Raw genomic sequence first — 143,876 nt, forward strand, 5'->3', positions numbered from 1 at the left:
GTCTCTTGGAGGCAGCATACAGATGGATCTGCTTTTTTATCCATCCTGATACCCTATGTCTTTTGATTGGGGCATTTGGTCCATTTACATTCAGAGTGATTACTGAAAGATATGGATTTAGTGTCATTGTGTTAACTGTAGGTTTTGTGCTTGTGGTGATGTCTTTGGTCCTTTGTAGTCTTTGCTGCTTTCCACTCGGAGTCCCCCTTAGGATCTTCTGCAGGGCTTGTTTAGTGGTCATTAACTCCTTTAGTTTTTGTTTGTCTCAGAAAGCCTTTAGCTCTCCTTCTATTCTGAATGACAGCCTTGCTGGAAAAAGGATTCTTGGCTACACATTTTTCCTATTCAGCCCATTGAATATTTCCTTCCTCTCCCTTCTGACCTGCCAAGTTTCAGTGGACATGTCTTCTATTGCCCTTATGTGTCTACCCTTGTAGGTTAAGGTCTGTTTGTCCCTAGCTGCTTTCAGAATTCTCCCTTTATCTTTGTATTTTTCCGGTTTCACTATGATATGTCATGGTTTAATCTGTTTTTGTTGATTCTGAAGGGACTTCTCTATGCCTCTTGGACTTGGATGCCTGTTTCCTTGCCCAGATTAAGGAAGTTCTCAGCTATAATTGTTCAAATAAAGCTTCTTCCCCTCTCCCTTCTTCTTCTTCTGGAACTCGTATGATATGGATATTATTTTGATTCATTGAATCACTTAGGTCTCTAATTCTCCCCTCGTGGTCTAGTAATTTCCTTTCCCACTTTTTTTCAGCTTCATCATTTTCCATAATTTTGTCTTCTATTTCACCTATCCTCTCCTCTGCTTCTTCCATCCTCACTGTCACTGTATCTAGTTTATTTTGCACTCATTTATAACATTTCTTTATTCATTGTGACTATTTCTTAGGTCTTTGATCTCTGCAGCAATAGATTCTCTGCTGTCTTCTATGCTTTTTTCAAACTCAGCTATTTGTCTTATGACTATTATTCTAAATTTGTGTTCAGATATATTGTTTATATCTGTTTTGACCAATTCTCTGGCTGTAATTTCTTCCTGGAATTTCTTTTGAGGAGAATTCTTCTATTTCATCATTTTGGCTAGCTTTCTGTCATTTATGTGTTTTAATAGCTTGTTATGTGTCCTTCACCTGCAAGAACTACTATACTAAAAAGCAGTCATATAATGTCCAGGGCCTGGCACATCAGGAAGTGTTTTTTGGAGTGTGTTGTGGACACTCTGTTGTTGCATATTTGGCTGCACTAGCCCACTGGTTAGTGTTCTACAAAGCTTCTCCTTTCTCATATTGGTGGATTCTTTGGACCTTCCACCAAGAGTGCTTTGACTTGTTTGTTGAAGTAACCCTGGAAAAAAAGGAAAGGGCAGGGCACCTGACACCATACAAAGAGAAAAATGAAAGGGGTGGGAAAAAATGACCAAGTAGAGAATCAAAGAAACTATAAGGATTAATCCAGAGAGACAGAGAGAGTGAAATGAAAATAAAGAAGAGGGAGATACAGAAAAGGTGTAAAAAGAATAGAGTAAAAATGCCTGATTAAGCCAATAAACAAACAAAACAGAGAAAGAAAAACATATATATATATATATATATATATATATATATATATACCAAAAATCAAATCAGAATCTATGAGCCTGATTCCAAAGGGGGAAGGAAAAAAGAGGAGGATAGAAAGAAAAAGAAGGGAAAAGAGAAGACAAGGAAAGGAGAGAGAGAGAGAGAGAGAGACTAATATATAAAAAAAACAAAACAAAACAAAAAACCACAGGACAGTTGTCTCTTGGTGCCTGGGACTGGTGGCTGTGCTGGTCTGGAGGAGAGGCTGTCTGGTTGGGTCAGTGACAGTCCCACTCCGGTAGATAAGCAGTTACCAGGCACAGAGGGGCAGGGGTTGGTGTAAGTGGTCCTGCCTCCACTGGGAGCTGCTGTCCTGTTCCCTGAACCCTGCCTTCTGTGTTGGTGATGGGGAGAAAATGGTGACACCCCTATCTCACCTCCCCTGACAAGTGTCTCAAACCATGTTGTTCAGGCCGCCCTCACAGAATAGTGCTGGCGGTCAGTCTGCCCTGCTCCACAGTTTCCAGTGCCTCCTAGACACTCAGCTGGGATTCAATACTGATGTGTTGAAGGATACCACACCTCACAGACCCGGATCTGGGGTAGCACCACTCTGTCCTGCCAATAAAAGACCACAATGGGCTGGTGCCTGTAGGGTCTTTTGTCCTTGTGGGGCAATATACCCTTGTCCCACAGTACTCAAGAGAAGGGACTGTTCTCTCCCAGTGCCCCCCTGAGATTGTTATTGAGCCCTGGGGCTGGTTCCCCTCCCTTCCAGGCATGTGCACAATGGTGGCTCCGGTCGGGAGAAAGTTGTGCACTTTTGAAAACTCCAATCTTGGCTCCTAAGGCTGTTTGCAAAGTAGAACTTGGCACTCTCCATATTTCTTGTTTTTCAGTCCATGGTCCAGAGAGTGTTTTCTCTTGTCCTAACACAATACTGCACTTCTACAGCCTCTCTTTCTCTCCCTTTTGTCTCTTCACAGAAGGGGTTTCCTCCCCTCTGTGCCTTCTGCCACCATTTTGTCTCCTCCAATTTGCACACATGCACCTCTGTCCCACCAAGCTGTTTCCCTCCACCTGTGGAGATTTTTCTATCATTCCTTAGACTGATTTCCTGGGTGTTCCAAGTGTTCTGACCTCAACACAGCTGTGTTTGAAGGACGATGGAAATTCACATCCTTCTACTTCTCTACCATCTTAACTTCCCCAAGAAAAAACGATTAAAAAAAAAATGAACACAGCCTCAGCAACACAACCACCTATGACACAATAACAAAAGGTCTAAGACTGGTGTCACTGGAGTCCCAGAAGAAGAGGAGAATGAGTGCACTGCCAAAAAATATTTGGAGAGGGGCACCTGTGTGTGGCTCAGTCAGTTAGGCATCTGACTCTTGATCTCAGCTCAGGTCTTGATCTCAGGGTTATGAATTCAAACCCCATATTGGGCTCCATGCTGGGCATGGAGCCTACTTAAAAAAATTTTTTTAGAGAAATAATGACTGAAAACTTCCCAAATTTAGTGAAAGACATAATGCAACTAATTCAAAACCAAACAGCATACACTGCAATTCATACCCAGATATACCATAATGAAACCATTGAAAACTAAGGAGAAAAAAAAATCTTGAAAGCAGCCAACAGAAAAAAATGTATTACCTATAAGGGAAAACCATTTCAAATAATTGTAGATTTCTCATCAGGAAGCATTTATCTCAGTAATAGAACTAGAATTTGAAAATCAGCAAGATGAAATAACTGCAAAATACATCAACAAACTAGATGTAATCTACACATATAACACTCCATCCAACAACAGCAGAATACATATTCTTTTTGAGTATACATGGAACATTAACTGAAATAGACCATATCCTGAGTCATAACAAATTTAAAATAATTGAGGGGTACCTGGGTAGCTCAGTCAGTTAAGCTTCTGACTTTGGCTTAGGTCATCATCTCATGGTTCATGGGATCAAGATCTGAGTCAGGCTCAGGCTCTGTGCTGGCAGCTTGGAGCCTGGAGTGTGCTTCAGATTCTGTCTCCCTCTTTCTCTCCCTCTCCCCCACTCATGCTCTGTCTCTGTCTCTCAAAAAAATGAATAAACATTTAAAATTTTTTTTAATTTTAAATAATTGAAATCATACCAAAATATTATCTGACCATAATGGAATTAACTAGAAATCAATGAGTCCCTAGGTGGCTCAGTCAGTTAAGTGTCTGACTTTGGCTCAGGTCATAATCTTGGGGTTCGTGAGTTGAAGCTCCAAGTTGGGCTCTGCGCTGACAGCTCAGAGCCTGGAGCCTGCTTCGGGTTCTGTGTCTCCCTCTCTCTGCTCCTCCTCTGCTCATGCTCTGTCTCCCTTTCTCTCTCAAAAATAAATAAATGGTAAAAAAACTAGAAATCAATAGAAGAAAAAAATAATAAATCAATGCTTTGAAATTAAATTACGTTTATAAATGATTCATGATTCAAAGAGAAAGTCTTGAGAGAAATTAGAAACTATTTTGGACTGAGTGAAAATGAAAACACAACATATAAAAATGTGTGAGATTCAGCTACTGAAGTGCTTAGAGGGAAATTTTTAGCATTCAATTCTTATATTAAAAATTAAGAAAAGTCTTCAGTCAATAATCCAAGCTTCCACCTTAAGAAATAATAAAAAGAAGTACAAAATATACCCAACAGAATAGAAGGAAGGAAATAATAAAGAATAGAAATCTATGAAATTGAACACAGAAAATAATGGGAAAAATCAATTAAACTGCTTCTCATGAGGCAGAAAAGGAGAAGAAAAATCATTGATATAATTAGTAAAGAGGAGATATCACTACAAACCTGTAGCTATTAAAAACTAGTATGGCAATAACATACTACAAACATCTCTACACGCATAAACTTTAGATGAAATGGCCCAATTGTTTGAAAATACAAACTACTAAAATGTGCCCAAACTGAAATAGACAACTTGAATAAAATTGAATTTATAGTTAAAAGTCTTCTGAAAAAGAAATCTCTAGGCCCATGTGATTTTACTGGTGAGTTCTACCAAGTATTTATAGGATAAAAAAAAAATCTCTTCATGTCTTTCTGTGACTTGATAGCTCATTTCTTCTTGCTACCAAACAATATTCTATTGCATGGGTATACCATCGTTTATTCTTCACCTATTGAAGAGTATCTTGGCTGCTTCCAGTTTTGGGTAATTATGAATAAAGCTGCTATAAACATCCCATGAAGGTTTCTGTGTGTATATAAGTTTTTAATTCATTTGGGTAAATAAGTAGGAGAATGATTAATGAATCATAGGTGAGACTGCCTATGATTTCAGTTGTTTACCAGTGAGTATCATTTTCATGTGGGCTTTTCATAAACACAGTTTATCATGTTGAGGAAGTTTCTTGCAATTTCTAATTTCTGGGTGTTTTTATCATGAATTGGTGCTGGACTTTTTCAAATGCCTTTTCTACATCTATTGATATGATTACGTGGTCAGTTCCCCCCATCTTTCATTCTGTTAATGTGTTGTGTTCTGTTGATTAATTTTTAAAATATTGAACTATGCTTGCATTTCTGGGCAAAATACCACTTGGTCATGGTGTATAATCCTTTTAACATCCTGTTAGATTAGGCTTGCAAATATTGGTAATGATTTCTGCATCAATAGGCATAATGATTTTGGTCTATAGTTTTCCTTTCTTGTGATATCTTTGTTTGGTTTGGTATCAAGGTAATCCTGGCCTTCTAGAATGAGTTAGAAAGTGTTCCTTCCTCCTCTATTTTCTGAAAGAGTATGAGAAAAATTGGTGTGTGTTTTTTAATATGTTTTAATTTTTTTCTTTTTCAAGTTTTTATTTAAATTCCACTTAGTTAACATACAGTGGAATATTAGTTTCAGGTGTAGAATTTACTGATTCATTACTTACATACAACATTCAGTGTTCATCACAATATTTAATACCCATCACCCATTTAACCCATTGCCCTGCCCACCTCCCTCCCAGGAAACCTCAGTTTGTTACCGATACATAAGAGTCAATTTTCTGGTTTGCCTCTCCCCCCACCCCCATGTTCATCTGTTGAGTTTCTTAAATTCCACATATGAATGCAATCATATGGTATTTGTCTTTCTCTGATGGACTTGTTTTGCTTATCATAATACACTAGCTTTATCCACGTCATTACAAATGGCAAGATTTCATTCTTTTTTGTTGCCAAGTAGTATTCCATTATATATATATATATATATATATGGAACCACCCCTTGCATCCCAGGAATAACCACCCCTTACATCCCACTTGATCATGGTGGATGATTTTTTAATATACTGTTGGATTTGATTTGCTAGTATTTTATGGAGAATTTTTGCATCCATCTTCATCAGGGATATTGGCCTGTAGTTATCTTTTTTAGTGGAGTCTGTGGTTTTGGAATCAGGGTAATTTTGGCCTCATAAAATGAGTTTGGAAATTTTCCTTCCATTTCTGTTTTTTTGGAATAGTTTGAGAAAAATAGATATTAACCCTTTAAATGTTGGTAGAATTCCCCTGGGAAGCCATCTAGACCTGGACTTTTGTTTGTTGGGAGATTTTTGATTGCTGATTCAATTTCTTTGCTGGTTATCAGTCTATTCAAGTTTTCTATTTCTTCTTGTTTCCATTTTGGTAGTTTATATGTTTCTAGGAATTTATCAATTTCTTCTATATTGTCCAATTTGTTAGCATATAATTTTTCATAATGTTCCCTCATAATTGTATATCTGTGATGTTGGTTGTGATTTCTCCTCTGTCATTTGTGATTTTATTTATTTGGGCTCTTTCTCTTTTCTTTTTGATAAGTGTGGCTAGGAGTTTAACAATCTTATTAATTTTTTCAAAGAGCTGGTTTCACTGATCTGTTCTACCACTTGTTTGTTTTTTAGTTTCTAGTTTCTGTCTCTTTTATCTCTGCTCTAACATTTATTATTTCCCTTATTCTGCTGACTTTAGTCTTTGTTGTTCTTTTTCTAGCTCCTTTAGAGGGAAGGTTAGTTTAGTTTTGTTTTGAGATTTTTCTTGCTTCTTAAGGTAGACTTGTATTGCTATATACTTCCCTCTTATAAAAGTTTTCATGGCATTGTGATCATAATATATGCATGGTATGATCTCAGTCTTTTTCTACTGGTTGATGCCTGATTTGTGACCTAGTAAGTGATCTATTCTGGAGGATGTCCCATGTGCACTTGCAAAGAATGTGTATTTTACTGCTTTAGGATGAAATGTTTAAAAATTTTTTTTTAATGTTTTTAGTTATTTTTGAGACAGGGAGAGACAGAGCATGAGCAGGGGAGGGGCAGAGAGAGAGGGAGACAGAGAATCCGTAGCAGGCTCCAGGCTCTGAGCTGTCAGCACAGAGCCTGATGTGGGGCTCGAACTCATGGATGTGAGATGATGACCTAAGCTGAAGTCGGACGCTCAACTGACTGAGCCACCTAGGATGAAATGTTTTAAATATATCTGGTCCAATGTGTCATTGAAAGCCATTGTTTCCTTGTTGATATTCTACTTAGATGATCTGTCCATTGGTGTGTTACAGTCCCTTACTATTGTATTATTATCAATAAGTGATTTTATGTTTGTTATTAGTTGTTTTATATATTTGGGTTCTTCTAAGTTGGGGACATAAATATTTACAATTGTTCAATCTTGTTGGGATAATCCCCTTTATTATGATATAGTGCCCTTCTTCATCTCTTTGGTCTAAAATCTAGTTTGTCTGATATAAGTATTGTTACTCCAGCTTTCTTTTGACATCCATTTGCATGATAAATGTTTCTCCATCCCCTCACTTTCTATCTGCAGGTGTCTTTAAGTCTAAAATGAATCTCCTGTAGGGAGCATACAGATGGGTCTTATTTGTTTATCCTTTCTGACACCCCATGTCTTTTTATTGAAGCGTTAAGCCCATTTACATTCAGAGCAACTATTGATAGATATTATGTATTGCCACTTATGTTGTCATCATTTCTGGAGTTTTACTCTGTTCCTTTCTAGTCTTTGTCAGTTTTTGTCTTTCCTTCCCACTCAAAGTGTCCCCTTTAACATCTCTTGCAGGGCTGGCTTAGTGGTCACAGACTCCTTTAATTTTTGTTTCTCTGGGAAACTATCTCTCCTTTATTCTGAATGGTAGCCTTGCTGGATAGAGTATTCTTGGCTGCATATTTTTCCCATTCAGCATGTTGAATATATCATGTCACTCCTTTCTGGCTTGACAAGTTTCTGTGGAGAGATCTGCAGTAACTTTATAGGTCTTCCCTTGTAAGTTAGGGACTTCTTTTGTCTTATTGCTTATAGGATTTTTTTCTTTATCACTATATTTTGTACTTTTAACTACAGTATGTCTTCGGGTTGGCCTGTTTTTGTTGATTTTCATGGGAGCTCTCTGTGCCCAATGGATATGGATGTCTGTTTCTTACCCCAGATTAAGGAAGGTCTCAGCTGTTATTTCCTCAAATAAACCTCCTTCCCTCTTTGCTCTCTCTTCTTCTTCTGCAACTCCCATGATATGAATGTTATTACTTTTGATGGTGTAACTGAGTTCTCTAAACCTACTCTTGTGACCCATAATTCTTCTTTCTCTCTTTTGTTCAGCTTCATTATTTTCCATTATTCTATCTTCTATAACACTTATTCATTCCTCTGATTCTTCCATCCTTGTTATCATTAACATTCAGTCTATTTCGAATCTCAGTTATTGCACTGTTTATTTCTGCCTGATTTTTTTTTTTACTTCTTTCTGTCTGTGGTAAGGGTCTCCCTGATGTCTTCATTGCTTTTCTCAAACCCAGCAAGTATCCTTATGATTGTTGCTTTATTATTTATATGTTTCAAGTAGATCTTTGGCTGTGATCTTTTCTTGTTTCTTTTGGGATGAATTCCTCCATCTTGGATTTTGTCTAGGTCTATGTGTTAGAAAAGCCTGTTATGTCTCCTGCTCCTAAGAGTAATGGCTTTATGAAGAGGTCATATAGTCTCTAGGGTCTGGCATTTCAGGGAGGGTCTCATGTGTGCTGCATGCACTCTGCTGTTGTGTTTTGGCAGCTCTATCCCTCAGGTCAGTCATCCACAGAGGCTCTTCCTGCCTGCAGTGGACAGTGTTTAGACCTAGGCCAGAGTATGGTGAGTTTTAATTAGGTGTGCTCTGGTCTACTTGTTAAATGAGACTTGATGCTACTACCACTAGAACTGAAGCCTTGCAGAACTCTATGGTTGGTGGATGTGGTGCATGCAGGGTTTTTTGCTGGTTTTCTGGGGAAGGGACTCACTACTTCACTTGGTCTTAGGCACATTTGCCTAAGAAAAGAAGTACAAGCAGAGTGCAAAGGGATGGGACTTGGTGTAAGCAGGTTAGGAAGCCAGCGTGCTATTTACTGAAGTGGGTTTATACTGCAGGGTGGGGAAGAGACATGGCACCAGCCAGCTCCCTTGTCCCCAGAAAGGGGACTCCATGCTTGCTGCTCTCAAGGATCCACTCTCAGAAGAGGGAATCATTTCCCCTCATGCATCCCAGCATTTTTCAGATCACTGTTTTCATGCTGTCTCCAGGTTGCTTGCCTGCCTGGAGCAGTGCAGTGCTCTTTGGGCTCTATCCCAACCAAACTTGCTGACTTTTAAAACTCCAAATTTTAGGGACTTGATGTGGTGTGGACTTGCACTGGTCTTCTGGGGGAGAGTCTTGCCATGCAGGTTTGACCCAGAAAGGCAGTTGCACCAGAGCACAGGGGCGTGGGACTTGGAGCATAGAATTTTGAGCAAAGCAGGCTAAACAGCCAATGTGCTGGTTAGCGACCCTCAAAAGGTGTCTCTACACCTATGCTGAGGAATGGGGGATGGAAATGGAGCTCACTGGCTCTTTTGTCCCTGGAGAGGCAACTCTGTGAAAGCCATCTCTAATAGATGTGATCCAAGAAGAGTGAACAGTCTCTCTTCATGCAGCCTAGGTGATCCTCAGATCGTGCTGTCTGCCCCAGGTTTGTCTGTATGCCCTCTCTCCAGGAGTAGGGCAGTGCCCTCAGTTCACTATTCTAGCCAAGCCCACCATCCTCTAAAATTCCAGGCTTTGAGTCCTGCTCATTGCAAAAACTCATGAAAATCAGCCCCTCTCATCTTCCAAAGCCAATGTTCTCCTTGTGCATATCTCTGTGCACTCCACTATCTCTCACCTTTCTCCAAGATCAGGTCTCCCTCCCCTCCATATCACTCAAGATCTCTTTCTCTCCCAGACCATATATCCACATTTCTTACTTCCCTCAATGTGGCCTCTTCTCTCCCTCTAGTTGTAGAGTTTGTTCTGTCAGTCCTCAGGTTGATTTCTTGAGTATTTAGAATGATTTGATAGTGATCTAGCTGTTTAAGTGACAAGACACATCTAGGGTCCTCCTACTATGAGCTGCCCCTCATTAATCTTTTCTATCATTTTTTAAGTCTATTTCATTTATTTATGCTCTGCTCTTTACTATTTTGTTCCTCCTACTAACCTTAGGTTTTATTTCTTCTTTTTTTTTTTTTTCTGGTTCCTTTTGATATAACGTTAGACTGTTTCAGATTTTTCTTATTTCTTGAGGTAAGCCTATATTAATATAAATTTCCCCTTAGAACTGTTTTTGCTTTGTGCCAAAGATTTTGGACCATTGCATTCTCTTTTCTTCTTCTTTTTAAAAAAATATTTATTTAGGGGCGCCTGAGTGGCTCAGTTGGTTGAGTGTCCAGCTTCAGCTCAGGTCATGATCTCACGGTTTGTGAGTTCAAGCCCTGCGTAGGGCTCTCTGCTGACAGCTCAGAGCCTGGAGCCTGCTTCAGATTCTGTCTCCTTGTCTCTCTGCCCCTCCCCACTTGCGCTCTGTCTGTCTCTCAAAAATAAATAAGTGTAAAAAAAATTTAAAAAAATATTTATTTCAGAGAGACAGACAGAGTGCAGGCAGACAGAGAGGGAGATACAGAATCCGAAGCAGGCTCCAGGCTCTGAGCTATCAGCACAGAGCCCGACGTGGGGCTCGAACTCACAGACTGTGAGATCATGATCTGAGCTGAAGCCGATGCTTAACTGACTGAGCCACCCAGGTGCCCCGTCGCAGCCCACTCCTGATAGAAAAGACTTTTATCTGAAATTTAACTTCATTTTGTTAATTGTTTTCTGGTTATTTTGGTAGTTTTCTGTTCCTTTCTTCTTCTCTTGCTCTTTTTCTTTATGATTGATGACTTTCTGTAGTGTTAGGTGTGGCTTTCTTTCTCTTTATTTTTTGTGCATGTATTATAGGTTTTGGATTTGTGGTTACCATGAGGTTCATATATAACATTGTAAATATGTAGCACTTTATACTTAGTCAATGGTCACTTAAGTTTGAACCTTTCAAGGTTTTCATTTTGTCTTTGCTTTTTACATTTGAATATTATATGTGTATGTGTAATTTTTGGAATTCTCTGAGCTTCCTGGATATGTGGTGTGGTGTATACAATTAACTTTGGAAATATTTCTGTCATTATTAGTGAAAATATTCCTTCTGATTTTTTCTCTCTTTTCCTTCTGGTGTTCCAATTACATATATATTACAACTTTATCATTGTTCCACAATTTTTAGATTTTTTTTATCCTTTTTTTTTCCCCTCTTTGCATTTCAGTTTGGAAAGTTTCTATTGATAGATCTTCAAGCTCACTTTCCTTGGTCATGTTCATTCTACTGATGAGCCTATCAAAGGCATTCTTCACTTGTTAGTGTTTTGATTTCTAACATTTGTCTTTGATTTTTTTTCATAAAGTTTCCATTTCACTACTTAAATTACTCATCTGTTCTTGCAAGTTGTCTACTTTACCCATTAGATCCTGTAACATATTAAGCATAGTTATTTTAAATTCCCTGACCGATAATTCCAAAATGTTTTCATATCTGACTCTGGTCCTGCTGTTTGTTTTATCTCTTTGGACTGTCTTTATTTTTGACTTGTAGCATGCCTTACAATTTTTTATTCACAGTGCACATGATGGACCAGGCATAAATTATGGACAAGAGTAAATTATGTAATCAGGTCATTAGTAAGAGGTTTTATGTTAATCTATAAATTGGGCCATGTTTAATGCTTGCTATAGCTGTTAAGTTCGAGAGGCTTCAGCTTCTTCTAGTTTCCTTTTTTTCCCTTTCTTCTATTGATTTTGGGTTTCCCTAAGTATTCCATCTCAAATTCACCAGTGAAGTCATTTGGGTGTGGTTTTCTTTGATTTTTAAAGATGCATTCAACTTATTCACAGATATAGGACTATTCCAATGTTCTATTTCTTCTTAGATCAGTTTTGGCAAGTTGTGTTTTTCAAGAAATTTGTGCATTTCATCTACACTGTTGAATTAATGGCATATGGTGGTTAATAATAATCCATTATTTTCTTTTTAATGCTTTAAAATTCTGTATTGATGTCATCTTTTTTCATTTCTAATCTCTCTCTCTCTCTCTCTCTCTCTCTCTCTGTCTGTCTCCACTGGGTCAATCTTGCTCAGGGATTATTGATTTTAATCTTTATAAGGGATCAACTTTTTTCTTGATTTCCTCTTTTGTCGGTTTGTTTTTTATTTCAATTATTTATTCTTTTATACATATTAGAACCTTACTATATTTTCTTTAATTTGCTGTTGTATTTTTCAGCTTTTTGAGATGAAACTCAAGTAATTGATTTTTAACCTTTCTTATTTTATAATGCACACATTTAGAGGCCAAATAGTCCTCTTAGCACTGATTTATCTTCATCACATACATACAAAATTTTGTTGTATATATTTTTATTATTATTTAGTTCAAAACATTGTCTAATTGTTATTTTAATATTTTCTTGGTTCATTAGTGATTTAGAATTGTGATCCTTAATTTCTGAATATTTGGGGATTTTCTAGTTATCTTTCTGCTATTGATATCTAGTTTAAATTTTACTGTGGCCAGCAAGTATATTCTATATGACTTCAATCCTTAGTAATTTGTTGGGACTTGATTTATTGTGCAGGATATTGTCTGTTTTGGTAAATGTTTCATGTGCACTTAAAAGAATGGATATTCTGAGGTTGTTTAGTTTTCTATATGTCAATTGGGTCAGTTTGTTTGGGTTATTTACATAGTTCTAGATCTTTGCTGATCTTTTGGTCTGCTTTTTCTATCTATTACTGACAAGTTTGTTAAAATAACCAACTATTAATGTGGGTCCATTTCTTATTTTTGTTCTGTTAATATCTTCTTATGTTTGTTAGGCACAGATTTAGAATTGTGATATAATCTCATGGAATTGACCATTTTATTGTTATACAACATCTCTTGCCTTAAATTCTACTTTGCTTGGTATTAGAATAGTTAGGCCAACTTTTTTCTAGTTGGTATTTACACTACATATCTTTTCCATTATTCTACTTTCAGATTTCATTCCATATATTTAAAATGTGGGTCTTTTAAACAATGTATAATTGGGTTTTGTATTTTTCTTCACATGGCATGTCTTTTAATTCCAGTGCTCTGTTTACACATAATGCTATTATTGACATAATTGAATATAGGTCTTTTTACATTGTTATCAGCCATCTATTTGTCCCATCTGTCTTTGTTCCTTTATTTCTCCTTCCTTGCCTCATTTTGAATTAGTCAAAAGTTTTATATTATTGTATTTCCACCATAGTAATTTTTTTTTTTAAGATTTTATTTTTAAGTAATCTCTACACCCAACATGGGGCTTGAACTCATAACATTGAGATCAAAAGTCACATGCTCTTCTGACTGAGCCAGCCAGGCACCCCTCTACCATATTAGCTTTTTACTTATGCATTCTTTTTTTTTACTATTATGTTTATTTATTTTTGAGAGAGAGAGAGATAGAGTGTGAGCAGGGAGAGGCAGAGAGAGAGGGAGACACAGAATTTGGAGAGGGTTACAGGCTCTGAGCTCTCAGCACAGAGCCTGACATGGGGCTTGAATTCATGGACTGTGAGATCGTGACCTGAGCTGAAGCTGGATGCTCAACTGACTGATACACCTAGGCACCCCTTTACTTATGCATTCTTATATTAATCTTGTAGGAATTAAACTATCTATTTTAGGGTATGTCTTCCAGAAATTAGATTTTTACCACTTCACAAACAATGCTAGAAACTAAGGAATCTACTCCTGAAATCGTTTCACTGTATGCTAATTTGGATGTAAATTTTAAAAAATAAAAAAATAAATTAAAAAAAGTTTAATTATATTTTCTGAAGTCTTGCCCTTTTGTACTAATTATCACATATTTTATCTCTACATAGATTTAAATTTTTTTAATTAATTAATTTGAAGAGAGAGAGCACAAGCAAGAGAGGGACAGAGGGAGATGGAGGGACAGAATCCTAAACAGGCTGTGCACTGTCAGCACAGAGCCTGACTCGGGGCTCAGTCTCACAACTGTGAGATGCTGACCTGAGTCAAAATCAAGAGTAGGACTCTTAACTGAATGAGCCACCAGGCACCCCTCTACACAGATTTTAAAGCCCACAAGTAATCATCATAATTGTTTTTAACATTCAATATTTATTTATATTTATGCACAGTTATTTACCCTTTCCAGTGTGCTTTTTTCCTTTGTATCATTCTATGCTCCCTCTGAGATCATTTTCCTTCCTATAGAAATTCCTTTAGTATTTCTTGTAATGCAGTTCTCTGGCAAGAAATGCTCTTAAGATTTAGTTGTCTGAAAAAAAATGTGTATTTTCTTTCATTTTTGAAAGACACTTTAGTTAGCTACAGAATTTTAGGCTGGAATATAAATATTGTTTTCCTATCAGCACATTTATTTATTGAAATTTATTGTCAAATTGGTTTCCATACAACACCCAGTGCTCATCCCAAAAGGTGCCCTCCTCAATACCCATCACCCACCCTCCCCTCTCTCCCACCCCCCATCAACCCTCAGTTTGTTCTCAGTTTTTAACAGTCTCTTATGCTTTGGCTCTCTCCCACTCTAACCTCTTTTTTTTTTTCTTCCCCTCCCCCATGGGTTTCTGTTAAGTTTCTCAGGATCCACATAAGAGTGAAAACATATGGTATCTTTCTCTGTATGGCTTATTTCACTTAGCATAACACTCTCCAGTTCCATCCATGTTGCTACAAAGGGCCATATTTCATTCTTTCTCATTGCCACGTAGTACTCCATTGTGTATATAAACCACAATTTCTTTATCCATTCATCAATTGATGGACATTTAGGCTTTTTCCATAATTTGGCTATTGTTGAGAGTGCCTATCAGCACATTTAATGTGTCCTCTTAAAAGGACAATTCACTGGCTTCAATTACTGCTGAAAAACCAGTTATCTGTATAGCTGTTACTGTCTTTAACATAGTATGTCTTTTCTCTCTGGCTGCTTTTTTCTTTTATTTTCAGCTGACTCTTCTGTGTCTAGGTGTGGTTTTCTTTGTATTTATCTCATATGGGTGTACAAAGTTCTTTGTTTGCTTGTTTTGTTATTAAAAAAAATTAAAAAAAATTTTTTTTAAATGTTTATTTATTTTTGAGACAGAGAGAGACAGAGCATGAACGGGGGAGGGGCAGAGAGAGAGGGAGACACAGAATCGGAAGCAGGCTCCAGGCTCTGAGCCATCAGCCCAGAGCCCGACGCGGGGCTTGAACTCACGGACCGCGAGATCGTGACCTGAGCTGAAGTCGGACGCCTAACCGACTGAGCCACCCAGGCGCCCCTAAAAAAAAATTTTTTAATGTTTATTTATTTTTGAGGGGGGGAGGGGTAGAGAGAGAGAGGGAGACAGAATTTGAAGCAGGCTCCAGGTTCTGAGCTGTGAGCACAGACCCCGATGTGGGGCTCCAACTCGTGAACCATGCATGAGATCATGACCTGAAGTTAGATGCTTAACTGACTGAGCCACCCAGGCACCCCATTTACAAAGTTCTTTGAATGTGTTGTTTAATGCTTGGTATCAAATTTGGAAAATTTTTGGCCAATAATTTTTCATATATTTCTCCTATCCCATTGTCTCTGGTATTTCAATAGCATAAATATTTGACATTGTCATCATGTTACATATATCTCTTGTACTCTCTTTTTAAAATTAAAAAAAAATTATGTTTATTCATTTCCTGAGAGAGAGAGAGAGAGAGACAGAATGTGAGCAGGGGAGGGGCAGAGAGAGAAGGAGACACAATCTGAAGCAAGCTCCAGGCTCTGAGCTGTCAGCACAGAGCCTGATGTGGGGCTCGAACTCATGAACTGCGAGGTCATGACCTAAGCCTAAATCGGACACTTAACTGACTGAATCATCCAGGTGCCCCCTCCCCCTGCCTTTTTTTTTTTTTTTAATTCTATTTGTATCTATTTTTCCTTCTGTTCTTTACTCTGGATGTTTTTTACTGCATTATCTTCCACTTCCCTTAATCCTTTGCTCTTATCTAATATCAAATCCATCATTTGATTTCTTCAAGTATATTTTTTAGGTTCTAGAATCTCCATTTGGCTTTCTTTAAACAGCTTTCAGATTTTTCGTGAGATTCTTCATCTTTTCATCAATTCTGTTTAAAATATTCATCATCATTTTTTTAAGTTTTTAAATTTATTTTGAAAGAGAGAGAGCAAAGGAAAGGCAGAAATAGAGAGAGAGAGAGAGAGAGAGAGAGAGAGAGAGAGAGAGAGAGAATTCCAAGTAGGCTCTGCATTGTCAGCATAGAGCCCTAAGTGGGACTTGATACCCATGAACCACAAAATCATGACCTGAGTCAAAAGCAAGAGCCAGACACTTAACTGGCTGAGCCACTCAGGCACCCCTCAGAATTATTTTAAGTCTCTGATTATTCAATATCTGAATCATCCATGATGCCATTTCTCTTGTGTTTTTTCCTGTTTTTTTGATAATTTCTATTACTTTTAAAGCATGTTTCATAAATTTTTATTAGATGCCAGATATTATGAAAGAGTGTAGAGGTACAGAATAGTGTTGTTTACCTTCAAAAAGTGTTGTTTCCTCTGTCAAGCACATAGCTTACCAGCAGATTCCTGTGGTCCAGTTTAGGTGGGTTAAAGCTGTGCTTTATTAGGGCTGGGTTATTATTTTTTTAAAGTTTATTTATTTTGAGAGAGAGAGAGAGAGAGAGAGAGATCCCAAGCAGGGTCTGCGCTGACAGCAATGTGAGGCTCAGTCTCACAAACTTAAAGATCATGACCTGAACCAAAATCAGGAGTTGGATGCTTAACCAACTGAGCCATCCAGGAGCCCCTAAGCTGGGTTATTTCAATTTTGACCTGATTCTTGGGTCATGTTCTTACTTCAAGGGCATTGCTATAGACTGAGTTGTATGTTCCCCACCCCAAATTCATATATTAAAGGCTTAACCCCCAATCTGGTGGTATTTAGAGGTGGAGCTTTTGGGAAGTAATAAGGTTTAGATAGATCATGAGGATGGAATCTTCATGATGGGATGTGTTCCCTTATAAGAAGAGACACCATAGAGCTTGCTTTCTCTCCACATGTGCACAAAGAAGAGATCATGCAAGCACGCAGCCAAGATGATGCCCACACACAAGGCAGGAAGAGAGATCTTTACCAGAAACTAACCATGGTGGCATCCTGATCTGACTTCCAACCTCCAGAACAGTGAGAAAATAAATGTGCATTGTTTCAGCTACCTGGTCTATAGTATTTAGTTATAGCAATCTGAGCAGGCTAAGGCAAGCATAGCCTGACTCCTAGGGACTGTCCCTTCTGGGAGATATACCTAGGGTATTTTCTGAGGCCCATCCAGTTTGGCAGAACTTGAACTCTAACCTCCACCTCCCTAATAGTTTTAAGTTGCTGAAAATCCTGCTCAGCTTTTTGCCTCTGGTCTGCTCTTGCCTGCTGGGTTTCCTGGATTCTGTTCCTACATATGCATGGTTTAGTCATCAGCCAATCACTGGAGTGTAATATCTTTGGATAATTTTGGGGTCACTTTTTTTATAGTTCCCTCCTTTCTGAGACTTTGCTCTTCAAGTTCCAAACTCTGATGTCCTCAGTGAGACTGCTACTTTCTGCTTAGGTTCTATTATCCTTTGCACAAAATTAGAAATACCCTCAGTGAAAAAGGAAGGAAATTAACTCTCTAATACCTTAAGTCATTTTATATATTTGGCCCATTTTCCATTATTGTTTTCAATGGAAGGGTTCATTCTGGATGTTCTGTAAAAACCAGAATACAAAGTTCTGTACTCATATTTTGTGATTCAACCTACATGTGACTTCCTTTGTGAAGTTTTTCCTGATTCTTTTGCTCTACAGTAGAATTATCACTCAAGTGGAACTTTCTCTGGTTGCCATAGAACCTGGCACATACCTCTATCATTACCCTTACTAGATAATGTTCCCATTTTTATGTAACAGTTGTCTCTCTAAGGGACTACCTATTAAGTTCATTACCTTTTCTGAAAAATTCTTTAAAGACCTAACTATACTCAGTCTCTCATTTTTCTCTTCATCTCCTCCAACTTTTCCTTGAATCTACTCCAAACTTGCTTTTGCTCTCAACCATACCACTAAAACTTACATTATCGTGCCCATTGGCAATTTCCATGTTCTCAAATCCAATGGTGAATTCTCAGGCCACATCTTACTTGACTTATTAGCAGCAATTGGAACAACTGATCACTCTCTTAAGGATCCCCCCTGACCTAGTTTCCCTCTACTTTCCTAGTGGCTCCTCTTCATCTCATCAACATCTAAAAATTGTAGGACCTCAGGGCTCATTCCTCAGATCTCTTCTCTTTTCTATCAACATTCCCTCCCTTGAAGATCTTGCCTTAGTTCTAGATACCATCCATGTGTTGATAACATTCTAATTTATATTTCCCATCTGTACTTCTTCCCTGAACTCCATACTCATATATCCACCTGCCTACTTGACATCTCACCTGGATGTTTAATAGACCATCTCAAATTTTAACATGTTTAGAGCTCCTCATATTTCCACAAATGTGCTTTGACACTACTCTTTCCCTTCTCCATCAGCAACTCTATCCTTCCAATTACACTGAGAACAGAAAACTTCTGGTTTCTTCATTTCTTACATCCAGTTTCTGATCTACAAGTTAATCATCACTTCCACCTTCATATTTTACTCAGAATCTGACAATTCCTTGATATCCCCATTGCTATCACTCTCATTGAAGCCATCCTTACTTGTCAACATTACTGTAATAACCTTCAAACTTGTCTTCCCACTTTGTTCTTGTTCCCTTTAGTGTATTTTCAACTCAGCATCCAAAATGATCCCATTATAAGATAATTTAGAACATGCTTCTCTTCTGCACAAAATCTTTCAATGACTCCCTAATTCGGAGTAAGAGGCAAACTTCTCTAAATCACCTACAAAGCCTCACATGATCTCCCTGCTCCCGCCTAACTTTTCTGACCTCATCCTCTATTACTACTTTCTTGCTCCTTCCACAGGCACCTCCTTGCCGTGCCCCCATCTCTGAGCCTTTGTCCTTGCTTTTCCACAAAATACCTCATTGCTTCCTCTCCCTAAAATATCCTCATGGCTTCATCCCTCACTTCCTTTAGTTATTCACTCAAATATTACCTTTACAACCAGCCATCCATCTAATACTGTGATACACTCCCCCTACATACATGCACATCTCCTATCCAACATCGATGCTTTTTTCTCTTAGCACTTACCACCCACTAACATACTACATAGTTTCCTCATTCATTCATTCATCTTCCTCACTAGCATGTAAGCTCCACACGGGTAGGTATTTTTGATTTACACTAACATACTACATAGTTTCCTCATTCATTCATTCATCTTCCTCACTAGCATGTAAGCTCCACACGGGTAGGTATTTTTGATTTATTCACAACTGAGTCTTTAGTGTCTGGAACAGGTGCTGTGCAAGTATTTATTGAATGAATGAGTGCCTTTTTGTATCACTTGTATCTACCATCAGATATTTTTGTAGCTGGTACCTGCTTAGCATACATTAGTCAGAAATGTTTGTGAATGAACAGGTACCCCGTATATATACATATTTTTAAAATAAAGAAAATTTTTTAACAGTTTTAGTTTCAAAGCAAAATTGAGTGGAAAGAGAATACTCTCACATATCCTACCTGCCTCCCAACCCCAAACACACAGCCTTTCCCACCATGAACATCCTGCACCAGTGCGGTACATTTGTTACAATCAATCAACCAACACTGACACATTATCAAGCAAAGTCCCATTCACATCTGGTCTCACTCTTTGTGTTGCACATTTGTGGGTTTTGACAATGTATAATGTATTCATCATTACAACATTATACAGAATAGTTTCCCTGCCCTAAAAATCCTCTGTGCTCCACCTCCCTACAAATCTGACAACCACTGATTTTTTTTTCCACTGACTCCATACTTTTGCCGTCTCCAGAATGTCATATAGTTGGAATCAGATGTAGCTTTTTCAGATTGGCTTTCACTTAGAAATAAATAAGCATTTAAGGTTCTTCCATTCCTTTTCATGGCTTGACGGCTTTTTCTTTTCTTTTCTTTTTTTTTAGTGCTGAGTAGCATTTCGTTGTATAGATGGACCAGTGTTTTTGTACATTCACATACCAAGAAGAACATCTTGGTTGCCTTCAAGTTTTGGCAATTAGGAATAAATGTGCTATAAACATTCATGTCAGATTTTTGTGTAAATATAAGCATTCAACGTTTTTGGGTAAATATTAAGGTATGGGGTTTCTGGATCATATAATAGGATTATTTGCAGTTTTCTAATGCCCAACTTTCTTCCTAAGTGGTTCTACCAATTTGTGCTCACGGCAACAATGAATGAGGATTCCTGTTGCACCACATCCTCATCCACATGTATTCTCAGTGTTTTAGATTTTAGCCATTCCAATAGGTATGCAGTGGTATTTCATTGTTGTTTTAAATTTGCAATTCCCTAATGACCTACAATGTTGAGGACCTTTTCATGTGCTTATTTGCCATCTGTATGGTGAGGTGTCTGTTCAGATCTTTTGCCCATTTTCTAATGGGGTTACTCCTTTTATTGTTGAGTTTTTAGGATATTTTGGATAACAATACTTTATCAGATGTTCTTTGCAAATACTTTCTCCCAATCTGTGACTTCCCGTTCTCTTGAAGAATGCATTTGACCCTTGAATGCAGAGGTTAGGGGCACCCCTAACCCCACAGTTGAAAATCCACATATAACTTTTGACTCCCCCCAAAACTTTACTAACAACCTACTGCTGACTAGACGCCTTACTAACAGTCTATTTAACATATATTTTACGTGTTATATATTGTATTCTTACAATAATCTAGGTAAATGTAAATGTTCAAAATATGAGGAAAATATTTACAGTACTCTATTGTATTTATTGGGGAAAAAACCCACCTATAAGCGGTACCCCCATAGTTCAAACTCCTGTTCTTCAGCGGTCAACTGTGTATCTTTTTACAACATGTAATCATGCTATGAATAATTGCTTTCTAATATAGCACTATAGCACTTCCCATTTTGCGTGATCACCATTCTAAAAGGCTGCAAGTATCACATTTCTTCCACCACAGAGGATTTTATTATCCTCACTTCACGTGTGAAGGGAGATAAGAGAATGGTAATTTGCCTAAGGCTGTAGCGCCGATAACCCGCAGAGTTCAGAGAGGGAGTTGGAAGGAGCAGTGTAGTGCTTACCCCTAGGCCAAGCTGCCCCTCCCCGACCGCGGAGGTTTCTATGACTAGGTAACATTTCCTCTTTTGGCCTCCCACCGACTTTAAAAGCCAAGATTCTCAGGGTGACAACTCCGGGATTTAAAATCTGGGGGCAAGGCCAGTTGGCTGCGGGGCGGGCGCTCTCCTCCTACACGGCTTTGGAGCCCGCGGAGGCGGAGCGAGCAGTCCACGCCCTCTCGCCGGTCCCAGCGCACTTAAGTGACACGCAGAGGGCGCAGACACCGGACCTAGCCTGCAGGAGCACGGCGGTCCTGCCGGGCCTACATCTCCAGGTGCGCGAGCCCGCTGTCCCGCTGGGGCGAGGGAGCCGGGGCCGCGCGGCAAGACGCGCGCTGACCAGCGGGGCCCACGGCGCCGGGCGCGGCGAGCCACTCCGCGGCCCGGCCTCCCCGAGTCTGACGGGCTCTGTCCCCGGTGACCACCTCTGTCAGGCTCGGGCGTCGGCCCCCTGCTCGCTCCGGCTAGACTGTCGCGACGTCGGAGTAATTCCGGAGTCTCCCACCGCCAATTCTTCCCTTACCCAGGCCTCGGGAAATTTGCCGCGGAAACGAAAGTAAATTAAGTCTGGGTGCGTCTGCGCGGAAGGAGCGGCTGCCACATCCAGGTTCTTTGCAGAGAGAGAGAGGCTTGCAGGCGGGGGCGGGGCTTCCTGATTAGGCCGGCGGGCGGCGGGCGGGGACGGCGTGCACAGGAAGTCGAACTGTGAGTGGGCCTGTCGGGTGGTGGGCGGAGCTCGCGGCTGTCGAGGAAGTAGAGCTGTTTGCAATCCTTCCGTATTCCCTGAAATTGGGTGGTGGGCAGGGCCCGCGGAATTTTCTGGGGTCCTGTGCAGAATTGTCAAAGGCTCTGGGCCTTTTTCATCAGATGTACTCGGTACAAGGGCGGAAACCTGCCCTCGGGCCAGGATGACGGTGTGGCGTTGCGTTGTTGCTATCATTTTATAGCGTTGATGGGTTTTTATTGCAGTATCCTTAAGGTACAGTGGTGCGTGCTCTGGTCACTATAGGATTACGTAGCTATCCCAGGGTGGGACTGCTTACCAACCCTTTGAAAGGGCCTTTTACTCTTGCCCTTGGGGCTGCGCTGGTTGCAGAGATCATCAAAAGCATTTCCGGATAATCTTAGACTTGAGCTGGTAAATGGAAAAGAAGGGCCAACTGCCATAGCGACAAAAGGGACGAATATCATAACCCTAGGAGACCTCTTAGGTAGTCATGGCAAGTTTTCTTTTACGAAGTACTGCAGAATCTCTTCAGGATTTTGAAGAGGTTAAGCTACAACCTCCTTTCCTAAGCATTTGACAAAACCAAAGGGATTGGAGGAGGAGCAGTTATTTCTTTATTTCTTGCTGATCTTTGGCTCTTCCTTGTCCAGAGCTCCTGTTTATCTTGGGCAAAGCCTGAGGCTGTGACATTCAACCACGCTTCTGAAGTCCTTTGGTAAATAGATAGGTGACAGAGTAAGGAGGAAATTGTGATCAAGTAAAAATGTAGAGGGGCGCCTGGGTGGCTCAGTGGGTTAAACATCCGACTTCTGCTCGGATCATGATCTCACAGTATGTGGGTGTGAGTCCCGCATTGGGTTCTGTGTTGACAGCTCAGAGCCTTGGAGCCTTCTTCAGATTCTGTGTCTCCCTCTCTCTCTACCCCTCCCCCGCTTGTGCTTTCTCTGTCTCTGTCTCTCTCTCTCTCTCTCAAAAATAAGTAATAAACATTAAAAAAAGTTTTTTAAAAAAAAGTGAAAAATGGGGGAGCCTGGGTGGCGCAGTGGGTTAAGCATCCAACTCTTCATTTCGGCTCAGGTCATGATCTAAGAGTTCATGAAATCCAGATCAAGCTCCTCTTGCCTTCCGCTATCCGACTCTGCAGTTACAGTGTGGAGCCTGCTTGGGATTTTCTCTGTCCCTCTCTTTCTGCCCCTCTTTCTGCTCCTGCTCTCTGAAAATAAATTTAAAAAAAATTTTTTTTTAATGTTGAAAACCGCAGGTCTTCTAAACACAAAAAGTGAAGACCAGGTTTATTTAAAATTTAGGATGTGTCATTATTATTGCTAATAAAACAGCAATAGTGATTAACTTTAATTTTCATTTTCCTCTGTCTGTACTATATTGAGCACCAGAGATATGTTACACTTTTGAGAATGTGAATATTAATGAGGTTAAGAAAAATGCCTTAAATATCAACTTCCAAAATGGCAAACTATTATGTGGTGCTTATTAATCCATAATATATCAATACCACGAATATGATCTGGAATTTGAAAAAATATATGTGGATTCCTGTGCTTTGGTTGGATGTTGTACTCTGGCAAAAATGATTTCATCAGCCTGTAGAGTATTGATTTTGAATCACATATTTTCTAAAAATTTAATCTGTGTTTTCCCTATTTCTGACTGTAACATACTCATTTAATATAGGTGAACAAGGCTACAATATTAGGTTTTTGCATGGAGTTTTAAGAAAGAGTATAGTTTACTATCTAGAGAAGTAGCATGTGTTAGTGAATTGATGGTGGAGGTTTGAATGAAGAAACAAAAGTTCAGTTCCAGGATCTGCCACTTTAGGTGAATCATTTAACTCCAGATTTTAGTTTGTTTATTTCTAAATTGGAGTGATAAGAATAAAACGTACTCATGGGGTCATAATGTGCTAATGTACGTGATAATACTTGGTTAAACACTTTCAGTCTTGTCCTTTGCTTTTCATTGGGTTCTTCCTTACTCAGGGCTCTTGTTTATCTGGGGCAAGACATTAAGCTGTTATAAGAACGTTAGAGAAGTCCATGTTGGATACTTGAGTAAAATCTGAGTTCTATTAGCAGGGAAGAGGGGGGCAATGATAGGTAGGCAGCTGACATTTTCTGACTCTTTATGTATGGTCATCATTGAAAAATTTTTAAAAAATAGTCTTCTACCACTGAAAGGTAAATATGAATATTTTTAAGTCTTTTTAAAACTTAAAAAACATTTTTTTAACGTTTTTTATTTATTTCTGAGAGACAGAGAATGAGCGGGGGAAGAAGCAGAAAGAAAGGGAGACACAGAATCTGAAGCAGGCTCCAGGCTCTGAGCTCTGAGCTGTCAGCATACAGCCCGATGCAGGGCTTAAACTCATGAATCGCCAGATCATGACCTGAGCCAAAGTCTGATGCTCAACCAACTGATCCACCAGGCGCCTCTTTTTAAAACTTTTTTATTAAAGTGTAACATTAAATGTGAAGTGAACATTTCATAACTGAACAGCTCTATGAAGTATCACAAAGTGAACATTACACAGGGTAAGAAAAAGAACATTGCCAAGGCACCCTCAAGATGAAGCTAAACATCTCTTTCCCAGCTATTGGCTGCCAGAAACTCATGGAGGTGGACGATGAACGCAGACTTCGTACCTTTTATGAGAAGCGAATGGCCACAGAAGTTGCTGCTGAGGCTTTAGGGGAAGAATGGAAGGGTTACATGGTCCAGATCAGTGGTGGCAATGACAAACAAGGCTTCCCCATGAAGCAGGGTGTTTTGACCCATGGCCGTGTCTGCCTGCTGCTGAGTAAGGGGCATTCCTGCTACCGACCACGGAGGACTGGAGAAAGAAAGCACAAATCTGTTCAGGGTTGCATTGTGGATGCCAATCTCAGTGTTCTCAACTTGAACATTGTGAAAAAAGGGGAGAAGGATATTCCTGGACTTACTGATACTACTGTGCCTCATCCCCTGGGGCCCAAGAGAGCTAGCAGAATCCGCAAGCTTTTCAATCTCTCGAAGGAAGATGATGTCTGCCAGTATGTTGTGAGAAAGCCCCTAAACAAAGAAGGTAAGAAACTTCGAACCAAACACCCAAGGTTCAGTGTCTTGTTACTCCACGTGTCCTCCAACACAAACGTTGGCGCATTGCTTTAAGAAAGAGTGCATGAAGAAAAACAAGGAAGAGGCTGCAGAATATGCTAAACTTTTGGCCAAGAGAATGAAGGAGGCCAAAGAAAAACACCAGAAACAGATTGCCAAGAGACGGAGGCTGACTTCTCTGAGAGCTTCTACCTCAAAGCCTGAGTCTAGTCAAAAATGAGATTGTTATAAGAGGAACAAATAAATAAGATCAGACATCAAACCAAAAAAAAAAAAAAAAAAGAAAAGAAAAGAAAAAAAAAAAAGAACATTGCCATGATTCTGAAGTAAGAGGTTCACTGTCTCCTATCTTCTGTCATAGTGATCACTGTCCTGCCTGTTAATATCATGAATTAATTCTGCCTTTGTTTTTGGCATTATTATTTATTATTTATTTGTATTTCCCCCAGTTTTAGTGAGGTTTAACTGACAAAATTGAGTACAGAATATGAGTATTTTCATATAAATATATATAGATTTATTTTGCTTTAGGAGAAATTTTAGAAATTTGTAAAATTCCTTGAAATTTTCAGTTAATCTCAGTGGACAAAATTTGCTTTCCTGAGTCCATGAATTAACATCTGTTTATGAAAAAAACAGTAAGAAATTCCATTAAAATGGACATAATTACATTATTAGTTGAAATTAGTTATCATCAGGTGATGTAAGAGGGCAGTGTGCTTTCATTAGTTACTCTGTAACATGGCCTTATAATGTGGTTTTCTACCCGCCTTCATTGAGTGTTTTTGTGACTCTTGGGTATCTAAACTACTCACAAGACCTTTCTAAGATATTCAGTGCTTATAAAATTGAATTGTTCCATGGAAAAAAGGGAGGAAAAAAAACCAACAACAGTGAAAACAAAAGAAATCACTGGAAACCATGCAAGAGGTGCACAGGATTAAGTAAGACCAGACCAAACCAACAAACTGCAAGACTGGAAGGAGAACTGACTTGGGTCCGGAGCCGGCCTCACAAAGGGCGGTGGAATCACCTGGAGGCCTCCTTCCCCTAAGATTCATCATGCTTGCAGGAGGCACTGCAAATCCTAGTTGGTTCTGGCAAATTTGAGGAGACAAGATCTTGGCTGAAGGAGAGAGAGCTAGTAGAACTCAAAAGAAGTTGAAATCTTATACCCGAATGGCATATTTCAGGGTTAATAATTCCTTCCTGTTTCTTTACTCTGTGAGCCTTTTTTTAAAAAAATTTTTTATTAAAAAAAATTTTTTTAACATTTATTTTTCAGAGACAGAGCACAAAGTAGGGGAGGGGTGTGGGGTGGGGGGTGGGGCAGGCAGGGGCACACAGAATCCAAAGCAGGCTCCAGGCTTTGAGCTGTCAGTACAGAGCCCGATGTGGGGCTTGAACTCACCATGAGATCATGACCTGAGCCGAAGTCAGATGCTCAAATGACTGAGCCACCCAGGCACCCTGAGCCTTTTTTTTTTTTTAAAGGTTATTAAATATTCATATACAACATTATTTTTGAAAACTGCTAGATATATTTCAGAGTATGGATGTGCCATAATTTCTTCTGTCTTCTGTGTGTGTAAATTGTTTTGTATGCTTTTGACGTTCTATGTAATGTTGCCAGGAACATCCTTGTAAATAATGTATCTCAGCAGCTCTGATTTAATTAAAGAAATACTGAGTGAAGGAATTATTCTCTTTAAGAAATACATTTTATTGGGGGCGCCTGGGTGGCTCAGTTGGTTGAGTGTCTGACTTCTGCTCAGGTCATGATTTTACAGCCCATGAGTTCGAGCCCCACGTCGGGTTCTGTGCTGACAGCTCAGAGTCTGGAGCTTGCTTTGGATATGTGTGTGTGTCTCTCTTTCTGCCCCTCCCCTGCTCACGCCCTCTCTCTCAAAAATAAATAAACACTAAAAAATTAAAAGAAATACATGTTGTTATAAATGTATTTCATGTTTATTGAAGGAAATTTGGAAAATGTAAAAGTGTACAGAAGAAAGTAAAAATCACCCTTCTATCCAGATATAATCCTTGCTAACATGTTGATGTCTTTTTTTTCTGTATGTGTATCTATATATCTAGACATCTACCTGTATGTATAGATTTTTTTATTTTTACCTGTAATTTTGAATGATTATATAATATTGCATCTTATGAATGTCCTGTAATTCATTTAACTGTATCTTTTATTTTTGGACAAATAGTTCTTTTTAAAAAATAATCATCCATTTAATGATCAACTGCCATATACTAGGTTTTGTCCTAGACATTGCAGACGGTGTGCAAGGTAGTTTCCTGCCTTCTGTGAAATTAATTAGAAATAATTCTCAAATTAGAGCTGTCTTAACTGTTTCAAGGGAGAAGTAAAAGGTGCCGTGAAAATGTCTAATGGGAAGACCTAGGATGGTTTCCTTGAGGAAATGACATTTCACTGAGACCTGAAGGATGAATAGGATGAGCCAGGAGAAGAATACGCCCTAAGAGGTTTATAGGGGAGAGTGGAACAAATTACTCTGTCTCCTCCCACTCTACCATTCTTACAGGGATGGATCAGTAGAGCACTGCTGAGCAGAGGATCTCAGCTGCACCCTGGCATTCTCAAAACCCACTGAAACGGGTTAAATATGGATAAATGTGGGCGGCTGGGCCAATCATAGCCAAAATCATAAAGTAGGAAATGTGTTTTCCTCTCAGAAATGAGGAAATTGAGGCTTATGTAAGTTACCCAAGTCATGGGACTAACAAATTTTAGAGCTAGAGTTCATACTCACAAGAGAAAGGTCTGTGCTCTTTCCACAGCATTTATGGCTCTGCTACCTCTCCTTCTATGCCTGCCCCAGCTCCATCACCACCCTCTACCCCTCATCTTCATGCCCGTTATTTAGGTAGCCTCCCCCACTCCCTGTCTACCTGATAGATGTGCATCTTTCCAGAGGGTGCTTCCTCTTGTTTGGGGATGTCTTATGTTATAGAAATAGTGTTGTCTACTGTGCTGCTATGTGAGCTTTCTGGGGGTGGCATGGTCTATCCACAGCCTTTGTACAAGGTGTAGATGGTAACCTGAGGCAGATGACCACAGGCCATACACAAGACCACTATCAGCCTAGGCATTTTCAGAAACACCTGAGGTAATTTTTTAAAAAATTCTCTGCCTCAGAATATTCTATTATGAAAAATTTCAAAGTGTAAAGTTAAAAAGATTTTACACCCACAGCTAACATAATATTCAATGGTGAAAAGCTGAAAGCTTTTTGTCTAAGATCAGGAATAGGACAAGGATGCCCAAACTTGCCACTTTTATTCAACATGATATTGGAAGCACTAGCCACAGCAATTAGGCAAGAAAAAGAAATAAAAGCATCCAAATTGGAAAGGAAAAAGCAAAGATGTCACTATTTACAGAAGACATGATATTATCTATGGGAAACCATGAGGATTCCATAAAAAAACTGTTAGAAGTAATAAATGAATTCGGTAATGTTGTAGGATACAAAATCAATATAAAAAAATCTGTTGCATTTCTAGACACTAATAATGAGCTATCAAAGAGTAATTAAGAAAACAGTTCTGTTTTTCAGTTGCATCAAAAAGAAAAAAAAGTGCCTAGGGGGGTCACCTGGGTGGCTCAGTTAAGTGTTCCACTTCCACTCATGTTATTATCTCACGGTTTGTGAGTTCGAGATCCACATCAAGTTCTGTGTTGACAGCTTAAAGCCTGGAGCCTGCTTCAGATTCTGTGTCTCCCTCTCTCTCTCTGCCCCACCCCTACTTGCGCTCTGTTTCTCAAAAATGAATAGATGTTAAAAAAAAATTAAAGAAAAAATGCCTAGGAATAAATTTAACTGAGGAACTGAAAAATCTGTGTACTGAAAACTATAAGATATTTTGGAAAGAAAATGAAGAAGATATAAGTGGAGAGACGTTCCATGCTCATTGGAAGAACTAATAACGTTAAAATGTCTGTACTACCCAAAGTAATATACAGATTTAATTCAATCTCTATTAAAATTCCAATGTTAGTTTTCACAGAAATAGAACAGGCAACCCTAAAATATTTTGAACCACAAAAGACCCTGAATCAGCAAAGCAATCCAGAAAAAATGAAGCTGGAGGCATCGTGCTTCTGATTTCAGACTCTATTACAAAGCCATAGTAATTAAAATAGTGTGGCATTGGCATAAAAAGAGACTGATCAATGGAACAGAATAGAAAACCCAGAAATAAACTCACACCTGTGTGGCCAATTAATCTGCAACAAATGAGCCAAGAATATACAATGGGAAAAGGACAATCTCCTCAATAAATCATGCTGGGAAAATTGTATAGCCAAATACAAAAGCATGAAACTGACCACTATCTTATACCATACAAAAAAATTAACTTGAAATGGATTAAAGACTTGAACATAACATCTGAAACCATACAACTTATAGAAGAAACCATAGGCAATAAGCTCCTTGACATAGGTCCTGGCAGTGACTTTTTGAATCTGACACAAGTAAAAGCAACAAAAGCAAAAATAAACAACTTGTACTACATCAAACTAGAAGCCTTCTTCACAGCAAAGGAAAACTGTCAACAAAATGAAAAGGCAACCTACAGAATGGAAATCAATATTTGCAAATCATGTATCTTAAGAGCTTGATATCCCAAATATATAAAGAATGCATAGCAACTTCATAGCAAAAAAAAAAAAATTCCACTAAAACATGGGCAGAAGATCTGAATAGACATTTTTCCAAAGAAGACATACAGACAGACAACCAGTAAATGAAAGATCAGCATCACTCATCATCAGGGAAATGCAGGTTAAAACCACAAAGGAATATCACCTCATACCTGTTAGAACTGCTGTTACCATACAGACAAGATAACAAGTGTTGACAAGGATGTGGAGAAAAGGGAACCCTTGTGGACTGTTGGTGCGAATGTGATGTGTAGTCATTATGGAAAACAGTATGGAGCTTTCTCAAAAAATTAAAAACAGAACTACCATTTGATCCAGTAATTCCACTTCTGGGTATTTACTCAAAGCAAAAACAAGGACACCAGGGTGGCTCAGTTGGTTAAATGTCTGACTTTGGCTCAGGTCATGATCTCATGGTTTGTGGGTTTGAGCCCCACGTTGGGCTCTGTGCTGACAGCTGAGACCCTGGAGCCTGCTTCAGATCCTGTGTCTCCCTTTCTCTCTACTCCTCCCCCACTCACACTCTGTTTCTCTCTGTTTCTCAAAAATAAACATTAAAAAAATTAAAAAATAAAAGAAAACAAAAACACTAACTCAAAAAGACATATGCAGTCCCATGTTCATAGCAGCATCAATTGCAATAGCCAAGGTATGGAAATAGCCTAAAAGTCCATCAATAGATGAATGGATAAATAAGATGTGGCATATATATATATATATATATATATATATATATATATATATATATCTTTTTCTTCTTATTATTCTCATCATTATTCAGTCATAAAAAAGAAGGAAATCGTGCCCTTTGTAACAACATGGATGGACCTTGAGGGCATTATGCTAAGTGAAGTGTCAGCAACACAAATACCATATGATCTCACTTATATGTGGAATCTTAAAAAAAAAAAAAAGAAGAAGAAGAAGGAAAAGAAGATCATAGATACAGAGAACAGATTGGGGTTGCCAAAGGCAGGGGCTGGGAGAAATGGGTGAAGGGGGTCAAAAGATTTTTAAAAAATTAAAAAATCAAGAGCTACAAAAGGCAATGTGGTATTCTGGATTGGATCCTGGAACAGAAAAATGTCATTAGTTAAAAAAAAAAAAAATGAGTTAATCAAGTAGGGTGTTTAGTTACTAGTAATGTACAAAGTTGGTTTCTCAGTTTTGTTATCTGTACTATTAGAAACTGGGTGAGGAATATATGGGAAAAATTAGTAAAAATAGAAATGTAGAAACAAATTAAAAAAAATTTTACACTGAACTTTCGTGTGTCTACCATGAATATTATTTTATTCTGCCTGTGCTATCACAGACCAGCTATTTACCACTCTTTCTACCCACCAGTTTGTCTGCAAAGTAAATTGCAGATACCAGTACACTTTTTTCAGCATGCACTTCGTTAACAAGATAGACTTCAGTATGTTTACAGATTTTTCTTTTGTTGTAAGATTTACCTAGAGTATATTTACTGAGTATTGACAAATGCTTATGCGTGTGTAACCCTAACCCCCAATGAGATGACAGAACATTACCATCACCCATCACCCATGAGTTTCCTCATGCCCCAAACCATTCAGTCCTCACCCTGTCCGTGGGCAACCAGTGTTCCTTTTCCAGTGTAGATTACCTTGTTCCAGAACTTAATATAGATGGAATTATACAGTATGTATTCTTTTGTACAAGGCTCCTTTTACTTACCATGTTTTGTGACTCATTCACATTGCTGTGTGTATTAGTAGTTCATTGCTTTTTATTACTGAGTAGTAATCCATAGTATGAATATACAATCCTTAAAAAAATTTTTTTTATCTTTATTTAGTTTTGAGAGAGAGAGAGAGAGACAGAGTGTGAGCTGGGGAGGAGCAGAGAGAGAGGGAGACACGGAATCTGAAGCAGGCTCCAGGCTCTGAGCTGTCAGCACAGAGCTGACGCAGGGCTCGAACTCACAGACCACAAGATCATGACCTGAGCCAAAGTTGGACGCTCAACTGACTGAGCCACCCAGGCACCCCTACAATCCTTTTTTAAAAATCCATTTCCTATTGATGCATAACCGTTTCCAGTTTGGGGATAACATGAATAAAGCTGCTGTGAACATCATACTAGTCTTTGGGGACATAGGACGCATCTTCATGTAGTGGAGAGAGAGAGTGAGAACTCTCATATCTTTTATAAGGACCCTGATCTCATTCATGAGGCCTCCACTTTAATGACCCAATTACCTCCCAAAGACCCCACCTCCTAATATTATCACAATGGAGTTAGAGCTTCAACAAATGAAGTTTGGGGCAGACACAAACATTCAGTCTGTAGCAGCCACCATGTGGGTCATTGCCCTGCGGCCAGTGCCCTGTTCTTTTTTTAGTCCCTGGAGTTATTTTCCTTTCCACTGGCCTACCTATGCATTTGAGTGGATATTTGTGTTATGCTATCCAATACACATAGGTCTTTTGCAGCAGGAGGGTTTTAAAATTTTTCTAGTCCTCCATGTTGCCAGAAATGGAAGTCTAAAGGAATACAACTTGTGGTTTTCACATGAAAAGATGCTCAACATCACTCATCCTCAGGTAAATGCAAATAAAAACCACAATGAGATACCACCTCACACCTGTCAGAATGGCTAAAATTAACAACTCAGGAAACAACATGTTGGCAGGGATGCAGAGAAAGGGGAACCCTTTTGTACTGCTGATGGGAATGCAAACTGGTACAGCCATGCTGGAAAACAGCACAGAGGTTCCTCAAAAAGTTAAAAATAGAACTACCCTATGAGCCAGCAATTGCACTACTAGGTATTTGTCCAGAGGATAAAATACAGATTCGAAGGGGAACATGCATGCATCCCAGTGTTTATAGCAGCACTATCAACAATAGCCTAATTATGGAAAAAGCCCAAATGTCCATCGACTGATGAATGGATAAAGAAGATGTGGTGTATACACACACACACACACACACACACACACAAAATGGTATATTACTTGGCCATCAAAAAGAATGAAATCTTGCCATTTACAACAACATGGATGGAACTAGAGTGTATTATGCTAAGTGAAGTAAGTCCATCAGAAAAAAATATATGATTTCACTCATGTGGAATTTAAGAAACAAAACAGATGAATATAGGGGAAGGGAAAGAAAAGAAAATAAGATACAGAGAGGGAGGCAAACCATAAGAGACTCTTTTTTCCCCCATATTTTTAATGTTTATTCAGTTTTTGAGAGATAGAGCATGAGTGAGGGGGTGGGGGCAGAAAGAGAGGGAGGCAGAACCGAAGCAGGCTCCAGGCTCTGAGCTGTCAGCACAGAGCCTGACTCAGGGCTCGAACCCACGAACCTTGAAATCATGACCTGAGCTGAAGTCAGACGCTTAGCCAACTGAGCCACCCAGGTGCCCCAGGAGACTCTTAAATATAGAGAACAAACTGAGGAGCAGGAGGGTAGGTGGTTGGGGGGCTGGGCTAAATGGATGATAGGCATTAAAGAGGGCACTTGTTGGGATGAGCACTGGGTGTGTACATATGTTATGTGTAAATTCTGAAACCAATACTACACTATATGTTAACTAACTAGAACTAAAAAAAAAATAATAATAATAAAATAAAGCTGGAAAATGAGATCGGTAGAATACCAGTAAGAGCTTTAAATGTGAGGGTGAGAATTCTATGCTTAATTTGGTAGACAGGGTTCAGTTATACAGGGCCACACAAACCTTGTAGGTCTAGAGTTTTTGAATTATATGACTAAATATGAACTCTCATAAGATTAATCTGGCATCCTGTACGTTGGTTGGCTAGGAGAGAAGGACACTTGTTAGACGTTTTCTGTAAAAGTCTGGACAAGAGGCAATGAAAGTCTTTATTAGGAGAATGTCTGTGGGCATGGAAAGGAGTGGGTGAATCCAAAAATACTAACTGTCTGACTTGGTAAATGATTAGTTTTAGGTTGGAAAAATCAAAGAGGTAGCCAAAGGTAGAGTGGAGGAACAGATCACACTTGTACATTAGCTAAAGATTTAACCTTTGTAGATAAAGTTTATTTTAATTTCTGGGTGCTTTTTGGAGTGTTTATCATTTCAGAAAGGGCTCAGCAATGTTTAAAATAAGTTGGGGGTCCATTTAATCCATGTATCTATGCGTATGACCTTGTTCAGTTCAAACATGTTTATCGAGCATCTGTTATATCCTAAGCAGCCTTCAAGGCACTGGGGCTAAAATTCTGAAGGAAAATAGGCATGGTTCCTGCTCCTAAAAGCAATAGTGTTTTGAAATATAATAATAAATTAGTTATTGATTCAATATTAATATAAATATAAAGATGCATATTGTGTAATGAGTGTGTACTTGTTCCAGCTCTGTTCTAAGTGGTGAAAATACAACAATGAGCAAAACAGACAAAAATTTCTACCTTCATGGAAGTTATATTACAGTAGAGGAGACTGAAATGAGGTTATTTCAGATAATGATAATTGCTACAAAAGTGGAACTAGGTTAAAAAGTAAATATATATTGACAGAAGGGGCTTACTTTAGGCCAGGAGGCCAGTGACGGACTTTTTGAGGAGAGAGCAAATCATGCAAAATATTCAGGGCAGAGCACTCCAACCAGAGGAAAGAGTAAATGCCAAGGTCCTCAGAAGAGAAAGAACATGGCAAGTTCAAGACACAGAAACAAAGCCAGTGTGGCCAGAGTCGAATAAGCAAGAGGAAGAGAGGTAGGCAGGGGCAGCCTCTTGGAGGATTCTGTAGGTCATGGTAAGGAGTTTGGTCTTACCCTGAGTGTGTGGAGGGTTTTAGAAGTAACACAATTTAGTTTACATTTGTAAAAGGATCCTTCTGGCTGCTGTGCTGAGAGTAGTCTCTAGAGGAATAGGGATAGAATCAGGGAGACCCATTTGGAGGCTACGGATACACATGTCTGTCCGTATGTATGTCTCTTGTCTTTTAATGGCAAAACACAATGTTTCTCCCCTTACAAAAAGATAACCTATAATATAAAGACTTTGTCATCACTCGTCATTTTTTGTTCCAATATTGGTCAATAAAACAATCTTTTAAAGTAAAAATAAAATGTGGTTTTCTGTGATTCCACCGAACATATGGTAGAATTTCATATGTTTTTTGAATAATGATTTTGTGCACTAAGATGTCCTTTTGTCTTTCTTACAGGGCACATCTCCGAAGGGGGAAAAAGTGGTGCATTTTTGGACATTCTGAGGCTTCATAAGGAAACCAGACATGTCCTTGGATGACATTAAGATGAAATCTAGTGACTTTTTGGAGAAGGAGCATCTTGACAGCGGGGGCTTTGGAAAGGTGTCTTTGTGTTTACACAGATCCCATGGACTCGTAATCCTGAAAAAGGTGTACACAGGCCCCAAGTGTACTGAGTGAGTTGGGATCAGAGGTGGGTGGGCCAAATTACAGGCTGGCCATGGGAAGAGTTACCGTGGAGGAGCAGGGCAAGGCAGTGGATATGCCATGGCCCAGGCTTTAGAATGAGACAGACTGTGGCATATCAGCGTGTGGGCTTTATGTCAGATAACCCTGAAAGCTGGTTATTATTATTCTCCCTGTGCCGCTGATGAGGATTCTGAGGCTGGTTAGCAAAAAGCTTGCAGTAATAAATGATGAAAGACAAAGAGAAGGAAATAAAGAAGGGGAAGGAGATTAAGGGTAATGAGGGAGGCAATGAGAAGAAAATGGGGAGGGGTCCTTGAGATAGACTTAAATACTTCCTTCACCATTTTGGTAAGGACCAGCCCTAAGTCTGGGGGTGGGGGAAGTAGCCTATTAATTAGAAGTTCCAGAAGCCCTCTCTTTAAAGCAGCTGGTGGACTTGTTTTACCTCCCTTTGTTCCTGCCAGAGTGGTTACCAAGAGAGGCTGCCTTTTTTTTTTTTAATGTTTATTTTTGAGAGAGAGAGAGAGAGAGAGAGACAGAACGTGAGTGGGGGGGAGACAGAAAGAGAGATGGAGACACAGAATCCGAAGCAGGTTCCAGGCTCTGAGCTATCAGCACAGAGCCTGACACGGGGCTCTCATGAACCATGAGATCACGACCTGAGCCCAAGTCAGACGCTTAACTGAGCCACCCAGGCACCCCAAGAGAGGCTGCATTTTTAATTATCCTGTCCAACGCAGCCCTTTTCTCAGGCTGCTTCTCCTGGATGCTCTTCATTTCCTCTGCATTCATTCGTTATTGACCTACTGTTTCTTGAGCACTCACTGCCTGTAACTGGGAAGGAGGAATATGAAGATGAGCAGGAAACGCCTCTGCCTCTGGAAGCTTGTAGCCTGGACCCAGAAGGGATCAGTACATGCACAAGTACCAGCACAAGCCCATGTGATGTGATGCATTGGAGCCATATGCTGTGTTTCTTGGGGGAACAAGGACAAGGGCACTAACTGTGCCCATCTTAACAGCACCTTTCTCTCCCGCAGGTACAACGAGTCCCTCCTTGAGGAGGGCAGGATGATGCACAGGCTGAGACATAATCGGGTGGTGAAGCTCCTGGGTGTCATCTTAGAAGAAGGAAACTACTCCCTGGTGATGGAGTACATGGAAAAGGGCAACCTGATGCACGTTCTGAAAGCGGAGGTAAAGAGGGCTTTGCTGTGCACCGTACGGGCACAGCAGCTCGGGGGCTGCCTCTCTGTGATGGTTATTGCCACTGTGTTCTTTTGTAGCTTGTTGGTGTCAAATAACCCTTGTGTGAGTGGCTAGATACTTTGGATTTTCTGAAGTCAGTCCCCTTGTTAAAGCATCCTGGACTTTCCCTGCCCCAGAAGGTGGTCTTGCCTTCCCGTCAATCCTTGCAGACAGCTGTCTGTACCCCTCACCTGGGGAGGTCCCCCCCACCCATGTCTTAGTCTTATAGTAGGCTTTTGTCAGCAACCCCAGCATCCACTGTTCAGGGACAAGCACTGTCTTCATGATGTGAAGTATATGCCTAATAGGTAACAGTAAACACTGACTGATTGGTTAAAGGATGTACACTCTCAATAACTGTGTGTGGAGATAGAATATTGATGATTGCCCTTTGATACCATTTAAGAAACTTACAGGCTAAATATAGAACACTAGAGGCAACAACACTGGATAAGTAAGACTTAAAATAGGAAAATAAAAATTGATTTATGAAAACCAAATCACGTTGATAAAACATTTTGTAGAGTTTATCTGTTAAAAAATTTTTTTTAATGTTTATTTATTTTTGAGAGAGAGAGACACAGAGCACTAGCAGGGGAGGGGCAGAGAGACAGGCAGACACAGAATCTGAAGCAGGCTTCATCCACATTGTCAGCACAGAGCCTGACATGGGACTCAAACCCACAAGCCATGAGATCATGACCTGAGTCCAAATCCTGTGCTTAACCAACTGAGCCATCCAGGCAACCCATAGAGTTTATTTTTCTAAAGGTATTTCATTTTGTTTTGTTTTTGTTTGTTTTGAGAGAGAGCTCAGGGGAGAAGGGCAGTGGAAGAGGGAGAGAGGGAGGGAGAGAGAGAGGGGGGGAGAGAGAGAGAGAGAGAGAGAGAGAGAGAGAGAATCCCAAGCAGTCTTCACGCTGAACTTGATCTCACGACCATCAGATCATGACCTGAGGCGAAAACAAGAGTCAGACACTTAACCGACTGAGCCACCCAGGTGCCCTGAGTTTATCTACCTAGTAAGAGCAAGGCCTTGTGCTAGTTAATCAAGAAGCAATAGCAAATATGACACACATAAAAGGGACAGATAAGGAAGTGAACAGTATGGTGCAATTGTGTTTTGATAGACATCCTCCTAGTGTGCTGTGGGAACACAAAGGAGCAGCAGTCACTTTAGCATGTGATAAATAGGAAGGGATTCCAGAAGGAGGATGCTTGGGCCAAAGCCCGAATGACAAGCAGATAATTAGGGAATAAGGGTTCCAGGCAGAGACAATGGCATGTGCAAAGGAATGAGAGTATGCCATATCTGGGAAACTTACAAGTAACTGGATTTGGCCAAAGCGTAGATTGCATGAGACAGTGGTGGGATGTGGCTTTCTTTAGGGCAGATATTCCCCCTTTTCCTGTCTTCTCCCCCGACCCTACATCTGCCCAAAATTATGTCTGTTCTTCAATTCTTTTAAGCCCCAGACATCTCTCACAGATACCTGTGGGAAGGGGTAAGAGAGGTTCACCTATACACATTGTGTTGTAATTTGATCAGATTGCTCTTCTCCCCAAAACTAGGTAAGATCAGCTGCTGCATGAAGTAAATAGTCATTTTGATTGGGAGGTAAATCTTTTGGTACAAGGGGGCATTCTCCCGGATCAGGCAAAGATAAGGTAGACTAGTTTGGGCTCCAGAAGGAACTCAAGAGGACATGAGGGAGAAAATCAGGAAGGGGAATGAGAAGGTCTTTCCTTTGCTTGCTCAGAACTTTTTCCTAAGTCCAAAGGTATATCAAGGAAGAAAGGAAAATCTCTGGCTATTTTTTGTATGCTGGTGATCAGGTGACTAATTCATCTCCATTGTGGGTTTTAAATATGATTTGGGGGGTTGACTTGGGAATCTAACTTCCATCATTTAAATTTTTTTCCTGTTTACCAACAACCAACATATATCTAAATTTTTAGGAATCAGCCTAAACAGCCTTGTTTGTAAACTAGAGACTGTGCACATATACACGTACACACACATACAGTTTGCGTTTTTCATTGTTAAGCAAAACTAATGTTTAGCTGCTATAATAGAAATTGGAGTTGTCTGTATTAATGTTGATATTTATACAACTAGAATACAGTCGTAAGTAAGAGTGACTTGAGAATTTACAAAGATCTAAAATAGGTGATACCAAATCACCAAATAGATATTAAACCCACTTCAGCATTGTTTTAACATCATGTTATCCCATAGATTAGTCTTTACATATTTGTAATAAGTGTGAGCATGTTCTGTTGTATTCTTTTTTTCTCAATGTTCATCTACACATTTCTGTGACACTGTTCACCTATTTAATATATAGTAGCACATATTAATGTACTATAGAAAAATACTTGTTTTTTGTTTATTTATTTATCCATCATTCAACAAACATTCCAGGCACCATGCCAGATAGTCAGGATGCATTCTAGAATGATGATGATGATGGTGGTGGTGGTGGTGGTGATGTTTTGCTCTCAAGGAGCTTAATTTTACAGCATTTTAGTATATTGCCATATTGGCATGAAAGTTTTATTTTTACATGACAGAGCACAACATTAGTACCCTTAGCACCTGGGATGAAATCTTTCTTTAAAAGGGGACTTCTTTTAAAATGACAGCAGTGCTGAACAGCATAAAAGAAGGAATCCTGGTAACTGCAGATGGTCCCCAACTTATGATAGTTGGACTTACCAATTTTTTGACTTTATGACAGTCAAGAGCAATAGGCATTCATTGGAAATGATACTTTGAATTTTGAATTTGGATCTTTTCCTGGGCTAGTGACGCACAGTACCAGCCTGTCTTATGATGGTGGGCAGTGGCCATGAGCCGCACCTCCCAGTCAGCTATGTGATCACAGGTAAACAGCCGATATGCTCACAACCATTTGGTTAGTCACAGCGATTCTGTTTCTCACTTGCCATTTCATATTCAGTCAGTTACATGAGATGTTCAATGTTTTATTATAAGATGGGCTTTGTGTTCAAGATTTTGCCCAACGAGGGCTAATATAAGTGTTCTTGAGCATTTTAAGATAGGCTAGGCTAAGCTATGATGTTCACTAGGTTAGTTTAAACACATATTCAATTTAACGATATTTTTAACTTATGATGGGTTTGGGATGTAACCCCATTATATATCAAGGAAGATCTGTCTGTTCTAAGGTTCAGACCCCAGTACTCTTGAATAAAACAGTCGGTTTGGCCTGTTTGATTACCTTTCCATTTCATAGACTTAACTATCACTGTTTTAGGTCAGTATCCCCCTTTCTGTAAAAGGAAGGATAATTATGGAAACCATTGAAGGAATGTGCTACTTACATGGAGAAGGAGTAATACACAAGGACCTAAAGCCTGAAAATATCCTCGTTGATGATGACTTTCACATTAAGGTAATCATAATCTAAAGGTTTCTAGAAGATTGGGGTGATTTTAGTTTTAATTCTCCACTATAGATCCATTTTTTCACATGGTAGACCTTAAAGGAAGACCTCACTCAGCTTATAACTGGTGGTGGTGGTGCTGGAAGGTTCTGCTAAGGATTGAAAAGAAAGATACGGACTTAATGGAGTCCATATTATTTATTTATTTACTGACTTTATATTTTGTATCAGTTTGTTTGTTTTTTTAATTCTAACTTTTTCCATTGTAGTAAAGGGAACAAAGGGAAAGGATTTTCCTTTTGTTCACTCAAGAGCAAGATTTAACTTAGATGGAACATCACGTCTAATTGGCTTTGGCAACAGGAATCCAAGCACGAGAATCTGAAAGGGGAAGCAGCTTTTGGGGGAGAACTCAGGAACTGCTTATGCAGGCATCCTTCTACTACAAGATTGTGCTTCTAACACTTCCTTCTAATCTTGGACAGATTTTTAATCCTACGACTTTAAAGGAAGGTTCCTTCTTTACAATAATAACTTACCTCTAATGTATCTCTTATGTTAGAATCTCTGGATTTTAGATAATCACGTGCTGGAATTCATACCTATATGCTTGGGTTCCTAGAGGCAAAAGTAAAACTGTCACCTTTGATTTCTTCTTAACCATGTGGTTCTGTAATTTTATCCGGCCATCTCCCTCTTCGTTCTGTGTCTGACCTTTGTATTTTTCTCTTTGCTTTCTTGTCTGTTTTTCTTCTCCTTCCCATCCTGTCATCTCTTAGGTTCAGGCTACCAACTCAAAACAAGTAACACTACCATCCTTTTCCTCAGTGTCTTTGGAATCCTTAGACTCTCGCATCCATGGGCTTTGGAACACCATTGGGGAAAATTGAAGGTGCAGTACCTACTCACCATCTGCTCTACAAATCTGCTGAGAAGAAAATACCTTGTATTCCTAGCCCCAGAAGTAGTTGAAAAAAATATGCAGAGCAAATGAGGAATTAGAATAAACATGTTTTACTGTAGTTCATGTCAGAAATACTTCTGCTTTTCCTCTTTCCTCCCCCTCCCCCAACCCTACTAGCAAATTCCCTGGGTTTATTGCATAAGAATTGAGATACCAGAATTTCACATGAACATTTCTTAGGGGAGATTTTCTTAGATGGCTGAAGAGACACAAAATTTCTGTGAGTCTGTTCAGAAGTAGCTGTTTTAAACCTATCTAGTGTAACCACTTCAGGAAATTCACTATACCTTGCATCTATTAGATAAGCCCCAGAGTTAAAGACAAGTCTGATTTGCTTATAGCTTTCACAGAACACTCCCATTGGCTTGATCTCTTGCAGATAGCTGATCTTGGCGTGGCTTCCTTTAAGACGTGGAGTAAACTGACTAAAGAAGAAAATAATGAGCAGAGAAAAATGAATAATAGCGCCCCTAAGAAAAATGGTGGAACCCTCTGCTACATGGCCCCTGAGCATCTGAATGACATCAACGCAAAACCCTCAGAGAAGTCAGATGTATACAGCTTTGGCATAGTACTTTGGGCAATATTTGCGAATAAGGAGCCATATGAAAGTAAGATGTTTATAGAGGAGTAGAATCTATGTGTTAATCAAAACTGTTGAGTGAAATAGTAGCCTTCAATGACATCAGTTAAGATTTATAACGTCTTTTTACCTACTAGACCATAAGCTACACCAGGGCTGGGACGGTGTCTGACTGAGTCAGTGCTATTTCCCCAGTCTCTACACACACAGTGCCTGGAACACAGTTGGTGTTCAGTACATTTGTGGTGAATGAATGATTAATCTCAGTTTAGGAATCAGGGATCACAGGACAAATAGGAGCCTTGATGATGTATCTGAGCTTGGGAGGTATTGTAGAATTCCAGGATTTTTCCTGGATAGGAAAGCTTGCTTGCTTCTGCTTAGGAGACATATGCCTCATACTTTCATTCATTCGCTTGCTCCTTCACTCAAGAATTACTTCTTTTCGGGGCACCTGGGTGGCCCAGTTGGTTAAGCTTCTTACTCTGGAGGTTCTACATCTCAGGTCATGATCTCATGATTCGTGAGATCCAGCCCTGTGTTGGGGCTCTGTGCTGTTAGGGATCCCTGATTGGGATTCCCTCTGTCCCTTCTCTCTCTGCCCCTTCTCTCTCTGCCCCTCCCCTGTGTGCACTCACACTCTAAATAAATAAATAGACAAACAAACAAAAAGATAAGAATTATATCTTTTCAGTCCTTACTATGGGCGCTTTAATTGGAATTAAGAATAAAAAGATGAGAAAGACATGATTCATGCAGGAGAAGATACAGTACTCATTCTTCAGTTTGTTAAGTGCCTAAATTACTGGACATTTCCTGGTCCCTTTTTCTTGGGTGATTATTGGCTCCTCTGGTTTAATGATCACTACTTTGCCAAGGCCTCTCAAATCTCTTATCTAGAACCCTGGCCTGGATATCCACTTATCTGTTGTATCTATTACACATACCAGAGGAACCCCAAAGCAACATGCCCTCAAACAGATTCATCTACATGTTCTCTGTGTAGTCCACTTGGCTCTGCTCTTCTCATGTTCAGAAAATGGCATCACCCTCTCTCCTCCCACCCCCTGTACCCTACCTAGTTGTTGGGCCAGAAGCATTTCACGTCTTAGCTTTGCCTCTTGTCTCCCACATGCAATCACACATTTAAACCTATGAACTCAAGATTATATGTGATTCAGGCTACATCTTGAATCCATCCACTTCTCTCTATCCCCACCAGACTCTATGTAGTTCAGACCCTCCGTATTTCTGCTGATGGCTGCTCATGCCATCCCCCATTCACACTTCAGCCACGCTGGTTGTCCTAAAAGGCAAGTATGACCATCTCACTCATATTTTTGAAATCTTTCCAAGGCTCACTGGGCCTTCAGGATAAAGTTCAAATTCTTCAGTATGGAATACAAAGCCCTCTCTGATTTAGCTTTTCCATCTTTCTCTAGCCTCATTCCTTACCTGCCTTTCTTTAGTCATTTTGCCCAGTTATGGTGAGCTACTCATAATTCCTGGGCTACATTATGATTTGGGGGACTTCCAGTCTATTCATGTCCTGCTTCCCTAGCCCAGAATCCTCCTCTCTGAGTCCTCCTTCCTGATTCTTTACATGGATAAATCCCACTTACGTTTCTAGACTCAGCAAATCCTTCTCTGACCCTCTAGTCATGGTTGTGTTAGCAGAAACCTTTGTGCTTACTTTTTAAATAGCAATTATCACTCTATATTTTATGTTACTCTCAATAAACTGAGCTCCTTACAGGTAAGAGCCGTACCTTATTTGTCTTTATAGTAAAACCTGAAGTATGCCATTGGTTTTAGTCACATATTCTATTTGTTCTACCAGGAGACCTCTTTGGTGTGAATTTTGTCTTTCATCTCCAGAGGTTAAGATGTTGTTTGATCATCTGGGCGGTGGACCATGTCAGAGGGTCATTCTGCCCCTAAGGAATGAGACAGCCCTACTGAAAACACACCCCAGGCAGAGAGACATCCAGCCTTGTCCAAACCCTGCAATCTTCCTGCCTGAGACATTTAGGACCTGAGAAAAAGTCAACTTAAATCCCTCTTTGCTTTATAGATGCTATCTGTGAGCAGCAGTTGATAATCTGCATTAAATCTGGGAACAGACCAAATGTGGAAGACATCATTGAGTACTGCCCAGAGGAGATTATCAGCATCATGAAGCAATGCTGGGAGGCGGATCCAGAAGTTCGGCCAACATTTGCTGGTAAGAGCAGCTTTCATGGCTATATACATTGCCTATGAGGCCATTTTCTTAGTAAGACGTTATCAAAAAGTTGCTCTAAGTTTTTAAAACACTGAGCTCTACTTGTGATTTCAGATTGCTTTTCTAGATTTCAAACATTTTGTTCAATTAAAAAGATACTATCCCTCTCAAAAGCATGAAGGCATATAAGGCCCTCATTTCTTTTTTTTTCATAGAATTTTTTCATAGAATGTTTCATAGAATTTTTTTACAAATTATGTTAAAATATACATAATACATAATTTACCATTTCAACCTTCTCTAAGTGTACAGTTCAGTGGCATTAAGTACACTCACAGTGTTGTGCAGCCATCACCACCGTCCATCTCCAAAACTTTTTTGTCTTCCCAAACCAAAGCTCTGTACCCATTACATACCAACTCCCCATTCCCCTTCCCCCAGCCCTTGGCAACCAACCATTCTCACTTTCCATCTCTAGGAATTTGACCTCTCTGGGTACCTCATATAAGTGGAATCATACAGTATCTTTTTGTACCTGGCTTCTTTCAGCATAATGTCTTTAAGGTTCCTCCATGTTGTAGCACATGTCAGAATCTCCTTCCTCTTTCTTGCTGAATGGTATGTATATACCACATTTATTTATCCATTCATCTGTTGGTGGATACCTGGGTTGCTTCCACTGGCCTTCTTATTTCATAGCTTCTTTTCTTTCTTCTCCCTCCCCTTGTGTAGCTGACATATTTGAAGATGTATGTTGTCATTTTGATTGGGCCTGTAGTGGAGGGAGAGGGCAAGGGATATGGATGTTTGCCACATCTTGTACCTCCTCTCATACCCCTAGGTTACCTAGGATCTTGCTAAGATCCTAGAGGCAGAGGAAAAATGGAAATCAGAGGAAAGAAAATCAGGTGAGGACAAAATAAATAGTAGGAAGTCACTTAGGAGCCTACAAAGCATCTTACTTTCATATTTCTGCTATGAAGAAACAGTAATTTATTTGCTTGTTTTCTTATTCTCTTAGTCAGCCTGAATTTTCTCCTGGCTTGGTCTCTTCTTTTCTTCCATGCCTTTTTTGTTTTTTTTTAAATTAAATTTCTTGAGGCAGCTCATTCTTTTAAGCATCCGACTCTTGACTTCAGCTCAGGTCGTGATCTCACGGTTTATGGGTTTGAGCCCTGCATTGGTCTCTGCATTGACAGTGTGGAGCCTGCTTGGGATTCTCCCCCTCCCCCCCCTCTCTCTCTGCCCCCCCCTTAAAATAATTGAATAAACTTTAAAAAATGAAAATTAAATTAAATTTCTTGTTTTGAGATAATTATAGATTTATGTGTAGTTGTAAGAAAAAGACAGAGGGGAGTCTGGCTTTCTCAGTTGGTAGAGTGTGCGACTCTTGATCTCGGGGTTGTAAGTTCAAGCCCCAGGTTGGGTGTAGAGATTACTTAAAAATCTCTTCTTTTTTTAATGTTTATTTTTTAGAGAGAGAAAGAAAAAAAAAAAATCACACAAGCGGGGGAGGGGCAGAGAGAGGGGAACAGAGGATCTGAAATGGGCTCTGGTTTTGACAGGAATGAACCTGATGTGCGGCTTGAACTCATGAACTGAACCATGAGATCATGATATGAGCTGAAGTCAGATGCTCAACCTACTGAGCCACCCAGGTACCCCTACTTAACAATCTTAAAAAAAAAAAAAAAAAGGAAGAACACAGAAACATCCCTTATACCTTTTACCTAGTTTAACCCAATGATAGCATCTGGCCAAACTATATATAGTATAGTATCACAACTAGGACACTGACATTGATACGGTCAGATATGGAACATCTCCATCACCATAAGGGTCCCTTATGTTGCCCTCTTATAGCCAACCCTACTCTCCTCCCCAGCCCCACCCCTCTCCTTCACATTCTGGTGATCACGAATCTGTTCGCTATCATTTTGGTCATTTCACAAATATTACATGAATAGAATCATAAACTACTTTTTGGGATCCCTTTGGATTGGCTTTTTGCCACTCACCATAATTCCCTAGAGATTCATCCAAGTGGTTGTTTGAATCAATGATTTGTTCCTTTTTGTTGCTGAGTAGCATTCCATGGTGTGGATGTACAACAGTTTATTTATTCACTCCTCAAAGGAAATCTGGTTTGCTCCTAGTTTTTGGCTGTTATAACTAACAGTGCTGTAAATATTAATTGTTACATGTTTTTGTGTGGATATATGTCTTTATTTCTCTGGAATAATACCCAGGAATGAGATAGCTAGGTTGTATGGTAGTTTCATGATTGCTTTTTTGTGGGTTCTCTGATGGCTAAGGACATTGAATATTTTTTTATGTGCTTTGGTGAAATGCTGCTTTATGTCTTTTGCCCATTTTCTCATTTGATTGCTTTGTTTTTTACTGTTGAATTTTGAGTGCTCTTTATATATTATATATATATATTTATTTATTTATTTATTTATTTATTTATATTATTTATATTTTTATATATATTTATATATATATTTACTATATATATATCTATATGTATTTCTTCATTGGATACGTGGTTTGCAAATATTTTCTTCCAACATGTAAGGGTTTCTTTATCCTCTTAGCAGCATCTTTCATAGAGTAAAAGTTTTTGAAGTCTAGTTTATTGATTTTTCCTTTTTATGGATTGTACTTTGATGTCAAGCCTAAGAACACTGTCAGTGTTAGATCTCAAAGATTTTCTCATGTGTTTTGTTCTAAAATTCTTACAGTTTTACATTTAATTCTGTGTTAAGTATTTTTTTTTTCTATATTTTTTTTTTCTAATTGTCCAGGAAAATTTTTAATTGCTAACCAAAGAACAGTAGCACAGAACTAAATATTTGGTTGTCCTTCTTGCCAGTTTTCAGTTTATATTTTATTGGAAAAATACCACATCCGTTTTGAATTAATTTTTGTATAAGGTATTATTTTGTATAATTTTGTATAAGGTATTGAATTAATTTTTGTATAAGGTACATGGCTTAGTTTGAAGTTCATTTTTTGCTTATGAATATCCACTTGTTCAGGCACCATTTGTTTGAAAGTCTATCTTTCCTCCATTGAATGGCTTTTTCTTCTTTGGCAGAAATCAGTTGGGATGTTTGTATGGGTATATTTCTGGGTTCTGTATTCTGGTGTATCTCTATTCCATGCATCTCCCCTCTGTCAGTACCCACAGTCTTAATTAATATAGTGATATAAGTCTTAAAATTGAGTAGAATTAAATAAATTCTTTATTTAAAAAATTCTTTCAGCTCCTCTAGTTCCTTTGTCTTTCCATATAAAATTTAGAAAAATCTACCAAAAAAAAAAAAAAAATCTTACTAGAATTTTGATAGAAATTGTGTCAAATCAGTATATCCATTTGGGGAGAACTGAGGTCTTTACTATATCAAGCCTTCAAATCCACAAACACAATATGTCTCTTCATTTATTTATATCTTCTTTGATTTATTTTATCAAGGTTGTATAGTTTTCAGCATGCGAGTTCTATATATTTCTCTTTTTTGACAAATTATAAATAGTTTGTATTTTATTTTTAAAAAATTTTTTTAACGTTTATTTATTTTTGAGACAGAGACAGAGCATGAACGGGGGAGGGGCAGAGAGAGAGGGAGACACAGAATCGGAAGTAGGCGAGCCATCAGCCTAGAGCCGGACGCGGGGCTCGAACTCACGGACCGCGAGATCATGACCTGACTTGAAGTTGGACACTCAACTGACTGAGCCACCCAGGCGCCCCTAAATAGTTTGTATTTTAAATTTAGGTGTCCATTTGCTCATTGCTAGAATATAGAAATATAGTTGATTTTTTTTTTTTTTTTGTATGTTAATCTTGTATCTTATGACTCTGTTGAACTCACTTATTAATTCCAGGAGTTTTTTAGGAGATCTTTTTTTTAGATTTTCATGTCATCTCCAAATAGGGACAGTTTTATTTCTTCCTTTCTGATCTATATGACTTTTATCTCCTTTTCTTACTTTATCATATTGTCTAGAATTTCTAGCATTATCTTAAATAAGAGCAGTGAAATCAGATATCCTCATCTTTTCTCAGTATTTGGGGAAAGCATTTGGACTTTCACTATGAAGTATGATGTTAGTTATGTATATTTAGTAGATACTCTTTTATCGGTTGAGGAAGTTCACCATATTTGTTCTTATTTTTCTGAGAATTTATCATGAATGGGTTTTGAATTTTGTCAACTGCTTTTTCTACATTGATTGATATGGTCATTATTTCGCTTCTTTAAACTGTTAGGATGGGGAATTAACACTGATTGATTTTTGAGTACCAAACCAGCCTTGCATCTCAGGAATAAAACCTATTCAGTAGTGGTATATGATTCTTTTTATTTATTGCTAAATTCCATTCGCTAGTATTTTTTAAGATTTTTGCATGTATATTCATGAGGATATCGGTCTATACCTTTCTGGTTTTTATATTGTCTTTTTTTTTTTTTAATTTTTAAAGTCTATTTATTTTGAGAAAGAAAGCACAAGTGGAGGAGGGCAGAAAGAAGGGGAGACAGAATCCCAAGCAGGCTCCGCACCATCAGCACAGAGCCCAGTATGGGTCTTGAACTCATGAACTATGAGATCATGACCTGAGCTGAGATCAACAGTCAGACACTTAACTGACTATGCTACCCAGGTGCCCCCCTTTGTCTGGTTTTGCTATCAGGGTCAATATTGGCTTCATAAAATAAATTGACAAGTTTTTCCTCCTATTTTCTGGAAGAGAATGGATGTAATTGATGTCAATTCTTTAAAAGTTTGATAGAATTCTCCCATGAAACCATCTGGGCCTGGAAATTTCTTTTTTGGGAGTTAAAAAAAATTTTTTTAATGTTTATTCCTTTTTTGAGAGAGAGAAAGAGAAAGAGAGTCTGCACGTGCGTGCGTGGGGGAGGGACAGAGAGAGAGGGAGACACAGAATCTGAAGCAGGCTCCAGGCTCTGAGCTGTCAGCACAGAGCCCGATGTGGGACTCGAACACATGAACCGTGAGATCATGGCCTGAGCCGAAGTGGACGCCCAACTGACTGAGCCACCCAGGCACCCCTCTTTTTTGAGAGTTTAAAATTGTGAAGTTAATTTCTTTAAAAGTATAGGAGCTATCCAGATCTGTTTTACATCAGAGTAGTATGTTTTATATCAGAGTAGAATACCAAGTAGCTTGGTAGTTCTAGTTGTGATAGTCTGTATTTTTTGAGGAAATTATATATTTCATTTAAGCTGTCAAATTTATATATGTAAAGTTGTTTGTAGTATCCCTTATTAGTATTTAGATATCTGCAGTGTTTGTAGTGATATGCCCTGTTTCATTCCTGGTACTGGTTATTTATGTCTTCTGTTTTCCTTTGTCAGTCTTCCTAGAGGTTTATCAATTTATTGATCTTTTCAAACAACCAGCTTTGTGTTTCATTGATTTTCTGTATTGTTTTTATGTTTTCTAACAGACCCCTGTTCCTTATCATTTCCTTTCTCCTACTTTTTGTTTGTTTTGTTCTTCTTTTTCTAGGTTCTTGAGATGGGAAGTTAAATTATTGATTTGGATTTGAGACCTTTTCTTTTTTCTAATATGTATGTAATGCCATAAATTTCCTTCTCAGCACTGCTTTAGTTATGTCCCCACAAGTTTTGATAAGTTCTTTTTTACTTTCATTTATTTAATTGCATTTAAAATTTTTCCTCAAGACTTTCTCTTTGATCTATGCATTATTTAGAAGTATGTTGTTGGGGAGCCTGGATGGCTCAGTTGGTTAAGCGTCCAACTTTGGCTGAGGTCATGATCTCATGGTTTGTGCATTCGAGCCCCACATTGGGCTCTGTGCTGACAGCGCAGAGCCTGGAGCCTGCTTCAGATCCTGTGTCTCCTTCTCTCTCTACCCCTCCCCTGCTCACACTCTGTCTGTCTCTCACTCAAAAATAAAGATTTAAAAAAAAAAAAAAAGAAGTATATTGTTTAGTTTCCAAGAGTTTGGAGATTGTCCTGTTATCTTTCAGTTATTGATCTTCGGCTTGATTTCATTGTAGTCAGAGAACACATTCTGTGTATTTCAACCTGTAAAATTTATTGAGGCTTATTTTATGTCCAGGATATGGTGTATCTTGGTATATGTTCTGTGGACACTTGAAAGAAATGGGTTATTCTGCTGTTGTTGGGTAGGGTATTCTGTAAATCTCAGTTAGATCCTGTTGATAATGTTGAGTTCTTTTATACCTTGGCTGATGTTTTTTCTAGTACTTTAAATCGTTGAGAGAAATGTTCAAATCTGCAACTAGAATTGTGAATTTGTCTATTTCTGCTTTTCGTTTTATCATCTTTTGCTTTATAGATTTCACATCTCTGTTGTTTGGCACATGTATATTTAGGATCGCTGTGTCTTGATGGATTGATCCTTTATCATTATATAAATGTCCCTTTTTGTCTCCAGTAGTCATCTGTGCTCTGATGTCTACTTTTTTGGATATTAATATAGCCACCCTTCTTTCCTTTTATTAATGTTAACATGATACATCTTTTTCCATCTTTTTACTTTCAACTACCTATAATCAATTATATGTGAAGTGAGTTTTTTGTGACAGCATATACTTGGGTCATTTCTTTATTCTGCCAATGTCTGTCTTTTGATTGGTGTTTTTAGACCATATACATTTAATGTAATTATTGTTACATTAGAGCTCATGTTTGCCATTTTGTCTTGTTTTCTGTTCTTTCTGTTTTTCATTTCTCTGTTTTCTTTTTGCTGCGTTCCTGTGCATTCTTAAACATTTTTAGAATCCCATTTGAATTTACTGACAATATTTTTGAGCATAGTTTTCCTAATGGATACTCTAGGTGTTATACCATCTGTACATAATTTATTACAGTCTACTAATGTTATTTTACCAGTTTAAATGAAGTATAAACACTTTACTTCCTTTACTTCTCTTTACTTTCCTCTGTATATAATTGCCTTAAATATTTCCTCTACATACTTTTATAATACTTTGACATTGTTACAGTTCTTCTTCAACTGTCAATCATAGTCTAGAAGATTCAAAAGGAGAAGGAAAGCCTATTGTATTTAGCCATATTTTTTATTACTGTGTTGTGGGGTATTTTTTGTAATACTACTTCTGACACCAAATGGGTCACAACTGGGTACTCTAGAATTCAATTAAATTCTGACATTGACTACCTGGAGATATTGTCAGATTCCACAGGTTTAAGGGCTTAGTCCTGCTGTAAGATTGTCCCCACTTTATATACCAGATGCAGATAGGGTGCCCAGGCTACCCACATTTCTGCCCCATCAAATACAAATCTGAAGGTCCTCATACTACCCCCTGAGGTTCGGTAATTCACTAGAACAACTCATAAAACTCAGGAAACATTTTGCTTACATTTACTGGGTTATAATAAAGGATACAACTCAGGAACAGCCAAGGGAAGAGATTTCATTAAGCAAGTTATTGGTGGTGGGAGTGATGTGCCATGAAGCTCTCATGCCCTCTTTGGGCATGCCACTTTCCCAAAAATGTACCCACTCAATGTATTCACTAACCTGGAAGCTCTCCAAACCTTGTTGTTAACAGGTTTTCATGGAGGCTTAATTAGGTGGGCATTATTGATTAAATCACTGGTGGGCTCAATCTCCAGTCTCTGTCCACTCACTGTAGGTCAGGGAGCTGTAATGAAAGCTCCAAGCCTGTAGTCATAGCTAGGTCTTTCTGGTGACCAGCTCCCATCCTGAAGCTATCTATCTTCTCCTCCCCATGCCTCCAGCCTGAAGCCATCTCATTAACATACAATTCTTACTGCCTAGAAGATCTTAAGGATTTGGGGAAGTTCCCTGCCATGAACCGGCTGAAACTGGGAAAAAGAACGCCTACTTATTTTTTAGTTATACCATATGTGTTCTTTCTTCCTGATATACCGATTATCTTTTTTTTTTTTTTTTTTTAATCATTTCCTTCTTGTTTAGGAAGTTTCTTTAGCCATTCTTTTAGAGTGTGTCTGCTAGGGACAAATTACTGCAGTTTTTCTTCATTTGAGAATGTCTTGATCTTCCCTTCATTTCTGAAGGATGTTTTTGCTGGGTGTAGGATTCTAGGTGGACAATTCTTCTCTTTCAGGACCTAATAAATACTGTGCCACTTCTTCTGGCCTCTATGGTTTCAGTTAAGAAATCCTTTTTTCTTTCTTTTCTTTTTTTTCTTTTTTTAACTTACAGGTAAGGTATTTTCTGACTGCTTTCATGATTTTTTCTTTATCTTTCAGAGGTTTAATTATTATTCATTTTGGTATGAATTTCTCTGGGTTTATTCTGTTTGAGTTTTGTTTTGATTTTTGAATCTGTTAGGTCATATGTCCCTTGCCAAATTGGAGAGGCTTTCAGCCATTATCTCCTAGAGTACTTTTTTCAGCCATGCTCTCTTTTTCCTTTCTTTCTGAGATTCTGTTAATAGAAATACTAGAACTTTTGTTAAAGTTCCACTTGTCACTGAGGTTCTGTACACATTTTTCTCAGTTTATTTTCTCCCTCTTGGTCAGATTAGTATATTTCTATCATTCTGGTCTTTCAGTTCACTGACTTTCCTCTGTCCCTTTTATTCTGCTGTTGAATTTACTCATTTTGGTTTATTATATTTTTCAGTTCAAAAATTTCATTGAAATTTATTTTATATCTTCTCTTTCTTTGTTGAGGCTGTTTTTTCATTTGTTTTAAGCTTGTTTGTAATTGCTTATTGAAGCATTTTTATCATGGCTGTTTAAAAATCTTTAAGCAGGTAATTCTAATATCTCTAATATCTTCGTGTTGGCATCTATTGATTATGTTTCTTCCTTCAGTTTGAGATATTCCTGGTTCTTAGTGTGATGAGTCATTTTTCTATTGAAACTTATACATTTTCTTACAATGTTATGAGATTCTGGATCTTCCTTAAGCCTTCTGTTTCAGCTAGCCTTTTCTGACATGGCTTTGGCAGTGGAAGGATGACTGTTACCTTTTTGTGACAGGTAGAGGGAAGTCCAGGTTTTCTATTGAGCCCTGTTGACACCTGAGGTGGGGGGTGGGGCTTCTTTTTACTGGTGAGGGTGGAAGTTCCAATGGAGTCCACCTGGTCTCCATGGACACTGCAATGGAAGTGAAAGTTCTGACTCCCACTAGCCCTTTTCTGACACTTCTCCATTGGAATGAATAGGGGCACCTTACAACTACAAAGTAAGGGTGCAAGTCCAGTCTGCCCTGGTAGTCCATTGACACCACTGAGTGGAGTGCTCATTACCATCTGGCAAGAAGGAAAGTCCTGGCTTCCTTTTTGGCCTGCTCTGACATCACCCCGGTAGGGGTGTTGGTATACCCTGTTACTGTCTCATGAGGTTGGAAGTCTCAGCTACCTACCTGGCCTTTGCTGGTGAGGTTGGGAATGGAGCTACAGTATTTTCTGTGATGTTTGCCTGGAGAGTGGTTATTGACTAAAGGTCTTTTGTCTTTCTAGGATGCTCTTTGCTTAGTCCTTTGGCTCAAAGGATCAGGCTTTATTTAATTAGGACTTTTTTTTTTCCCACTGGGTTGCCAGCTTCTTTAAGCCCAAGTCTGGGATCTAAGAGGCAAAAAGAAATCCTAAATGAGCACATTGTCATGTCTTTCCTCAGATCCCAAAGTCCCTAGTTTGTCAGCCTTTGTCTTTCCTTCTTTCAGACTCTTTTTATGTTTGTTTTATATGTGATATCTAGGGGTTCTTGTGCTTAGAGGGAGAAATAAGGAAAAGTATGCCTACTCCATCTTCCTGGAAGTGAAAGTTGCCTTTTTCTTTTAAGGCTGACAGCCTTTAGCTTTTTATATCAAATCACTATTCTGAGTATTCTATCCTATAATAATTTTTTTAAGTGTATTTATTTTGAGAGAATGTCAGCAGGGGAGAGGCAGAGACAGAGGGAGAGAGAATCTCAAGCAGGTTCCATGCCGTCAGTGTGGAGCCTGATGTGGGGCTCAGATCCATGAACCATGAGATCGTGACCTGAGCTGAAATCATGAATCGAATGCTTAACTGACTGAGCCACCCAGGTGCCCCATCCTAGAATTCTGATACCAGGGAGACAGAAACAAGGAGTCCACCCATCCTTGTTCACTTGGAGATTAATTTATACTAGATAGGGCTTTGTGCTGCAGTGAGAGAAACATGCTATTAGACAATAGCCCTTGGTTTCTTTTTTTTGTTTGTTTATTTAAAAAAAAATTTTTTTAATGTTTATTTTTTTTTGAGATGGGAGCGACAGAGCATGAGAAGGGGAGGGACAGAGAGAGAGGGAGACACAGAATCAAAAGCAGGCTCCAGGTTCTGTGCTGTTAGTACAGAGCCTGATGCGGGGCTCAAACTCACAAACTGGGAGATCATGACCTGAGCTGAAGTCAGACACTCAACCAACTGAGCCACCCAGGCACCCCAATAGCCCTTGGTTTCTCGTGTTACCCTGTTCCTTCTTCTTCCACCTAGTTATTAGTCTTGCTAGTCTCTTTGGGTAAGTCAGAGATTTGGCATTTAAATTTTTATTTTACTGCTTTGTCCACAGATTAAGATAAGTAATTGAAAGATAATAGATTACTAATACTCAAATTTTACTTTAGGGTTGGCGTTAGCTCAAGCGGTTATTTCGCATATGGTTATTACTTTAGAAAATACTTAAGAAATTTATAGTATTATTTCTTTATATAGGTATTGAAGAAAAATTTAGGCCTTTTTATGTAGATCAATTAGAAGAAAATGTAGAAGAGGATGTGAAAAGTTTAAAGGTAGGTAATGCTCAAAACATTAACCTATCAAAGCATATATATTATCAATCTTGAAATCCAAAGCAATATAACTTGTTACTAAGATTTGAAGTAGGCTAGCTTAGTAATCACATGAAACAAAATTAGCAATTTTATACAGATATCATCAAGTTGGCATACTGGACCCATTCCTCCATTGAAACTAATGAAATGAGAGAAATTATATATAGCAATATGAAAACAAAAACACAGCATCACTGGAATAGAATGGAAAGTACCACACAGGTGGATCAGTCGTTCTGAGGAATTCTTGAAAGATAGAAAGCCAACAGAATTAAATTTGCTAAGACATACAACAGAAAAAAAAAAAACAAAAAAACAAAAAAAAACCCACTACCCCTAAACATAATGCTGAAAAAGTAGTGGAGGAGCGAGCCTTGTGTCAACGTACCGAAGAAACAGCACGGTCACCTGGGACATCAACGATGAGATCTTTACTTGGGAACCAGGTTGTTGCAGTTTCAAAAGTTGGCTCCTCCCCCTGATAATCTTGTGCTAAGCAAAGGAGCAGCATCCACTTCAACCTGAAGCAATGAATTTGGTGTCTGGGCTATGACAAGGATTGTTACCAACAAGTAACCAAGGGAAACAAAGACCTTCCCTACATACACACCCTCAGGAAATAAGCTGCTAGCATAAGTCTTACAGCAACATACTATAATGAAGGCAAGACTACAGTAAAGAAAATAGGCAGGCATAAGGAGGTTTTAAGATAAAGATAAATTAAGAGAGTCAATATCCAGTGTTCCCCCATTGAATGGTCTTAGCACCCTTTGTGAAAATCAATTGCTCATACAAGGGTTTATTTCTGGGCTCTCTGTTATATTCCATTGGTCTATGCTTATCCTTAGGCTAATACCACATTTTTTTTATTAAAAAATTTTTTTAATGTTTATTTTTGAGAGAGAGACAGCGTGAGCAGGGGAGGGGCAGAGAGAGAGAGGGAGACACAATCTGAAGCAGGTACCAGGCTCTGGGCTGTTAGCACAGAGACCAATGCGGGGCTTGAACCCACGGACAGTGGGATCATGACCTGAGCTGAAGTTGGATGCTTAACCGACTGAGCCACCCAGGTGTCTCGAATACCACATTGTTTTGATTCCTGTAGTCTTGTAGTGAGTTTTGAAATCAGGAAGTGTGAACCTTCCAAATTTGTTCTTTTTTTTTAAGATTTTATGGCTATTTGGGAAAAAAGCTTATTTTTAAAAAATATTTATTCCTTGTAAGAGCTATATGAAATTTCTACCTTTTGAAAAGACTCATTTTTCTTATAATAATTTTCTGGAACTATTTTCTACTGTTTACTAAAGTGTGCATTTACGCTCTTAATTATAGAAAGAGTATCCAGACCAAAATTCATTTGTGAAGAGAATGCATTCTCTCCAGATTGACTGTATAGCAATACCTCCAAGCAGGTCAAATTCAGGTAACATACTATGATTGAAAGTACTTTATTCAGTCATTCATTCATTCATTCATTCACTCTATTTTCTAAAGTAACTATTCATGACCGTATAAGAAACAGAAGACACTATAATATTTAACCCCTGCCATAAGGGAATTTATAATATATTTGGGAGGGAAAATACATATATTTGAAATAGTAAGCAACCTTGCGTTCACCAAAATCATAAAGCATCTTGAACATATATCTGATAGGGAGAAAGTGACATCAGGACAAAGAGAGGACATATGTGGAAGCATAGTCCTTGAGAAGGTCAGGGATGATGGATTCAGAGAAAAGCAGAGAGGCTGGTCTCAGATTCAAGGAGGGTACTTTTTTCCATTATAACAAAAAGGAAAACAGACAATAGGATATTGAAACCACTTAATTGCTATCTATTCTGGGGCAAGTTAACCTCTTGTAAACTTCATCCATCAAATCATGATAATAATTGCTCCTATTCTTACAGGGCTTTTAAAGAATAAAAGAATCCATGGAAAGTGCTTAGCACCAAGCCGTTACTATTCCTTTTGTCCAGCCCTGCCTCATACCAAGGAGACACCCACCTTCTCTGTTGCAATACAAGTCCCTTTCTTCCTTGGTCATTCCTGTGACACTCATATTTCTGTTGCTTGTTAAAATTTCTCTAGTGCTCTCTCACCACCAGGCAGTGGCTTCATTTTATTACCTATATAACTTGTAGGAAGAGGACCATCAAGTAAATGCTTTTTGATTTGTTCTCAAAGTTTTCAGTATGTTCTGAGGTACATATTTATGATGGTGCTCAGGTTTTATTTTACTTCTTACTGCTTTATGAAACTCTTTCCAATGTTGATCTTTTGTTCTCAGCCCCAGAACAGCCCAGTTCTCTGCACAGTTCACAAGGGCTTGGGATGGGCCCTGTGGAGGAATCCTGGTTTGCTCCCTCCTTAGAGTACCAGCAGGAGGAGAATGAGCTCAGCTTGCGGAGTAAACTCCAGGAGGAAGCCAACTACCATCTTTATGGCAGCCGCATGGACAGGCAGACAAAGCCACTCAGACAGAATATGGTTTATAATAGAGAGGAGGAAAGGAGACGAAGGGTCTCCCATGACCCGTTTGCACAGCAGAAACCCTATGAGAATGTTCAGAACCCAGGAGTAAAAGGCATTCCTTATTCCAGTGCAACCGGTCATGGTAATGCAGTACACCAACCAACAGGGCTAACCAGCCAACCTCAAGTACTATACTGGAACAATGGATTGTACAATCTGTATGGTTTGGGAGCAAGACCGTTGGATCTGGGAACACCAAGTCCAAGAGTTTGGTATGGACCAAATCCAAGCCATATGCCAAGTGTGCATAAAACTCCGGTGCCTGAGACCAACCTACTGGGAAACACACCCACCATCCCATTCAGCTCTTTGCCATCAAGAGGTAAACAGTTTTTTCAGTTACAATCTAAACAATTAAAATTTCTGAAAATAAAGCAGCCATTAGCTCTGTTGTAGACTACCAGGTAACAAGGGTGAGTTGTTTGCAGTCTTCAGTTGCCAAATGCAGTTTGTAGCCATGGAATAGTCTCCATCAGACCACTTGACCTCAGTCTGGGTAGAATTCATTGCACCTGCCCACAGGTGTTGGGTTACAGGTCCTGATAACTGGTAGGCGTCTTCTGCTCTAACATTCATCACAGTGGTCCCATTATCCTAATCCCTGATGGAAGTGAAGGTCACTGCTTGTGTTCTTTTTCTTGCTTGCTGTTTTCTGAAGGTAAGAAGTCTTAGATATTTTTATTTCTTATATAGGCCAAAGACAACCATTTGTAGTGAAAACCATAGTGTTGGGCTACCATCACCACCATTTATCTCCACAACTCTTTTCATCTTCCCAAACTGAAACTCTGTACTCATCAGGCACTAACTCCCCATTCCCTCCCACCCAGCCTCTGGCACCCACCATTCTACTTTCTTTCTCTATGAACTTAACCACTCTAGGTACTTCATATAAATGGAATCATACAGTATTTGTCCTTTTGTGACTGCCTTACTTCACTTAGCACAATGTCCTAAAGGTTCATCCATGTTGTAACCTGTGACAGAACTTCCTTCCTTTTTAAGGCTGAATAATATTCCATTGTCTGTATATAACACATTTTGTTTATTTGTTCATCTGTTGACAGACACTTGAGTGGCTGCTATAAACATGAGTGTGCAAACATCTCTTTGAGGCCCTGCTTTCAATTCCTTTGGGTATACTCCCAGAAGTGAAATTGCTGGATCATAGAGTAATTCTGTTTTTAATTTTTGAAGAACCTCCATACTGTTTACCACAGTGGCTACACGATTTTATATTCCCACCAGCAGTACACCAGGGTTCCATTTCATCCACATCCTTACAAACACTTGTTATTTTCTATTTTTTGTTTTTGTTAATAGTAGCCATTCTGATGGATGTGAGGTTGGTTCAGCTACATTTTAAAGAAGAAAATTTCAAAGAGTGGCATAGGATAAATAACTTATACATCTGGAGTAAAGCCCTGCGCTCTTACCATATTGTATCTATTTCTCTTGCTTGCTTTTTTTTTAATGTTTATTTATTTTTGAGAGAAGGAGAGAGAGAGCACGTGCACCTGAGTGGGGGAGGGGCAGAGAGAGGGGTGGGGCAGAGGATCTGAAGTGGGCTCTGACTGTAGAGAGCCCAATGCAGGGCTCGAACTCATGAACTGTGAGATCACAATCAGAGCTGAAGTCGGACACTTAACCAACCAACCACTCAGGTGCCCCTCTCTTGCTTTCAATCTAGATATACTTACCTGTATATTCCTCTCTATTCAGATGAGTCTATAAAATGTAACATATACAACAGCGCTGGCATTCAGGTTGGAGACCATAATTATATGGAGATTGGGGGATTGAATTCAGCACTACTGGAAAGCACACACGTGAACTTGAAAGAAGAGCCAGCTTCTAAGTACCAAGATATCTTTGGTAAGATGCCCTTAAGGATCCATTGCCTAGCAACCTTGAACTTTCTTCCTTGTTTAGAAGGATCTAATGGAATCCGGAAATTTCTCTGATTATTCTCTCTGAAAATTGCCCCGTGTTTTCTCTGTAATTTCCATATAATTCCTTTGTGATTTATTTATATTTAATATGGGGATGATTACAATATCTAACTCATGGATTTGTTATGAAAATTAAATGAGTCAATATGGATAAATAGCTTAGAACACTGCCTGGCACATAGTTAGGTCAAGTGTTAAATACATCATCATCAATATTACTACTCAGACCTAGGAGAGATAGCTCCTTCAGGTCTTCATCAAGAGGGATTCTGTAAAAGAAAGAAGACTATGCCTTCAATAGCACCTCTGTAATAAAAATAATAGGGCTTTCTCTTACAGCTTTCCACTATGCAGGCTCATAATATTAATCCCAAAACACAACCTGGGAAAAGGAGTCACAAGGCTAAAACAATGGGATTTAAGAACCTAGCTTAATAATTAACTCTAGGATTGGCAAAACTTTTCTATCAAGGGATAGATAGTAAATATTTTAGGCTTCACTGGTCCTGAGGTCTCTTTTGCAACTACTCAAGTGACACTGTAGTACAATAGCAGCCACAGATAATATGTACACAAACAGGTATGGCTGTGCTCTAATAATAGGAGGTTCCTAACTTTTGGGCTGACAGAGGTACCTTTGAGAATCTGATGAAACCCAGGATCCCTCTCCCAGAGAGGTATTGACAAAATTTGACAAATATCTTGGGAGGTTTTGGACTGCTGATGTCCAGGGATGATGACAGAAGCTGCATTGTGGGAAGCTGAGGAAAGAACGGGAGTTGAGGGGTAAAAAAATGAGATGTCTTTTCCCTTATGTTCAGCTTTTTGAGGTAGGGTGTGGATCAAGGAAAATGTGTGTGGTGGTTATTTTACATTTTAGCCTCCTTTTGTTATTTTTATGAAGGACAAGGAGAAAGAATGAGTAGAAAGAGAGGTTGTGGCTGTAGAAGAGAAGACAGACTTAGGGTAGAGGAGAAATGAGTCCCAAAATAGACCTTGAAAAGTAGATCCCTCATTCCTTAAAAGACCAGGGAAGTCACTGTAATTGAACGAATTCACACTTGATGGTCTGTCTCCTTAATAAGAGAAAAGTTAACTGTTGGGTGCAGGGGATTAGGAGGTGAATGACCTTAATTCTGGCCAAATGTAAGTGGAAAATGCCAAAAGGAACAAAAGTGGTGTTTTCCCTCGTTACATCAGGAAGGTCTGATATTAATATGGCCGCTGGCTAAAGTTGTATATTATAGCCTAGTAGCCAAGCAGGGGTTTCATTCCCAAAGCCGTCAGCTGTGGCTCAGTGTTGCATGTGCTATGAGGAAGGGGTTCTCTATTGTATTCATATCAACACTCCAAATAGGCTTCCAGACATGGAAAGCATCACCCAATGAGTCAATAACTATATAATTTAGAAGTTATCTTTTTTTTTACTGTCTCCTGGGACTCTTTCTACAGGTTTTTGAAGCTAGAATGTTCCAAATGGGTTAAAGCTTTATGTCTTCTTCTCTTTTCTGTTTGGCAGATAATATCACTAGTCTGACTGATAAACATCTGGACCCAGTTAGGGAAAATCTGGGAAGGCAATGGAAAAACTGTGCACGTAAGCTGGGCTTCACTGAATCTCAGATTGATGAAATTGACCATGACTATGAGCGAGATGGACTAAAAGAAAAGGTTTACCAGATGCTCCAAAAGTGGCTGATGAGAGAAGGCAGTAAGGGAGCCACAGTAGGAAAGCTGGCCTATGCACTCTACCAGTGTTCAAGAATAGACCTTCTGAATTATTTGATACACATCAGCCAGAGCTAATTCCAGAAAAGGCTTTGGCAGCATAAGGTAATCTCACTTAGTAACACAGTGAAAATGTGCTGCCTCAGAATGTTCAGAATTCTTTCCTTCCTGATAGAGGTTCTATGTCTGCATAAAATTCTCCTGCATCCCATAGCTGGAGCATGGGAAAGAAATCTAGAGCAAACAACCCACTAACCAGGAAGACCTATTAATGGTCAAGCCCCGCCCCCCCCCCAAAAAAAAAGCCTAATTGGGTTTTGAAAGGGAGAGGAGAGGTATTTGAGGAAGATAATTTTCTTTCAGTATACTCCATAACCTTCAGTGATGCTATTCATTTCATTTCCTGGAGTTTTGTTTGAGAAGGAAAAGCAAATTCACAGAAATGTAAACTAAGTCAACTTTCTTACCTTATGCTCTCTTCTCCATGTAGGCTCCAATTATAACCAGAGTACAGTGAAATTGCGAGTTCTCTTCAAATAGTTTTTTTTTTATTAAAACTACAGTTCATGCCAAAGCTATAAGGTCTGTTAACTTCAGTATCAAATGTTGTATCAGTCACTACAGGCTTTAAAAATTACATGCAATCACCACTCCATAAATTAGCTGAATGGATTTTAAGGAGTAAGGAGGAAAAAAAATAGAGAACAAAAATATCAGAATTTTCCATTTGTTGCAAGGAATTGCTATTAATTGTGGTTAACTACAAAAATTTTTGACTAAGTTTTTAAATTCTTTCCTAGCATTCTGATACCTTATGTATTTTCCCAACCTCTGCCATGAAGAGGGAGCATGTATGCTCTGACTGGAGCTTTGGGGCTGATCACTGTTGAGCAGCTTCCTCAGTTTACCCCAGGATTCTGTAGAAATTTCTTCTTTTTGTGTGTGTGTGAACTGTGATGTCAAAAAAGGACTGCTTCAAAGCTTGGTCACTGTGCCTTTAGCTAGCATCATTCAAAGTCCTCCTGAAACTCAGGAATGAGTGAAGGAACCAGAAGACCAGAAGACTGAAGCCAGCCAGGCCATCCAGTATCACTGTCTGCACTTTGATAAACAGAGAGGGTATGTCATTGTGCTTAGCCCTTCCAGGAGGGAGAGAAGGATGCAGCATGGTGACTCCGGCTGTCAGAACAGATTCTAGGAACTGGTGATTGATAACAGTATTGTGGTTCTGGTTCTAAATCCCCTCTGGCCCTAAATGATGTACATACACACACACACCCCTGAGGTGGGACTGTAAAACAGGATTTCTCAACTTCTGCACTATTGGGATCTTGGGCCAGGTAATTCTTTCTTGTGGGGGCTGCCCTGTGCATTGGAGGATTTGGATGTTTGAAAGTGCCCTCTACCTGCTAGAAGCCAATAGTGCTGTTCTCCCCTACTCTATCTTCAGTTGTGACAAGACACTGCCACATACATGTTCCCTGGAAGTGCAAAACCGCCCCCGGTTGAGAAGAGCAGTGCCATAAAGTAATGAACCTCAGCCCCTTATCCACAGATATCCAGGCTCACTATTAGTTGCCACATAGCATTCGATCACATAGACCAAAAGGAAAATTGAACAGGGAAAGAGTCCCAGGCTTTGCTGGGGTGGGGGTGGGAGTGGAGGTGGATCATTGCTTTTCTAAATGTATCCCTTGTACCTCTGTCCTCTAACAGTATTTAAATTCTCTAAATTCCCAAGAGATTGAATGATCAATGTTTTAAGAGGCAAAAATGGAATGCATTTTTAATGGCCTTCTAAAAATAAAATTTTGTACCTCAAATATAAGTAATTAAAATGATGTGTTTGTAAACGAAACTGTTTGGGCTTCTCCATGAAGGTTGACATTTCCTGTATGAACTCTCCTTTTCACCCTCCCGCTATTAGCAGGCAAGAGGAAGTGATGGTATAAAGGGGAAGCTTCTGGACAGCGCTATTTGTCTCTCAGGATGAAAACTTGCTGCCTTGAGAGCCTGCAGCATTGCTGGCCTTCAAACATGATTCAGAAGTCCTTCCTCCAGCCCCCACTCTGTCAAAACTGGGCTGAAAAGAGCCAAATTTGTATCTAAGGAGTTTCAATACAAGAAAATCAATTGGGTAGAAAATCAATTAAGTGAGATGACACAGACTACAAGATGAGAGAGAAGCCTATCCATACCTTTGTTCCAAAAAAGATATTCAGACCCTAAGGTTACTACTGGTAAATAACACCTCCAGCTCTCACAGCTTTGTGATATCAGTATATTTTCCACTTGTTGCTGTGGTTTCAGTATTTGTTTCGGCTCCATAAAATGAAATTAGGTCTTCAGGAATAGTTCTTTCTTTCTCAGAAAATGGTTTAAATAGTATTTTGATGTACATTTTAATGTGCACTACTTCTAAAAGTTTTTTTTAATAATAATATAAATAAAACTAGGTGTTTACTAAGATAAATGGCTTAGCCAATTTCAGATAAAAGTGTTTTCCATCAGAAGTGGGCTGTGACGGGGCACCTGGGTGGCTCAGTCAGTTGAGCATCTGACTTTGACTCAGGTCATGATCTCACGGTCTGCCAGTTCCAGCCCTGCGTCGCACTCTGTGCTGACAGCTCAGAGCCTGGAGCCTGCTTCGGATTCAGTGTCTCACTCTCTGCCCCTCCCCTGTTTATGCTCTCTCTCTCTCTCTCTCTCTCTCTCTCAAAAATGAATAAACATGAAAAAAAAAGTGGGCTGTGACACTACAGTGGAAAACAAGCTCAGGCTGACTTTATGAATGGTAAAAATTTCCTTGCCACAATGTGCAAAAGTAGATGATATTAATTCTAATTTCTCTCGATACAAGGGTAACCATGTCAATGAGATCAATTCTTTTTGTCACATCTGTTGTAGGATAAAAAATATCTACTAACCGCCAAAACTGAATTTAATACAAAAATCATGGTTTAATTTTTAAATTTACTTTATTTGGCCCATTGGGTTTTAATTTTTTAGGAGGAGTAAGAAGTGAAATACTGATGGTTTTACCCATTGCAATCAGCTAGGGTTAAAGTGCAATTTCACTGAAAAGGACTGAAGTGAAACAAAACAAAACAAAACACTAGGTATTTATATGTTCAAGATCTTAGAAGCATCTGAAAGTGTTTTTATATTTTATTTTTACTTTTTGTATTATTATTTTTAAAGTAATCCAACCTGGATCTTGAACTCCTGACTCCTAGATCAAGGGACCAAGAGTCTCAGGCTCTACCCACTGAGCTAGCCAGGCACCCCCAAAGAAGCATCTGGTTACAAAGAAATCATTGAAGGCCTAATGCTGTTACAGTGAATTCCACAACACATAACAATCCAAATACAGGTTCTGAAACCAAGCAGGCTTAAATTCTCCTCTGTACTCTAGCTATGTACTCAGGGCCAGCTTCCTAACCTCTCTTAATCTCAGTTTCCTCATTTTATAAATAGGCCAATAAGGTTGATGTGAGGATTAAAATAATGCATCATAAGGTGCCTGGCACAAAGTTACTCTTTAATCAAAACTGCACAATAGTGTTATACATAAAGGACTAGTTCTCAAGTGTACACTTAAAAATAAATTGTAACCAATAACTTAAATCTACCATTTTTCACAGTGCTACCATTTTTGCTGATTTATCAGTGGGATAATGTATTAAAAATTGTACAGATAACTATTTTTAACTCTCATGATCTCTGATAAAGCCCAGTCAACCTCTCAGGAAAAAATAAGGAAACGTTGACTCACCAAAGATTTCTGAAAGTCAGATGATAACAGCTGAACTGTATTTCTCTTTCCTTCTATGCAGGAAATTGATGTAGTAGATTTATGTTGAAAGAAAATTTTTGCCCAAGAAACTCAAATGGGCCAGTGAGGATACTGCAGGTATCAGAACCCCCATGGCCGTAACATGTTACATAATGTCTCAAAGTTCATATTATGGCATGTGTCAGAATTTCCATCCTTTTTTTTTTTTTTTAATCTTTGAACGTTTATTTTTGAAAGGGGGAGGGGAGGGCAGAGAGGGAAGGAGACAGAATCTGAAGCAGGCTCCAGGTTCTGACGTGACAGCACAGAGCCCATGTGGGACTGGAACTCACAAACCCTGAGATCGGGACCTGAGCCACAGTTGGTGGCTTACCCAACTGAGCTACCCAGGCGTCCCTCCATCTTCTTTAAAGAACAACATTCCATTACACGTATACACAGGTTTAAACCTTCATCCCTCCATTGACATATGGGTTGCTTTCCAATTTTCCACTTTGGCTATTGTGAATAATGCTATGACCATAAATATCTTTGAGACACTTATCAATTCTTTGGGGGTATATACCCACAGGTGGAATTGCTAGATCATATAATTGTACGTTTAATTTTTTTGAGCACCCGCCATGCTATTTTCCACCACCACTGCACTATTTTGTATTCCCACCAGCAGCGTGGGACCCCTGTAGGGTTCCAATTTCTCCACATACTCACCAACACTATTTTTTTTTTTACAATAGCCATACCAAACAATGAGTATGAGATAATATGAAGGGAAAAAAAATAATGGCATCATTCCTAGAAGCAAATGCATTTCACTCCGCCGACGGCAGCCAGCCTTGAAGCCTCCTTCTCCGTCCACAGGTCCCTCCTCACCACCCACTCCCTGAGAAGGGCGGAATGGGGGAGGGGTGCAGCCTCGCCTCTCTGGAGGGACTGGTCACCGCGGCGGTGGGAGGGCAAAGCCGACTGGGACGTACCCCTCGTGAGCCAGAGCTGGCACCCCGAGAGCAGACGATCTGTGTTGCGGTACCACTGGGACTTCGAGCCCCGTTTCTGACAAGGGTCACAAAGAGCCCGGCGGGCTACGGGTCCTAGCATCCCGGCGCGACAAGCCGAAGCGGGCGATAGGCTCTGGCCGGAAGTTCAGGAGCAGCGGGGTTCTGTCGGGGCAAGGCGGAGGGTGTTGAGGGCGGCCGCTAGACCTTGGCGCTTGCATGTTTCCTGGCGACGGGGCGTAGCGGGACGTAGTGGGGCGGGGCGCAGGCTTGTTCTCAGGCGGTGCGGGGGGGTGGGCGCGGGGTGGACGCGAGGCGGTCGGTGGAGCCGGCGCATGCGCGCTCCGGGGCTTAGCGGAACCTGCGACCATGGCTGAAGTGCTGGGCGGCTGTGCAGTGCGGCAGGTGCGGCTACTCCTGTCGGTGCTGAAGCCAGGGAACCACGTCCCGTATGCTGGGCCTGCAGCCGCATTCGGGTAATGATGCCCGCTTCCCTCCGGGGGCCCCTGCGGCCAGGGTTGCGTGCTGGGGGGCAGTGGGAGGGCAACGCGCCAGCCAGGAGGCGGGCGGGCAGGGCGGTGCGGGTTGCTGCCGTGGGCGCAGCCTCGCTGCCCTCTCGCCCTTTGCTCCAAGACCCGAGCCTGTCCCACGTGGGTGCGCGGGAGGCGGTGGAAGTAACCACTTCTGCTGCTCCTGGCCTTGGCACTGCAGCCGTGCGTCGGCTTCAGTTCTGTGACTCTAGAGCCCTAAAGGACTTGGGTGATGGAGTCCAAGCCCCTCATTGTGGAGACGAGAGACCCAGGGAGGTAACGTAATTTGCCCATAGTTACAGACACACTCATGACCGAGATTAGAATCTCAAACCCTTCATTCTTAGTTGGCTGCTCTGCCCTGTGTCTTCACACCCTCAGGGCTCCAGTGTCTCCTGCTTCTTATATCAAAAACCAGCCTGAGAATCTCCTTAACCTATGAGCTGTTGTAGTCAGGCCCAAGCCCCTGAGTCATCGTTGTCACCTTCTTGTTCTCCTTTTTTCTTTTTTCCCCCTTATTTTGAACTGTAATGTACAAAAAAAACCACCTTGGGAACCTGGGAAAATTCACAATGCTTGGCCTGACTCTCAGAGCTTATGGTGTAGGTGGATAAAGCCAAGAATCTGCCTTTTTCTTTTCTGACCCTCCCTATCCCTCATGCATATTTCGAGATAAAACAACAAAAACAGCTAGATTAATCTCTGACCTACTGTCTTTTTTTTTTAATGTTTATTTATTTATTTTATTTATTTTAAGGGAGAGAGGGAATCCCAAGCAGGCTCCACGCTCAGTGCAGAGCCCCACTTGGGGCTGGACTCCACAACCATGAGATCATGACCTGAGCCAAAACCAAGAGCCCCAGGCTTAACGAACTGAGCTATCCAGGCGCCCTCCCCCTTTTTTAAATGTCTGACCTGTCTTAAAAATGGGTGCCCTTGGCCCCAAGAGATACTAAGCAGAAAATGTAGTTAGAGCAGCATGAAACTTGCTTTACTTTATTCTCTCTACCTGTACACAAATGTACACAGGATATATATGCAATTAACTGTTGATGGATCAGTTCCATTTATAGGAAAAGTCAAATGCTAGATGGGTACCTGGCATTCAGAATTTGAGTTGATCTGGTGCGCCTGGGTGGTTCAGACGGTTAAGCAACTGACTTAGGCTCAGGTTATGATCTCACAGTTTGTGAGTTCGAGCCCCACATTGGGCTCTGTGCTGACAGCTCAGAGCCTGGAGCCTGCTTTGGATTCTGTGTCTCCATCTGTCTCTGCCCCACCCCTGCTTGCACCCTGTCTCTCAAAAATGAATAAAGGTTAAAAAAAAATTTAGAATTTGAGTTGATCTAATGTGGAAACTTCTCATTTGAAAGTTTGATTTGGAAGGAGAAGGGAAAAATCTGACCAGCTTTAAATTTTTATGTTGTGATTAACTAGTTCTTGAGTTTCATATTTGATTTATTTAAATTCTTTTTAAATATTTTAGAACTTTTAGAAGACTTTTGGGACTGTTTTAATACAGATGGAAAAATATGTCAATGTTCACAGCTGTATAAATCTACATGGAAAAATGGAAATTTATCCAGTTTCCAATTTGCAGAAAGAGATTGAAATAAGGTTACTATGTGCCAGTACCCAAGTTAAGATAGGTTATTTCATGGTTGCAGAAAGGCCCCATCCATTTAATGTAAATCGTTCTTCCTAAAACATCTCTGAAAAACCGGTTTCTCTGGATTTCAAACTGCCATTTCATAAATGCATTTGCAAGTTGACATTACATGTAATCAGAGAAAACCAGCAGTGGTATTCGTTAATCCTGAAATGAGGCTGCAGCCCAATGTAAGCAGGTGAAAGCGCTGCTTTTAAAACCTTTGCCTCAGAACAGCCGGTGCCCAACCTACACTTGAGTTGTGTTCCAAAAGCTTGTTTTTGTAAGTCTGTTGTTTGGAACTCTCTTTTTTATTTTGTAGTCTGTAAAGTGGTTTGTTCCAGGACTGGGTAAGAAGGCTTTTCTACCTGCAGTTGTATGTCACGTACAGTTACAGTATTAGTAATTTATAGAACCTAACAAGCTGTCGGAAGAAAACTGTTTTCTGAGTTCAACCTTGGGATGATCTGCCTGAGAATCAAAGACCCTCCTTTCCCTGGCACTACCTTGTTCCTTCTGTCTGGCAGTCCGGGTGAGTGGCCCCAGGGCTGGAGCCCTGTTCGGGACTTTGTTCAGCTTCCAGGTTACAGAAAAAACAAGGCCTCTGGTGTTTACAAGGCTGCATTGCTACTTCCTAGCTGCACAAATGTAAGCAAGTTACTTAACCTCTCCGAGCCAAGTGCCTTGCACTTCTGAGGATTTGAGACAATAAATGTACAAGTCCTGGGATATAATAATAATTCACTAATTAGTAGCTACAATTAGTAATGATACAGATAAGAATATCTAATAATGCAGTGTGTAAAAGATGCAAAATAAGTCCTCAAAATTCATTTAATTCCAAGCCCTAGGGGGTAGCTAATACTTTATTAGAGCTAATGGTTACTTTGGAAAAAATATACAACAGAAATAGCCGAACATAAGAGATACAGAGAATGTGTAGGACTTTCAAAGTGAGGATGTTTTATTAATTGACCCCATTTTTCTTTTTTTTTTTTAAATTTTTATAACATTTATTTATTTTTTTGAGAGATGGGGGGCGGGGGCAGAGAGAGAGGGAGACACAGAATCCGAAGTAAGCTCCAGGCTCCAAGCTGTCAGCACAGAGCCTGATGTGGGGCTCAGACTCACAAACTGTGAGATCATGACTTGAGCTGAAGTCAGATGTTTAGCCGATTGAGCCACCCAGGTCTCCCTACCCCATTTTTATTTCTAAGCGAAGGGCAAAATGCCAAAGGCTCTGATGTCATACACTCAGGTATAAATAACTAGTAATGTGACTGGGGCAAGTTGTCTAAACACTCCAGTCTTCAAGTTCCTCAAAGGTAAAATTAGGGTAAATATAATGTAAGCTCTTAGTAGAGTTCATTATTTAGCTTAATAATGAAACTAAATGTGAGTTTTAGTTTATTTTCCGCAAGCTGTTAAATTCTTGCTTTCCACCACAGTAAACTTTCCTTCTTTGAAGGGAGCAGCTCAAGCCCCCTCAGTCCGGAAGATCTTGTGTTGTATTGCTCCTGACCTCCTTCTAACCCTTTCACAAAATTGCCTATCCAGCCACCCAGAAAAAGAGAGTCAAGGGCAAATATGAGGTAAGATATAGGCTATTTAGGTGAGCGTGCCTTCCTATATAGGCTGTTTTCAATAGGGAGATAGGAATTTTTTTTTCCTTCTACAAGAAATTAACTCAGTATAGTTGTTCTCAACTTTGGTTGCTTATTGGAATCTCTTGGGAAATTAAAAAAAAAACACAGATGCTTGTATCCCACCACAGAGATTTTGATTTAGTACAGTCTGGGCATCTGGAGATTTAAATTTGCCAGATGATGCAAATCTAAGTTTGACCCTCGCTGATATAGTGGGAAGTTGGCAATATTCTCATAAAAAGGGGCTGATTAGCAGCTGTGTAGATGTCGGTTAAGGTGTGGGGAACTTAGTGTCTGATGTCTGCACCCTCAGGATCTCCTGTATCCCCCAACTTCTCTGTCATAATACTAGGCAAACTGCATAGTACCTGCTAGTTGCAGATTTAATTATCTGTCTTTCCTGCCAGCCTCTAAACTACATGGAGGGCCCAAAGCAATAGGAGTTTAGGAAGTACATGAATGAATGAATAAATAGTACAGTAGAGTTTTGGTGTTATTGAAAGCACATGTCAGTGTGCTCACTGCAGCAGCACACATACTAAAATTGGACTGATACACAGAAGATTAGCATGGCCCCTGTGCAATAATGACACGCAAATTTGTGAAACCTCTCATATTTAAAAAAATAATAGAGGGGTGCCTGGGTGGCTCAGTGGGTTGAGCATCCGACTTCGGCTCAGGTCATGATCTCACGGTCCGTGAGTTCGAGCCCCGCGTCGGGCTCTGTGTTGACAGCTCAGAGCCTGGAGCCTGCTTCGGATTCTGTGTCTCCCTCTTTCTCTGACCCTCCCCCATTCTCTGTCTCTCTCTGTCTCAAAAATAAATAAACATTAAAAAAAAATAATAAAAATAAAAAAATAATAGAAAAAGGAAGCACCTGTCAGGGTTCTGCCCCAGTCATTGAGTGATAGTCTCTCCCAGGATTGTCCTAGGCAGTTTATATATATATTTTAAATGTTTTATTTATTTTTTTGAGAGAGTGCAAGCAGGTGAGGGGCAGAGAGGATCCAGAGTGGGCTCTGCATTGACAGCAGCGAGCCTGATGTGGGGCTTGAATTCCTGAACTGTGAGATCATGACCTGAGCCTAAGTCAGAGGTTCAGCTGACTGAGCCACCCGAGACACCCACTAGACAGTTAATGGTTTTAACTCTCCACAGGTGATTCTAATGAGCACACCTGCTTAAGAACACCTGGGTTAGAGAAGCAACGTGATTATTAGGGAGAAAGTGGTGGTAAAGATGGATTGACACCTGAAAGATTCATTTTTGGTCTTTATAAATTTTCTGAGGTTTTGTATCCTTTTTCCTATGTGAGAGTTTGATTGTGGTTCAAGTAATAAGCACATTTCAGGGCCATCAAAGGCCTGGTCTCTGCAGCCTGATTTTTCTTTTAACACACATAACGTGAGGCCTGAATTACTGTCCAAGAGCCCCTTGATAAGCTGGAGAAAAAATGCTTTACTCATTTCATTGGCCTTATATTTATGTGAAAATAAATCATTCAGTAATTCTGTTTTTTAATAAAATGCTTTTTCTTGTATTTGTAATTGATTTGCTTTGATTTACTTTCATTCATAAACAGTTCTCTGCCCTGTTTCCTCCACCTGGAGATTGATGAAAGGTTTTTGGCAGCCTCCATTAACCCCAGTGGGTGGGCTGATATGATAGTGGCATGTACCTCTGGTGTGGTGACATACAGGATGTTGATGACAAGGCACTAGGGGCATTTTCTTTCCCCTCAGCCTAGCTTCAAGCCCCCTTGGCATTTGGCCCCAAACTTTGCTCACTCTTTGCCCCCGTACCCCTGCCAGACTGAACACTGCCTTTCCCCGGACATATGTCCCTTGCTTCCGGGCCTTTGATCATGCTATTTCTTCTTCTAGGAGCACCCTCCCCACCACATTCTTTTTTTCAAAATTTTACTCCTCTTGGAAGTTAATTCAAATGCTACTTTTTCACTCCTCTTCAGATACCTCTACTCAACCCTGATAATGGTCTCTGTCTCCCTTCTTTTTTTTTTTTAATTTTTTTTTAATGTTTATTTATTTTTGAGAGAGAGACAGAGCATGAGCAGGGGAGAGGCAGAGAGAGAGGAGAGACAGAATCTGAAACAGGCTGCATGCTCTGAGCTGTCAGCACAGAGCCCGACGTGGGGCTTGAACCCATGAACAGCGAGATCATGACCTGAGCCGAAGTCGGATGCTCAACCAACTGAGCCACCCAGGTGCCCCTGTCTCCCTTCTAAAACCATCTTCTGCCTTAGTAAACCCTTCCCTGACATTGAGTTCCATTATGCCAAATCTAGACTACATGGTTTTTACATTCATTTTAGGCAACCAAAAGATGGGATGGGGTTAATTGAGAGGAAAAGTTTGGAACAGGGAATCCAAACACAGGTATAGCAAAATGCAAAGGGAATATAGAGGTTTTTTGCAGAAGAGACTTCAGAATGATCATGAAAACTGAAGTAAAGGAAGCCCCTGGAAGGCAGTGCCCTTGTGGGGGCCCCTGAACAGATGCACCTAGTGAGAGCACACCCAGCCATGAAAACTTGGACATTGAGAAAGATATTGTGCATAACCTCCTCACGGCACAAGATGATTCTTACAAGCATTCTTGAATACCGCCAAGGAAGGGAGACCCTCAAAGATCTTTAGGGCATGAGGTGTAATAAAGGTACATGTTATCACTAACATGAGCCATGCAAATGCTAGTCACCTCTAGTTAGGGAGCTGCCTCATTCCTGTGTGGTGAATATAGGAAACACTAATAACTTGTTCCAACCGGGCTCCTCATGCTTCTTGTCTCAGTCATAACCTACGCCTCCCCGACAGATTGCAGAGCAAATCCTTGTGTCTTTTATCTTCTCTCCTACTAGATTGTGGGCAAAACAGATGTGTCAATAAATGTTTGTGGAAATGAATCTTTATTACTAGAGTGTTATTTGCTTTTATCTGGATCCTAGAGCCATCTGAACAGTAAAAATGAATGACTCAGAAGAATAGGACATTGATAAGTAACATGGCAGTGTCAGTATGCCACCATGCTTGTTCAGTGGCTTTGTTACTGCTCCTCATAATTTTCCTATAGGTAATGAGCTTATGGTTATGTCCCGGCTTTATTACCACCCAATTCTGTCGTATTTGCAGAAGTTGTGTTAAGACTTGGTGTACCTGCATTCAGCACATCCGTTTCTGCATGCTCATTTGAAATGGGCGATGACATGAAACCCAAAGAGGAAAGAGCACCTCATTTTGTAAAAAGTGCTTCATTTCAATAAGCATTTTAACTAACTGCAGAAATAGGGGTAAAGAGTATGTAACAGAAAAAGAGAGGCAGCGGTTAATTTAAATTCCTTAATATTCTGTGTGGAGAAGAGGAGCACCTCCTTCTCGCATCTGTCTTGGCATACCAAAATGTCCCTTCCGTGTGTCACTCAGCTGTCTGGGAAATTGGTGGGGAGGCTGTTAGGGCCTGATGTAGGAGCCATGTATGTCTTCTATTGCTATATATCCCTGCATAGTCGTTCTAGAGCTTCTGGAAGAGGAGAGGACAGTTCTTCAGAGAAGGACCCTTGGTAAGGTACACATGTGAGTCAGAGCAGACCCTGGCCTTGATTCTGGCCCAAGGTGCACTCCTGTGCCAACATGTCCAGTTAGATCCTGTGTCGGAGGTTTTGGGCCAAGGAGGGTCCACGATACAGGGGAGGGCTCTTGGGATGGAAGCTTATGGACCTGGCTGTTTAACAACACAAATATTTCAACATGTTAAAAACCGGTCTGGCCATAGCAGTGCAGACAGGCATTCCTGCTAAGAATGCTTCTGTGGCTGGTTAGAGAACATGAGAGGCCATACTCCTAAAGGACTGCCTGGGGACCCCTGAGACCATCTCACCTTTAGGAACTCTGTCGATGCAGCTGAAGTTCAGGTAATCCCTTTAGATCTGTTCCAAGTTCTGCCCTGTTGTTGCTGACCCTAATGTTCCATTGTGTGGAGCTCCTGTGTCAGCCTGCACACTGGCCCCCTGGCTTCCAGCTCACCAGGCATGTGCCCATGCGACCTGTGTGGCCACTGGTTGCAGCAACATGTCAGTACTTTTGTAGGGTAAGTCCTGGGCTGGTGTTGTAGGATATTCACATATGAAGGCACAGTTCAGATCTGCAGTCTAGAAAGGTCCCTTTTCAGGTTGGAAAAACTTAAGCACACATCAGAGTAATCCAAGAAGCCTGAGGAGGGTCCTGGAGCTGATGCGGGTATGTAAAAGGACGATTTTGTCATATTAACATTTGTGCTAAGTAATTTTTCTTTGGGGATGGGATTTTTCTCTTCCAGCACCTCAGTAACCTCTGCCAAAGTGGCTGTGAATGGTGTCCACTTGCATTATCAGCGGACTGGAGAGGGAGAGCATGCAGTCCTGCTGCTTCCTGGAATGTTGGGTCTGGAAGTTTTTTCATGGAATTTGCATGCTGTGTAGTCTAGGATGCATTCACAATAGTAGATGCCAAATGTTGATTATTTAGTGTTTTGCTGAAATGCTTTAAGTGTTTTATTTATTTATTTGTGAGAGAGGGAGGGAGACGCAGAATCTGAAGCAGGCTCCAGGCTCTGAGCTGTCGGTGCAGAGCCCGACACGGGGTTTGAACCCATGAACCATGAGATCATGACCCGAACCAAAGCCAAACGCTCAACTGATGAGCCCCCCAGGCACCCCTTAAATGCTTTAATATTTGCTACAAATTTAAGTGACTCAGAAAAGAAAGGCAACCTTCTACTCTATGTAGTCTTTATTCCTTTAAATACCCGGGTTTTTTTCTCCTACAGACATACTGTGTAGTTGCCTACAATTTGGGAAGATGATAGGAGTCGAGGAAAGGGGTGTGGGAAGAAGGGATAGATGAAGCTAGAAGATGAGCTAGTGACCAACCATCCTAGTGTGCCTGGAATTGAGGGGTTCCAGGATACAAGACTTCCAGTGCTAAAACATGGATTGCCCTGTTGCAGTTGATTATATGCTCAATTAAAATAAGAGCTAAGAACAAGCTTAGTTTAAAGCCTTTTTGTAAATCAAAATTAAATTGGCATGAATGGAGCATGGTGAAGCCAACTGAATCTGTCTCATTTTCCAGATAAGTAATTTACATGTAGACAGTTTAGGGGGATAATTTCCAGCAATCCCAGGACATCTCAGATTTGGTTTTAAGGGCTTTAATATTGTTTTGACTTAGTTAAATAATCCCAATATATACTATTTCCTTACGACTTTTTTCTTCTAAAATAAAATGCTAAAATTTTCAATTACTTGATGGTTCCACTTGACTGAGCCTTAGCTGATTGTGGTACTATTGTAGCTATTGAAGCATCTTTGTCTAGATAGTATTTAGTATTTTTTTTTTCCTCCTAAGCTTTTGTAACAAAGGAGGAGATTTACTCCATTGACTGGTGTAGGTCTAAAGGTATCTGTAAAGTAGTGAACAAGTTACCGGCTTAAATTTCCATTATTTCAGTATTGTGATCGTGATCCAGGTATAAAAAACTTTTCATAACTTAATTTCTTTATGTAAAACTTTAACCTGATCCCCAAATTAAAAACAGTGAGATTCTCTCTTCCAGTCCTCTGTCACCTAGTACCCAGTACCCTTCCCCACAGGCAACCAGTATTGTGTTTCCTTCTCAGGTATCATATACTGGTAACTATTCCTTAAAATAACTTTTTAAAGGTTTTAGTATTCTTTAGTATTTAGTATTTGGTATTCAGATGTATACCTGTGTGCCAGAAAGGAAGTGTCTCATCATTTCTGAAATTGGTCTTGAGATAAACTGTTCCCTTTTCCCACCTTCTCACCTCCTGCACCTCCTTCAGGGTGGTTCCCATGTGGAAGTCTCTTCAGCCCAGGGACCACAAGAGATGTTTCGTGTGTCAGAGCAGTAGACATGCGCTTGAAATCCATTTATATTTTTGCCTTAGGTTTCCTGAATGATTTATTTACCTGATGTTGAGAAAGATAGATCTTTCCAGGAAGAATGGTAGTCCTATAATAATTAACATTATCCTGTAACAGAATCCTGTAACATCTTGAAAGACATTTTCTAATAGTAGCTTGTTTATCAAGCAAGATGTTCAGTATCCATGTGTGGCCTGAGCTACAAGTTCTTAGAAAGTAAGCAGACTTTAAAAATGAAACGCTGGGGCACCTGGGTGGCTCAGTCGGTTAAGCGTCCGACTTCGGCTCAGGTCATGATCTCACGGCCCGTGAGTTCGAGCCCGACGGGGCTCTGGGCTGACGGCTCAGAGCCTGGAGCCTGCTTGGGATTCTGTGTCTCCCTCTCTCTCTGACCCTCCCCTGTTCATTCTCTGTCTCTCTTTGTCTCAAAAATAAATAAACATTAAAAAAAAAATAAAAAATAAATAAATAAGTAAAAATAAAAATGAAATGCTGACTGGTCCCTAGACTGGGCTCCTTGAGAGTCTGGCCTTCTGGGCCACATGCAGTAGGTGTGTGCACACAGTGGCCGTGACCTCGCAGGTGGGCTGGGAATTGACAGTCAGGTCCACCACAGGCTCAAGAACATAGTTCTGCTGGTTAACGTTTGCTGGTGTTTTAATGAAATAATTAATTTGATTTCCTCCCTCCACATCCTGCCCTCCCCCTGATTTCAGTGTTTTCGTTGAGTTTTCTGTTATTTATTTATAACCAGAAAATAAAATCTTCAGGGCTGTTCACATTTGCTTAGTAAAAAACACCTGGGAATTTAGAATTCTCCTTTGAATAACTTGTACCAAATCTCATACATTTGTTGACAGATAATATTGGGATCTCTCTCATTTATAAGTCATTTTTTTTAATGTTTATTTTTTTGAGAGAGAGAGAGAGCGCGCGCGCGCGCACACACACAAGTGGGGGAGGGGCAGAGAGCGAGGAAGACGCAGAATCTGAAGCAAGTTCTGAGCTGTCAGCACAGAACCTGATACAGGGCTCGAACCCACATATCGTGAGATCATGACCTGAGCCGAAGTTGGATGCTTAACTGCCTGAGCCACCCAGGTGCCCCTATAACAGCCAGTTTTTTAAAAGGAAAGAAAAAATAACCCAGAAGCATATCATATCAATAAGTCAATTTCTATGCAATTTCATGAATTCCTTTTTTTTTTTTTTTAAGGAAGATTAATTGAAAAAGTATCAAAAATGCTGAAATAATACAGGGCCAAATGTATTGGAGCCTCTGTCCTCAAAGTAGCCACTGGGAGGAGACAAAAGGCAGGTCTGAACTCTACCAGGAAAGGAAGTCAGCCTTCCAGTAAATGGATTTTATCATCACAAGACTATTTTGCTGACTGCATCCCACTGTCTAACTTTGAGTAGAAACTAGTTACTTTGTTTTAAGATTGTAGTTGTTTCTGCTTTTACTGTAACGTGTTTGAAATAATGAAATCCTTCACCTGAGGGTAACCAAGTGGCTGTTTTTAGGAAGTGGAGAGACTGATTTTGGACCTCAGATTAAGAACCTCAATAAAAAGCTCTTCACAGTGGTTGCCTGGGATCCTCGAGGATATGGACATTCCAGACCCCCAGATCGAGATTTCCCATTGGACTTTTTTGAAAGGGATGCAAAAGATGCAGTTGATTTGATGAAGGTGGGTCTCTCAGGGAAGAGCCCAGAGGAGGGAGGATGACTGGGCCTGTCTTCATCTATTTTGTTTTTGTTTTTATTTCTACAAGGGTGATGCCATGTGATTCTTATAGAAAATTCAAGTTCAATCAAATAGGTGTGAATAAGGAAGTAGAAATATCCCACAATCCAGCTAGAGATATCACTGTTATGACTTTGAGACTCCCTTTCCAGCCAATCTTCTGACACATATAAATACACAGGATTGTATTGATGGCATCATACTATATCTAATGTTTTTCCAACTTACTCTTCTTAGAACAGTTTGTTGAGGAGATACTTTCATGTTAATAAATATAAATTTACATAAATATTATAATAGTCATAGTAGTCCATTGTAAGGATGTACTGTCTTATTTCACATATCTCTAATGGTAGATAAATAACTTAATTTTTAAGTTCCTTTTTTTTGTGTGTGGTTATGAGCAGCAGGGCAGTGAACATTGTTTTGTCCATGGACGTTTTAGTTCCTTTATAAACACCGTTGGTGCGGACACCCTACACCTGTCTCCTGGTACACATGTGCAAAAGTTCCATACATATCTAGGGGATGATGCCAGGTTATAGAAGATGCAAATGTTCGTTGGACAAGATAGTGCCAAATTATTATCCATGCGACTTCTAGCAATTTATAGTCCCATCAGTATCTTGGACTGATATTTGTTACATCTTTAATTTTCCAAGTCATTCTAGTTTTACTCCTAGGCAACATCTGTCAGATGTAATCTTTGTTCAGTTTCCTTGTCAAATACATTTTCAGAGCCTGGTTGATATAAGGACTAGCATAACCTCCTGTGACACCATTCTCCTCCAGCCTGTCTCCAGACACTTCTTCCCACAGTTGCCCTCAGTGGTTTTATCAGATGCAGTGACTTCATTTCATCCAGGAAATATCAAGTTCCCCTGTCTAATCTACATTACTAGTCTCAAAGTCTTTGCTCAGGTGTGGGTGTGCATGCACATATGATTTGTCATTTCTAAGGACAGCTGATCTCCGCTGTTTCCAGAGATTTTATCCAAACAGAAGATGTCGTTCCCTCATAATTCAAAACAATACTGTGTACTTAGGTTTTTATGATACTTACATTTACACCAGAACTAAATGAGAAAAAAACATTTCTGTCATCAAATGCTGGCCTCTAGGACTTTAATTATCAAATGATGCTCTAAACCCCACACTGTATTGATTTGGATGATTGTTAATGATCAGATTCTTCTAGCAGAGAGGAGCAATCACCTGTGCTGTGCATTTCTCTGTATTTGTCACAGACACTGAAGTTTAAGAAGGTGTCCTTGTTGGGGTGGAGCGATGGTGGTATTACAGCACTCATAGCAGCTGCAAGATATCCATCTTACATCAATAAGATGGTGATCTGGGGAGCCAATGCCTACGTGACTGAGGAAGATGAAACCATTTATCAGGGTAGGTTTCACAAGCGGGCGATGTCGTGACAAGTAACATCTTTGCCTTCCCCCTCTCATGTCTTACTATGACGTGTACTAACAAGGCCTATCTCATCTGCTTCCACTTCTCAGCTCTGCAGTAGGAAGAGTAACAAATTCTTGGAAGTAATATGGTTTAACCAGTCTGTGTTTTGAATTTTTTTTTAAGGTTGTTTATTTTTGAGAGACAGAGTGTGAGCAGGGGAGGGCAGAGAGAGAGGGAGACACCGAATCCAAAGCAGGCTCCAGGCTCTGAGCTGTCAGCACAAAGGCTGATGTGGGGCTCGAACTCACAAACTGTGAGATCATGACTTGAGCCGAAGTTGGACACTTAACCAACTGAGCCACCCAGGCACCCCTAACCAGTCTGTCTTTCAATGCTTTCTATTTCCAAAAGTAACACTTTCATGACTCCGGAAAAGGTTTTATAAAACTCAGTGTTCACATTTCCTGCACCTGATAGTGAACTTCAAGGAGGGAGGGGTTGATGTAAAGTCTCATTTAAAATAATGTGAGTGTAAAAATGCACATTGTATTCAAATATGAAACCTTATATTTTGATAAAGAAATTTTTTGCGATTCACATTTCATTAGGTTGTCCTTGAAGCTTATCTTTGAAGTTTTTAGTGGCAGAAGAACGGGGGCCAGCAAACCTGGCAGCCTGTGGGCCAAATCCGGCCCACCATCTGTTTTCGTAAGGCCGGGCACTGATCGAGAACGCTAGCGCTTTAAGACCTGGAGATCAATCTGGGGTGTCCCCTCCATCCCTGTTTCCTCCTCCACTCCCAGTGTTGCTGCCCAGGGCTTGTGCTGGTGGCCACTTACACACTGGTGACTGTTGGCTATTACCAGGCACTCCGTTGTGGAATTTCAGTCAGCGACTCAGGAGCCTAGCCTCCAGCAGGCTGACCAAACTGAAACTGCTTAGCTCTCAGGAGAAGGGCACATTGGGATCTGGGGGTATCTGAGGCAAAAAGCAAAAGTGACCTGGTCCCCACCAACGTCTGCCTGACCCACCAGGACCCTCTTCAGTCTGGTAGCTTTTTATCCTGGGTGTGTTTCCATTGGATCCCAGATGGCCCACCCCAGGCAGTCAGGGTCAAGCAGGTCAGAGGTTTCTCACCTTTAACCTACCTACCTGGTAACTGTGATTTTACCTCTTAGCTTGCAAAGCTAAAATAAGTTACACTCTGGCCCTTGACAGAAAGCATTTGCAGACACAAGCCCTGGAATATCACAAGTCTGCTTTTATTCAGCTGTTCTGCAATTCACATGATTTAAGGAAGCTACTTCATGGCAGTGCTCTGTTGTAGAATCTTAGCCCTTACACCGTTTGGTAATGAACTATGAAACTTTTTTTTTAATGTTTACTTATTTTTGAGAGAGAGACAGAGAGAGAGAGAGACAGAGAGAGAGAGAGAGAGAGAGAGAACGTGCGAACACCAGAGGGGAGGAGCAGAGAGAGAGGGGAACAGAGGATCCAAAGCAGGCTCTGTGCTGACAGCAGACAGCCTGATGCGGGTCTCTAAAACTCATGAACCTGACCTGAGCCAAAGTTGGACACTTAACCAACTGAGCCACCCAGGTGCCCCAGAACTATGAAACTCTTAAGTGATGAGTCTGATCTAGTGACCCATCCTAATTGACACTCTTGCCTGTCCTTGTTTTACCCCTACTGGGTTCAGAGGAGCGAAAATATTTTAAACTGAATGAAATGCATGTGATAATGCCTGCCCTGAGGTGTTTGTGTGATAATTCCAATATCTGGGTCATTTTGGGGGTCGGCATTTGTTGGCTGTCTTTTCGGTATCATCCTGTTAGAACTCTGAGAAATATTGTTTGTTTGTTTTGCCCGTTTTGTTTTTCCTTGGCATGCAGTCAACCTGGTTAGGTTCATACTACAAATTCTGTTTAGCCTTCTGCGGGTGTTAGTTCCAGCATCAGGTCAGTTCTCAAAGCTTCTTCATGTCTGCCCCACACAAGCCCCACTCAGGCTATGCTGGGACTTAGGCGGTGGTTTATATGGTAGTTTAGTTCTTGAAGCTTATGCTGTATGCTTTTTTTTTTTTTTTTTTTTTGCATCTTCCCCATGCATGCAGAGCCTAGGGGTGAATCACTTCATCAGTTCATATGCAGACTTAGAAACCCCCTTCAAAGCTCCTATGACCAGAAAGAAAGATTTCTCTCATAAAGACAGGTTTTAGTAACCCCCTCCTCTGTTGTACAGTTCTGTGCATCTGGAACCATCTTTAGGGCAAAGCGGCCAGAAAAAAGAGATGGACAAAATAATAGGGATTTCACCTACAGTCTTCAGATACAAGGGGCCCCTTTTTCTGGTACCTTTGGTCAAAGAGCCCGCCTTGTCTTGGGGTTTTGGGTAGCTGCCCTGACATTATACTAGGAGTGCAGGCCCCTGGCTGTGTACTTTCACAGCTTGGACTAGGGTGAGAAGAAAGAGAGAAAGAAAAAGCAGTCTCCCTCATGCAGGGCAACCTGGTCCTTGTCCTCTGGCTACCTCTAAGGGTCTTCTCCAGTTTCTGTTTTTAATGCCTGCCATGCAGTTGTGTGATTCACCCTGTACCCCATATTTCAAAATCGGGACTCAAAGGAAGAAAAGGAAAATGAAACTCATCCCTTTTATGGGTCATTATTCAAGTTTTGGCTCCGTTCAATCTCTTACTCTCACACCTTGCGACAGTCCTCAGGTAGTTGCTTGTGGTGTATTCTACCTGGAGTCTAGTTGTAATCAGTGAGAGAGGCGCTGCTCCAGCTGAGCCAGCACCAAAGCCCAAGAGATCGGTACTCACTTGAGCAGATGTCTTAGGGCTTCTGCTATGACTAGGGGGTGATATGTTCTAAACTCCTATTCAGCCAGACTCCCCCTGAGGCCTAGAGCCATATTTCTATCTACTTGCTGAGCACCTTCCTCTTGATAGCCTGGAAGTTAGTCATAACTAGTGTGTCTACATTGAACTCATTGCCTCATGACTCTTCCACACCCCAGCTCACAATCTCTGTCTCATGCAGTGGTCCATGGTCTACCAGGTCATCCCTGGAGGACTAAGCCCTCCTCTCTGCCCTCTTCATTTAGCTGTGAGTGGACTCTGATAATACCACATTCCTAAGACCTTTAAAAGGTAACCCCTCCTCCTCTCTTCCTGCCCACTCTTTTCCTGCTTCAGACCCTTGGCCTCTTAGGACAATTTGTCTTCCATATGAGTTTCCTTGCTAAGGCAAGAACCTGGTCATTTAATTCTGCTACTTAAAATCCATCAGTAACCTCACAGTGATGTTCAAGTACCTGGGCTGGCCCGGGCAGCCTGGCCCTATCCAGTCCTTGTAGCCAGCCCCTCCTTTCCCCTCAGCCTTTCTGTGTGTCCCCCACCTTGAATAGCTGCCATTCCTGAAGCAAGCTTCCTCCTTTGTGCCTCTCTGCCTTGGCATCTGGTGATGTGCTCGCCTGCACTGGCCCCCCTTCTAGCCCAGTTTCCTCACCAAACTCATCTTCATCCGCCATTCCCAGCTCCCACAGCACTGCCTTTGTCGGAGGTCCCTGAGTCTTTGGGGCTGGGGTTTGGTGCTAGAACACTTTGCACACACTTTCACGATGGCCGTGTGTTCTGGGCAATGCCACCTTTCACAGCTCACCTCAGTCAATACTGTGTGAACTCACCATGTTTGGTGACTCTGACTTCCCTTCCTTTTGTAGACACACCAAAAAGTCTCCCTCTTAACCCCACACTCCCCTTTACTTACTCTCTGCTATGTATCGGCTCCATTTCCCAGCCATCAGTCCCACGTCCTCATGCCCCACTCTCTCCCTAACTTGTGTCAAGGTGGCTTCCAACCCATGAACCCCATGAAAGCAGTGTCTTGTTGCTGCCAAGCCCGTCGGATGCTTTATTGCCCTTTGTATTCCTTGGTCATGCTGCAGCATGTGAAAATACACACGTAGGGCACCTGGGTGGCTCAGCCTCTTGATTTCGGCTCAGGTCATGATCTCCCAATTCGTGGGATCAAGCCCCACGTGGGGCTCCGCACAGACAGTGTGGAGCCTGGTTGGAATTCTCTCTTTCCCTCTCTGTGCTCCTCCCCTGTTCTTTCTCTCAAAAACAAACAAACAAACAAAAAACAAATAAACTGAAATAAATAAGCTTAAAAAAAAATATTTGAAGGGATGCTTGGGTGGCTCAGTTGGTTAAATGTCGGACTCTAGATTTCTGCTCAGGTCATGGTCTCACGGTTCATGAGTTGAGCCCTGCTGTCCGGCTCTGTGCTGATAACGTGGAGCCTGCTTGGGATTGTCTCTCTCCATCTCTCTCTGACCTTCCCACATGCATGCTCTCTCTCAAAATAAATAAGTAAACTTAAAAAAAATTTTTTTTATAATTTTAAATAAGTAAACATAAAAAGAAAGAAAATGTACACATGATGTAAGATCAATCACACCCCTCTTCTTGAAGCTTTCTCTGCCTTGAAGTTCTTGCCCCCATGTTCTCAGCTTGCCTTCCTATCTCTGCTTGTTCTGTGGCTCAGACACATCCCCACTCTGCTGGGCCCTGTGATGTTGGGCTCCTCCAGACACCATCCTTAGCTCTCTCTCTGTTCCTCTTCTCTTTCTTACACTTGAGGAACTTCTCACATGTCTTGGCTTCACCAGACTCCCAAATTCCAGATATTCAGCTTCTTACCTGCTTGCCCCACGTGCACCTTATGTTCACTATGCCTAAAGTCTAGCTCATAATCTTTCCTCTACACCCCTTCTTCCTGCTACATTTCTCATTTTGGTAACTGATGCTCAGAAATATGCTATTTCTTCCACAAAATAATTTGTGATAAGTGAATCGATAGTTATGATTTATTGAACACCTACTGTGAGCTAACACTGACATAGCCCTGTATGACTTCAACCCAGGGCACAGAGAAGTGAAGAAACCTGTCCTGATGGTACAGACGTGTGGTGGCTGTTCCCCTCTGCAGTCTAGTGATCCAACCCCGTGTTCTGCCTGCGCTCTGCCTTTGCTGTGCCTGGAATCCCTCCCAGCTTTTCCATTCCTCCTGCCAGGCCTCCATCTGTCCCCACTTAGATTGACCAGCACTTTCCAACCTGTCCTCTGTCTCAGCCTCCTTTCAGTGTGCTTTCCAGACTGCTTAGATAGGAGTTTGCTAAGATGTAAATCTCATCGTACCTTACTTTGAAGCCCTTCAAGGTCTCCCATAGCTTTCTAGGTAAGTAGAGTTCAAACTCCTCTGCTTTGCCTACAAAGTTTGAGGAAACCAGGACCCCGGGCCTTTCTGGGTCTATCTCCTGCCACTTTTGTCTCCTCTACCCCCACACACCCATCGTTTTCTTCAGGTACCTGAAAACCCCTGAAGTTCCAGCAGTAGGGGGCACAGCTCGCTGTCTCTGCCAGTGTGCTGCTCCCATACTTGCTTGCTGGCTTGTGTTCTCACGGACTCAGATCCTGCAGTGCATCCTCCGGGAAGCCCCCCACCACTGCCACTCCCGCTCATTGACCCCACCCCACCCCCCCCATCCTCCCCCACCTTCTCTTGGGACATTTATTCTATTCCACTCCTCTACAGAGGTCAGAGGTCGGTTACAACTCTCTAGACCATAAGGCCCTTGAGGGCAGAGGCCTTATCTCGTTCAGGTTTTTATCTGCTGTGACTGGCACTCAACAGGCTTCAGATAATGCTTACCAGAATAATTCACTAATTAGTGGCGAGCGAATGAGTTTTCTTCTGGTGCTTAGCACAAATTATATGCTCAGAAAGAGAAATGTATCAGTTTTGGGGGGAATACAAATCCTATCTGTTTTGCATCAGCAAACAGTTTGGTTCAAATGGTTTTTTTAGGAACTAAAACATAATTGCTGCTTTTAAATTTTTTTTTTGGTGGAAATTATGCTTTGGGGAAAAACTGGCTTCCTCTTGGAAAAAAATTAACAGAAGTAAGTAAATATACAGAATATTTTTGAATGTTTGTTACATGCTGGGTACTGTTGCTAGCACATTCCATGTCTGACTTATTTACTCTTTATCTCGGAGTGTTGTTATAATTCTCATTTTTCAGATGAGGAAACTAGCACAGAGGTTAAGGAACTTGCTCAGGGTGACACGGCTAGCAGGTGCAAGTGCTGGCATTCAGACCCAGCCAGCTTGACTTCTGAGCCTGTGTGTGTAACCACAGTGTTTGATGTGAACATCTGGCTTGCCCCAGCTTAGCTGGATACCCCTGTCCCTCGATATTTCGGTAATATTTCCCATTAGAGTCTAAAGCCTTGCCCCAGATTTTACATGCTCATAGATGCCTCTTCAAATGCCTGGTTTCACTGAGTTAACTCACTTTGAGAATCTCTCACTATCCCAAGAGGAGGAATTTACATTTTAGCAAGAAAAACATCTACACATTAAACATTAGCCAACTTGGTTCTTAAAAGATCTTGTCCTTCCTATCACAGAGGAATTTTTTTTTTATTTTATAAAAATATAGATAATTTTATAAAATATATAACTTTAAAACATTACATTTAGATTATATATTAACATAGTAAAAATATAGTAATAATAAAGTACTAATAATATATCACATCTTCAAATTAAACATTAAATATTTAAATATATTTATATATCTTATAAATATGTAACATAAATATCATGAATAATATATACTATATACTAAAGTATATAATATATATTTAAATTTTATTCTGTAATTATATATTTAAATTTTTAATTCAAATTTATTTAATTGTATAATATTTGATACATATAATGCAATACATGTGACACTGTGAATTATAGACACCCATGAGCCCACCATGGAACATAAGACTGATCACTGTTTGTACCCTCACTGTATGCATGTGCTTCCTCCCCAGGCCTCCCCTACCTCTAGCCTGAGTCCTACAATCATCCTTATGCCTTTTTGAAAACACGCCTGTCACATATGTTTATATTCCTAAACAGTATATAATTTAATTCTATTTGGTTTTGAGCTGTACAAAGTGACTTTATACTGTATACATCATCTTCTGTGACTCACTTTTTTTCAGTGAACGTTGAATTTCTAAGATTCATTCATGATATTTCTGTATTATATTCCATTGGGCAAATGTATTTTATTTTTCCTCTCTTTTATCAATAAACTGTAGGTCTGTTTTCACTGTTGCCATGAACATTCTTATACATGTCTCCTGGGGCATCTGGGCAACAGTGTCTCTCTAGGGGTATATGCCCAAATGTGAAATTTGCTAAACATTGTGGTATGCAAATACACCATGTGACAGGTGACCAATTATTTTCCAACTAAATAAATTTGCGTTTCCACCACGAGTGTATAAGATTCCTTAACTTGTATCCTCAATGAAAACTTGAAATCATCAGACTTCTTAATCTTTCACCAGTCAAATGGGCAAGAAATGGTATCTTACTGGGGGACTTAATTTTCCTTTTCCTATTACTAGTAAGATTGAGAATCTTTTTTTATGTACTTATGCATCATTGGGGTTTCTTTTTCTGTATTGTACCTATTCATGTCTTTTCATTTCTTTTTGTTTTAAAACTTTTATGTAATATTTGATAAATATAAAACCTTGTGTTTAACAGGGATACCTTATGAAGTCTAGCAACAAAGCAAACACCCAAGGACTCTCCACCCACTCAAGACTAGAACACTTCAGTGTTATTATGACGTTATTGATTTGCAGGGTTTTTGTTGTTTAATAATATGATGACTATCCCCTTGTGGTTAGTAATTGTGTCAGTCGTGGTACACAGCTTGTTGCTTGTCCTTTTGCTTTCTCTATAGACAGAACTAAATTTAATGTAAGAAAATGTTACAGTGTTTTATTTTCTCACTTGGAAAGTTTTGTTGGTTTTTACATTTACAAACACATTCTTCAGTTTCTTTACTCACCTTTCCTTCTTTCGTCTCAGATATTCCCTCTAGGATCACTTCTCTTTCTCCTCAAGTTATTTTTTACGAGTTCTTTTTTAAGTTTATTTATTTATTTTGAGAGAGAAAGTGTGAGCAGGAGGGGCAGAGAGAGAGATAGGGAGAGAGAGAATCCCAGTCAGGCTCCATGCAGTGAGCACAGAGCCGGATGCAGGGCTGGAATCTCACCAACCGTGAGATCATGACCTGAGCTGAAATCAAGAGTCAGACACTTGACCGACTGAACCGCCCAGATGCTCCTGGAAGTTCTTTAAGGGGAGATCTGTTAAGAGTCAACTCAGTTTTTATTTCACTCTCATTCTTGAAAGATTGTTTGGCTAAGTACAGAAATATAAATGGGAAATTCTTTTCTCCACTGCACACTGTCTGCATTCCTTAACCACTGCTGTGAACTTTTGCCAGCGAGCTTTCCTCCCTTTGGAGAGATGTGTCTTACCTCTGGCTGCTTTTCAGGTTTTTGCTTTCTCTTTGATTTACTGCTATTTTGCTCTTCTCTGTCTAGATGCAAATTCCTTTTTATTTATCCAGTTTGGGTTACACTTGAGTTTTGTCTGTGGACTTTTCTCTGATCAGTTCTGAAAACCTTTCTCAGCGGTTTCCTTCTTCCCATATTTCTTCTCCATTCTCCTCCTCCTCCTCTCCTTCGGGGACTGATTGGACTTTGTGGGCCTTGCTTTCATTCTGCTCTGTCTCTTGTTCATCTTCTTGTCTCTCTGTGTGGTGGTCTGCATCATATGTTAAGCTTTCTCTTCCAGTGTTCTAGCTTTTTCATTAGCTTTATAAAGATTCTGGTCGTTTTGTGATCTTTGATTAGGAGTGAAATTTGCTTACTCTCAATCTGAAAACCCACAAAAAAGACCGTGAACACAAATTGATACTGTTTTCCTTCAGAGAGGATTTACATTTGCTATTCTTGGGAGCCTGGGAGCCATGGGATAATCACAGCCTGGGGCCATTTTAATCTCAGTTTAATCTAGGAATCTCAGGTTCAGCTCTACCCACTGCCCCCAGCTAGTAGTTACATTTCCCCCAAAAGCAACCCTGCCTTTGAGTAGTCTTACCACCCTTTGCTCTGTTTTCTGGTTCTCTTCCATCTTACACACACACACCCTAGTTTGCATTAATCGCTGCAACTCCAGCAATGCAACAAATCATATGTTTTATGAAAGGTCTAGTCCTTCCACTGCAAGGGCACCTCGCAGAGGGTGCTGTCTACAATAGTGCCCAAAGTAGAAATATCTACAGGGGATTTTTTTACTGACCATCTTCATGACATCTTACTGGCTCCTCTCTCCTTTCCTCTCTTCCAACTCTTTTTCTTCTTCCCAGATCTCCCCACCCCCTTAATTTCCAGACTTCTCTGCACCCCTCTGTGAAGTCTTTTCACTCCTGTGCAGAGCAGGTCAGCTCTCCTCAGCTTCCATATGCACCTCTGGGCTTACCTATGCAGATTTGAACCAATCCGGCAGTCTGCCATCCTTAGAAGGCAGTTGTAGTTGTAAATAGCAATTTTTCCTTCACTCTGTTATTTCTGTTCCCTGAGTACACACTGGGTGCCTGCCAGGGGTCTGGCACTGTCCAGAGCACTGTGGAGGGGTTATTGTGCAATATGAGTTCATATCATTAGTAATGTGTTGTCTTTGAGGTATATTGTGTACCAGAAGCACTGTGTTAAAAGCTGTCCATAAGCCATATGTAATATGCTCAGAAAAATTAGAATTACCAGTGTGTTTAAAGAAATATGGACACAACTGGGCTAAGTAATTGAATTTGTTCATGCATTTTATAAGTGGTTTTTAGCTATTATTTCCTAAGAGTGAATCATCTGTACTTGTTTCAAGTTCATAGTTAGCCTTTTACAGTCATATTTCTTCAGTAACAGAAACTAGAATGAATAATTTGTATGTTTTTCAGTGTACCTGAATGCAATTCAGAAAATATCTTCTCTCTTTTTTAAAATTTTTTTTAAAATGTTTATTTATTTTTGAGACAATGCGAGAGACAGAGTGCAAGCAGTGGAGGGGCCGACAGAGGGAGGCACAGAATCTGAAGTGGGCTCCAGGCTCTGAGCTGTCAGCCCAGAGCCTGACACGGGGCTCAAACTCACAAACTGTGAGATCATGACCTGAGCCGAAGTCAGACGCTTAACCGACTGAGCCACCCAGGCGCCCGTAGAAGATACCTTCTCTTTAATAAATCATGTCAGTTTTACTCAGATAACCCTAATTGCAGCAATATCTTCTTATATCTTATACTTTTAACAGAAAGCATTAAATGCAGATCTAATTTCACTTAGTAAAGATTTATGTTGTGCCTCTTTTGTGCCAGGCTCTGGCCAAGGCTCTGGGCATAAGTGGGAGGCAAAACAAAGCCAAGTCCCTTATCCTGGAGCTTTCATCTTCCTGGGGAGACAGGCACTCAGCCATGGACACAGAAAATACTACAAAGCACTGAAAGATGCAAAACAGAGTAGATGGAGGGGAGGGTGCTCTAAGAGGATGGTCGGGGAAGGCCTCACTGCCCTGGACAAAGTGAGGAGTAAGCCAGGTGGAAAGCTGGAGAAACATTTCAGGCAGACAGAAGAGCAAGCAGGATGACTCTGGGGTGGACTATGTTTGCAATATTTAAAGATAAGCCTTAACATTAGACTAGACTTATTCTTGTCACTACTTCTGTTTTTCAGGTATCAGAGATGTTTCTAAATGGAGTGAGAGAACAAGAAAACCTCTAGAAACCTTATATGGGTATGACTACTTTAGCAAAACCTGTGAGAAGTGGATGGATGGCATAAAACAATTTAAACATCTTTCAGATGGTAGGTTGTGTGAACTGTTTTAGCTGTTCCTTTGCTGATCAGAGAGGCTGCTTGAGTTCCTCCCCTGGTGTTCCAGAATTCCCTGGTGATTAGCACATTCACCCACTGTTTTCATGCTGATGTGTGAACAGAGGATGCTAGTGACTGTACGCAGTACAAGCCCTTGTATAATACATCTGCCTTAAACTGTACTAAATATATAGTTGTATCAAGGTTCACATAGTTAAGTCTTTAATAGAAGACTGTTCCTTTCTCCTTCTAATCCTTGTGTGTATGATGACAAAATAATTCTCTAGAAGCCTCAGATAGTGTATATGTTCTAATTCTGGAATGGATAATCAGAAAACAAGCCACCACACAGAGCGTATTTTTTTCTTTTTCATGTGTTACCCGCTACATACTCTGTTACTAAGACAAAAAAGAAAGAAGGACCTTTTTGTCATGACCTTCAGCCCCAGCGAGCATGAGGAAGAGTGTTCAGTTCACTTCCCACCTTCAGAAGTTAGTTAAATGACTATAGCTCCCTGTCTTTATCTGAAAATTTAACACGATTTCCAATAACAGTAAGAATTGATCTCTTTAAGAAAATTCTGAGTTAAAGTCTGTTTTTAAGCAGCTATTTACATTTATACTCTCTCACTCTTCTATTTTAACTGTAAAAGAATAGAGGGTAGCTAAGATCTAATCTGGGAGCACAATTCAGTTACAGAATGGCTGCAGTTGAAGGGCCAGTTTGATCTATTAGGTAATCATTTCCAGAGTGAGTCACCTATCAAAACTTTCACAATGAAAAGGGCATTTGAAAATGTTACTTTTTTGGTTTAAGTTCAAAACAGTAAATATATCCTGTTCAAATGAAGTACCCACCCATAGAAATAGGTCTTGGAAATGTGTTTCCCTCAGCTCTTAAAAATGCCGTAAAAGATGTCTAAGACAGTTCTCCATTAAAGAAGGCAAACTTTTGAAATGTAAACTTTTTTGCTTTCCTGACAAGAGAGCTGAAGGGGTAGGAAGATTCGAAGGTAGAAGCAGAATTAAATCAGCAGTTCAAAACTATGCCCTGTGTTTGTTAAAATTTAAACCTTCCACTCTGCGAAAAACACCATCAAGAGAATGAAAAGACAAGCCACAGACCTGGAGAAAACATTTGCAAAAGACACATGTGATCAAGCACTGTTATCCAAATGTGCCAAGAACTCTTACAACTGAACAATAAGAAAACAAACAACCTGATTAAAAAGATGAGCCAAATAACAGGATCCCACTGCTCACCTATTAGAATGGCCAGAACAGGATGTTGAGGGCAGTGAAAATACTCTGTGACACCATAACGATGGATGCATGTCGTTATACATTTGTTCAGACCCACAGAATGTACAACAACAGGAGTGGCCCCTAATGTAAACTCTGGACTCTATGGTGGGGGATGTTGATAGTAGGGGAAGCTGTGCATGTGGGGGGGCAGGGGGACAAGGGAAATCCCTGTACCTTCCACTCAATTTCGCTGTAAACCTAAAATTAAAAAAAATTAAATATAGTTTTTAAAAAAATGAAAGAGAAGGGAGGGGAAATGCCAAAATATAGAGGAGCTAGCAGTATGTAAATGATCTTATAGCAAGACTGTTAACAAACCACGTATCTCCCTTCCACACTCACTAATTTGACAGGAGCCCTTTTCTTCCTACTTGTATCCTCATGTTTATGGACGCTCAGTTTAGCAGAGGAGTTAACTGCACAGATTTGGAGTCAGACGGTGGCCTTGCCACTTGGCTTGCTGTTAGAATGAATTGGGCAGATTCATTCATTTGAGCTTCTCTCAAAGCTGCAGTTTCCTATCTGGGAACTGGAGATACTAACAACTACCTCATAAGGTTGTTGTGAGGATCCAACCAGGTTCTGTACGTTCAGCTTTGGTGCGGTACCAAATACAAAGTAAGTGCTTAATAAAAGGTTATTATTACTGTCGTTAGAAAAGTGCTTGGTTTACAAATAATTGTACATACTAAATGAGTTAAAACATGTGACGAAGTGTTCCATGGGCATCAAACCACTTGAACAGTTTCTGACACATAGTGCTCAGTAATAAGTGATTATACTATTGGTGGGTGTGTGTCATTTCAGGGGTAGGAGAGGGAAGCTTCTGAGACCTAGGGAAATACTTCCCTGGCCAACCCACCACCTTCTCATTTAGCAGGCAGTGACCCCCAAGTGAGGGGGAGGGACAGGCCAGGTGCCTGGACAGCTTTCTCAGAGCCCCAGCACTTTCTTCTCAACGCAGGCAGAGGCAGGGAGGAGGAAGGAGAGGAAGGAGCTCGCTTTATGGAGTACCTGCTGGGTGCCTAGAACCTTCAATATGACATCTCTTTTTAGCCTCATAGTTAACCCCAGAGAACTGTAACTATCCCTGTTTGACCAAGGAGGAGGCTAAAACTCATAACTAAGGAACTACCAAGATTTCACAGGCAGGAAACAGCAGGACAGGACCAGAACCAGGTTGTTCCACATTCACCTTAGAAATGTTGTTACAAATGGGGGTGAGGACCTCATAATCTCCGAAGCATGTCAGTCAGGAATGTCATGGAAGCAGGAGGGATGAAGAGAAGCTGGTTTGCCATGTGTAAATTTTAACCTCACAGTAAGGTATGTAAGCTTTAAGAGCTAGCTGGAAGCCCAAGAACCATTTAAGACATTATTTCAAGGGAAAAGCTTTCACATGCCAAGCATCTACCATCACTTTGCAAATTGGGGACTGCTCTATATAATATAAAGAATTGTGGGGTTTTTTGTTTATTTTTCCTATTTTACATGAATTATGACTATAAATCAAGTGAACTTCTTGTTTACTAATAGAGCTTCCAAAGCAGAGGGGAAAAAAAATAGAGAAACAGGAAGACACCTCAGACCCCATCTTTTTTTTTTTTTTTAATTTTTTTTTTTTTTTTTTTTTTTTTTTTTTGAGAGAGAGAAACAGAGTGGGAGCAGGAGAGGGAGACACAGAAACCAAAGCAGGCTCCAGGCTCTGAGCTCTCAGCACAGAGCCCGATGTGGGGCTCAAACCCACGAACAGTGAAATCATGACCTGAGCTGAAATCTGAGGCTTAAGTGACTGGGCCATCCAGGGCCCCCACCTCAGACCCCATCTAAGGCAAACCACCTCTTCTACAGACAGGGACACTGAGGTCCAGAGAGAGGCATGATTTGTCTCAGTTCTCTGCTTTTCTGACTCACCTCCTGGGATGGTCCCGTTGAAGCAGATTATCCTTGCTATTTGTCTTTCAGGGAATATCTGTCGGCACTTGCTGCCCCTGGTTCAGTGCCCCACCTTAATTGTGCATGGGGAGAAGGATCCTCTGGTCCCACGTTTCCATGCCGACTTCATACACAAACATGTGAGAGGGTCACGGTAAGTCCAGTCTCTGCTTCAGCGCTCTGCCTTACCGCCTTAAGAAATGAGTGGAAGAAGCCTTGTAAGGAAAGGAAGCATGAAGATTGGGGTTTTTTAAGGTATTACCCGCCCCCTCATTTTGCCCATGTCAATAAATAGTACTGCTCTATTTAGGGTTCTAGAGAAACATGGCGCACACGGAGCCCTGATTTGTGGGTAACCAGTACCCGGAGGGAAAGAAATTCTTGGGTGGATTATTTTAATGTTGCCGCAAAGGCATATCTGCTAATAGGTAGTAAGCCCTGTAACACTGCAGACAGTTTAGATTTATAGCAATCATTGTTAATTAAAACACTTTTATATATTTGGGAATTTTCAGGTTAGTTTATCATTATAAAGGTACTATCGACCCTAGGGAAACTATATTAATTCCAGAGATGCTGTCATTACTCTGGACATCTTTGGAATTCTTTTGGAATTGGCTTTAGTAATGAGAAAATCCTCCCTCCCTTCCTCTTTGCCTCCCTCCCTCTTTGCCTCCCTCCTCTTCTTTCCCTCCATGAGCCTTGTTTTTTTTTTTTTTTTTTTTTTAATTTATTTATTTTTGAGAGAGAGACAGCATGAGCAGGGGAGGGGCAGAGACAGAGAAGGAGACACAGAATCTGAACAGGCTCCAGGCTCTGAGCTGTCAGCACAGAGCTGAACACGGGGCTCGAACTCAGGAATGGGGAGATCATGACCTGAACTGAAGTCAGACACCCAACCAACTGAGCCACCCAGGCTCCCCATCCATGAGCTGATTTCTGATGTCTACTGTGGACCAGCACTGCTTGGCATGGTCCTTGCTGGCCCCTGCCCTGTGTGCACGCAACAGCCCATCAGGGAAAGCAGACTCAGAAACAGTTCTACAACTTCTTTTTTTAATTATTAATTTTTTTTGAATTCCAGGATAGTTAAATATTAGTTTCAGATGTACTGATTTAACAGTGCTAAATATTAGTTACAGGTGTACAATATTGTGATTCAACAATTCTACACATTACTCAGTGCTCATTATGACAAGTGTACTCTTAACATTTTTATTTATTTTTGGGACACAGAGAGACACAGCATGAACGGGGGAGGGGCAGAGAGAGAGGGAGACACAGAATCGGAAACAGGCTCCAGGCTCCGAGCCATCAGCCCAGAGCCTGACGCGGGGCTCGAACTCACAGACCGCGAGATCGTGACCTGGCTGAAGTCGGACGCTTAACTGACTGCGCCACCCAGGCGCCCCATGACAAGTGTACTCTTAATCCCGTTCACCTATTTCACCCATTCCTTACCCACCTCCCCTCTGGGAACCATCAGTCTGTTCTCTGTACTTAAGAGTTTGTTTCTTGATTTGTCTCTCTGTCTCTCTTTTTCCACTACTCGTTTCTTAAACATCACATATGACTGAAACCATATGGTATTTGTTTTTCTCTGACTGGCTTATTTCACTTGGCATTATACTCTCTAGATCCATCTTGCAAATGACAAGATTTTGTTCTTTTTACAACTGAAAAATACTCCATTGTGTGTATATACCACCTCTTCTTTATCCGTTCACCAGTCGATGGACTCGTGGGTTGCTTCTATAATTTGGCTACTGTAAATAATGCTACTATAAACATATAATGCATGTATCTCTTTGAATGAGTGTTCTTGTATTCTTTGGGATAAATACTCAGTAGTGTGATTACTAGGGTGGGGTAGTTCCATTTTTAACTTTTTGAGGAAACTCCGTACTGTTTTCCAGAGTAGCTGTATCAGTTTGCATTTCCACCAACAGAACAAGAGAACTCCCCTTTCTCTACATCCTCGCCAACACCTGTTGTTTCTTGAGTTGTTGATTTTAGCCATTCTGACAGGTGTGAAGTGATATCTCCCTGTAATTTTTTGATTTGCATTTCCCTGATGGTGAGTGATGCATCTTTGCATGTCTGTTGGCCATCTGGATATCTTCTTTGGAGAAATGTCTGTTCATGTCTTCTGCCTTATTTTTTAATTGGATTATTTGTTTTTTGGATGCTGAGTTTATAAGTTCTTTACATATTTTGGATACTAACCCTTTATCAGATATATCACTTGCAAATGTCTTCTCTCATTCAGTAGATTGTCTTTTTGTTTTGTTGATCATTTCCTTTGCTGTGCAGAAGCTTTTTAATTTTTTTTTTTTAACATTTATTATTATTGAGAGGCAGAGAGACACAGAGTGTGAGCAGGGGAGAGGTAGAGAGAGGGGGAGACACAGAATACGAAGTAGGTTCCAGGTTCTGAGCTGTCAGCACAGAGCCCGACGTGGGGCTGGAACTCATGAACTGTGAGATCATGACCTGAGCCGAAGTCAGTCGCCCAACCAACTGAGCCACCCAGGTCCCCCTGTGCAGAAGCTTTTTATCTAGATGTAGTCCCAATAGTTTATTTTTGCTTTTGTTCCCTTGCCTCAGGAGACATATTAGTAAGAAGTTGCTATGTCCATGTCAGAGAAATTACTGCCTGTGTTTTCTGCTAGGATTTTATAGTTTTAGGCCTCACATTTAGGTCCTTAATCCATTTTGAATTTATCTTTGTGTGTGGTATAAGCCATCCACTACTTCTTTTTTTTTTTAATGTTTATTTATTTTTGAAAGAGTGAACGTGGGGTAGGGGCAGAGGGAGGGGAACATAGGATCTGAAGTGGGCTCTGCCCTGACAGCAGAGAGCCCAATGTGGGGCTTGAACTCACAAACTGCAAGACCATGACCTGAGCCGAAGTCAGACGCTCAGATGGCTGAGCCACCCAGGTGCAACAGCCATCCACTGCTTCTTAATCATATTATTCCATGATACATTTCAACAGATTTCTTAAAGAATATTTAAATGTAGGGGACATGCTTCTTATTCTACAGTAACATATAATTATTATAAAACTGTATAATTTTTATATCCATATAGCATTATATATTTTAAAGGGCATTTTACATACAATATCTAATAACTCTTCATAACAAACTTATGAAAAAATATTGTCCCCATTTACAGATGAGAAAAATCAAGGCTAAGAGATGTTAAGCAATCTTCTAAGGTTGCATAGCTAGTAAATGACAAATCCTAGATTTTTTTTTCCCCTTCTAATATAGCACTTTTCCCCCACAGCACAGCTGCCTCTCATAAACATACTCTTATTTTAATATGATGGTAAGATGCCTGGATTATATACTTGCTGACCTGGTTAATTATCTTCTAGCTTCAGAAATGACAGGTTTTGCACACTGACGCTCATGGTAAATGCAGTGTGTTCCCTCAGAAAACCAGGTTCAATAAAAGTCAGTCTGCAAGAAAGTTTAATTTAGGAATTCTGTTCTAAACCCATCTCCTAGCAACAGAATACATCAGTATGGGAAAAAATTTTTCCCTTCCCGTTCAGATGTTAATTATTTCAGTGGACTATTTTGTGAAAGATCATTTTTTTAGAGCAGTATTCTTTGGAACAAGTGAGTTGAAGGTGAAGTGTTATTGGCAATGATTGTCTTCAACTAGTTTGCATTTTATACCTCTCACCTTCGTCTGCTAAAAGACCCCTTTATGTTGGACATGAATATGAACCCACCTGGAACACAGGTGGTTTATTTTGGACCCCACAAAAGGAAAATGGGTTCTTTGAGCACCAGAGTCCTTTGAGATTCAGCCATTTGACAACAGGGAAGCAGGTTAGAGTGGCAGGTTCCCAGTGAACTTAATATTTCATTATCTTGCTAGGTACATTTATAATTAAATTTAAGGATACAGTCTATCCCTTCAGAGATTATATCAACAGGTATTACATATGAAACAAATGCCTTTCTCTCAGAAGGAGGCCAAATGGGGGGTGCTGGGTGGCTCAGTAGGTTAAGGGTCTGACTTCAGCTCAGGTAATGATCTCACAGTTTGTGAGTTCGAGCTCCGCATTGGGCTCTCTGCTGTCAGCAAAGAGCCTGCTTCAGATCCTCTGTCCCCCTCTCTCTCTCTGCTTCCCCCCCAACCCTGCTCTCTTTCTCTCTCTCTCTGAAACATAAATAAACATTTAAAAAAAAAAAAAAGGAGGCTAAAGGAAGGGCAGGGTTGTTCAGCAGGCCTGCTTCCTATGTCAATTTGTCTCTCTTTTTGTGTATGTGTATGTGAGGAACAATGGTAGACTCTCTTGGAAGCGAAAAGGCCTTAAAGATCATTCGGGTTCAGTGGTTTTAAAATTTGTTTTTAGCTGAACCGTTCCTCCTAATAAACTCTGGTGCAGGAGTCCAAGATACAAAACATAAATAAGAGCTATTCTGATAATAGCAGCGATGGGGAGCAGACCTGTCCCTTTGATTCTTCTTGTTCTGCCTCAGCCCCTGTGCATTCCCTGCTCATCCAGCCCTCCCTCCTAGACTGAAAAGCCCTGATGTGGCTCACCACCTCCCTGGCTAGCTAGCTTCTTCTTGGGCATCACCCTAAGGTCAGCCCTGGCTCGCTTTCGGAGGATTTGTGTTGAGCAGAGGTTGGCGTCCATCAGAACCCTTTGGGGTTGCAGTGGATGGGCCCAGGAGGCAGTGGGGCTGAGCCAGCTCAGAAGAGGATGTGACTACACAGCTGAGTAAGCTACATGTGTGCTTACAGTGTATACTGGTCAGCTGGGGCCGCTGTAACAAGTATCACACTGGGCGGCGTAAACAGTAGAAATCTATTCCGTCAGAGTTCTGGAGGCTGGAAATCTGAGATCAGGGTATCAGCAGGGTTGATTTCTTCTTATGCTTCTTTCCTTGGCTTATGGATAGTTCTTCTTCCTGTATCCTTACGTGGTCTTCCCTCTGTGTATGTGCCTTCATCTCCTCTTATAAGGATACCAGTCACATTGGATTGGGGCCCACTCATATGATCTCATTAATCGCCTCTTTAAAGATCTTCTATCCAAATAAGTCACACTTTGAGGTCGTGGGGGTTAGGACTTCAGCATGTGGATTCGTAGACGATGCAGGTCAGGGCATAATCCTATGTTTCTGTGGAGGTGCTCCGATCTTGGGAATGAGAGGACCAGCGGAGACGAGGGTCTGGGTTTCAGACCCAGCTGCAGATGACCAGCACCTTGCCTGGAATCCCCTTCCAGCCCTCAGCCCCTTCTGTGGCCTGGCCAAGTGTGCTCATCCCTCAGGTAGCAACTCAGATGTATCCTCCTCCAATTACTTATCTTTTTGGGATCACCTGGTCCTTTTTAACCGCTGCTAGCATGTAAATTTAATATTCCTCCTGCTGAGCATGTCAGCACCAGTCCCAGAATGTGGTCTAGTGCATTTTAAAGTGCTTAGTACACTTTGAAAGAAAGAGAACATGAGAGGCACACAAGGGCCATTGACTGGTGACTCAGTCCCAAAAAGTGTGGTGCAGAGTCCCAACTGCATGTTCTGAGACCAGGGCCAGAGAGCCAGGTCAGGTGGGAAAGAATGATGGGTAAAGTGTGCAAAGAGCTGGGGTTCAATGTCAACGAAAGGGGAGAGGTGGAAAATGGAGTCTTTCCTGGAATGCAGAACTGGTGTGTTGGAGTCCTGGAACCCTTCATAGCAGTGGTTACATGCCCTGGCAGGGAAGGAGATGGACCCAGGTCTGAGTGCTGGCTCTGTCACTAAGTGTGTGCCCTTCAGCAGTGTGCATCTGTTTCTATACCTCTGTTTCCCTGTGTGTAAGATGGTGATGATACCTGTCATTTGTTTGTACATTTAAGATTTAATAGGAGCTCAGTATGCAGTAGCTGCCACTTCTGTGGGTGGAATGCTGCTGTGGGTTCAGGTGATCAGGGGCCCGAGGAGACAGCTGGGGTGTGGCTTGTGAGTAGGTCAGTGGCAAGCTGCCCTCGACCCGATTTTCAGCACCATTGTCAGTACAGGTGTGTGGGTGTATTAGCGTTCTCCAGAGAAACAGAACCAATAGGATACACATAACACACACACACAGGGGCTCCTGGGTGGTTCAGTTGGTTGGGTGTCTGACTTCAGCTCAGCTCATGATCTCACAGTCCATGAGTTCGGGCCCCGTGTCAGGCTCTGTGCTGACAGCTCAGAGCCAGGAGCCTGCTTCGGGTTCTGTGTCTCCCCCTCTCTCTCTCTGCCCCTCCCCTGATCATGCTCTGTCTCTCTCTCTCTCAAAAATAAATAAAAACATTTTAAAAAATTTTAAAAGAAAATAACACACACACAGGTTGATTTACTATATGGAATAGGAATTGGCTCGTGAAATTATGGAAGCTGAGAAGTCCAAGATCTTCAGTGGGCAAGCTGGAACATCTAGCAAACTGGAGACCTGAGAGAGCCAATGGTGTGGTTCCAGTGTGACCGAAGGCCTGAGAACCAGAAAGAGTCAGTGTTTCAGTTTGAGTCCAAAAGCAAGAAAAAGTTGATGTCTCAGTTTGAAGGCAGTCAGGCAGGAAGCATTTCCTCTTATCTGGGGGGGGACCAGCCTTTTTCTTCTATTCAGACCTTCAACTGATTGGATGTGGCCCACCTATATCAGGGAGGACAATCTACTTCACTGAATTCTAATGATTTAAATGTTAATCTCATCCAAAAACACCTTCACGGAAACACCCGGAACAATGTTTGATCAAATATCTGGGCATCCATGGCTCAGTCAAGTTTACACATAAAACCAACCATCACAGTGGGGAGGGCAAAGGTACAGGCATTCTCCACAGAGGTCTTGGCCTGTGGTAGGTTCACTGGAGGATGTGCCAGCAGGCTGGCAGTGAGGGTACACGTGATTAGGTTGTCTAGGCAGTGGGCCAGGTTCTGTCCTCTGACTCATGGAAGGGAAGAAGAGAGGAAGGGACTTCTCTCTGTAGCTTCCTGAGCTCTTCAAGTCTGGCCATCAGAGGTCAGATGGCCCCAGACCTCCAGTGCAGGCCAGGAGGAGATGCACATGAGCGGGGGTGAGATGAATTGACCTAGGTGACAGAGATTCATGCTGAGGACAAAGGTTTGTTTTTAGCTCTGTGGTAAAGTGAGCCAGGTTACTGGGAGTAGGTGGACAGTAAGCAGGGATGGCTGCCTTGGCTTCCACTTCTAGGCCAACCCCAAATATGTGACAGGGGAGGGGAGATGTGCCCTCCCCTCTAACTGCCCCGGATGACTTTCTCTCTAGCTCTCCCCATCCCTTCCTCCTGCAGGTGCTCCCTCTAGTGCCTCATCTCTAACTGTTTGCTGCTGTGGTTGAAGGGAAAGCAATCAGCTCAAGATCCCACTTAGGGTCAGGTTACAAGATTAACTCCAAACAGGATTAGGCTCATCCTTACAAAGCTGAATCCTTTGCATTGTAGTGAGAGTGGGGTCTCATCCTTTCTAGACAAGACTTACCGTGACATGTTGTAAAATCTCTCCAACTGGAGTGGATTGTGTTAGCCAAATGTAAATAGATTATGCTCCCAAGTCAGAGCATTTCATTAATATGCCATACATAATTAGAACCTTTGTAGGGACTTTTGCACATTGTAAAGTACAATTCAATAAGAATAAGAAAACAATAGCAAACATTTATTGGTCACTGTGTGCCTAGAGATCCCGTACTATGAGCCTCATATGCATTTTGTCATCAGAATAATCCTATGGGGGTAGATGCTGTTACTCATCCCCCTTTTCCAGATGAGGAATTGTGGTTTCAGGAGATGAAGTAACTTGCTAGTATAGATCCCATGTTGATTAGATTGGACATGTCCTGACCCCATACTGCCCATGCCTTTAACCCTGTGGTATCACCTCCAATAACATGCAGCTGTGACCCAAAGAAAGCTCTCAGTCCAGTCAGAAGGCCCCTACTTGGCCCTTGTAATCCCCCAGGTTTGGCAAGGCTTGTGTCTCCACACACGAGTTACAAGCATCCATCTGGTAGACCCCGATAGCCCAGAGGGGTCTGTTCCTAGCGGTGGCATTACTAGAAAAACAGCCTCTGAGGAAGTTTTGTTTCTTTCTAATGCTTGAGACAAGGTTGCATTTGAGAGAAGAAACTTCGCAGCAAGATCTCTACTTCCGCCTTTCCCAAACATCTACTTGGGCCTGGCTGCCCTCTGGCTGAGAGGAGAGAGCCTGCTGGGGAAGATGCAGGCTGGGAGGCCATGCTCTACACCCCTGCTTTACCAGTTTGAAGGGAATTATGGCCCATCCATTATCACCCTTTTCTTAGATGGGCTCTCTAAAAGGAACAGAGAGGACGCCTGGGTGGCTCAGTCGGTTGAGCCTCCGACTTCGGCTCAGGTCATGATCTCATAGTTTGTGAGTTGGAGACCTGCATCAGGTTCACTGCTGTCAGCACAGAGCCTGCTTCGGATCCTTTGTTCTTCTCTCCCTGTGTCCCCCCCCCCCCCCCCCCCCGTGCTCACGCTGTCTCTCTCAAAATAAAGAACATAGTAAATAGATGGATAGATAGATCGATAGATAGCAAGCAGAGAATAAAGAATTGAAAGGCGATGTTGTTGGCAGCCAGGTTTGGATGGCCTGGGGAGGAATGCCTGAAAGAGAGAAGGCCTACCTGTGAGTCACATTGCTGTCCAGTTTTCATAGGGGAAGAGCTCCAGGTACAAAGAACGAGTACTTTGGTTTTTGGTTAAAACAGAAATGCTCAGACTTAACTAACAACTTTATGGGTTCATGTATGATGTAGAGGTTTATCATATCCAAAGTGAAGGAAAAAACTATAGTGCATTACTTATTGCCTGTTCCTGTCTGTAGCTCTCCGAGCTTAACTTGAAAGCTGTAGAAGGTTAGACTGAGGAAGGAGAGGTAATATAGTGGGGCCAGCGTGTTTCTCCTTCGTCACCTCATCTGTGAAGAGCATCCTGGAAGGAGTGTTCTCAAGCAGAGGTAAAACCACCACTGAATTTACACTGTGGGATTAGACACATTTCTGTTGCTGAGAAGATCTAGAGTCACATCTCTTTTTCTAAAGGAGCCAAATGCAGGCAGGAGCCGGCCCCAGCAAGCAGGAGGCCCCTTCATTTCCAGCTGAGCCATGTGTTTGATTGTGGGGGACTTGCTACTGGTTTTCCTGGAAAATGTGGTTGTTTGAAAACACAGAGCATGGGATTAGTTCCTTTTGTTATTTGGGTGAGAAGCTCCCTCAGCAGTACACTGCTACATTGCCTTGACATCTACATATTTATGCCTGTCCAGGTGACTGTTCCCAAAGAGGTACACTTGGTAAGTGTTAAGTGTAGTGAATCCTGTGTCAGACCTAAAGGCCAAGGATATACTAAGGACCTTGAAATGACCTCCCAAATGTATCAAGGAGAAGAGTGATTTTCTTCATAACCCCATCCATCCACCCACCTATCCACAGTCCAGTGCAGTTCTGAATGTAGATGCCTCAAAACAGCCCTCCACTATTTTTAATGAAGGGGACCTAGTTTTTCTTTACCTGAGACCTATAGAGATTACCACATGAATAGTGCAGGAGCACAGGCTAAAAAACAGAAGAGATTCACAGTACGTGTCTCTTCTTCCTTGGGAATCCTGAGAAAATTGTAGCAACAGGGTAGAGCGTGTGATAACCAGCTTGACTACCCACGAAGGAAAACGTCCAGCTTTGGCAGGTCGGGGTTCCTCTGCTTCAGAGTTCAGTTAGTATACATTCAGTTTAGCCTAGACATGTCCTTCTATGACCTTTCAATATCCTTGCAGTTTGTTATTTTCTGCCTTCTAAAAATGGAGACCCTGAGCATCCCTGCAAGCCCTTGTTCCTTGTGTAGCACAACTGGGGTCCTGTCTTTGGGGTTGGTGCAGCTTATCCTTTATTTCCTGAACCACATTAAAATTGAATTTGGAGTGTTCTGGCTATTAATGGCATTATTAGCTTTCCCCATGGCCTCAGAAAGATGCCAACAATATATCCTTTTTCAAGTAGATTATCATGTGTATCTACATACACCTACCTCACACCCAGTGTGGTGGAGTTGCAGGGGGTCCAACATTGTCCAAGGACAGCTCTATTCCCCAGCTCCTTTTCCCTGCAAATCCTCCTTAGTGCTCACTGAAGTTCTTAGAGCTCTCAAACCCCAGTTGCTGAAAGGTCAGAGAATTAGGCAATTTGCCCCAGTATGACCCTTTTAATGTCCCTATTGTTACTGTATATAAAATAGCTTGAACTTGTGCTTATATCCTAAAAGCTTTGTTTAAAATTTTTATTATTTCTGCGCTTTTATAGCCAATAAATGCAGAACTCAGAGAAGACTGCTTTTATTAAAGAAATTGCAACCAGCCACTTTTGACCAAAAGCTTATTGAAAGAAGTCTCATGAGCACAGTGAGGTTTGCCACAAGACATGTTGTGACAGCTGCAGAACAAAGCGTTGCTGATGCCGCCTCCAGCTGCCCTCACAATCCTAAGGAACACTTAACTTGCCCTTTGTCTGGTGGCTTGTATCCAGACTTAGTCAATCCTCCAAAAATGACTGAGTGATTTTAAACAACAGGCTGGTGGGGGCTGTGATTTCTGATTTGGGCTTTCACTGTAGGAAACCCCAAGAAGCTCACCTGTTCCAATCCAGTGGAGTCTGGACATTTCGTATTTTTATCATCTCCTCAACCTTCTTTCTTAAAGTCAACCTTATTAAAATGGATTTTTTTTTCTCCCTAGGTAATGACCAAATCACATCCCCCACTCTCATCAGATTTAAAGTCAAACTCTTTGTTACAGGATACAGTTCCAACAGTTGCCATGTGTGTGCTCTGTTAAGTCAACGCCCAAGAAGCTTTCACCCTTAAGTCTATATTCGGGGAAAGTTTGTATTACGTATCTTATGTTTTCTCCCCAATAGTAGTCATGAAAAGAAGGGGCGGTTTTCCACTTCAGATTTTCATGAAATGTTAGAAAGGGTAAGAGTTTGATTAAATTGTGTGCCATTAATCATAAGTGCTTTTTTTTTTTTTAGGTTGCATTTGATGCCAGAAGGCAAACACAACCTGCATCTACGTTTTGCAAATGAATTCAATAAGTTAGCAGAAGACTTCTTACAATAAGAATGCCCACTGCTGGGAGCTGGGCATTCCTTAGTGTGGGGCTTCAGCCTGTTGCCACCTGTGAAACACACCCGTCACACCTCACCTCACCTGCCTCCCATGCTTTCTACTCCCTGCAAAGTACTCTCAGACATACACAAATAATGACCTATTAAAACGTCTTCTAGGGGCATCTGGGTGGCTCAGTGGATTAAGTGTCTGCTTCTGGATTTCAGCTCAGGTCACGATCTTGTGGTTCATGAGTTCGAGCCCTGCATCCTGCTCTGTGCTGACAGCTCAGAGCCTGCTTGGGATACTTTCTCTGCCCCTCCTCCCCTCATACTCCCTCTAAATAAGTGAATAAACACAAACAAACTTAAAGTCTTGTAGCTATAAAGGCTACAAAAATTAGATCTGATTTTTTAAACATTAAGTTGTGAATTCTACCATTAGTTAAAATAAATTCTGGTTGTGATTTACTTTCTCTCGTATCTTAGGTGAAGCATTTGGAGTATTTATCACTATTATTTCAGGGTACATTGAATCTTGAATTTATGCTGTACTTTTTATCTGAGAGGTACAAGTTTTCGCTGGTCTTTTTACTTGTGTTTATCACATTGTTCAAAGTAGAGAAACACGACCCTCCATACTACATTTTCACAAGGGTTGCTGGAACTACAGCAAGTAAGGGAGGAAGGTTTGCTTTGTCCTTAAATCTCGATTCACTCCTGGACATGTTTACTGGATTCATTTACTTTAATACTTGGGGTCAGTGAAAATGAAAAATATGTCTTTATATCTGTCTTTATTAAAAGAGCAGAGAAGCCATTAACTTAAAAATACTTAACAAAAATCCAATTTTGTTAAGATGACTAAACCCAGAAGCATTTACTGGAAGGGCACCCGGGTGGCTCAGTCATGAGCTCACTGTTCTGGATGTTGAGCCTGGTGTCCAGTTCTGCCCTAACAGTGCAGAGCCTGCTTGGAATCCTCTCTCCCTCTCCCTCTGCCCCTACACCACTTGTGCGCACACTCTCTCTCAAATAAATATTAAAAAAGAAAAAAAAAGATAAGATGTAGTGAGTTAAAAACCAAAAAAAGCATTTAGTGGAATAAAAATTACCTGAAATGAAAAAAGAGACCACACAGTTTTAGACACATGCTTTTTTATTAGTATAGATATCTTAGACAATACTGTAATTTTTAGGAGTTCCACATTATTACATCAACAGTGTGAATTTCTGACAGAGGCAAAACTGAGCACCATAGTATACAAATAGAAAGACCATGCTTGATTGAGGACAACAGAAGTTCACTAAAGATGCACGATGTATTTGAGAAGTCCTTAAGCCTCGTCCTCGCCCTCCTCCTCCTCGAACTCACCCTGCTCGTCGGCCGTGGCGTCCTGGTACTGCTGGTACTCGGACACCAGGTCGTTCATGTTGCTCTCGGCTTCGGTGAACTCCATCTCATCCATGCCCTCGCCCGTGTACCAGTGCAGGAAGGCCTTGCGCCGGAACATGGCCGTGAACTGCTCCGAGATGCGCTTGAACAGCTCCTGGATGGCCGTGCTGTTGCCGATGAAGGTGGCCGACATCTTGAGGCCGCGCGGCGGGATGTCGCACACGGCTGTCTTCACGTTGTTGGGGATCCACTCGACGAAGTAGCTGCTGTTCTTGTTCTGCACGTTGAGCATCTGCTCGTCCACCTCCTTCATGGACATGCGGCCGCGGAAGATGGCAGCCACGGTCAGGTAGCGGCCGTGGCGCGGGTCGCACGCGGCCATCATGTTCTTGGAGTCGAACATCTGCTGGGTCAGCTCGGGCACCGTCAGCGCGCGGTACTGCTGGCTGCCCCGGCTGGTGAGCGGCGCGAAGCCGGGCATGAAGAAGTGCAGGCGCGGGAAGGGCACCATGTTCACGGCCAGCTTGCGCAGGTCGGCGTTCAGCTGGCCCGGGAAGCGCAGGCAGGTGGTGACCCCGCTCATGGTGGCCGACACCAGGTGGTTGAGGTCGCCGTACGTGGGGGTGGTCAGTTTCAGGGTACGGAAGCAGATGTCGTACAGCGCCTCGTTGTCAATGGAGTAGGTTTCATCTGTGTTCTCCACCAGCTGGTGCACCGACAGGGTGGCGTTGTAGGGCTCGACCACCGTGTCTGACACCTTGGGCGAGGGCATGACGCTGAAGGTGTTCATGATGCGGTCGGGGTACTCCTCCCGGATCTTGCTGATGAGCAGGGTGCCCATCCCAGACCCTGTGCCGCCCCCCAGCGAGTGGGTCAGCTGGAAGCCCTGCAGACAGTCACAGCTTTCTGATTCCTTCCTCACCACGTCCAGGACCGAGTCGACCAGCTCGGCTCCCTCTGTGTAGTGGCCCTTTGCCCAGTTGTTTCCAGCACCGCTCTGGCCTGCCAGAGGGAAAGGAGAATATTAGACACTAAAACATAAGGAAATCTGAATTCTTTCATTTTGACTATAGACTAATCTTGGAATTGCAGATTCTTCTCTTTTAGATATGCTTTCTTACAGAAAATTTTCTATACATCCATGATCTTCAAAAACACTGGAGATCATAAGCAAGTTTATTCATATGGAGTTATTAACTGATCAAGAAGACGGTTTAACAAAACCCAACTGGTTTTAAAATTAGGAACAGGAAGCTTCTGTGAATAGGTTTAATAAACAGGCAAGGGCAAGGGTACAATATGATCCAAAAAGAAGATGGGCTCCAATCTGTCTCCACTTCTGGTCACAACCTGTGCCTTTGGCCTTTGGCTTCCTGAAGTGGTTACCTGCTGTCTCGGGCCCTCTGACATTACCGGCAGCCTGTTACCCTTCCTGTTGGAAGGTTCATCACTGCTCAGTATTCTTTACTGCCACGGGCTGCTCTGTAGTAGGAGCACCATAGAAGCCCTCTGCAGGCTGACAGCTCTTTGAGCTGCCCAGAGAGGGGCCAGAGAAGTGGCCAGGACCCAAGGCTGTCCATGGACACACAATCTCCACCTTAGCATTCAGCACCAAGAACGATGATTTCCACAGTGTTGAGAAAGGAGACTCACTGAGCCATTTGCCATGGATCAGGACTACATACCGAACACGAAGTTGTCTGGCCTGAAGATCTGGCCAAATGGTCCAGACCTGACCGAGTCCATGGTGCCTGGCTCCAGATCCACCAGGATGGCCCGAGGTACGTATTTGTTACCTGTGGGGAACAGAGCCAGACTTAGACCTGCAGTGGGCAAGGGAATCACAGGCAAGACTGTGCTCTATGTGCCTTTCACGGCAGAATCATTAGAGAAAATTCTAGCATCTGAGGCAAAAGTGAGCAGAGGTGCTTTTCTGCTTTAAAAGAGATGATGGCATGCTTAGTCATGGCAAACATGCAGGAGTCGTAAGGAACTATAAAGTGTATTTTTGCCAGTTGACATTTAAAATGAATGCAAGAAGCATGTCTTTGGCATTTGTACGTTCCTAGCACATTCCGTCTGCCACGGTATGCAAAGCAAGGTTGACTGGGCAAAAAAACAAAACCAAACAAAAAACACTGTAATAATCACCAGCAGCTTCGTTGTAGTACACATTGATTCTCTCCAGCTGCAAGTCACTGTCTCCATGGTAACTGCCAGTGGGGTCGATCCCATGCTCATCACTGATGACCTCCCAAAACTGGGGAGAAAAAAAAAAAACACATGATGGCCTAGCATCCTAAATATCAAGAAGGATGGCCCTTTTCTCCCTGTCATGTCCTTGGAACAGTGGCCATTGTGGTCAGACAGTGGAGGAGTCCTATAGGCCCAAGCCCCTGTTCCTCCAGCAGCTGCTGCAGAGGGGCTTGGAAATCTGCAGAGCATCGGCCATATTATGGCGACAGACTGCAAAGCTGGGAAGGGCACTGAACCAGGAGGGTGAGCCCAGCAGATCCCCTTCTAGGGAAAGCTATGGATGCTGGGGAGGCCATCACCCCCAGGCAGGGCTGAATGTCACAGCATCCCAGCTGATGCACGGGTCCTGCCACCCAGGACCAAGGACCACTTGGACCCCGCCCTGAGAGACTGCCTCCAGGGATCAATGTCTCCTGGCGCAAACCCCACCCAGCCCTCCAGGCAGCACAGTTTTCTACCACTGACATCCTGTGGCCTGTCGCCCCTGCCCCCAGCAGGGGATGGTTGGGGAAGGGCAGGCAGGAGGAATCTGGGAGCCCGATTGGGGACAGTGGCCAGAGCAGGGCACGCTGAGGGCACAGGCTCCATTGTGAATTTGCAGCAGGAAAGGGGGTGGGGAGGTTGGGGTGGGCAATATGGCGGTTCTGAAAGAGACCACGTCCTTGTCCAGGCGCCCGCCCACACCCTTGCACCACGCTGGCTCCTGCCTCGCCCACTGCGGTGGGAAGTCCCAGCCCCAGGACGGTCACCTGCCGCCTTCCAGACAGGAAGTCAGACTCTGACATTGTGTATCATCACGTCCAGATGGTGCTCATATTAGGGAAATTATCTAACATCCTCGTCTTTGTAACCCGACAAGAAGTCTCTCTAGCTTGTCACCCCAATGACATTGCATTTTTTTCATTCAAACTATAAAGGAAAATAAACAAATTGAATTCCACATGAGGCCACTGGATTAATAAGACCTCTGCCCCTACCCAAATTTCAGAGAGTAATACATCCAGGGCAATGTCGACTACGTCTGGCAGAAGGGCCGTGTCCGAGGAAATTTCAAAAGGCCTTGATTAAAGGCACACACAACTGCGTCGCCGCGCGCATCGTGGCAGGTTGTGTGGCTTCCTGGGCCCCGCCCGGCGGCCGCGCCGAGAATGCGCCACCGGGCCGGCGGGCTACCGCCGCCTCCCCCCGGCCCCTTCCCTGCACCCTGGGGTCCCGCCGCCCCTGACCCGGGTCCGCACCCTCGGGGCCTGCCGCCCCCTGCCCAGCCCCTGCCGGGCGGTGCGCCCACCTTGGCGCCGATCTGGTTGCCGCACTGGCCCGCCTGGATGTGCACGATCTCGCGCATGGTGCCGGCTGCGGAGAGGGTGGAGGCGCTGGCCCTCGGAGCTGTGCACGGCGCGACCGGCGGACTCCGCAGCAGAGACCAGTCGCCGCCCCCCAGCCCAGCCTTTTATATGGGGGGACTGGTCCCCTCCCCGGTCTGGCCTGCGATGACGTAATGGAGGGCGGAGCTGGGGGCGGCGCCGCGGGGACTGCGGCACCGCGAGGGGGAGCTGGGGCGCGGTGCGAGGTGCGGGGGCGCTCCGGCCTGACTGCTGACTGCGGGGAGGGCGCCCGGCACCTTCGTCCGGCGGCCAAGGGCGGTGTCGCGGCATCGGGCCCAGCCAGCCGCGGTCGGCTCGATCCACGGACGCTGCCCCACCCTTGAACTGGGTCCTTCAGTAAACTGCATCCACACCCACCTTTCCACTCTGGATACCCGAGAGGGGCTGGAAACCTGGGTCGCGGAACCAGGGGGAGGGGCTGCCTCCAAAAGGGGTCCTCGCCTCCTCGGAAGGGCGAGAGGCAGCGAGTACCCTTTGGAGCAGGGAGACTAGGAGTGATAGTGGGCTCTAGGTCTGTTCGCTAAGCTTTCCTGCCTGCCTCTCTAGGCAGGGTCCCCGAGTCCCGGCCGCATTCTTTTTCTATTTAGGGTGGGAATTCGCAGCTAGTCTAAACGAGGGGAGGGGGCGCAGGGTGGGGAAGAGTGAGGGGTTTCTCGGTGAGAGCAGATGGGAACTGTGTTCAAGGAAACCAAGGATGGCAGGGCATTTTCCTTCTACTTGTGAGGAAGGTGGTTGGTTTGGGAGGGTGCTGGATTTGTCTCAGTCTGCTTTGGGTCTTCTTCATAAAAACCACTTAAATGTGGAAAATTCTGCGTGCGAGAGTGTGTGTCAGAGAGGATATTCTAGCTACACATCAGCCCAGGTATGTGTGCCTTGCATTCAGTATGTCACCTGGAGCTCACCGCAGCCTTATAGAGCTGCCCAGTCTGGTTCAAAGGCCACCAACCACGTGTGACTACTAAACACTTGAAATGTAGGTAGTCTAAATTGAGATGTGCTTTAAGTGTAAGTATTCACTGGATTTCGTGGACTGGGCACGTTAAAAGGCTGTAAAATATTCCATTACTACTTTTGTATATTGATTACATATCAAAATAATATTGTGGATCTATTTTTAAAATTAATTTCACTCATTTTTCTTTACCTTTTTAAATGACTGCTGCACTAGTAGTGACTACTGGAAAAATTTGTTACCTTTGTGACTCATGTGGTATTTCTATTGAACAGCCCTGTTCTAGAGTAAATGTAATGACTCTCCCAATTTCGCAGCTTGGAGAAGGAGGCTCAAAGAGCTGACTAGCTACAAAGCTAGTAAGTGAGGACATCCAGATTCCTTCTACAAAGACAAAGCCCAGGTGAGTTTTAAAGGCTTGGTCAGGTTGACGTAACACCCAATCTTAATTATTCTCAAAGATGATCCTGAACATTGGGCTAGGTGAGCAGGGACCTGGGGACTGTTTTTGTTTCCCTGCACATACTTCTTTTCCTCTCTGGGGCCAGTTTCTCCAACTATAAAATGATGATAATTATAGGTGCCCTGCAGCCAGCTTTGTGAGTAGGAAATGAGAAGCTCTATATGAAAGCAAGTCAAGTTTATGGAGCAAAACTGCCCCCCATAAAACCAAGCTGATGCTGTCGTTATAAGTAGGAAGCCTGCTTGCCATGTTAATAGTGGGCATATATCAGAGGCGGGCAGTGCCATGGCTTCATCACACCTGCTTTAAGAAGCTAGTCCTTTGGGGTCCTCTCAGAACCAGTCAGGTGCCTGATGCCCTGTCTCAGAAAGGGATGGGTTTCCTAGGCTCTCTCCTCCCCTCCCTCCCCTTGCAGATGGGCCCCCAGTACACAGTCCATCCCACTGATGCTGTTCCCAGGTTCCTAAGGCCTGGCCTCCTACCTTCTCCCCATGTCTGCCTCCAACTAGGACATCTTGGACTCTTCATGACCAGCCAAGCTTGGTCCCCTTCAGAGAATGGCCCTGCCCCAGGTAACTTCACCAATAGCACAGTGCCACAAAGATTTTCTGGAGATAATTGCCTCTGGCCTTGTTGTTGCCTTCAAGATGGGGACTTGGGGCCAAATAGCAGAAGATGTGACCTGATAGGGACCTTACTGGGGACATGGGACCCTGACAGGGGTGCTTTTCCCTACCTGTGGAGGGCTAGATCACCCTCACGGATGGTGCCCCCTCTGCTTTGTTTTGGTTGGGTCCTTAAGCACATCACCTACCTTCTCTGAGCCTCTGTTACCATATCCGAAACATGGAAATCTGTTTTTGTTATGTTGTGTATGTGAGACACAATGTGAGCTGGACGTTTAGTGAACATGCAGTCAATAAATAAATGACAACATTGATTACAGCAGGCCCAGGCACATGAGGACTGCCCGTGGATTACTGGCAACAAATGTCCTTGGCCGAGGCTCCCTCCTCCCGCCACCCAGTCTGCACCCAGCCTGCTTTCTCCTCTGCTCACTCCTCCCCCAGTCCCCGCCCCTGTTGTCTGTTGGAATATAATCAAAGAAGCACACAGCCTCAGGTGACTCATCCGATGGCTGTGAGCTCCAACTCTCCTCCATGTGGGCGTCGCCAGCACCACCACATTGTCACACAGCAAAGCTATGCTGCACAGCACCCATGCAGATGATAACAGGGGAAACGAGGCCCACTGATCCGCCCCTTCCCTGGAACAGGCTTTTGGCAAGCTTTGGGGAAAGGTGGTTTTCTCCCCTACGCTCCTGTATAAAAAAGGAGCAGATCTTCTGGCTGTTGGGCAGGGTGGTGGGGGAGGAGAGCCAACATCCTCCTGCCACCTGGCATTTCCTGCTTTGGACTTGATGTCACTGTCGAGTGTTTGAGCCATCCCTGCCCTGAAGGCACTTTGGGGTGATGATGACAAAATTCAGACTGGAAAGGAAAGGAGTGAATTCCCAGTAGAAGGCTGGGCCGGGCCTGCATTTTACAGAGGGACTCAGGATCTCACGTTTCGCTCTGCTGGGCTGTTCTTATTTCCTGCCTTCCATGAGAGGAGTCTTGTGAAAGCACCCTGGAGATGTGGGATGATGATGAACATTGCTCTCAGTGGATGCCATCTCTAACGCGACACATGTGATCTGGTTGAGAGAGATTTAATTGGGATTCTGAAATTTTGAGCATCAGTAGAATAATGAAAACCCAAGAGCCATTCCAGCAGTAAAGTTGTATGAATTATTCTGGAACAGTCTCACAGTGTATTTGTTTGTGTCCTCAGAGGAGGTCCAGGGGACAAAGCACTTCCACTTCTCTTTCCTGTGAAACTCGTCTAAAATAGCCTTGCCTGCTATATGTGTGCTGTGAGCACACATCTTCATGCTTTTGAATAAAAGCATTTCTTTATGAAGATGGAGGAAATTTACTTAAAGCACCTAAAGTGCTTCCTCTTTATAAAGACCACCTAGGTGTCAGTTGATTATCCTACTCTTGATTTTAGCTCAGGACATGATCCCTGGGTTGTAGGGTCCAGCTCCGCACCTAGTGTGGAGCCCACTTAAGATTCTTTCTCTCCCCCTGCCCCTCTCCCCTGCTCGTGCTCTCTCTCTCTAAAATAAAAATAAATAGGGGCACCTGGGTGTCTCAGTCGGTTAAGCGTCTGACTCTTGGTTTCCTCTCAGGTTATGATCTCACGGTTTGTGAGTTCGAGCCCCGTGTCAGGCATGACACGGATAGCATGGAGCCTGCTTGGGATTCTCTCTCTCTCCCTCTCTCTCGTCCCTCCCCTGGTCACTCTCTCTCTCAAAATAAATAAATTTTTTAAAATTAGTAAAATAAAAATAAATAAAATAAATAAAAATAAAAAATTAAAAGATTGCTTAAAGTATAAATAGTCTGAGCCCCAATTTAACTTACTTTGAAAATGTCATTTCCACCATGTTATAGTTTATAAATGTTTGCACCAGATAATAATAATTTGGAGTAAATATATGGCAATGTTTTTTAGCCCCTTCTAGAATGTTTCATTCCCAGTATGTGTTACTTTTACTAGAATTGTCAATCTGGACCTTTCAAAATAGAAAACAACAAATATGTGTGTGTGTATGTATGTGTGTGTGTGTGTGTGTGTGTGTATAATATACACATACATTATATACACATATATATTTTATTATGGTAAGAAAACTTATTTTACATATTCATACTTTCTGACTACAAAATTAGAAATTTTAGAAAATACTAAAGAACATTGAGTGTCTTTCTACCCTTCTCTGTATGTGCTTTTCTTCTTCCTTTTCCTGGTCATTTGGGTGTTTCTGTTTGTTCTTTTTTAACATCATTTCAGTTACGTTCACCTTGGACATTAGAAATGAAGAAATACTATATTTTTTTATGCCACGACCTAAATCACAGTCTTACAAATTCTCAAACATATGTAACCTTCTCCCAACTGTTACCATTTTCCCCATAATCTAGAGCATCTGGAACATACCAGATTCTCCAAACTCTGCTTCACACACCCAGGGCTGTTCACATGACTGGAATGAATTTCCCCCATTCAGCCCACTCCCGCATTGCCTGGATGGAATTAAGAGCACAGGCCCTGGATGGAGTGGGTGCAAATCCTACTCTAACACTCATTAGCTGTGTGACTGAGAGAAAGTTACTTAACCTCTCTGTGCTTCAATTGCTTCATCAGTAAAGTGGTAATCATAATAGCACCTACTTCTTAGAGTTGCTACAAGGACCAAATGAATTAATATGTGAAAGCAATTAGAATACCACCTGCCCCATAGTACGTGTTATATAAATATTAGCTATTATAATTGGTATTATTTCCTTCCTTCCCTCTTTCCTTCCTTCCAGGGAGCTCCTGTCCATAAATCAGGGCTCACCTCCAATGTCACTTTTTCTGTGATGCTCCTTCTTTTGTACCTCATAATATTGTGTACACACCTTCATGTTATCATCTTGACCATTAGTCCCTGAGATGAATTACAGCAAGGAAAAGTACTATTGCAGAAATAAACACACAGAAGAACTGGGCAAGCAGTGAGCTGAGGCACCATTTGAATGCTGTTTCCCCTCCCAAACCCCAAGGGCCTACAGGTCAACGGGTGTTACCACACCGTGCAGGAAGCTCTGAGCCTGAGCACCCCCACAGGACACTACCAGCTCCTAGAGGAGGCGTGGAACACGAGAGAACCTATTCTCATCATTTCCAACTTTCTGGCTCCCTCGCCACCTGTTTTCTGTATACAGACTTTTTTCCACACCAAAATCTGAGTTGCAAAGAATCTGGGCGAGGCCAGCCATGCTGACTCCCATGGGGCCAAGCTGGGTGCACAAAAGGTGCTGGTCATTTTCTTGGAAGCTCCAGGGCTCAAGTTGTGTTCTGTTTCACCATCAAGGCAAATGGTGATTACGGAAAGGTTGACATCAGCATTTTCCTCCCTGTGGTGAGAAAGCCATTAAGTTGTGCAGAGCCTAATAATTCTGCCTTCTGCTGAAAGCGTGCTAGGGAGAGGCTTCCAGAGCTCATAGGCAGGGAGTGCCAGGAGCTGTTGCCCTGGCGTCCTTGGCCCAGTGGCTGCAGCTCTGGCCGGGCTTTGCCATCCTGGAAGGTGTTCCAGGCCTTCTCAGTGCCTCAACGCAAACTGCCAGTGTTTTAGCCCATAATGTAGGAATCACCCCCTCTCTGCCCACCACCAACATGGGCTGTACAGCTGTCTCAAGAATGGTCTTTGGGGGTGCTTGGGTGGTTCAGTCGGTTGAGCGTCTGACTCTTGATTTTGGCTCAGGGTATGATCCCAGGGTCATGAGATCGAATCCCACACAGGGCTCTGTGCTGGGCATGGAGCCTGCTTGGGATTCTCTCTCTCCCTTTCTCTGCCCCTCCCCCACTCTCTCTCAAAAAGATAAATAAATAAAATATTTATATATAAAATAAAACACTTCTAAAGAACGGTCTTTGCAAGCAACCGCCACCACTCAGAAAACACCTAGGGGGAGAATGCACTCAAAATACAAAGTGCCTTTTGTTTTTAATTACAATATTGAGGTACATTTTTTAAAAGCTTTATTGGACCTAGCGCATTTAAGTTACAGAATAGTATAGTCGCGCGGGGCTTCCTCCATCGTACAGCCAGGAGTCTTCAGAGAAAACTCTAAACTGTCTCTCATCATGATTTCCCAACTAATTCCCAGAAATACTTGCTATGACTGAGTAGAAATACTACTACTTTTTTGTAATCAGTTTTGTTTTGTTTTATTTTTACTGGAAGCCTGTATGTCCCACTCCCCATCTACCCTCTGACAACTATCAGTTTGTTCTCTGTATTTATAGGTCTGATTCTGTTTTTTATTTATTTGTCTTTTAGATTCTCCATATGAGTGAAATCATGGGGTATTTGTCTTTTTAGTCTGACTTATTTCACTTAGCACAATACCGTCTAGGTCCATCCATATTGTCACAAATTACATGAACTCATCCTTTTTATGGCTGCATAATATTCGTGTGTGTGTGTGTGTGTGTATGTATGTGTGTGTGTGTACCACACCTTCCTTATTCATTCACCTATGGATGGACACGGGGTTACTTCCATATCTTGGCTATAGTAAATAATACTGCAATAAACATAGGGGTGCATATATCTTTTAGAATCAGTATTTTCATTTTCTTTGAGTAAATACCTGGTAGTGGAATTATTGAATCATACAGTATTTCTATTTTTAATTTTTTGAGTATCCTTCATACTGTTTTCCACAGTGGCTGTACCAATTTACATTCCCACCAACAATGCACAAGGGTTCCTTTTTCTCCACATATTTGCAAACGTTTATTATTTCTTATCTTGTTGATTTTAGCCATTCTGACAGGTATAAGGTGATATCTCATTGTGGTTTTGATTCACATTTCCCTGATGATGAGTGATGCTCATCTTTTCATGTACCTGTTGTCCATTTGTATGTCTTCTTTAGGAAAATGTCTATTCAAGTCCTCTGTCCATATTTTAATTGGATTGTTTGTTTGTGGTTTTTTTTTTTTTTTTTGGTGTTGAGTTGTGTAAGTTCTTTATACATTGTGGGTATTAACCCCTTATCAGATATATAATTTGCAAATATCTTCTGCCATTGAGTAGGTTGTCTTTTAGTTGATGATTTCCTTCACTGTGTAGAAGCTTTTCATTTTGATGAAGTCCCAATAATTTATTTTTGCTTTTGTTTCCCTTGCTTTAGGAGACAGTTCTAGAAAAACGTTGCTACAGCTGATGTCAGAGAAATTACTGCCTGTGCTCTCTTCTAGGAATTCTATGGTTTCAGGTCTCATATTTAGGTCTTTAATCCATTTTGAATTTATTTTTGTGTATGAAAGAAAATGGTCCAGTTTCATTCTTTTGCATGTAGCTGACCAATTTTCCCAATACCATTTATTGTCATGCTACAGGACTATACTGTCTTCGCCACTGTATAGTCCTGTAATCAGTTATTCTTTATGCCTAATTGTCATGTAGTACAAAAATAGTAATAGGCAGCATTTCAAATATGTGGTAGATGAAAGTTGTTAAATTTATTATTTAACTATACCAAATTTTGTTGAACACTCATAGTCTGATGCTTGTGTAACATGCTACCAATAGTCTTTTGTTTTTCTTAATTATGAGGAATATTTGTTATTTCCACTCTTTTAATATTACCAGTAAAGCCAATTTTGCCCATTTTACAAGTTTACCACAATAAGTATAGCACTTACTAGTTTTCAAGACCTAAGAAAATGTTTGAGATGGGGTGGGGAGGAAAACTCCAAAATATAAAAAGAATACTACAATAGTAATATTCATAAATGTTTAATTGCATACCTACCAAACATAGCAGTCAATTAGTCAAATGTAACTTAACTTTTATATCATAACATAAAAATATTACAATTAGTGTAAACATGAAATAATTAGATTCTTTTGATAACCAGAAGAAAGAAGGAGGTATGGGGACAAATATGTTGGGAAAGGCATCCTCTGAGAGAGATTTAACAAGAGCTGAGAATGTTGAAAGAGGAAAGGGAGGGGCACATTGTGTGCACAACTACCTTGGTGAAAATGAAAGGGGAGATGTCTTGGACCAGTCATTTCCCCTCACTGGCCAGCAGGGGGTGCACTGGCCAAGCACAGCTTTGTGGCTCTGTGTGTGTTGGGGGACTAGGGGAGGGTTAGGCCTTTGGGTGAGTTTTAGGATAGAGGAGCAATGTGCAACCAGACACAACTATGTACTGGGTGTTTCAGAGTCAAATTTCTGTTAACTCAGGGAATACTGTGTTGATTCACAGATGACTTTTAAGATTGGATAGTTTTGCAATGAATGAGGCATTTGGATCCTGTTGAGATGCCAATACTGATATTGGAGAAATGAAGCTGAACATAGTGCACAGGCTGAGGCTTTCCATAGTGGGGAGAGCCCACTATACACTGAGTACAGGAATAGTAAGAGAGGGAAAAGGCCCAGCAAGATTAGGAGCTGAGTCAATAAATGAACTGTCAAGTCTGATGAGATGCTGGGACCAGAACCTGCTGTCCAATCTTAATTTGGAGTTGAAAGGAAGTGATGGAAAAGCAAGACAAGGAAAACAGGAAGTACATGTAGAAGGAAAGTTAGAATGGGCCCTCAACCCTGCAGGGCTGCCTCAAAAAATCTTATGTTGCTACTCAGAGCCCAGCCTAAGCTAGCAATTTCCACTATAGCCACCTGTAGTTGCAAATTTAACTTACTGAATTGGGACCAGTCCTAAGTAAAATTGTAAGGGTGGTTAAATTTCCCTTTTAATTCTTTTTATCACCTCTTGCTACTCTTCCTGAAATTTGAGCACACAAGCTCTATCCCTTTATGAAAATCTGTACCAAAAAAACATTTAATATCAGTCAATTAAGGTCTTATTTTGATAAGTATATTAGCTTTTCCAAGAACATTCACATTGATCCATAGACTTCTGTGGCCAAAGGGGATCTGAAAATCATATTTTCTAAAATTAAAAGAAATTCCCAAATAAATCTATCTTGGTCTCTGCCCCCTCTTTGCAGAATTCCTAGCAAGAAGTCATATAGCCTGTCCTTGAACACCTACCTGCCTTAGTAGGATGCTCACTGCAGCACCAACTGTTGCACTATTGTGTGACAAGTACTATACATATGTCATTTCATTTAATCCTTGCAATAACCCTCTGAAGTACATACTGTTATGATCACTTTCTGGAAAAAGAAGCTAAGGCTCAGAGAGAATGAATACTTGCCCAAGGCCATACAACTAGTAAGTAGAAACATCATGTACTCTGTGAACATAGATTCAAATGTCAGAACCAGACGTTTCAAAGACCATGTGCTTTCCATTCCCCAAACTGTCCATTTGGAGAGGGCAGAATTCTAACACAGATCTGAGAGCCACCTGGCCCTGGGGTGTACATGACCTTTTCCCAGTTACTCAAACACTAATCTAGGTACTACTGTGAAGGGATTTTGCACATATAATTAAGATTCCAGTCAGCTGACCTTAAAATAAGGAGATTATGTGGGTGGGCCTCCTCTAATCACATGAACTCCTTTAAAGCAAAGAATTTTTTCCAGCTGGTAGTAGAAGAAGACATCAGAATTTTGAAGCAGTAGAGACGCTCTCCTGCTGGCCTTGAAGGAGCTGCTACCACGTTGTGGAGATGTCCAGGTGGCAGGCAACATCAGGCAGCTTCTAGGATCAGAGAATGGCCTCTGATCAACAGCCAGCAAGCAAATGGGAACCTGAGACCTATGAGTGCGAGGAACTGACTTTTGCCAATCACCCAAGGCCATGGAAGAGGGCCATGGGCTCTAGATGGAGCTGCCCAGGATGGTCAGTTGAGGACATGAGCAGAGACCCATGACTCTTGCCCCCAGAAACTATAAGATGATTATGATGCTTTAAGCCACTCTGTGGTAACCTATCCCACAGCAATAAAAAACGACAGGACCTCCTCTTTGGTGAGTGTCTTAGGTCAGTCCCCAACAAGCCAACCTGAGACAAGGTTTACTAGGGAGTGAAGTTTACTAGGGAGGTGGTTCCAGGAAGCAGCAAGAGGGTAGTGAGGAACCGAACCAGGAAAGGGAAGTCCCCAAGCTGCATTTGCAAGCAGGTTACTGGGGTGGGCACAGGGCTCCACAGTGGGGGATCTGTAAGGGACCAGAATTGTCACACCAAGAGCCAGGAAAGCTGGCCTATTTTGCCTCTAGTCTGTCCTTTAACAGTCCTCCTTCCAAAGGGGCATTGTGGGCAGGACATGCAGTAGGGGTTCTGGGAAGAATGAAGGTCACAGGAACATGGCCTGGTACCAACAGTGTCTGCTACAAAGTTCCTTAGAAAGTTCCTTCCTATCTATTGATACATACCATTTAGCCATTGGTTCAGGTTTGGTTCGTCAGCTAAAGATGTGTATCTTCTCCACACTTTTCAGATACCCGCAGTTTTCATACTCCTAAGGTATTGCCTCACTGGCTAAACATTTCAAGTTTCTTCCTGGACTCCCTCCCCGCAGCCCCATGAAACAGGATTTTGAGTTCAGAACTAGTTCGATTGTTCTTGACTATGAGCTATGAATGCAGCTCGGACCACATCAGCTTCTGGGCAGCCTCATCATACTGGTGACTCATATGAAGCTGTCCTGGTTCTTTTCGGAGTTGCTAAGATCTCACTCTTCCTGTTCCTCTGCTGTTAGTATTTGGATTGTAGGGAAGGACATTTCGTCTGCAGGTGATCTTGGGCACCATTAGGGGCTGATAAAGGCACCATGTTCATGACCAGTTTGTACAGGTCTGCATCCAGTATTTAATGTACTTAATGTAGGTACAATCAATAAACAAGCAAGGGCAAGGGTACAATATGATCCAAAAAGAAGATGGGCTCCAATCTGTCTCCACTTCTGGTCACAACCTGTGCCTTTGGCCTTTGGCTTCCTGAAGTGGTTACCTGCTGTCTCGGGCCCTCTGACATTACCGGCAGCCTGTTACCCTTCCTGTTGGAAGGTTCATCACTGCTCAGTATTCTTTACTGCCACGGGCTGCTCTGTAGTAGGAGCACCATAGAAGCCCTCTGCAGGCTGACAGCTCTTTGAGCTGCCCAGAGAGGGGCCAGAGAAGTGGCCAGGACCCAAGGCTGTCCATGGACACACAATCTCCACCTTAGCATTCAGCACCAAGAACGATGATTTCCACAGTGTTGAGAAAGGAGACTCACTGAGCCATTTGCCATGGATCAGGACTACATACCAAACACGAAGTTGTCTGGCCTGAAGATCTGGCCAAATGGTCCAGACCTGACCGAGTCCATGGTGCCTGGCTCCAGATCCACCAGGATGGCCCGAGGTACGTATTTGTTACCTGTGGGGAACAGAGCCAGACTTAGACCTGCAGTGGGCAAGGGAATCACAGGCAAGACTGTGCTCTATGTGCCTTTCACGGCAGAATCATTAGAGAAAATTCTAGCATCTGAGGCAAAAGTGAGCAGAGGTGCTTTTCTGCTTTAAAAGAGATGATGGCATGCTTAGTCATGGCAAACATGCAGGAGTCGTAAGGAACTATAAAGTGTATTTTTGCCAGTTGACATTTAAAATGAATGCAAGAAGCATGTCTTTGGCATTTGTACGTTCCTAGCACATTCCGTCTGCCACGGTATGCAAAGCAAGGTTGACTGGGCAAAAAAACAAAACCAAACAAAAAACACTGTAATAATCACCAGCTGCTTCGTTGTAGTACACATTGATTCTCTCCAGCTGCAAGTCACTGTCTCCATGGTAACTGCCAGTGGGGTCGATCCCATGCTCATCACTGATGACCTCCCAAAACTGGGGAGAAAAAAAAAAAACACATGATGGCCTAGCATCCTAAATATCAAGAAGGATGGCCCTTTTCTCCCTGTCATGTCCTTGGAACAGTGGCCATTGTGGTCAGACAGTGGAGGAGTCCTATAGGCCCAAGCCCCTGTTCCTCCAGCAGCTGCTGCAGAGGGGCTTGGAAATCTGCAGAGCATCGGCCATATTATGGCGACAGACTGCAAAGCTGGGAAGGGCACTGAACCAGGAGGGTGAGCCCAGCAGATCCCCTTCTAGGGAAAGCTATGGATGCTGGGGAGGCCATCACCCCCAGGCAGGGCTGAATGTCACAGCATCCCAGCTGATGCACGGGTCCTGCCACCCAGGACCAAGGACCACTTGGACCCCGCCCTGAGAGACTGCCTCCAGGGATCAATGTCTCCTGGCGCAAACCCCACCCAGCCCTCCAGGCAGCACAGTTTTCTACCACTGACATCCTGTGGCCTGTCGCCCCTGCCCCCAGCAGGGGATGGTTGGGGAAGGGCAGGCAGGAGGAATCTGGGAGCCCGATTGGGGACAGTGGCCAGAGCAGGGCACGCTGAGGGCACAGGCTCCATTGTGAATTTGCAGCAGGAAAGGGGGTGGGGAGGTTGGGGTGGGCAATATGGCGGTTCTGAAAGAGACCACGTCCTTGTCCAGGCGCCCGCCCACACCCTTGCACCACGCTGGCTCCTGCCTCGCCCACTGCGGTGGGAAGTCCCAGCCCCAGGACGGTCACCTGCCGCCTTCCAGACAGGAAGTCAGACTCTGACATTGTGTATCATCACGTCCAGATGGTGCTCACATTAGGGAAATTATCTAACATTCTGATCTCAGAAAGTTGCAAGCATCCAATGTCCATCAGAACAGACTTGTCTTTTATAGGGGGGAGGTGGGCAGGATCAGCAGGGACTATGTAGATGAGGAGGGAAGATGGTGGGGCTGCACGTGTAAAATCAGGTTGTGCAGTGGGGAATATTTTTCTCCAAAGTCAGCAGATTCTCACACTGAACTGTTCAGGATGTCGGTGTTCACCAGTGTGCTTGTTTAAACTTGGCGCAAGCCAAATTTATGGGTTGTAGGTAGGGGAAAGCCTACATAAGTTTGGGTGAAGCAAAGTAGAGGGTAAGAAGTGGAAAATTGTGAACACTTGGTCATTTACTCCTTTTATTCATGCATACAATCTGCTCTGGGGGATGGAATAACAGTCATTGTGAGGTTGGTGTTGGTTCAGTTGGTTGTCAGAGGTGGGCTGGCTTCCATGTTCTTGTTGGCTAAGAAAGACTAGTTGTTATCATCTGCTGGGCATGTCCTAAGACTGACAGGTGTCAGAGGGTCTTTGAGATCAGGGGTGTCACAGAGGTATACTTTGGAATACACTAAAAGAATCATTATTAAGGATTAAGTTAGGGAGTACAACCACAATTTGAAATTTGAAGAGAGTTAGCTAAGAAGGCTCTGACATGTTGGACTTGAAGCATACTTAATGGCAGAAGGAAGATGACAGTGGCAATTTGGTGGATTTCTGGGTGTGCAGTGAATATTTCTGGTGGTGGCATAGACGTTATGGGAATACATGCCCAGTAGTACTTCTGACCACTGCCCAGGCACCCTTTTGGCAAGCCAGAATCCTGTCCAATGCCAGACAATTGTTAAGGACTATTCACTGGAGTTTCCCCTGGTTCTCTGGTGATGATGTTGGTGTCTTTGGTAAGATTGTCCATAGTTCTGGTCATTTCCTGAAGCAGAACATGGAACATGTAGGAGTTCTGGCACACTTGTCATTGGCCCACACAGCTGCAGCTCCAGGTGCAAAAATCTTCCCTGTGTGATCTGCTGTGATAGTCAAGCCTTCTGAGAGTCCTTCAATCCCCTAGACTCTTGTTCTAAGGCTTCTTCATAACCTGGCAAGGAAGGAAGGTAAAGCCTCTTTGTCTGGGACTGGGATTCCACATCTAGGCTCATAGATATAACATGCTTTTGTAAACCTTTTTGATCAATTAGTGCCTCAAGAACTGAAATCAAAATTTTATGGTGATGAAAGCAGGCAGTCTAGCTAAAGATTTGATATGGGTTAATAAGATTAGCTCAATAACAGGATCTATTCCAATTATGGGCATTCTTTTCTTCCTTCCTCCCTCCCTTCTTTCTTCCTTTCCCTTTCTTCCTTTCTCTTTCTTTCTTTCTCTCTTTAATTCTTTCTTTCTTTCTTTCTTTCTTTCTTTCTTTCTTTCTTTCTTTCATTCTTCCTTTCTTCCTTTCTGCCATGCACCTCCCCATAGGAGACACTTGTAGAACCAAGAGGTCATATCCACCCAAAGCTTGTACCCCTCTTTTGGATCATGTCCCAAATCCCAGAATGTCTGAAATTCTTGCCCAAATTGCTCTGAGCCCACTTGTAGTACATGTATAAGTCTCTCTCCCTTTGTCTCCCTGAGGGCAGGCCATGCTTTCAGTGTGTACCCCTAGGACCAAGGGGAGACTGCATGTAAAAAGGGGATGATGGGGTTTGGATGTGTGGGCTGGGACATCCACATGCACATGAGGCACAATAAAAACTCTGAATACTGAGGCTCAGGTGAACTTCTCTAGTGGGAAGTACCCCTTGCATATTGTTGCACATCAATGCAGTGGGAATGACATGTCCTCATTCCATAGAAGGACAACAGTAACTCTGTGTATAGTTCTCCTCTGGACTCTTCCCTTTGTGCTCTTCTCTTGCTTAATTTTAATCTGTATCTTTTATAGATTTTCCCTTTAAAAACAAATCTCTAACTGTGCGTATAACAGGTTTCAGTGAATTCTGTGAGTCCTCCTAGTGAATAATCAAACCTAAGGGTAATCTTGGAGACTGTTGACCTTGCAGCTCGTGTCAGAAGGAAGGATGTTTTTGGAGACTGTTCCCTCTGACTTCACGTTGGCCCAAATGCTTCCCTGTTTGTGTCAGAAGTGGGATTCACTAGCCTGACCCTGACTCATGGAAACATTGTTCAAGAAAGAAGAATGAATGGGTGGGGGGTGGTGAGGCTTTAATTCCTGGGTGGCCACAGGGTCACCTAGGATACAGAACTGGAGCTGTGCCACAATTTGTTACTGGAGGTAAAAGTTACCAAAAGAATTTAGAAATTTGGCCCCAGCTCCTGGAGGAGTTGTCTCACTGGATGCATAAGGAAGTGCAAAGTAACAAGAAACAAGCAAATATCACTCCCTTGGTTGTTGTTATCTGTAATAACCAAAATGAAAGGTAGAGTGTTGGGATGGATCTTGAGGCTGAGCCAAACTTTGGAATCAGTCTGTTCTGTCTGTCACCAAAGGAAATAGTTAAACTGAAGCCATAGATAGTTAAGATTTGCAAGATAATGGGGGGAAAAGACAAAAGGGAGAGTCTAGAGACCCATCCCAGGAAGATAGAAACCTTTAAACAGTTACTGGATAAATAAAGCAGACATAGAAGGGACCAAAATAAAGGTCTTACTGCAGCAATCTCAGAAACTGGACAGACTGATGAGAGCCACTGAAGGACCCCACACTGAAAGGCCTTACACAAATCTGCTTTATTCACCCTACTTTGAAAGAATTTCAAAAGTTGGATGGCAAAGATGAAAATGGGAAAACCTCCCTAGAATTGCTTGAGGTGATGGTTCCACAACCTAATCAAGTTAATGATTGGCCAAAGGGCCCAAGGGTTTGTGCACATGAGTGGGTAAAATAGCTGAGGAGTCTAAGAATGATGTTTCTGGGACTCCTTGACATGGGAGCCCTGTGCGCCATGATGCCAATGCTTGAAAGTAAAGTTCTGACAGTGGCTACAGTTAGATTGGGTGGATGAGAATGAAATAGTGGGATTCAGGTGAAAAGTTGGATGAAATGTTTGAACAGACTATGAGAAGTGGTTGTGTCTCTGTTACCTGAATATATTATGGGGGTGAATATTGTGTCTAATTGAGGCATGCTTCCCCTACCTAGTATCATCATACAGAAGTCATGTAAAGCCTCCTTTCAGCCATTATTAATTAGACAGCTAAATGGGAGTCAAAAACATTGCCTGAGCCCACACAGATTGTTAATTCGACTGGGGTGCTGGTACAGACAGATTATCTGTACAATAACCCTATGTTGGGTGCAGATTGGAGCTAATGGCAAAAGCCTGCGAGTGCCACCCAGCAATGACCACTGGGATTTCCATTTGAAAATTCCAGAACATTCCCATTTGAAAGACAATTACTAGCTTGCTATTTGACATGGGTTGAAATTGTTCCTATGACTGAAAGACATAGAATAATATTGAAATACCTATAATGTCTTGGATAATGTCCTAAAAATATTATAATGGGGAGGGGAGTGCTCAGAAGAGTTCCATAATAAAATAGAAATTATTTATATAGGAAATGGTGCTAAGGGAAAACAAGGAGATATATTCCTGAGCAGGGAGCTCCTTTTTCTCTGGGTCTGACTTTGGAACCTCCTGAGGCGCTGCTAGCCCCTATGTCTACCTGAGTAGACATTGACCACTCTCTATTGACCAACTCTCTATTGACCAACAAAAAGCCTCTTGGTTTATGGGTTAGAATTCCAAAGTGAACAGTTCCAAGCCATTCTTATTGAAGAAAATAAAAACAATTCAGCTCAGTGGGCTGGAATGCCTGCTATTTGCCTCTGTGTTTGGGTTTTTACTGACTCATGGTGGTGGCCAATGGCTGGGCTGTGGGGTCAGGCAGATAGACAATGGAAAGCTGGCCTATTAAAGGGATATCCATATGGGGTACAGCCTTATGAAAATCACTATGGGAAATTTTATTATTTTAAAACTTTATTATTATTTATTTATTATTTATTATGATTTTATTATAATTATTATAATTATTATAGTAATAATAATTATTATTAATTTTGTTGTTTAAGTAGCCTTCATGCCTAGTGTGGAGCCCAGCGCAGGGCTTGAGCTCATGACCCTGAAATCAAGACCTGAGCTGAGATCAAGAGTCAGACACTTAACCAACTGAGACACCCAGGCACAACAAGAGGTACATTAAAGTAGGACATGTCAATGCCTATGAGAAGAACCTCCTCCTGGTATCAGGAAGTAGCTGGAATTGGCCAGTGGCAATCCTTGTGCACTCACTTGAGGTGGCCTCCTGTGTTGTCCTATAGCAATTCAGAGATCGGCTAAATTTAGACATATTCCTCCTGCACCCTATGAAGCACAAAATACCAACTGTACAGTCTGCCCACAAGAAAGAGAGAGGCTGCAGATGGCTCTGGGGCAGTCTCCAAGGGGAAGGCCATGCACATAGCTGTCAAATCGAGCTGATGATGCTAGAGATTACAACTAGGTTCCTGCCATAGTAGACACTTGCTCTGGATTGAGTTTTGCATACCTAGTGATAGAGGGGAATGTTCAAAATACTATGAAAGGACTGAACTAGAAGATATTGTACCAAGTTGTGCCATCAAGTCACATGTCTTCAGCTCAAGAAACATACTTTGATCCTGATAGTTTGATAGATAACTAGAACAGTCAATGATTAAGGCATGAAGGGCTGGCTTACATGCCTTCATGAGTATGTGCTCACACTCAACATAAAGAGGGCCAATGAAGTGTACCAATCAGGTAGATTTCTCCATTTTTCTATGAGATCCGGGGAATGAGATAGGAGGGGATGCTATTACTCTACAATTCTTCCCCATATAACCTCAACTTTCTTTTTTCCTACCTAATACAGTGGTACTGGGAACAGAGCAACAACCACAGGTGCCAGTAGGAGGGATGATCCCTAAGCAAGAAACTGTCACCATAATTTTGAATCTTATGTCAGAATTACTAAGGGTCTGATGGAGTGGGTGGTGCCTTTATCTCATCTTGCAATACTGAGGTTAACAGTGAATGCAGCTACACTATCTAGAGGTCAAGAAAGTCCACTATTTCTGTACACATGTAACCCTATCTTACATGAATGAGAGAGGATTGAGGGAGAGGTACTTGCTAGACTAGTATTGCTGCTGGCAATCTAGACCAATACAGTAGCCAAACATAACATCCTTTCCAAAAAAGAAGGTGGAAATGCTTGGTAAAATTAAAATGGTAAATGTGGAGAAGGAGGAATGGTGAGGATAAAAGGTGAGGATAGAAGGAATGAATAAATGGTTTACACAATGAAGGAAATGCACTATTATATTGGGGCCTTGAGAGAGACTCGGACAAGAGATGGTATTGTCTCTTAACCCAATTACACCAGATGCCTGAAAGGGTGGAGCCATACACTTTGGTGGACTACTCTTGCCTTTGGAACCTTGACACAGTCAAATGGAAGCCTACAAACTGAGTGACATGACTCAGAGAGAAATCATAAGATTCAATGATGGACTGGACTAATTGATAATGACTCAGTGGGGCTCTGGTAATATGGCAGATCTTTTGACTCTTATTTTTCAGGTTGCTGTGCAACCTGATATGGTGATATGGTGTAACACTGGCCTTGTTGATCAGAGTTAACCACCTTAAGTAAACAGGTCTTATGGTAATACTGATATTGATAATCAAATATATTGAGAAATTGAATTAAGGCCTCATCAGGATTTATAAAATGACTGGCTTGAGGAACAACTGGATTTAACTAACCATCACCTAATTTTTATGCTAAACAGTTCTGTACAAGATTATCATAAAGTACAAATAGCATACATTGAGAAGGGAAAAGAGTAATCAACCCAGTACAATAATATGAACATGTATGTCATGGCTTTATAGGGTGAGTTACTATTGCTTTGTGTAGTAAATACTATATTAATTATAGATGCCCAGACAAAGGTAATTGTTTTGCTGTAACAGAGTCTTGGTCAAAAGCTTGGGGGTGACCTGTATAGTGAAAACTTATTCTTATCCAAAAGGAGGTCTGGCCTTTGCTCTTGGCTCCTGGGAAGTGATTTCTAGGGCCCTGGAATGTCTAATAGGAGTGTTTTTATTTGCTTGAGGGCTTTAGCCACCAGACAGTCTGTCAATGTGCTTTATGATAAGGGCTTTGGTACTAGTTTAGATCTCCCAGGAACTAGAGACTGAAGGTATCAGAAGGGGCTGGAGACTAAATGTTGGCCATGTGAGGAGTATGTGTCCCTGATGGCAGGAGATAAAAGCCCCAATAAAAATTCTGGACCCCACAGGCTCAGGTGAACTTCCTTGGTTGTGTGTGTTTCATACACATATCCTAGGGATTAACATTGTCCTTGATTCCATGGGGACAAGATGACTGGAATCTCTACATTTGGACCCTTTAGGACTCTTCTCCAAGTGTCTCCTGTCTTGGCTGATTTAAAAAAATATATTTTTTAATGTTTATTTATTTTTGAGAGAGAGACGGACAGAGCGTGAGTGGGGGAGGGACAGAGACAGAAGGAGACACAGAATCTGAAGCAGGCTCCAGGCTCTGAGCTGTCAGCACAGAGCCTGATAGCTTAATGTAGGGCTCGAAACCACGAACCATGAGATCATGACCTGAGCCAAAGGCAGACACTTAAACTGTCTAGGCTGATTTTAACCTATATGCTTTCTCCATAACAAACCATAACCATGAACATAACAGCTTTCAGTGAGTTCTGTGAATCCTTCTGGCAAATTACTAAAACTGAGTGTGTTTCTGGGGGCCCCTTGAACTGGCACTTGTTGTTAGAAGTGAGGGTAGTCTCCTGTGTGAACACCTTATGTCCTCTAAAACTTCATAGTTGGCCATACTTTATTCAGGGGACTAAATGAATATTTACATTATGAATGCTCAAAACTCCAGCCTTCTACTCATCAGTTGCAATGCTGGCAGCCAGGCAGAAGAAGCAGGGTATTGGTGGGGATAATCTGAGCCATATGATCATTTTAAGAAGAAAGACGTAATAATAATGATTATATATGCTATCTTTTGCTGCATAAAGATCCACCACCAAATTTCGTGGGTTAAGACAAAATATTTACTACTAATTATAGGCTTGAGGGTTGACTGAGTGGTTTTGTTATGGGCCAGTTCATTTAAGGCTTGATGTTCTAGGGTAGCTTCACTCACATGTCTATTGGCTGGCAGGCTTGTTGGTCTAGTGAGGGACTCACTGTCATGTTTGGCAGTTGGCTTGATGTCAGCTGGAAAAACCATGTGTCTTTCATCATCCATCAGGTTGATCCTGCTTGTTTATGTGGTGGCAAAATGGTCCCCAGTGGCAGGAGAGGGCAAGCCCCAATCCACAAGTCTTTTTCCTACCCTTCCTTGTATCACACTTGTTAATGTCCCGTTGGCAAAAGCAAATCATGCGGCCAAATCCAGATTCAAGAGGTGGAGAAATAGACTCCACTTCTTGATTGGTGGAGTAGCAAAATCATATGGTAAAGGAGTGTGTATCAGTCAGTTTCTCTAGAAACAGAACCAAGAAAGCCTGAAATCTGCAGGGCTGGCCCACATGCTGGAAACTCGGGCAGGGTTTCTATGTGACAGTCTGGAAGGGATTCATGTCTGGGAAACCTCAGTTTTTGTTCTTAAGGACTTCAACCATTGGATGAGGCTCATCCATATTATAAAGGGTAATCTGGTAATAAAACGGTAAATTGGTTGAAATGTGAATCATGTCTACAAAATACCTTCACAGCAACATCTCGACTATTGTTTGCCTGAACAGCTGGGTTCCATAGTTCAGCTAAGTTGACACACAAAATTTCACCATCAAAGAGCAAATATTCAGCTATTGTCCAATTTGTACACTGCCACTGACAGTTCTCCAAGCAAACAACAGGACAGATCACCCATAATTCACCTAATGAATCTTATGCTCAAAACACTCTACGCATGGGCTTGGAGGTCCCGATTAGCTTCTTAGTGACTCTGTCTTAAAAATGAGCGCACAGGGGGTCTGGGTAGCTCAGTCAGTTAAGCATACAATTCTTGATTTCAGCTCAGGTCATGATCTCGCTGTTCATGAGCTTAAGCCTCATGTTGGGCTCTGTGTTGACAGTGAGGAGCCTGCTTGTGATTCTCTCTCTCTCTCTCTCTCTCTCTCTCTCTCTGCCCCTCCCCTGCTTGTGCTCTCTGTCTATGAAAAAAAAAATTAAATAAACTTTTAAAAAATGAGCATACAACTAAAGATTACCAGATACTTATAAAAAGCTTCTATCATGAAAGACAGAGGCTCAAACAAGTAAACAAGGATTAAAAAGAAAGAAACATGGAGAAAATTACGAAGGGAAAAGAAAACATCTTTTAAAAGTTTCATGCATCTCCTCAGAGAAGGGATGATATAGTGTATCCATGAAATAAGAATAGAACACATATAAGGTAAAATTAAAGCATTGAGAAAAATTCTTAAAAATTAGAAAATATAAGAACATAATTGAAAACTCAGTTGAGACCCTGGAAGATATAAGTCAAGCAAATCTAAAAGGGGCAGGGGTATGGAAAATAGGAGAGAATTTGCTGAAAAAAATTAGAGGGCCAACCAGAGGCCCAACATCAGATGAATAGCAACTCCACAGAGAATCAACTGAAGAAAAAAAAAACTGGGGAGAAATATGATTGTATAAATATATGAAGAAAATGACAGAAGAATGTGAGTTTCCAGATATAATTCTGTATGGTAGAGTCTATCACCTCCTTACAATCTGGATACATGATCCAGTTACTTGAAAATTACTTGTCTCCCAACGGTCCCTCGGGAAACAGACTTGGAGAGATTTGTCCAAGAAGCATATTGGAGTCCCAGGGGATGCCCTGGAGATGATCCTTCAGGGATGTCCCAAATTGAGGCAAGGGGGCTAAACCTTCATGCCCTCTTCAACATGCAACATGTCCCTGAGGAAGGGACCATGCGTGTGGGTGAGGCAGCTTTCTAGCTGAAGGCACTTGAAGACAGGGGCTCAGCTAAGTTTCCACTGGTGACCAACTTCCAGGAGCCTCGGAGTCCTGAAGGGGGAATTCGTTTCCTTAATTCAATTGGAAACATCTAGTTTTAACTCCTTTGAAGTCCTTAAGGCCCACATGGTCCGCAACCTCTAATTACACTGCGTTGCTTGGATGGTGGTCTGCCTGCCGGGAGAGGGTGCTGTGGGCGGCCTGCACCAGGAGGCGAGGAGGCCCATCCCTGGCCGGGGTGCTAACACGGGGAGGGGCCACGGCCTGGGGTGAGAATGTAAGGTCTTTCCAATTCTAAGGAGCAGCATCAAAAGGCCCATTGTTGTTGCTTGGTCAGTACTATGGGTTTTATCGGTAATAATGCTGCCATTTCGCCATTGATATTATGTCCAACTCCTCCAGCCGTCTCTCATTTGGTCTGAATTCATGCAGAGCAAAAAAAAGGGAGTGCTATTTATGAGGCTCATCAAACCCCTACTAATTGCAGCTGTATTGGCTTAAGGAGCATCTAAAACATTACGTTTTCAAACTTTCAAATTAATAAAGGCAATAAACTAGAAGTATTTGCATTTCAAATGATCTTTCAATTTACAAAAGATTTACCACCTAACACCAAAACTAAACTTTCTTATCAAGTGTTAAGTATCATTCCAGTTATAGAAACTGAATTAATGTCTCGTTCGTTACCAAAACTGTTTCTATATCAGATCTCTATCCCATTTATTCAGTGGTGCCTATTCAGTGCAACATGTTTGTGAGGTGAGTGGGAAAGAAGGGAGATCCACGCTGAGCTCCTTCTGTGTTCTAGTGTCAGTTCAGGCACTTACACACACACGCACATGCACACATGAGGTAGAGATGATCTCCTCCTGGTGCAGGATGAAACTGTTCAGAGGGGTTAAGAAAATGGCCTGGCATCATGTCATGCCAGTAGAAAATTCAGCAGTTGCATCTCCTGCCGCCTGACAGCACATTTTCTGGAGTTTCACATCCATAGTTGCCTAGGTAACCACTACACAGCCTCCAGGACTGTCTGCATGAAAGGGAAAAAGGTGGGGGGAGGGAGCCATCTACTCTTCCCTTCACTTCCTGCATCAACAATGCTGCAGCCCTTTGTCAGGGTGTTAATGTGGCGAAAACAGAAAGCCCAAAAGCCTGCCCATGGGATTACACTTCAATGAGATATTTCTACTCACTGAAGGACCAGATTCACTGAGAATCTTGCCTGCCAGAGCATTGAGCCTGTTTCTATTTTTATTCACTCCTAGGCTTTTTCCTTTTCTCTTGGGCTTTTTGTCCCTCCAGCAAGTTCCCCTTCCTAGTGGGCAGGAGTAGGGAGTACTCCTTATTCAAATAACCCCATGCCCTTGAGAAATGCCTGCATCTCTCTGCCATGGGCAAAGAGCTCTGCAGAGTCCTCCCTGTTCTCTGGACCTGCAAGTGACCAGGACAAGAGCCAGGGCTGGCAAATGTGTGTGTCACCTGACCCATTCATCCTCGCACGGAATCTTTGCTAATTGTGTTCAGTCTTGTCACGGTCATTGCAGATGGCCACTGGGACTTGAAGAGTTTTTTTCTCCCTGCCCTGCTACAAGAGACAGGCTTAGGCTGAGAGATTAAATAAGCAAGGGGAATGAGAGTTGAAGCAGTTCACTTCACCACCGTCAACAATTTGGTCTTCATCGGTCCAAGGCATTCCTTTCACTAAGAAGATGAAACGCACCTTGCTTTTATGAGCAACTCTCTTTTGACATAAATATTAATGAAATTTAAGTCATGGGTGTTGCTGCTAAAAGCCATTTTGTTTTAGTAGCGTTGTGCTCAAGAACAAGTTGGAAATGTCTATGGCCAGTCCTATTACATATGATTAACATCTTCACTTGCCATTTGAAATATCAATGGACAGCTACTGAATGGCCACAGGTCAAGGTCAAGAGGCATCAGCCTGGCTGCAGGTCTAGCCCACAGGGATAGGGAACAGTGAGCTCAATTATAGGGGTGTGGGAAGGCATCAGCATCCAGAGGTCTGTGCTGGTGGATGGAGGTGACTGACATAGGCTCTGGGCAGTCCAACATAGTCTCTGCTCCAAGTCAGACTTCTAGGTTTGGACAGGCAGGGGACAGGGCTGGGACAAGGCTTAGTGCCCAGGCAGCAAGGCCTGCAGGAAGATGGGCTGAGCCAATTCATGATCCTGGGATGTTGTGGCTGGCATTTGGATATTAGGTGACACTAATGAATTAATGATAAGTTTCTTGGTGGTAGTAATGGCCTTGTAGTTTTATAAGAGAATGTTTTTGGGGTGCCTGAGTGGCTCAGTTGATTGAGCCTCCGACTTAGGCCCAGGTCATGACCTCACAGTTCATGAGTTCAAACCCCGCATTGGGCTCTGTGTTGCCTGCTTCAGATTCTGTGTCTCCCTCTCTCTCTCTGCCCCTCCCCTGCTCTCTCTCTCTCTCTCTCTCAAAAAATAAACTTTTAAAAAAAATTATTTAAAAAAAAAGAGAGAAGGTCTTTGTCCTTAGGAGGGGTACACTGAAACTTTTAAGGGTGAATTGTTATGATGTCTATAATCTACTTTCAAATAATTCAGAAAAAATATATATATATAAATGTATATCTATACACAAGCAAATGCCAGAAAATGGGCAAAACATGAAAAACTGTTGAAATTAGAAGAAGGGTATACAAGAGTTGACTGTGCTATTCTTTCAACTTGGTAGTTTTAAGTGATATTTCTTAAACAAATTTTTTAAAAGTTTTTTTTTAAAGGGTTAATGATTAGTTCTAGGCCTGAAACATAAAACCGTTTTTTTTTAATACCAGGTGGTACCGTTAGTTAATGTTTTGCTGACTTCCTCTTTATAGATGCGGTGTAGTCCACAAAGGATAGAATAAGCTAAAACTGTTACCTTTAAATCCACCAGTTAAAAATGTGTTTCATAAAGCAGACTGGTGAGTTCTATTTTTATCTGGTGTTTTCTTGTTCTCACATTTTCAATGCTTAATTGTTTTTCTCATTCAGAAGAACGTTTTATCTGACTACCCATCCTGTGGCAGGAAGTAGAAGGGAGTGCTGTCTGGAGATTAAACCACAAAAGTGGACAGAAAGTCTTCCAGATCCCTGCCATGGTTCTGCTTTTATAGTCCTGAGGAAATAACTCGATCAACCAAAACACACAGAGCTGCCACATATCAGTCCACTTGTTCATAATTAGTGAGATCATTTAAAAAAAATGGGCATTCCTATTTTGATGCTTGTGCAAATATAACATGAATGCAAGGCTCAAATGGGTAAATGCATGAAAATCACATGATGATATCTATCTCCCTTCCTAGACTGTAATATCCTTAAGAGCAGGAACAATGTCTCTCTTATTTATATTTGTACCTGCATTACCTAGCACCATAAATATTTTTTTTAAATGTTCATTTATCATTATTTTGAGAGAGAGAGAGAGAGAGAGAGCGAGCATGAGCAGGAGAAGAGCAGAGAGAGAGGAAGACACAGAATCCAAAGAAGTCCCCAAGCTCTGATGTGGGACTTACACCTGTGAACCGTGAGATCATGACCTGAGCAGAAGTTGGACACTTAACCAAATAAGCCACCTAGGTACCCCTATATTTCTTGAATAAATGAGTAAATAAATAAATTAATTTAAAATGTAGAATAAAGAGAGGTGATGATATTTGAATTTCACAACAGCCAAGGACTGTGAAAATCCATAATACAATTGTTCTTATGTTTTATCATGTTTGTAGGCTAAATATAGCAGACTGATAACCAATGCTTAATGACACAGCATGATAAATATGTAAAATATCTGTGTAGTTAAACAATGATTAAAGCTAATATTAAAAAAGCAAATAACTGCTATGTTAGAGAAGTGGGATTTCAGGGAATCTTCTTTATCCTGTGTACCATTTTTTTTTAAAGTTGTTTTATATATTATTTATTTTTGAGAAAGAGAGCGTGCAAGCAGGGGAGGGGCAGAGAGAGAGAGGGAGAATATCAAGCAGGATCTGCACTGTCAGTGCAGGGTCAGACGTGAGGCTCAAACTCACGAAACTGAGATGATGACCTGAGCCAATGTCAAGAGTTGGATGCTTAACCTACTGAGCCGCCCAGGCGCCCCCCAGTTTGTTTTTAATCAAAGTAATTTATAGATGGATATTATCTTTGCAGGCAAGCAAACCAAAGCTGTTTAATATATATAAGAAAATTGCACAACACGGAAAATTACTTGCCTGTCATGAGGAATGTAGATTCAAAGAAGTATATGATTATTTTTATTAGAATATTGCGAAAGAGAAGAGAGATTTGGGAAGTAACAAAATCCTGAATCACGCAGAGCCTAGTGCCCTGGCCTTGCTTCCAGAAGCCAGTCAACAGAGTTGAGTGGAAGGCATAGCAGGGAAGTGTATATATGAAAACAAATGGAATTTCCATGGTAAACAGCATCAACATACAAAAAGGGCAGAAAGTCAACTTGAAATGGAGCACTATGTCTTGTAAGTGGTCTATTTAGTCCTTGACAAACTGTTAAGTCTACTCACTTTGAAGATAAAAGTAGGGGCACCTGGGTGGCTCAGTCATTTGAGCATCTAACTTTTTATTTCGGCTCAGGTCATGATCTCAGGGTCATGGGATTAAGCCCCGAGTTGGGTTGTGTGCTGGGCATGGAGCCTGCTTGGAATTCTCTCTCAGTCTTCCTCGCCCTCTGCTCCATCCTCATTCTCTCTCTCTCAAAAAAAAAAAAAAAGGTTAAAGTAGCAGCACCCATTTCTGTGCACATAGGTTTGTCTGCAGATTCTAAACTGTAACGTTAACTGCCCTGAATTCAAAAGCACTGTGGGGGATTAAAAAATAGTGCCCCCAATAACATCTGAATGATGCTTTTCCTCACTGATAATTAAGAAATAGAAATGGGGGTGTCTGGGTGGCTGAGCCAGTTAAGCATCTGACTCTTGACTTTGGCTCATGTCATGATCTCATGGTTTGTGAGTTCGAGCTCCGCATCAGGTTCTGCCCTGACAGCGCAGACCCTGCTTGGGATTCTCTCTCTCTCTCTCTCTCTCTCTCTCTCTGCCCCTCCTGCACACACACTCTCTCTCAAAATAAATAAATAAACTAAAAAAAAAAAAGAAGAAGTAAAATGATAGTGGGATATTTCTCTTCATCAGGTTGGCAAAATCTTTGAGTCTGATGATGTCCATTGTTAGGAAATATGAATTTTTAGTGCTTAAACAAAGGCATATAAAATTTTTTAAGTCCTCCTAAAATTGATCTTAATTTCTATCTCAAGAGCCCCTATTCTGTTTGGCAGAAATGACAATGCCAATGTAGTCAATGTAGATTAATACTTGTCAATTTAAGAGACCCTCAGTCAACTCAGAGTTTTCACCCTCTCCTTCTGCTCCCTGAGGTTGGTTCTAAGCAGTAGGAGGCAGATGTGATGCTGGCACAGGGACCTTATCAGACAGGGGTGTCCTGTTCACTGTCCTCCTACATGGTCACACATTTTCAGACACCCGCATTCCCCTGTAGTCTGACATTCTAAAGTTCATGCTGACTTATCCTGCCTTGTCCTATTGTGAGTGTTACTTTTATGTATCATCTTGACTGGACCATGGGGTGTCCAGATATTTGGCTAAACATCATTTCTGTGAGGGTGTTTCTGGATGAGATTAGCATTTGAATCAGTAGACTGAGTAGAACAGTTGCTCTTCTCAGTGTGGGCAGGCGTTATCCAATCCACTGGAGGCCTGAATTAGAACAAAGAGGTGGAAGAGGGGGGGAATTTGCTGTCTGCCAGACTGTTTGGACCGGGACATCCACCTTCTGTTCTCAGACTTGGACTCACACTAACAGTTCTCTGGATTCTCAGGCCTATAAACTCAGCCTCTAACTACACCTGAATGTCCAGCTTGCAGAAACCAGACCACAGAACTTCTCAGTCTCCATAATCATGAGAGCCAATTTCTTATAATAAATGTCTTTATATATATATATATATATATCCTATTGGTTCTGTCTCTCTAGAGAATCCTAATATGCCCCTTGTCTAGATAATGAAGACTCTTTGGTTACCTCCGTTCTTCCCAGTGAAAACGTGAAACTTTCTGAAGCTCTCTGGCAATGTTCCAGGGCGCTGTGAGGCTCCCAGCGGGCTCAGGACCTCTCAGTCTGGACATGCAACTTGCTATTTCCATTCTACTGCCCGCACACCAAACTGGCGGGAAGGAATGTGGTTGGGTTTGATTTGCCATTTCCCACAATCCAAAATAGAAACTTAGTGTGCATATTTCTGGCTTGAGAAACCACCCAGGAATGTATCACCTAGGATGCTTTTGGCTGCAAGGAACAGAAGATCCAACGGAAAATGCCTTTAACAATAAGAAATGTTTGACCTCATATAACAAAAATATTACAGTAGTAGTTCTCAAAATGTGATCTAGTGACCCCTGAAGGTCCCTAAAACCCTTTCAGGGCCTTGGCATGATGAAAAACATCCATCCCAAGTGCAGGATAGACCGATGGATTTTAATTTGTAATAAAGCAGAAGTCAACAGTTGTTTACAAAAAGTTTATTTCAAAAAAGTTTCTGTAAATAAAGTTTTATTGGAACACAACCATACTCATGTGTTCACATATCATCAATGGCTGCTGTCGAGCTACACTGGCCGACCTCAGCAGCTGTAACGGAAACTTCAAGGCCTGCAGAGTGGAAAATATTGACTGTCTGACCCTGTACAGTAAAAATGTCCTGAGTCCTGTAACAGAGTATAAGTATTTTTGGAGATCCTTTCAGAGCCCACATTATAAATAACCTGTAAATAACTGCAACCTGTTAAGTTTTTGGTGTCTACTAAAGAAGAATATCCAAAATTCTCTCAACATGAATAAAAATATTCCTGCCTTTTTCCACTACATATCTGAGTGCGGCCAGATTTGTTTGTTTGTTTGTTTTTTCAACCAAAACAACAGATAAGAGCAAAATGAATTCAAAAGAAGTTATGAAAATCCAGCTGTCTGGTATTAAGCCAGACATTAAAGGGATTTGCAAAAACAATGTAAAACAATGTCACTGGTATCCCTAAGTTATTTTTTGTTTTATAAGACATTATTTTTCATAAAAATGTTAGTTGTGGTAATATGTCATCGGTTTTAGATTCTATAATAGATTAATTATCTACTTAAACACTTTTTTATGTTTATTTTTGAGAGAGAGAAAAAGAGAGACAGACTGTGAGCCGGCGAGGGGCAGAGAGAGAGGGAGACACAGAATCCAAGCAGGCTCCAGGCTCTGAGCTGTCAGCACAGAGCCCAATGTGGACCACGAGATCATGACCTGAGCTGAAGCCAGACACTCAACCAGCTGGGCCACCCAGGTGTCCCAATTATCTATTTAAATTAATAATAAATACATGTTTTGTGATGTTCTCAATTTCAATTAATAATATGGTAAACATTGATAGCTATAACTCACATATACAAAAGTTCGTTGGGATCTTCAATAATTATTTTTTCTTTAATTTTTTTTAATGTCTACTTATTAAAAATTTTTTTTAATGTTTATTTATTTTTGAGACTCAGAGAGACACAGCATGAGCAGGGGAGGAATAGAGAGAGGGGGGTACACAGAATCCAAAGCAGGCTCCAGGATCTGAGCTGTCAGCACAGAGCCCTACGTGGGGCTCAAACTCACAAACTGCGAGATCATGGCCTGAGCAGAAGTAGGACGCTCACTGACTCAACCACCCAGGCACCCCTATTTACTTATTTTTGAGAGACAGAGAGTGCACAAGCAGGGGGAGGGACAGAGAGACAAAGAAGAGAAAGAGGGAGACAGAAAATCCAAAGCAGGCTCTGTCCTGCCAGCTGAGAGCTCAATGTGGGGCTCAAACTCATGAGCCATGATGTCATGACCTGAGCCAAAGTTGGATGCTTAACCGACTGAGCCACCCGGGTATCTTCAATAATTGTTAAGACTGTAAAGGGGCCCTGAGACTAAGTGTTTGAGAATGGTTAGTTTAAAGCTAGGACAGATTCAAGGTTGGTCATCTCACTGATGTTATCACAGACCTAGGTGTTTTCTAGAACTGTTATTGTCAACATCCTGTTGGCCTTCCCCTTAGATCAGCTTCCCTCATGGGTGCTGCTGCAACCCTTTGTGGCATCACATGTCTTCAGAGGCAGAAAAGGTACTATTTATTTTTACCCATTTATTTTCTAAGTGTGAGGAAAACCTCTCTTAGAACCAGTATACTGGTTTTGTATTTGTATTTTTTTAAAACCACATAATAACCCCCTCCAAACCTCATTAAAAGAGTATATAGGAAGTAAATTGATTCCAGACCAATTCTTGTGCCATAAACAATGAGAGCACTGGACAGGATATAAGAAACCACTGTTTCCAGTCCTCAGAAAACACACACCTTTTGAAAAAAAGGGGAAATGAGCTGAATCCTACAATCACTTGTGCTTTCTGCCTGAAGAACCTTCTAAACCATGGTGCCGAGAGAAGGAATCCAAGCAGAGCAAAGCAGTCTTGCTGAGCTGAGAAGACAGAGACAGACGTTTGGAACGCTGAGGGAGGCTGAGGTTGCAAAGCAATGCAAGGAAATAGCTCCATAAATCTGCATGACACTTTTGAAGGTTCTGGCTGAAGGCTAGCTTCTGTGATATACAGGGGAGATTCCACAAGGCCAAGCAAAGAACAGCTACCAGAGAAAAAAGAAACTATTTAGTAATTATAGCTTGCATGGCACTGGAGACATTTGACTTCTGACCAGCCACATGGAAATATGTCGATGAACACCCAGGATATTCAGTAGAAATCCCAGAAAGGTCACACCTGAGGAACAGAACTTAAGTAGCACTAAAGTAAAGGCTACTCCAGATTCACCCAACAGAGCTTAGAAACAAGCCTGGGAAGGACCCTGCCAATCTGCAAGTAAGAGAACTACCTGCAAGAAGGAAGCCCAGCACTCTGTCAAAGAGGACAACAAAATCCAAATGCTCGAAAATGAAACATTTGCAATATCCTAAATTCAATCAAAAGATAGTAGACATGAAAAGAAGTATGAAAATGTGACCCATATTTCGGGGGTGCGGAGATCAAGGCAATAGAAAGAGAGCCAGAAATGACAGATTTTTTAAATGTCAGGATCAGACAAGGATTTAAAAACAGCTTTTATGAATATATTGAAGGATTTAAGTGGGAGGCGGAGCAGGGCTTGGGGAGGAGGACACGCTGGGCTGAGAGAACTGTCTGGGAGCAGTTCTGACGGAGGTGGGCGAGCAGCCCGCGGAGGGGGCGGGGCCGGGCGGGGCCTGCCTGGGTAGCGGTCGGCCTGTGAGCTGTGCGTAGTTCATCGCTCATGGAGCACTTTGTGCTGCAGGTGCACGTGTCCACGTGTCGCTGCCTGGCCACCGTGGGATGCCTTCCACCGAGACTTCTTCCTCTTCAGCTACCAGAGCCACCAGGCTAAGACAGCTGTGAGTTTTTAGGAACCAGGAAAAAGGAGTATTACTCCTATGAGACACCTCCTGAGGATCCTCCCCACAGACAGGAGAATCCTTGTGCCTCCAGCTGGAGTCTGGTGCTCTTCAGGGCCTGCGGCTATCTGGGCCCCCAGACCTGCTCCAGATGTCCCAAAGCACATTACCGCTTTGGATAGTTGAGTTCCAGACTCCCACTTCCTCTTTTAAGGATTTGAAATTGTAATAGAAACAGAAGATGGCATTACACCTGAAGTCGTGGGAAAGAGTGATGTTGCAGAGATCATATGAAGTGTGGGTGAAACGCACGAGAAAGAATTGGATTCCACAGCAAAACATGAGTCCAGGGAAGAGAAAATCTTCCAGAAGTTTAAACCTACCATAGCTTTTGAATCTGGACAAGATTCTCAGAGATTGGCGGAAGTGTTGTCCTGATCTGGATTCCTGGTGAAAATATCCCCCCAGAAAAGGATATTCCAGATTGCCCCTGTAGTGCCAAGAGAGTATTTGAATTCCAGGCCATGCCTCAGCAACTCAGTTACCTTGAGGCAGACATACTAGGCAGAAGTGTTGACTAGGCCGCCCGGCTGGCCTCCCTGGTGCTCAAAGCTGTAGACTGGGCTCTGGATACACAGAAGAATTTGTATGAAGCAAGATGTAACAGATACACCTCATAGACATCGTTGTAAAGCCTTAAAAATGCTGCTAATCTCTCAGACCTTGCAGTTCTGTGTCTTGGACTTTATCCTAAGGAAATAATTATACCAGAGACACTAGTACAAAAATGTTATTTTAGGCATTGCTTACAATGTCCAACAAAAATGTCCAGTGACAGGGAATTAAATAAATTTTTGTACATCCATGCAGCGCAAGACTATGCAGTCTTACAGTACAGACCTATATGGACACCAAACAAGATCTGGATCTAAACTGATCTAAACTGATCCATACCAAGGGGCCATTATAAATGGTATTCACAGTATGATCATATTTTCATCAAAATAGTTGTACATGTGTATGTGCACAGAAATAAATCTGGAAAGACATATACCAGGTGTGAACTGGTTACCTATGAATGGTGAGACCAAGTGAAATGATCCTTTTACTTATATGTATATGTCTTTCTACAATAAAAGTGGATAATATGCCTAAGTAAGGAAAAAGAAGTTTTGTTTTCTGTTAAGAATGGATTTTTAGCAATCCGATGATGTAAAGTGAAATGGTTACAAAACTGTCAAATTAGGAAAGATTAGCCGTGCCAAACATTAGGTGAAGCAAGATAGAACTAGTTTTAGAAGGCACAGAGCATTTGGATTCCTTTTCCATTGCATTATATCCAAAGTTGAGATTTCCAGGGTGGGAGCAGATCTAAAATTCCTGACCCACTCTCCCTCTAGAGTGGTAACATGCTTGGCCAGAGACATCAGCACCAAACCCTCCTGCCCTTTGCTTGCCTACTTCATATTCTCCTCACCCTGTGCTGACAGGGTTTTTATTGATTCTGGCCCGACAGCTGGGCTGTAAAATGTCACATAGCACGGATGATGCACGTTCACCCTGGAACATTTTTCATTCCTCAGCAGTCTGTAGCCCAGCCCTTTGCCAGCAGCTGTGAGGCCAAAACTAATGACTTGGAAGCAGGTTGAGGTCCATGGGCATCTCAGATGGGAAAACCACCAGGCAGAGGTTCCTACCAGGGGGCATAGTACTTATAACAAAACGCAGTTCAGCAAAAATTGGCTGATGGAGAAGTGATTGAGACCATTCTCTACACTTAAGAAACTTCAAGTGTAGCAGAGAGAGAAGCAGAATTTCAGTGTAAAATTGTCAGAACCAAGGGGGTGCAGGAAATCCACGTGGGCGTTCAGAAAAAATGGATTGGGAAAGGGGAGCCACATCTGGAAATGGATGGGTGAGCAATGAATGTCTACAGGAAGAGGGATGGAGCAGGTGCCAAAGGTCAGAACTGCTCAGCAGGAGATTGTGGGGACAGAAATATAGTACTGGGCAGGGCTGGAGGTAGGGGGAGCTGTCCCTGAGAGGGTAAGTCTGCTTTCAGCAGGTATCAGAAGTGCCATATAGGGGGCTTGCACTATACGGTGTGGAAGCAGAATTGTAAGAGAAATAATAGAGGGTCAGTTTTCATTTCCAATAATGACTCCTGCCACAGTCCAAGGCATGGATGGGAATTTTTCTGTGTTACACAGTGCCTCTGACGTGGTAGGTGCTCAGTAAATACCTGTTGAATGAAAGATCAGTGAATAAAGGAAAAGAAAAAGTTCCTTTTTAATAGGCTTAGTGGGTTTGCAGCAAAAAAAGTAGATTATGAAATTCTCCAGACAGGTGGGGTGGGGGCGGGGGAATGTGACACCGCTGTCACAGGCACAACCAGGTGCAGCTTTGTTTCATTTTGTTTTTAATATGCTGATGTTGCCAGGGAAAGGTTTATCCTGGGAGCTCCAGAGCTAGAATGTGTCAAAACTCTACCGACAACATTATCTAGAGCCCTGCTACTCACAGGATGGTCTGGGGGCGGCAGCAGCATCCACTGGGTGCTTGTTAGAAATGTAGGCTCTTTCCATAATTTGGCTATTGTTGAGAGTGCTGCCATAAACATTGGGGTACAAGTGCCCCTATGCATCAGTACTCCTGTATCCCTTGGGTAAATTCCTAGCAGTGCTATTGCTGGGTCATAGGGTAGGTCTATTTTTAATTTTCTGAGGAACCTCCACACTGCTTTCCAGAGTGGCTGCACAGAAACCCATGGAGGAGGGGAAGGAAAAAAAAAAAAAAGAGGTTAGAGTGGGAGAGAGCCAAAGCATAAGAGACTCTTAAAAACTGAGAACAAACTGAGGGTTGATGGGGGGTGGGAGGGAGGGGAGGGTGGGTGATGGGTATTGAGGAGGGCACCTTTTGGGATGAGCACTGGGTGTTGTATGGAAACCAATTTGACAATAAATTTCATATATTGAAAAAAAAAAAAAAAAGAAATGTAGGGCAGCTAGCCCTGTCCCCAACTGAGTCAGAATCTGCATTTTAACAAGTGCGCTGGGGTGGGGGAGGGGGAGAGCAGGCAGTCTAAAGTTTGAGGTGTCAGTCTGGGTGTGGAAGCTATTCCCTACATGAGGAGTCATCAGGAGGACCTGGGAGAGGGGAGAAGAGCTAGAAATCCCCATTTCCCTACTTCTCTTCTCCTGAGGCTCCAAGTGGGACCTAACAGGAATCTATGAGTTTCTTCCCAAACCCCAGCAACTTCACAAAGTTCAACCTCACACTTGCCTGTTTTTTTTTCCTTTTTTTTTTTTTTTTGCCTATGAAAATGTATTACTGTCGTGTGTGCACCATCAAATTTAAGATCCTGGTCTTTCCTTCTTGCCTTTTATACAACCAAAACAGAGACTTTGGCTACTTTGACATCCTTAATGTCTCCAGGAATGTCACTGACAACATGATCTTTGCGACCAAATCCAGCCACCAGAACTTCTATCATTTTCCTCAATAAAATTCAAACAACCATCATTGGGTACAAAGGCTGTGATTATTTATTTATTTATTTATTTATTTATGGCCTTTCTTGATCACCTGGACCCTGACGCACTTTCTGATACAGAATTTGGCTGTTTGTCTTCAACCCCTACTTTTTCCAACACAATTTCTTTTGCAGAGGAATCACCTCCAAAATGGTTGGCCTTCGGGGCTGTGCCCAAGCTTGCTTGTGCTGTTCATCACACCACCTCTGATCTCAATGGTGGCTATGGAGCTTCCTGGCAGTGCAAATCCCCCAACACTTGCCTGTCCTGCTGGCACCATGGGCCTAAGCCAAAGAGCTCAACCTTACACTTTGGGAGTGCCCACAATGAGGTTCGTCCATGCCCTCTCCTCACTCAGCTACTGTGTGTGTGTGTGTGTGTGTGTGTGTGTGTGTGGTGTCACCATCCCTCTGTTCTCTGACTTGAGTACCAGCCATGCCTCCTGAGGACAGACAGGTAGGAGGCTTGGCTGGGAGGGCAC

The 143,876-nt window shown here is 41.7% G+C and overlaps 3 protein-coding genes, 1 non-coding gene and 3 pseudogenes across 10 annotated transcripts; 5 read left to right on the top strand and 2 right to left on the bottom strand.

Moving 5' to 3' along the window:
- Positions 1-21,434: 21,434 nt before the first annotated feature.
- On the top strand, positions 21,435-61,359 carry RIPK1 (receptor interacting serine/threonine kinase 1). 4 transcript variants are annotated; one of them, XM_027040183.2, is made up of 11 exons: positions 21,435-21,582; positions 35,018-35,238; positions 36,292-36,448; positions 39,781-39,918; positions 41,253-41,484; positions 43,531-43,680; positions 54,402-54,478; positions 55,853-55,943; positions 56,811-57,377; positions 58,778-58,930; positions 60,527-61,359. In XM_027040183.2, exons 2-11 carry the CDS (start codon positions 35,087-35,089, stop codon positions 60,811-60,813), a joined length of 2,004 nt encoding a protein of 667 aa, XP_026895984.1. In that variant the 5' UTR covers positions 21,435-21,582; positions 35,018-35,086; the 3' UTR covers positions 60,814-61,359. The 4 variants fall into 4 exon arrangements, with proteins under 4 accessions (XP_026895984.1, XP_014929060.1, XP_026895985.1 ...); XM_015073574.3 differs by having other exon boundaries at positions 21,486-21,914; XM_027040184.2 differs by having other exon boundaries at positions 21,486-21,878.
- LOC128315671 (40S ribosomal protein S6-like) lies at positions 22,293-26,422 on the top strand (annotated as a pseudogene).
- Positions 61,360-65,842: 4,483 nt separating the features above from the next.
- On the top strand, positions 65,843-104,093 carry BPHL (biphenyl hydrolase like). Of its 3 annotated transcripts, none has more exons than XM_027040186.2 (7): positions 65,843-66,002; positions 73,683-73,786; positions 76,817-76,983; positions 78,288-78,441; positions 89,105-89,236; positions 92,516-92,639; positions 103,548-104,093. In XM_027040186.2, the coding sequence occupies exons 1-7, from the start codon at positions 65,896-65,898 to the stop codon at positions 103,633-103,635; spliced, it is 876 nt and encodes a 291-aa protein (XP_026895987.1). In that variant the 5' UTR covers positions 65,843-65,895; the 3' UTR covers positions 103,636-104,093. The 3 variants fall into 3 exon arrangements, with proteins under 3 accessions (XP_026895987.1, XP_026895988.1, XP_014929062.1); XM_027040187.2 differs by having other exon boundaries at positions 89,105-89,165; XM_015073576.3 differs by lacking the exon at positions 65,843-66,002 and adding an exon at positions 66,054-66,332.
- On the top strand, positions 69,865-69,971 carry LOC113593979 (U6 spliceosomal RNA). Its single transcript, XR_003414356.1, has one exon. It is a non-coding gene; the product is annotated as a U6 spliceosomal RNA (small nuclear RNA).
- Positions 104,094-104,763: 670 nt separating the features above from the next.
- TUBB2A (tubulin beta 2A class IIa) lies at positions 104,764-119,998 on the bottom strand. 2 transcript variants are annotated; one of them, XM_027040188.2, is made up of 4 exons: positions 108,563-108,722; positions 107,170-107,278; positions 106,704-106,814; positions 104,764-106,020 (listed from the first exon to the last, which is right to left on the bottom strand). In XM_027040188.2, the coding sequence occupies exons 1-4, from the start codon at positions 108,617-108,619 to the stop codon at positions 104,960-104,962; spliced, it is 1,338 nt and encodes a 445-aa protein (XP_026895989.1). In that variant the 5' UTR covers positions 108,620-108,722; the 3' UTR covers positions 104,764-104,959. The 2 variants fall into 2 exon arrangements, with proteins under 2 accessions (XP_026895989.1, XP_026895990.1); XM_027040189.2 differs by lacking the exons at positions 106,704-106,814; positions 107,170-107,278; positions 108,563-108,722 and adding an exon at positions 119,907-119,998.
- Positions 119,999-137,001: 17,003 nt separating this feature from the next.
- On the top strand, positions 137,002-140,624 carry LOC106976145 (programmed cell death protein 2-like; annotated as a pseudogene).
- A 2,591-nt stretch (positions 140,625-143,215) lies between these two features.
- The window catches only part of LOC106976146 (40S ribosomal protein S23-like), an 11,750-nt pseudogene continuing 11,089 nt past the window's right edge, over positions 143,216-143,876 (bottom strand).

The sequence above is a fragment of the Acinonyx jubatus genome, chromosome B2 (assembly GCF_027475565.1).
Source record: "Acinonyx jubatus isolate Ajub_Pintada_27869175 chromosome B2, VMU_Ajub_asm_v1.0, whole genome shotgun sequence".
Lineage (NCBI taxonomy): Eukaryota > Metazoa > Chordata > Mammalia > Carnivora > Felidae > Acinonyx > Acinonyx jubatus.

Excerpts from the sequence above, each read along its gene's own strand:
- RIPK1 (XM_027040183.2), top strand. The coding sequence starts at position 35,087 with ATGTCCTTGGATGACATTAAGATGAAATCTAGTGACTTTTTGGAGAAG. Across the intron at positions 36,449-39,780 it reads TGCACGTTCTGAAAGCGGAG|GTCAGTATCCCCCTTTCTGT; the intron begins GTAAAGAGGGCT and ends TCACTGTTTTAG. Across the intron at positions 58,931-60,526 it reads TAAGTACCAAGATATCTTTG|ATAATATCACTAGTCTGACT; the intron begins GTAAGATGCCCT and ends TCTGTTTGGCAG.
- BPHL (XM_027040186.2), top strand. The coding sequence starts at position 65,896 with ATGGCTGAAGTGCTGGGCGGCTGTGCAGTGCGGCAGGTGCGGCTACTC. Across the intron at positions 76,984-78,287 it reads ATGCAGTTGATTTGATGAAG|ACACTGAAGTTTAAGAAGGT; the intron begins GTGGGTCTCTCA and ends TATTTGTCACAG. Across the intron at positions 92,640-103,547 it reads AAACATGTGAGAGGGTCACG|GTTGCATTTGATGCCAGAAG; the intron begins GTAAGTCCAGTC and ends TTTTTTTTTTAG.
- TUBB2A (XM_027040188.2), bottom strand. The coding sequence starts at position 108,619 with ATGCGCGAGATCGTGCACATCCAGGCGGGCCAGTGCGGCAACCAGATC. Across the intron at positions 106,815-107,169 it reads GTACTACAACGAAGCTGCTG|GTAACAAATACGTACCTCGG; the intron begins GTGATTATTACA and ends TGTTCCCCACAG. Across the intron at positions 106,021-106,703 it reads GCCAGACAACTTCGTGTTCG|GCCAGAGCGGTGCTGGAAAC; the intron begins GTATGTAGTCCT and ends TCCCTCTGGCAG.